This window comes from Sinohyriopsis cumingii, chromosome 16 (assembly GCF_028554795.1).
Source record: "Sinohyriopsis cumingii isolate HCF-2022 chromosome 16, ASM2855479v2, whole genome shotgun sequence".
Taxonomy (NCBI): domain Eukaryota; kingdom Metazoa; phylum Mollusca; class Bivalvia; order Unionida; family Unionidae; genus Sinohyriopsis; species Sinohyriopsis cumingii.
In genome coordinates, this window is record NC_142976.1 from 3,051,441 (window position 1) to 3,195,619 (window position 144,179).

Here is a 144,179-nt window from a genome sequence, read left to right on the forward strand (position 1 = left end):
AGGGAATATTTTGTCCCAGATCTCCTTTTATAGCAATGTTGACAGTGTCTAAATACGACTTACTGACGGGTAAATAGTGAGGATGTACAAATTCACGGTGTACGTGATAGGTGTTTGCACCTTCCTGGTCATTGTTTGTGGTACTATCCACTTTGAAAGGAATGACACGCAGTAACGGCACAGAGGTGTGTCTGACCACGTTGTACTCCACCACATCGGAATACACAAAGATCAAATTAAGTCCTTGGCTCAGTTCTACCGGGTTTCCAAAAGCTCTGTAAAAATCCATATTACTTTTGATCTGGGGGCTCATATTGTTTGCGACCATTTCTGCATGTCCACCCAAAATTTCAAACAAACTACCATTGAACCTGAGGGACAATGTGTCCGTATCTTGAAATTTGATCACGAGGCGATGAGCCACTTTATGGTACTCAATCTTCACACTTTTTTTGGCTCTGTTCAGTGCTTTGCCAAAGGCTAAGTTGAACCTGTCCGCAATAGTGTCCACCAAATGTTCACCACTAAAATAATAACCTGAAGGAATTTTCAAGGTGTAGATAATGAAGGCTGGATTGCTGGCTGCTCTTGTGTCCCCTAAAAACCCGATTTTGTTGATTTCTTCCTCCAATTGGGCATTCAGGATTTCCACCTCGAAAGTGTTTTGCTTTTCGGTGATGTTTTTGATTTGTGTTGGGTGAATGATTTCCACTAAAGCCACTTCCCAATGGGCTTCGTGATCTAACTGGATGGTCTGAGGTAATCTGACCGTGTAACAGCACAACGTGTTGTTGGGAAACACCTCCATGGAACTGTCACTGGGTAAGGTTAAGTAAAATTGGCTGTTATTGCTCATAATTCCAGAGTTTTGTGGCTCTCTGAGGCGATACTGGAAGTCAGAGGAGTGTCTCCGCCCAAAATGGAGTTGTTGTTGGAGTGGTGGCTGGCACTGACACTGGACACAAGGTTCCCGTGGTTCCCGTTCGAGGAGAATTTCAGGGAGGGATTGGGAAGCAGGTAATCGATGTAACTGCTCAATACAATGGTCCACAATTGTTTGTCTTCTTGTTGCAAACTCAAATTGGCGATGGCTGCCCCGATGACACAATACACCACGAAGATTTGGCAGAAAAAGACGATTTGCGTTTTAGGCACACGTTCTCCACACTACACCCACAAGGGTTGTTTTTGTAAATCTTGCAGAGAAGAATTGGGTGAAGGAGTGATCGCAGTAGCTGAATGTGTGTGAAAGGGAATGATGGTCACTTCTTTTTATAGTCGATGACGTGCGAAGCGTCGATCCAAGAATGATAACTGGTCGGATATCCTTTCCAACGTACTTTGACTTCTTTGACGTCGTTTGCCCACTTTACGGTTTCTGCCAGTTAGCACTCCACCCACCTCGAGAACACAAATAACATCTAGTCAACAGCCGACTATACCTAACAAACAACCCGTCCCGGAAAGAGTGGTGGCAAAACAAAGGTCCAATTATCTTAGACAAACGGTATGGCAAACTCAGATGTAATTATCGGAGGCACTACGTTCTTTTCTCACTCCGATACTACAGGCAATCTCAGCTGAAATAACAACCACAACAACAATAACAGCGACAGACACCATAGCGGCGGATTTGAAACTATCTGAAGAATTAGTATCAGAACCAGAAAAAGAAATTGAGGCGGTTGAGGAGGAGGAGGGGGACGCTGACCCTCGTTGAAAAGTACACCGAAATGGGGCTAGATCAAGCATTGTATGACGTCAACATAGCAGGGCAGTTTATTAGAGCCATACAATACGTTGCCTACAGATCTCTAGACACCTTTAAACCAAGACCTTCTCAATGGGGATTAGGGGTCAGAGTTCTTCCCCAATTCTGCAGACAAACCTACACTGGATACCCCCTCAGTCACCTGGTAGAAGCCGCTGCTTACATTACCGCCCATCATGGCTACGCATTTCCTGATATCAAGAATCATGTGACTAGGAGTGCGGGAAAGAACGTGAAAGCAAAAGAGAGACGTGTTACCTTCTAACAGAAAAAACAGACTTTTTTTTAGGGCTCCAAAAGATTGCTTTTTATTAAATAGGGAACCATATTTGGCTTGGTATCCCTCCTTGACTAAACTATTCTCGAAACAAACTTGACCCATTGGAACACTGCAACAAACTTAACTTTTTAAACCTAACAGTGACCAAACTGGTATATGTCGCTTAGACATAATAATTTAAATAAGATCAGTATGGCTATTTTTATGTACACTAAGTACTAATATTAGACAGATATGTTAGGAAATTTAACAGACTCGTTAGATTTGAACTAATTGCACAGGTGGTTAACACATTATTGGTACTTATTATTGTCGATTAGCAAAACACGGGACTTGATTTGAAATAAGTACGGGCTAGCGTTTTGGTGAGTACTTAACATCCATGGCTGTCTTGCTGAGCACCTTTTTCCTCCTTTACCACGCTCGGACAGAAAAATGAGTGTGTGGTGAGACAATTCCCACTCATGTGTAAAGCCTTTCAGTCAGGTTGTTAAGGACTAGTTAGTCCTACACCTGAGTGGCTAAATTTAAAAATAGTCTGTGAGTACATAAAAGCCTGGGGGATGAGGCTCTCTTTCCTTCCCCAGGAGTAATTAAAAATCACGCGGTGCGTTATTAAACCAGTGATACATGCTCCATTAGAGCGAAAATCACTTTAATTCAAGTAAGCAAGCAAGCAAGTTCGGGTACCGTCTCTAGCACTCTTGATGACACCAACTGTCTGGGTTATTTTCTTTCTTGCAAGCCCCTATGTTCCACTTCTGTTTGTGATAATAACTTGTGATACTTCACATTTCCTAAAGTGGAAATCTTTACAAGCCGTACAAAATACAAAACTTATATGACTTTGGCTTTTGACACTTGCACAGACTCTTCACTTTATAAGTGTCACGAGAAAATTGTATATCCAAGTTTTACCATTTTCAAAAACACGCACACACTTGCAGCTTGACCAGAAATATGTACATCTTGTTTTGTGGATAAGTCACAGACAAGTCCAAGCATATATAGGTGGTTATGAACGTTATATCCCCTCATTTTTTCAGAAATATCAAAGCTTGTATGTGCATTTTCCCTTTTCCACTCTATATTAGTGCTTAGATTTGTTCCACAAAAAAAAAGAAAAAAAGAAACGAAATAATTTTGAAGAAAAAAAACAACTGAATTTTGAATTCAGGTTTCTCTCTGTTTATAATTTTTTTCAAGTTGATGGTGCATGGCAGAGTACATTCGCCTACCTTTCCAAAGTGAGAGGCATTTCTTCACATGTCATTGCCTTTGTTAAATTCGGTTTCATTGGTTAGTTATCGTTAATCTTTAATTTTTTTCATGCATTTCTTTTTGATAGAAGATTTAAGGCTTTCTATTGTTGTAACGGTATTTATGTTGTTTAGTCTGTTGATGAAATTATCTATAGCAAAGTGCTTAAGATTTTTCAGCTTTTTTTATTATTTCAAGCCCTACAAAAGGAGACCAAGTTTGTCTTCAAAGACCATTGAAACTCTAAATTACACGGGCGTGAAGGAAAAAACATCGTTGTGTTTAATCTAATCATGCTTGCCGTATCTCTTTGTGTTTTAGAGGTCATATTTCTTCTTAAGTAAATACATGCATCAATAGACAGACAGATTGGGTCATCATCCTTGAGTTTCACTGTACTTTCGGTTCTTTACTTCATACAAACCCCAAATTTATTAGTTTGAAAAAAAAAGATAACATGCCCCTCAATACTGTAACACGTCTGTTCTGATTCTACCGATGTGAGTGTGAGTGTTTATGTCGAAATGTTTAAGTGAGATATAAAAATAATGGTCAGCTTGAAAACGCGAACCAATACTGTGACGCTCAGTATTTTGATGTGGTAAGAGGAAATGGTACAACACACACACACAAAGAGGGCTTGTAAGTTCACATTTCAGTGTCTGCACTGTAATGGTAACAACGCAAGAACATAGGGATTATTATGCCACACAGTCCTAGAACAAAACAATGCATCACCCGTTGTAAGCCATCTCATTGGCTATACTTATTTTCTTACCGCGTTCGCTTCGAATTGACTTGAGTAGCTATTCAGACAGTGACGAGAATGGCCATGCTTTACTGGGTCTATCCTATAGGCGATTTATATAAAAAATATTTTTAAAAATTAAACTAATGCACGAACAATCGTACCATGGGCGATCCCATGGAAATTGTGTCCGTCTTATTGCAAAATACATCAACATTTAATTTAACCGTGCAGATCGCTAGAACAAACCTCTGATCATACACATTTTGAAAAGTGTTGTGTGACACGGATCGCCATTGTCGTTTGGTGTCTGCTTTCTTCTTCGAAAAGAGATCGTTTCGTCTTGACTATAAAAATTTAATTTGACTAAGTTTTACGCACTACTTGAACTCATACATTTACGTTGTAGGTGTAAGCCGTCGTTCTCAGTTTTCTGGAAGTTCGTTTTTGCGTTTCTCAGATGTGATACTATTTTTTATGGACCGAACGAAATTTCTTTTGGCGTGAATCAGGACTCGTGGTTTTGTGGCATAATTGGAGAGCATTGATTAAAGCCCAGTTATGTCGTCTTCGAAATCGCTGACACGGATTTGAACTAACACTTCAGGTTTTGTGTGAGGCGATACGGTACATCATTGCCTTTTACTTCCTCAATGAAATCGTTTCATCTTATTGCAAAATTACATTTGACTAGGTTACATACGCGGCAGGTCTCTGTATATAAGGAGAGTGTCTTAGCGTCAGAGTATTCATTCCGCTCTCAAACGATCAAGAAGATGGAAGAGTCAGCACAGATCGACCTGCTGGTCAAATATTTGCTAAAAGTCATACGAAAGCATAATTCACATGCGAAAGTGGCAACAAAACTTACTCTTTTGGTCGTTGATTTGATGAGAGTCAAACGAAAGTGTGTAAGTGCTAATGAAGTTTGCTATATCTGCAAAAGGTAAATGGATATTTGTCTCCAAAATACCTACTTCGTCTAAGAAAGAGAGACAAAAATCAAGATACCTAATATCGTTGTCAGGAGAAAGGACACTGGAATTCAGAGTGCCCTACGAGAAAAGAGAAGAAACAAAAACAAGACGAAACAGAGAAGAGGGATTCAGAAGAAGAAGAAATTGAAGATGATGAAGAACTTGTGCCAGTAAAGACATGGAAATGGAAAAATTGACAATGTGAGCCGATGCGTTGGCCCTGATGTGAAATTTCATACTACCTTCTAAAAGAGAATAGACCAGAAAGAAAACGTAAGTGTCTCTTGGTCTTGACATTGTATAATAAGGATGGCGTGTTTTGTTTTTTACTCACACTTTATGAAATTGTGCTCTTTCACCTCTCTCTATCCCTCTGGATCATGTTTTAGTTAGAATTGAAATGGAAGGATGTTTTCCTTCACGCACGCTCTTTAGGCATGCAAGTCGGTAAACAATAGTCAGTCTATTCCTCCATTATTTTGTGTCTTGATGTTTCCTAAAGCACACACTGATGCCATAAAATAACGGGTTAAATGGGTTTTGTAGTGTTGGGAGTGGGGGTGGGGTGGGGTGGGGTGTAGGTGTTTGGCAGAGTTGGTCATTGCAGGTGAGGGCTTAGGTGCTTTCAAAAAACTTTTTCTTCTTCACTCTGTGTTGATAGTATATTTGGGGTTTGTATGCGTTCGCGTACGTTTGTGTGGATAGTTTATTTGGGGTTTGCATTATCTCCCTTCTGTGTTGATAGTATATTTGGGGTTTGTTTTTTCCTCTTCCCTCTGTGTGTGTGTGTGTGTGTGTGTGTGTGAGTGTGTCTGCGCGCGTATGTTGTGTGTGTGTGTGCGTGTGTGTGTGTGTGTGTGTGAGGGTGTCTGCGCGCGTATGTTGTGTGTGTGTGTGTGTGTGTATTGGTCTCTGTTTGTCCCTATAAAACTCACTTTATCCCTATCAGATACACTCTACCTACCTACCTACAGTAGCGCGTATTCAGGTCAGCCACTTGCAACACTGTTGCCATTTATCCCCTAGTGTTCAGTACAGTGACGTCACTGACGCTGGAAATTTTGAAACTATAAATATCGACTTGGGGATTTCCACATTTTGTAGCTATACATATATACTAGAATTCATAAACAGGAACGTCACTCAAGCTGAGGCTATAAAAAGATAGTGGGATTTTCCAATGGAAAAACCCACAAGTTGGAGCTATAAATAGATAGTGGGATTTCATAGGAATTTCAGCTGATTATAGATACATAGGTATTTATTCACGATCGTCACAGAAGTTGATATTGTAAGTAGTTACTAATTTTATCCATTTTAGTCTAAACCATTGTAACTTAATTTTCTGGGATATGTTTGTTTTCCTTTAAATTCTGGGACAATTTCGTCGTTTTAGCGTTACTTTTAGTCACATCCATTTTGTCGTTGATCATTTCCTTGATTATAGCTATTTATAGCATTATTACAATTATGCAAATTTTTGAACACCCCAGCAAGATTTCAGGTCTTGGTAATGCTTTATATATAAATCTCACGCTTGTACTAGTGTATGTATGTCTCTGTCTCTGTTGTGTTTGACCCTCTACCATCATTGTCCCTAGACAATCCCACCATGTTCAATTCCCCTTGACGCTATACAGACCCACCATGTTCAATTTCCATATGTTAAATTCCCCTAGTCCCTAGACAGACCCACACTCTATTCCCATGTTCAATTCCCCTTGTCTCTAGAGTGACCCAGCAATTTTCCCCATGTTCAATTTCCCTTGATGCTAGACAGTCCCACGATTTTTCTCCATATTCAATTCCCCTTGACGCTAGACAGTCCCACGATTTTTCTCCATATTCAGTTCCCTTGTCGCTCAACAGTCCCACGATTTATTCCCATGTTAATTTCCCTTGTCGCTATATGTTCCCACGATTTTTCTCCATGTTAAATTTCCATTGTCGCTATATGTTCCCAAGGGTGTTTTTAATGCTAATTCCCATTGTCGCTATACTATCCCTATTCACTACTCTTGTCTTGTAACAAAGAGAGTTTTACCCTGAATTTATCTTGCCAGTAAAATCCCAAGCAAGATTTTTCAAACAACCTAATATCCTTAAGAAGAACTGGTTAAAAATCCATTATTTAAAAAAACATTTTCAAAAGGGTTGATAACAATTTTAACAAAAGACCGTCAACATTACATACTGTTGTATAAACAAGGACTGAATTTTCTGTAAAATCAACTTGTCTTCTTGTAATTCGTTAAACCAGTCCCCAAGCCTGTATTGATAGGGGCTCGAATAGTTTTTTAATATATAATACAAGGGACGACAATTTCTCATTTCAGCTTTGAGATTCAACAATTTGGACTTCAAATTTGGATTAAAACAACCGTGCGGTAGCGACATATGGTAGTCGCTTTCCAGCGGGCCTAGAAAATTTAAACTTAATGTTATATCGACTTCTAACTGCATAACTTCGATAGAAAATGATTTAATTTCTCAGAAATGGCAAGTATTATAATCGTTGTGTCTTTATTCCGCTGACAGACTAGACGAAACTACGTCATTGATGAAACCTGACCCGGTACTCGCCATTTGCATTACTAGTCACTTCATGAATCTCGGACGACGAACATTTCCTCGACAGAGCATGCCAATTAATCGACGATATCACTACAGCACATCAATTAGTCGAGCTCATGTGGATACCGTCGCACACTGGAATCTCTGGCAACGAAACAGCTGGCAAAGTTGCACAAACCAAACTAGGAGATCAAAACTCTATCAAGCTGAACTATAGCTCTACAGAAGCAATAAGCTTCGCACAAACATATATAGACCAAACATGGCAAGATTTTTGGAACTCCTCCACAAAAGGTAAAAAGTACCATGAAACCCCAAAAACCGTAGTTAGGAACATACAGCTACCTAAGGGTACCTATTTAGAACAGAAAACCATAAACAGGATCATAACTGGAAAAACTAAACTAGCAAGCACTTTTGGAAGGTTTATAGGACCCAAACCAGCAACCATTAACTGCTTTAACTGCCACACCACCAAAGATCTACACCACGTATTCAATATATGCCCAAAATATCAACCCGCTCGGAAAATATTTATCAAAAACCAAAAAGAGATTGGGTCACCACACACATACCCAGAGTTACTTATGGACTCTAATAAAAATAAACAATCAGCATATAAAAATATAAATAAATTCATAGACTCAGCAGGACTTAGGAACAAAATATAATTACCATGCCCACAAAACCAAAAGACCCAGTAACTAGCTAAATAAATATAGAAGCCACCACATAAAAACCCATAATATATCATTCAATTTTTGGATGTCCTAGATGTCCTTAACGAACCGAGTAATCAGCTAGGACTCCGGTCCTAGATGTCCTTAACGAACCGTGTAATCGGCAAGGACTCCGGTCTCTTGCTAAATAAAGTATAAATAACATTCAATCTCTAAAAACATTAATAAATAAATAACTTAAAGAGGCAATATCTAAAAACTTATAAATAACATAAAGTAGGAAGCACACCCTAAACACCTCGACTAGTATTACCATAATAATCTTGACTATCTCTCTTCATACATGATTTCTACTAAGAACCTCTATAAACAGCATAGAACATCACCCCCCCCCCCTTTTAAGAACATTCTAAAGAAAGAAAAAAAAAATCGCAAGAAACACCAGGCAAATGCAACAAGAAACCAGCGATTTAAAGCAAGCAAGACCGTTCCCGAGCTCTTCTTCCCACTAATGACCTCCAACCATTCAACTGTAAGGGACCTTTATGGACCCACAGATTGAGGCCAAACTATCAGGGTTCCTTGAACCCATAAAAGCCTGGGGGAGGTGGCACCATTCCCTTCCCCAGGAACAACTAGCAGGCTGCGGTGCAGTCAGAAAAAAGTGGCACATGCACAACTATGCGCACGCCACTATAATTAAACTCAACAACAACAACAAATCGGACGACGACATCGAAGTCCATTGGTCGCGTCACATCAACAACAAACTTCATTTTTATGTTGCTGTAGAGAAATTCAATTGCATTAAATGAAAGTCAGATACTTTTTGTATAAACCATTAATTTTGCAGGTCTCATTTATCAAGCAGAGAGCACATGTCAACGTGGTAGTCCCGTGATGCAACAAAACTCTAGGAAAGTTGTTCTCAGAATATATAAATATGGGAAACTTTGTGTTCTTTCGATTTTGTATTTTGATTACAACCAGTATACGACTTTCATTTAATATTTTTTTGTATTTTTTCTCTACAACATTTGAAAATGTGGGTTGCTAGGTTTGAGTACTCATGCGACCAGCAATGCAAATCTCGAGTACCAGGTCACATTTCATCAACTCCGATTTTAATACTCACAATTTCTGAGAAAATAAGTAATTTTCTTATCCATTTCATGCATGTATCACTCGATCTAGTTTGCTAGGCCATCCGGTAAGCGGCTACACTTTGCCAACACGATGTTTGCCTCTTGTGATGCTAGAGTGGTTTTCATGTTTGCCTCTTGTGATGCTAGAGTGGTTTTCATAGCTTCCATGTAAGAAAAGATATGGATATCGAGCTGTCTGGGGAGAAGAAAAAAAAAGTATACTAGACGAATCTAATCCACTGAGCATTTGGATTTACTCAGCATATATGTTTATTGCAAGCACCCAAATGATCCATACAGCACCCTCTGAATATTCTGGTTAGAACTATATAAATTAAACTCACGATCAGTTAAGTTACGACTCAGTTAAGTGATTGTTTCAGGCGTCAAGTCGTGGCGGAAAATTCCCGGGTTTTCCCCGACTTTCATGAATATTTGCGAAATTCCAGGACCTCTCAAGGTTGGGAAAAAAATATCATTTCTCCCCACTTTTTCCCGATTTCCCGGTAGCGTGGGATCCCTATTACTTGGAAACATGCATATTTGTTTGGTTGGTGTGATAATCTTACAGTTCTTGCGAATGAAGAACACAGATCTGCGAAAGGCAGACGGAGCTCAAAAGAGACAAGCCAGGATATAAATCCATGTGAGGTCAGTGCAATTTGTATGGTTTACCTAGTCGGTGTATTTCTCAAAACAATGTTTATTAAAACTGATAATGAAACATCTAGTGGATCTAAAAGAGAACTTGTGCTTCTGGCCAAAGATATTTGGCTCTGGGTTTTTAACAGAACATTGTTCTTTCTTCAATTCACATTTAAAGAAATATTTTTGCACATTTACTGTCTAAACATTTTAGTGGTTCATCTGAATGGAAACTCAATCCCAAGATATTTGGAAGACTGCAAAGTTCTTTTTAAACCAAACACAAACATTGCTCAAGAGCAAGCAAGAGAGGCAATGGCAGCTCCCCTTGGAAGCAGATTTGGTTCCCAATATTATTACAACGAATGTCAGATTTCAGTCCTTCAAAAGCTGAGGAATCTGCTCTATGTTTCTCACAGTCATCCACTGCTTCACCAAATGCCTTTGATATCCATCGTTGTATCAGGGTTGGACTTGAATGTCATAGTACTCCCAACTCGGTTACAGACTTGGTCGCCATGTCTTGGAGACCATCGACTAATGATGAGTCATTTTTCATATCAGACCTCCCACACCCACGTATTTCTTTATCTGGGATGTTAAAACGGTATTAGATTTTGTGGGCAGTTTGTTCCCTTTGCAAGCCCTAACTCTGAAAATGTTAACTTTCAAACTGATCATTTTGATTGCTTTCACAAATGCACAGAGAGTTCAACCTCTCGCTTCAATTACTTTGGATAACATGGTTCTTCAGAAGGATTAGATCATCTTACTGTCCCAATTCTTTTGAAGACTTCAAAATCAGGGAAAACTGAAATCAACTAAAATTCAGTCAAATAGGCAAAAGTGTTTATACCCACTAATTTGAAGCCTACTTTAAAGCAACCAGACACTGTCGTAAATCTGAAAGTGCAATGAATGAATTACCAAATATATAAAATGTAAAAAAACATTATCGGTTCTTTTTTTTATACAATTTACCTCTGAAGTTCAGGAAGTGAAAATGACCAAGTGGAGCTAGCACTTTTTTGAAAGGTGCACATCTGGAGCAAGGCCAAGCTGTATACTCTATAACCCATACTACACCCATCAACCATACACCAAAATAAAGGGAATTAAAAGTTCTTAGAATTATACCTAAGATATTCAAATTTTAAGAAAAATAGCATAACCAATGAGGAAAGCTGGGGAAATTCTCTTTCTTTAAAATTCTAACGCCTATGCAAAATACGAAACTTTAGAGTGCCACCAAATCAAGAAAACTGCAACCATTGTCGTAAATCAAAACAGCAACAAGACATTGTAGTAAATCAAGAAAACTGCAACCAGACATTGTATTAATTCAAGAAAACTGCAACCAGGCATTGTCGTAAATCAAGAAAACTGCAACCAACCATTGTAGTAAATCAAGAAAACTGCAACCAGCCACTGTAGTAAATTAAGAAAAATGCAACCAGACATTGTAGTAAATCAAGAAAACAGCAACCAGACACTGTAGTCAATCAAGAAAACTGCAACCAGACATTGTAGTAAATCAAGAAAACAGCAAACAGACACTTATTTGTTATTGTTGTTATAGGGTTTAATGCCATTTTCAGCACAAGATAGGCTATACATGGCAGCCAGTATTAATGGTAGAGGAAGAACCCAGGAAAACCCCGGAAAGAACCACCGACCCACATATCCACATTGGCCGAGCCCGAGACTCGAACCTACGCAGATAGAGGTGAGATGACAGTGATCCATGACGGAGAGCGCTTTAGACCACTTGGGGCCCCCGCAAACAGACACTGTAGTAAATCAAGAAAACTCCAATTAGACATTGTAGTAAATCAAGGAAACTGCAACCAGACACTGTAGTAAATCAAGAAAACTGCAACTAGACATCGTCATAAATCAAGAAAACTATTTCTTTCATTTAAAACCTTTTTACCTGTAGCCACTCAACATCACATTGGGTGAACAACGTTCTTGAGATAGCACGTATAAATACTTCAGTGTTCAAAGCTCACTCAGTATGTGGGGCATTGAATCATTTCTGGATCACTCTTGACAGTAAAGTACATTTAGGAAATTCTAGAAATTCATACACAAGTTATTTTTAATTCTTTTGCTTTGTCTGCCTTTATATTTTAGGTAAACAAATTTATATTTTGGATTATAGAATGCTTGTTTAGTCTTACCTTTTCTTGTGATGTAGTTTGTCACTAAGACGTAATATGTCAGTCAAGGTAATAAAAATGTGTTTAGTTTCGGTAATAAAATGTGTTTGGTTGTTGTATGGCATCCAATGTGTCACAGTCAAGGTAATATATTTAAGTTAAATGTGACTGATCATTAAGTCCTGCTCCCCTCCCCCCCCCCCCAGTTTATAACTGAATTATCTTTAAAATAGACCCATGAAACTTGGGTATTTTGATGTCTTCCCTGTAACTCACTATGTCACAAGACTCTACCTTATATCATCATTATATACTTTTGCTGACATCACCAAAAAAAGTGGGGGAAAAATATTACTGCATTCACCTGTTGTATTAAGCATTACACAGCAATTTTTGGAAAGATTCTGCTGCTGTTGCTGTTGAAGGGCTTTTTCAGCACAAGATAAGCTATACATGGCAGCCAGTATAAATGATGGAGGAAGAACCCGGGAAAACCCAGGAAAGAAACGACCCACGAGAAGCTACTGGCAAGCTTTTTCACATGCCCTCATTGGCTGAACCCAAGACTTGAACCCACACAGAGATGAGATGCCAATGATCCTCAACGGTGAGTGCTTTAGACCACTCGGGGCCCCCGGGAAAGATTCTACTGGATCAATCGGCCAATCCATCCATTCATCTAGCAATCAATCTACACATAGAAATCTATTGACTAATTGATCAATTGACTCCAGTTTTATTCATCTGTGTATTTACCCTCCATCAAAATTATGCATGGTAGATTGTAGATTCTGGGGAACATTTCAGTTCTCATTGGTCAGCAATTGCAGATAATTGGTGTCCTGATTAAACTTTACGATTCAACAAAATTCTTTATTTTTGCACTTTAGGCCAATGGCCCATAATAAAATACATACAAAAAATGTCATTACTGGAGTAAATGCATTTATTGTAATTGTCCAACATGAAGTAGTTTCTTGTTTAGCCATTGCAACACCAGAATATGGATTTTCTGATGACATCAAGCTACAGAATGACTGTCATATCATCCCCCATTCAATTTCTACATACCAACTATAGTTCTCTACTATTTACTTTTACAAAACTTTGTAAATAACTCTGAGGTAAGGAAAAAGCCACCAATCGATTTGGGGGTCAACAGGTAAAAGTCACTCACTAAAAGAATAACAATAGTTCCTCAGAGACATGATTGATGCATTACTATCGGCTAAGAATTTCTAGGAATTTAAAAGTCTTCCTTTTTTTTTTTAATTGCTGTTGAAACCAGCTGATATTTTTAAGAGATAAAATTGTCAAATTAGCCACTGTCGCTGCCATACTGGATGTAATATCGGCAACATTTTCATTTAGGGCAAAGAAGACACCATTAGAAGTCTTTAGATAAAACCTACTATTTATATGACCATTAAGGAGGAGTGTGTGTGTGTGTTTTAGATTTTTAACATAGCTTTAACAATTTTTCAGTCATATTGCTACGATGTCTGCAGTGCAACAGATTTGTTACATACATTTGATTTAATTTATTTTTGATTTAATTTGTGTTTGATTTGATTTGATTGTTTGTGGGTTTTGGAATCTTTTTATTTTCTTTACATGTCAATATAGTATAATTTCATTAACAAGGAATGATATTTTCCAGAAAATTCAGTTTGACCCAAGTTTTCCTTAGATACCTAATAATAGAAACATGTTTCTATTTTTGACATAGTTCCTGGCCTTGAATGAGGGTCAAGTAAGTAACTTTTTTCTAGGAGTACAATAATTGGTTCTTATCAAGGACATATAGGAGCTATGTGACTTTTACATGTAAACATTATCATATCATCCTCCATTTCGCAATTAGGCATTTCCGAAATTGCAAAATGCTAAGTATTAATAGTGATGTTTAGAGAGAGATAGGAGAGTACAGGCTTTCAAACACTTGGTGTCAACTTTTCTTGTGACCATTTTAAGTTATATGTCAATTCTTCTTCTGATTACTTGGACTCTAAAAGATTAATTCGTTTCTCTGGAAATATTACTGTATTCATACAGAATAATTGAACAAGGCCTTTCTTGAAAATTTTATTTGGATTTCCAAGACCCGAGGATTAATTATTATGTTTCTACAAGGAACTGTTGACGTAAACACAGTATAGGCTACAGCATACATCATCACCTTCCATCTTGGATTCTTTGTCGGACTCGAACTTGTAATCATTAAAACATTTCAATATTAGACTTCAAAAATTTTATTCGTGGATTATTCTTGTATTATTTTTGGATCTGATTCTGGAAACCGTTAAGTTTTACATATTTGTTCATTTTTACAGTATTTTTCTAGGGAAATAAATTATTTGTTATATTTCACAAAGCTTGCTGTTTTCATTCTTTCTTGTGTTACTGCTTATTCGATTTGATTCTGGAAACTAAGTTCTCATATTTTTTCATTTTTAGAGCATTTTTCCAGGGAAATAAATGGTTATATTTTTCAAAGCTTGTTGTTTTCATTCTTTCTTGCTTATTCAAGCCTAAACACATAACAGTTCATAGTGATGCTCCAACCATTAGGTCACCAGAGCGGTCTCCATTAAGAAGGATGAGCAATAACAAGATTTAAAGATTGCCACTAGGGTGGCCATGTTGTATGGCATACCAGCAACATTTTCATTTTGGACCAACCAGACATAATAAAGAAATATTTTATCTTAAAAAAGATGTTGATATATCCATCCATTCATAAGAATAATAACACGATTTCTTAGTTGGCTGCCGATTTAAAATGATTTTTAAGATGGCTGCTGTTGCGGCCATACAATTTCGGGTGGGGTGCGAAAACCATTTCACTTATAACCAACCAATGCCAAAAATTCTCGTAGTGAAAAACATATTAAAGTAAACATATTTTCAAAATGACAATCCTAGTGGCCATATTTTAATGTCAGACTATTTTTATTAGGACCAACCATACACCACAAAAATTCTTGAAGAGAACACCCTATCTTGATATTATCATCTATTCAGGGGCCCCGAGTGGCCGAGTGGTCTAAAGCGCTCTTCGTTACGGATCACTGCCATCTCACCTCTGCCTGCGTCGGTTCGAGTCTAAGATTCAGCCAATATGGGTATGTGAGAAAGCTTGCCAGTAGCTTCTCGTGGGTCGGTGGTTCTTTCCGGGGTTTTCCCGGGTTCTTCCTCCACCATTAATACTGGCCGCCATATATAGCCTATCGTGTGCTGAAAAATGGCGTTAAACCCCACAACAACAACAACAACAACATCATCTATTCAAGAGTAGCAATAACAAGATTTTCAAGACGGTGATTGTAGCAGCAATATTTGAATCAAGGCTGCAATTATTTTTATTCGGGACCAGCTAGACATCGTAACTTGGATTTAGTGAAAACGTCAATGTAATATGACCATCCATTCAGAAGTATTAGTGGTAACAAGATTTTCAAGATGGCAACTGATGTGGCCATATCAGATAATGGAGATGTTATGATTTTCATGGAGGACCAACCAGATTTTTGGATGAATGTGTGTTAAGTTTCATGGCAATCCTCTCAGTAATTATGGAGAAGTAGCATGGGATGTGATTTTGATTTTTAACGTAGCTTTAACAATTTTTAGTCATATCGCTACGATGTCTGCAATGCGGAAGTTTATAGTGATGTCTAGCACTGGGGCATCATGCCGCAGATGTGTAGCATGATGTCCCACCCAGTTACATTATCCTGACACAAGGCCGACCAGTCCTAACACTAACCTCTTAATGCCGAACGCCAAGCAAGGCAGCTGTTAGTACCATTTTTTAAGTCTCTAGTATGACTCGGCTGGGGATCTAACCCACAACCTCCCGCATCCGAGGCAGATGCTCTAACCACTAGGCCACCGGAGCAGTTGGAGAAGTAGCACTAACAAAATTTAAATAACAGACGTACACTGCAAACCGAAGTCCTTCTGGAAGGACAAGAACATCGCACTCAGCTCAAAAGTCAGACTGATGCACACACTGGTGATCTTATTTCTCTACACCTGCGAATCATTGACCATAATAGCGGACTTGGAGAAAATGATACATGCTACAGAGATGTTTCTGAAAGATCCTCAGTGTCACATACAAAGACCATATCACCGATGAAGAAATACGGCGAAGGATAAGACAAGCCATTGAGCCTCACGATGACAACCTGAAAAATGGAAACTGCAGTGGTACATGCATGTCTCACCATCATCAGGACTTGTCAAGACAATCCTACAAGGCACTGTACAAGGAGGAAGAAAGAGAGGCAGGCAAAGAAAGAGGTGGGAAGACAACATTCGAGCGTGGACACGCTTGACACTGACCGACTCACCGAGAAAGATGGAAAATCGAGAGATATGGAGGAAGTTGGTTGTTAGGTCTTGTGCGGTGCCCCAATGGTCTTCCACACTACGGGACTGATGATGATGATGATGATGATGACATTGCATAAGCTCTAGTTTTTCATCTGCGTAATCAATAGTGCAGCTCATGTTTTATCCTTGATTGATCTTATGTTTCAGTATAATAAGGCAAATACATCAACAATTTACTGATAACATGTTTTAATACAATTAAATGTGTACTATTCACTACATATTGTGTATCAGAAGTTGCATAATCAAGCTGCATGTGAGCTGTTGATGCCCAGACCGGCTTCCCAGTGGTTAAGCAATGCATGGAATCAAATACTAAAATTTGACTCCATACTTACAGTACTTTAATGACTCTGAAATTTTGCACAGAAAATAAACTTAACCTCACTCCAAAAATGAAAACCAAACTTCAATGAAATGAAATTTGAAATCAATGGCAAGATTACAAATGAAAACGCACTGTACAGGTGGCCTAGTAGCTAGAGCATCCGCCTCGTTTTGTGGGTTTGATCCCCAGGTGAGTCATACCAAAGACTTACAAAAATGGTACTAACAGCTACCTCACTTGGCGCTCAGCATTAAGATGTTAGTGTTAGGACTGGTCGGCCTGGTGTCAGGATAATTTGACTGGGTGGGACATCATGATACATATCTGCGGCATGATGCCCCAGTGCTAGACATCACAATAAACTGTCACACTGCAGACATCGTAGCGATATAACTGAAACATCGTTAAAACGACGTTAAAAATCCAAATCACACACACAAATGAAAAGATAATCCAGAAATGTTAATTTCTCTAGTTTCAATGTGTTTAAAGTTGCAGATCACAAGGTTTCACATGTGTACATACTCATTTTGTATGAATATGGAGCAAAGGGCACAGGAATGCTTTTGGAGTGTAATTAAAATTGGGGGGGGGGGGATGGGAGGGAGAGATTATTCATCCCAAAACTAGAGTATTTACTGCATACAATAATACAGAAAACAAAGATTTATTTTTTTATTACAAATTCATGAAGTTACTACTATTTATTTGAGTACATAAATGCATCTTTAACATTCAAAATACTAACACTGGTCCTATTTACAGCGATATTTCAAAAAGTAGCTGCAAGGAAAAAAATTAAGAAAACTTGACAAGGAAAACAAATGGCATGATGGTCATCATGTGTTTGGTAAAATCTCTTTTGCTTTAGAACTAAGAGGTAGAGAATAATATTAATACATAACTGCGAACCTTTCAGATAGTGTTGGGGCTTTCTGGGGTCTCAAAAAATGTTTTGTGGTACTAAGAAGGGTCAGTGAATGACCACAAAAAAGCAACATCATACAGCTGAAAACCAGTTGTCTTCTCATACAAGAACATAGAAAATTACTTGAAATTCAAATGTGAATCGAAGAAAATAAAAGATCTTTTCAATGAAGCATTTAATAAAATTTTAATAAGAAATAGTTGGCAGACTTTGCACTGTCAATATTATCACCAAAGACAAAGAAATTATACGACAAAGAGTCCCTCAACGGGACTGCCTCTAATGTCCAGATTTTCCAAATATTCAAGAGACCATTTCTATCTCTGATCTTCAAGTGATATGACTTTCAAATTAGTTACTTTTGTCATATTGGATGAAAAGTCACCACCATTATAAATTTTTACAACCAACTAGATACCTTCACAACGTTTGATGAAAATCCAGTATTAATATAACCAGCCCTTCAGGAGAATTAATGACTCAATATGCCCACTGTGGCAACCATATTTAAAGACAGGCTGGCACCTGACACCATTTCCATTCCAGTCCAACTAGATAATGTAAGACTTCTAGCGAAAAGCCCATTCTGATATTACTAATCATTCAGGTGGAGTAGTGAAGAGATTTTCATGATGGCCCTTGAGGTGGCTATATTTGATGCACTGGCAACCAATATTGGATGTTAGATCAACATCATTTTCATTAGGAAAAAAACTGGACATCATATGAAGTCTTAGTTCAAAGCCTATGCTGACAGGATCATCTATCTATTCAAGTGGACTTGCAACAAGATTGTGGTGTCCATATTGGACAATTGAGCAGCTACATCATCATTTAGAACTACATAGACCTTGGGAAGAATGTATTGTGTGTGAAGTTTCATGAGAATTCTCAAGTAGTTTAGGAGTAACAATAACAAACCTGTGGTAAGTGCTGTCAGAGGTGGAAGACAGACAACAGGCCATCTAATAAGCTCTTCTGGTCTAGGGGCTAGAATTTTCTTAGCACCCAGGAAATAAAATCATGATTTCAAAATATTTTTTCCTCCTTCAACAAACATAATTGGATAAAATTTGCTTTTTTCAACAAATCAGAGCAATAGTAAATTTGTTAAGGTACTCAATGGACACAGTTGCCCCCCCCACCCCCAACCCAAGTAAATGCTTGAGGGACTGACCATTCATTTTCTTGTGGTGGTAGGTGGCAATGGTAATGGAACTAGACTTTTTATAAAACAAAAATCATTGAAAACAAATATCTTGCTCTGATTTGCAGGAAAACGAAGAGGGCTGTTCCATTAAAACATACATGGGACCTAGGGAAGGCACTTTTAAAGCAGGGTACTCTGATTCAATTGTCATTTTAATTTGAACTCTCTGAAATCAAAGTTCCCTGGCATATATTTTTTAAAAACTGCCTTCCCTGGGTACCATGTATGTTTAACTGGAACAGCCCAGGCTTTATTTTTATCTATTATTGTCTTTTTTATATATAAAAAGGTCAGAAAAAAAATCAGATTAGAGGCTGGCTTTGTTACTCTAAATAATTCAACACTAGGTTTGAAAGCAATGCAAATGGTATTAATCTTTGAACTGTTACTATTTTGATGGATGTCATTACACTCCAGGGTGTTCGAGTATAAGCAAAGAATAAAATGATCCCATTTACTGCTGTACTTGCAATGAACAGACTTCACTTTGCAGATGGTTCATCCTTCCCTTATCAAAGTGGAGTTTCAACATTTGGCCTTAAAAAAATTAATCTCACTTCTGCACTATTAAATATACCCAAATGAAAAAGCTTTGTATTTTAAATACGGGGTAAAATCCGACTTCAAAGGAACACTGCCACTGATCACGAACATACCAATACTCATAAAAATGCCTTAAACACTGTCCATCAAAGCAATGAAATAACTTTATTTATTAGAGCATGAATTTCTTTGACTTGTCATACTTAAAAACAACAAATGGAGTTGTCCCACTTCATGTAAATTACCTGTGTGAATTAGCTTACTAGGCTCTTCCACAGCAGTTCTGAAAGGACTCATCAACAATAAAATCATCCTACCTATTTTGCAATCAGTTAAACAAGCTGTGCAATTGTGGTTCTTTATTAATGACCACCGTTATCTTTTAACTGCCTATATGACAATCAACTGCATAAACTGCTTCTGGGCAATAGTTTTCTGTAAGCGTAAAGTTACTGTTTCTATATACTACAGGTTATATCATGGCGACAAGAAAGCTCCCTCTCTTTCTAAAATAAGATTACTGATAATTGTTTTTATGAATATGACCATGTCGGGGAGTCAAAGTCTGTTTTCACATGGCACCTTGCATTTTGGCAGGCATGTTAACATAACCTCTGATGGAGTTGGCACCAAGACAAGTAGTCCTGCGATGAAAGCCAGGATTGCTGAAATCATTTACAAGGATAAGTATCTTGAATGAAATGAAGCTATCTAAACACCTTCTTCAATTTTAGTATATTTTTATTCATTTCAATAAAGAAACTATTTCAACTTACTCCAATTTCGACATTCTTGGGTTCCATTGCATTCCAACCAAACTAAATGTAGGGCAACAGAACTTGAAAACATGTCCATTTGCTTGTGTCAGAATTTGAATCCATTAGGTATAAAACATCAAAGTAAAGTCTGACAAAATCAAAATGATTCTAATTTGTGGAAAAAGCATCTGTATCGGCTGCCATTTTTGTGAGATATGCCTGAAATTTTGGCCCCTGGTTCCCATCAGTCGAGTGGGCATCATGCTACACAAGGCCATTATTTAGGCAGGTACACACTAACCAAACATAAATAGCTTGATACATTATTTAGGCAGGTACACACTGACCTAAACATAAATAGCTTGATACATTTAGGCAGGTACACACTGACCTAAACATAAATAACTTGATAGGCGTCTTACATCGCAGGACTACAAGACAAGGAAATTCCAGTCATGGGGTTGCATTATTTGCCATTTGCTCAACTAACTCAGATTATGGTATTTCCTTGTACTGGTGCCAACCTGAAAAATATCTTTTTCTCTCACATTTATTTTTCAAAGACTGAGAAAAGAAAAATTCAGTTTTATTCCATCACATGATTTATTTTCTTTTTATTTATTTTACAATGACTAAAGTAATGGTTAACATTATCAATTCCATCATACTTTGACATCATGAAATTGTCATGTGATGACTTGAGACAAAACTTTAAAAATTTCATGGTTTTGCAAGATTTCATCACAGAAGTGAGACAACCTTAAGTCCAGGTTGTTAAAGCAGTGACAATTTCGTTTCATTCTGACCATTTTTAGCTTTGCTTCTGCAATGACCTGTTACTCAGAAGCTTTATTTAGATGTAAACTACCCTACAACTGGTTATTCATTGTAAATATTTCAATTTTCTTTTGGTTTATGTAATATATTGTTACAAATTATTATTCTCTCAACGTCGAGAACATGTTTCCATACAGGAGAATCAGTACTGAAAGACCACTAGTACCAGGTTATCCATGCACAGATTTTTGTATGATGCAGTATTGTATGCTTTGATGGTCTCTCATCAAAGCACATAATACTACATCCTACATAAATCTGCATGAAGACCCTGGTCTCTCAAGCGAGTTTTACCACATTATCCTAATGAAATATCTGGAGATCTTCTGTAAGTATATATCTCTCTCTAACATCAACTGTGTAATCCCACTGGCCAAAGCAAAATCACACTATTAAACCATGTAACCTTGGATTTTGTGTTCTTCTGTCAGGCACCTGTTTTGTCTAATTTCCACTTCAATTATTTTCTTCTTCCCTCATAATCAGGTAATAGAAGTACAATTTATTAATTTTTTAAAAAATATTTTTTTTTTGCAGAGAAAGATCAGTTGATATAAGAAAATCTGACTCTAATAGTGTGAAAATATAAGACTGGTTGTTTAATATACATTAAATGCTGATAGGCTATGGTGAATTATGAAATCCTGCTGTATGTCATTTAATACTGACAACATAAACAGTGAAGTGTTTCTTGAATCTGCAGCAAATATCTTGCAACAACATTATTACAGTTGGCTGATTAACTTTTATATACATCTAATGGGTTTGTAGTGAATTATGAAATCCAGCTGTTAAATGATGCAATACTGACACAAGTTCAACTATGTGAAGCATTACTTGTATGTATAGAAAATAATCTGCAACAACATTACAGCTGGTTTGAATAGTCAACAACATGCATACAAATACACAAATTTTGACAATTTGTTCACACCAGTTTAAAACCTAGAAGCATCAAGTTGCCACCAATACAACTAATAACATTTAAGAATGGTTTGATGTTCTGCTAATTTACAAAATAAAATGTACACATACATTACTACCTATAATATTTACATATTGCTTGTTTAGTCGTTATAGGGCTGATCTGTAGTTCAATTCTGATGTTCAATATTTATCACACGTAAAATCGACCTATCATACACCCTGCTTGGAGCTATTTTTACCACTTGAAATATTTAACAGTACTCTACTTATAAAATATTTGGAATTATTTATTGTAATAAATGGGAAACTACAATGTGTAATGTAAGAAATGTCTATACCATTTTTTAACTTTAAACAATCCACTCTTATGAGGGGTGGGTGGGGGTGGCACAATTTATCTTGAAAAAAATGCTCAATTATCAGCAGTAAGACCAAAAAAGGTTTAAGAATCTGAAGAAAAGAAACCTCTGAACTGTGTACCTGTTACCTCATTTCAGCTGCAGACATTCCAGAACATAAATCATCTAAAAAACCAACACCAACCAGAAAACTATTTTGGCCTGATTTTTAAATATGGTGTCAGGATATTAAAAAAACAAACTCTGAATGGAGCAAATATAAGTGGAGGATCATTAAATTTATCCATTAATATTATGGAGGATTCAAATTTGTTGCATAAATCTTGAGGACAAAAGGTAAAAACATCTTGAACATAAAGGTACATGTATTATCGAGAGCAGCTGAAGCTTCATTAACTGACTGAAATTTAGGAAAATTAAATATTGTTACAATGTTGCTGAGAGTTTTTCATCACTGGGGCACAGGCAAGGTACTGTATTTTTGTTTACATTTTAAATTCCCACAACTTTTCAAGTAGAAAATATAGTGAAGAAAATTAAACAATTTCGAATCGAAAAATGATGTCTAAATGATTATCAGCACATGTTGTAATCAGACTGAATCATCGTTTTGTTTCTAAAGAAGAAACTTAACTTTTCAACTTAAGAGTTCAATGCATTAATATGGAGTATTGGAAATTAATGAGTTTGTTGTATAATTCAATATATTTAATTTGTGTTGATCTCTTAAATTTGCTCTAAATTTTACTTGGATGCAGAGTAACTTGCATGTAACTGCAGTTTAAACCCAATCATATGTCCCATTGAAAAACCCACAGCTAAAGAGTAAATCATTGAACTGTATCTATTTAGGCCAGGCCCTGATTACATGTCTCATAGTTTTTTTTTCTCAGTGGGTTGTACATTATGTCATAAACCTTAAAACACCTCAATTCAGTTTTTTCTTAAAAGGATACATAAAAAACCTGAGAAGAATGTGTGAATAATGAGACATGTAAATAATACAAAACCACACAAGCACTTTGTTCTGAGTTGCGGGACAAACTCGTTAGATAGGGTATAGATATATACATAATGAACTAACGGCCTCAGAATATTCCAACACCATATCAAACTCATTCTTTCTGCTGAACTGGAACAAACACTTCTCTAGATTTGTCACAGTACTGAACCACCATATCGAACTCATTCTTTCTGCTGAACTGAAACAAACACTTGTCTAGATTTGTCAAGACATTAAACACCTATATGACTGCCTCTATTGTTCGACTTCTTTAAATTGGGATTTGACAAAAATTGCATCTGCAGAAAATCGAAAGTTAAAAACTTGCTAGTTCTTCATAGATTTTAGTAGTCCCAATAAAGTTAGTACTGCGAGTTTTTAGTGGTCCCAATAAGCTTAGTACTGTGAAATTTTTGGTATATTACAGTTAGATACTTATCTATCACATTATAGGAATCAGATGTTTTATCCATCAAAGGACCCATTTTAAAGACAAAACTTCAAATTCATATAATTCTAGTCACAATCCAGTCCTACTTGTAAACACAACTGATCATCAAATTCAAAAGTCAAATATCATGATGACCAGGAAAATGTATACTTATAACCTGGAGGGAATTTTGTTCTGCTTTTTCTTTATATTGTAAGTTTCTTGCCATGACTGGATGCAAAGGATTGCATTCATGTCTTTTAATTCACTAATCCAACATTATCTTTTCTAGCCATTGGTGACTGGACTAGCACAAATACCAAATCCTGTCTTTTTATGCATCTTTCTTCCTTTTTATCTAAAATGTTGTCTTGTCTATAAATCCTGAAGAGAAACTTGCATGAACATTTAAATTGATGAATTTCACTTTATCCAAGATGACTCACTGGTATATCAGAAGGAAAATATCCACTGTTCCTTCCAAAAAGAAAACTTTGATATATTTAATGGGGAAAAAAGACTAAAAAGATATCTTATACCTGAATTTTTTTCTTTTTCTTAAATGTGTGAATACATGCAATGTTTGCTCCAAAATCAACTAAATGAGTTGCATCGATTGTAAGGAATAATCCTGGAACAAATGTTTTCTCTTAATAATCAACAAATATGCTCACACTGTAAGGGTAATTTTTTCCCTCTCCATAAAATAACATTAAAAACATCATTTTGTGCACAACATGAAATGTATAGCCCCCATTTTAGACAACTCTAATACCAGTATCCAAATGGATACAAAGAGATTCTGTTGTATATAGAAGGAATTCCTGAAGTGGAATATTCTGAAGCTAATGACGTAAGAATTCAGAAGAAATTCCTAAAGTGTCCTTCCTTTTGCTGCATGAACAATACAACTTTTACCAGCAATCCGTGAAAAGCCTGATTTTTTGATGATTTGTTCTGATTAACAGTTCTTTTTATTCACATCTTTAATCAATGCCTCTTTTTCTTGGAATCTTTGTTCCTGTCAGGACTGCTGGAGTGTTTGCGTTTCTTGGGGCTGTGATGCTTTTTATGTTTCTTTTGCTGTTGGGCTCTATCATGATCACTCCCATATTCATCACGCATTGCGTCCGCTGAAAAGAGATAATTAATTGAAGACTGGTGACAGTGATGCCATTAAACTTTTTCTTTTCTTCTATATTTGCTCAAAGTCCGATGAAACTGCACAGACCCAGATCTGCATTTATATAATGTGCTGTCAGATCTGGGTCTGTACAGTTTGTTAAGACTAATCAGTTGTTGTTGTAGGGTTTAACGCCATTTGTCAGCACAAGATAGGCTATACATGGTGGCCAGCATTAATGGCGGAGGAAGAACCCAGAAAACCCATGGAAAGAACTACTGACACACGAGAAGCTACTGGCAAGCTTTCTCACATAACCACATTAGCCGAATCCGAGACTCAAACTGATGCAGAAAGAGGCAAGATGGCAGTGATCTGTAACGGTGAGCGCTTTAGACCACTCGGGGCCCCCAAGACTAATCACTATAACAAACATGGGCCCTAATTTTGCATTATGTGATGGAAGATAAGGGTATATGTTGTTTGCAGTTGGTCCTGGCTTGAAAAGTGAGTAAACATGGTAGATGACAAGTAAAATACAATTAGACATTACGGACAGTCCAATTTCAGTGACAATGATAAATCTGCTAAACAAACCATAACAGACCTGACACCTTAAAATACCCAATGCAGTACTCATAATGCTGTCCATGGGGGACCACAGAATATACCACACAGAATTTTTTAAAATTTTCTAAGCAGGGTCTTCTTAGAATAACAAAAAGATTACTGACCTTTACAGAATGCATATATTGATCACATGAAGGTATTATTAGTTTTAGTCACCTATGTCAACTCATTATTAGCAGTGGAGATCACTTACTAATGGGTTTCAATGGCCTGGACCTCTTTGATCAAGGTATGATGTCTAATAAGCAGAAGAAATTATTTATTTTATTGGGTATACCATCACTATGACTGTTGATCTTAACATATCGGAATCTATTGCTTGATTTATTATCCTAAATTCATGCCATCCACTATATCTGGTTAAGAAACTTGTTCTAGAACAAAGGTTACAAAAAAAAACTTTATCACCTCAAAAGGAATAGGCCTTATCCAGACCTTAAGTGTCTCACATACTTTTGTGAAGGTATCTGGTCTAGAACCAAAGCTATTTTACATGAAGAATACTTTGAGTGATTTGGATTTTTAATGTAGCTTTAACAATTTTTCAGTCATACTGCTACAATGTCTGCAATGTTGCAGTTTCTAGTGATGTCTAGCACTCAGACATCATGCCGCATACATGTAGCATGATGTCCCACCCAGTCACATTATTCTGACACCAAGCCGACCAGTTCTAACACTAACCTCTTAATGCTGAGCGCCAAGCGAGGCAGCTGTTAGTACCATTTTTGTAAGTCTTTTGTATGACTCAGTCGGGAATCGAACCCACGACCTCCCGCATCTAAGGTGGACGCTGTAACCACTAGGCCACCGGAGCAGTAAGAAGAATACTGTGAATGGCATTTTATATGCACACCCATGTTTGGTAGTCCTCATGGCAGAAAAATTAATGGGTTTATTTTTTTGCAGAAACCATTTTTCTTCTTCAGTCAGAGTGACTCTGACCTTTCCTTTTTTGACCCCAAAATTGACAGGCTTTCTCTTGACCCTATGTGTACCATATCTACAAAGTTTGGGCCAGGTCTGTGATGTAGAAACATTTTTCTTCTTCCTGACAGTGACCTTGATATTTTCATCCCCAATTCAATAGCCTTGTTCCTTATCCCAACTGCAAGCTATCCAAAAAATTTCATTGAGGTACATCATATCAAATTAACATTTTGCATAGAAACAATTATTTATTCTTTCAGTTAGTGACCTTGCCCTTTGGCTCTTTGATCAAAATCAATAGGGTTCTTCCTTATTCCAAGTGCAAGATGCAAGCCATCCACAAAGTTTGGTAACCACAGATGATGAAAAACTCAAGCTATTGTGAAGAAACCTTTCTTCATTCCGTCAGTAAGCCTGAAATCAATATGTTACTTCCTTATCCCGGAGTGCACATTCACAAAGTCTGGTAATAGTTGACGGTGGAGAATTCAAGTAGGATATTGGGAAATCGTGGGAGACAATCTAGGATTTACAATACATCATGAAATAACTTTTAACACTTCAGACATGCAAAATTATTTCATTAGTTGCCTGATATCTGCATCTATATATTAAACATACATTATTAATGTTTTTTAAGACTTATTTTCCCTTTAGTCTTCATCATGAATCGCTTGTAAGGAGCCATTTTCAAAACGTTTTAAAATTAACAGTTTGATCATGCAGATACTTTGCAGTTTAAAGTGTGTGAAGTCCTACTGTAAATTTAGTCTGATTCCCAGCCTAACTCCACTAAATCTAATGTAAAAATAGATCCAAATCAAGCAAGGACAAGCCAATTATTCGGATTTCACAGCAACAATATTTCTATATTTTTTGCTTTTATTCCATTAAGTCCATATTTTAAGGGTCATTTTCAGAAGTCTTAATGGCAAAATCGTACGAGTCGGCAGGTCTGTCTGGTACATCTGGTTGTTACTATCCCTGTAATCTGTTAATTACAGCATCTCTCTCACCTCAGCTGAATGTATATTGACGATGCTCATCTAAATCTTTTGTGACATCAAATTTCTCGATAGCTATCCAAGGACTTCCTCTTTTCATTTAGCCAAACTGCTTTCACTTTTCATTCTAAACTGAGAATTCTGATGACACTTTGCATTTTGCAACAATTTATTCCTTCATGGGCAATTTCTCATTATCATATGAAATGCTCAGTGTTTAGAAAGGAGGGTAGCTTGTCACAAGATCAACTTTTTCCCACATTTTGTAATTTATGAGAGGACAACCAGAAAGTCTGACAAACCATTTTAGTAACTGGTTACTTTATGTCATGCTGATTTAGCTGAACAATGCTATGCTTCAGTGCTTAGCTTTTGTCGTGTTGATAATTTTCAGTGGTAATAAAAGTTAGTGACAAAGTGACAAAACCTAACATCCAAGGAAACAACAGCATTAAAGTTAATCAGATTACTTACCGCTTTGTATAGATTCAAGATATTTTAATGGCATGTTGGAACAAATGTCAATGTGTCAAGAAATTAACAAATATTAGTGACATTTCAATCTATAAAAAAAATGTGGTCACTCTTGAGGGGTCAATTTGACAAGATTTTGCACTGAAATACCTGCCACTGTTCATACTGGAGGGGGTGGACATCCCTGAGAGTTACTTTTGAACACAAACACATCAGTGCCATGGGATTCTGGCTGTATAAAGTGGGTGTCCACTGGTTTGGGGGTTCTTTGAAAGGGGGGGACCACTGTAGTGGGATAGTATGAAACCATGCAGTCATTTATTATTATCTTCCTTCAACAGCTGTTACTATGTGGTCAGATTCTCAGCATTAACATTAGAGGAACTATATTAGTCCTGCTGATAGGGTTTACCGAACTGCATTAACATTATCACACTCTTTTGATATGTGGGGATTGGTCAGTTAGGCTGACAAGTTAAAATGAACTGCACTAACATTACCACCATCTTTGGAGGTAAGACTAGGTCAGTCCTGCTAACAAATAGCAACTGAATTTGTATTACATTTTGCAGGTGTTAATGATTGAAAACGTTCTGTGGGATGATTTCCAAATCCAATGGAATTAGTAAGAGCAAGAATCTGTAGCAGAATTAAAAGACAAGTCTGCATATTTTCCTCCCAATCCAGTACAAACAATACCAATAACAAAAATCTCAGTCCAATAATTGTCATTTATTTTGTGTGTTTCCTTATCATCCATATGTTTATTTTTATATTCTTTCAATTATGGTGCATACAACTGTCTACTAGCTTGCTTTTGTTCCAATCAAAACCAGATCTAATAAGAAATTATATCATGGTTGCTAAGATTGGTGACTGATCATAGCAACAGAATTTTTTTAATGCATTATATGTCTTGCCTAAATCTTGAATCGTACATTTGTTTTCTACCTTCACTGACCTTGCTTGATGGTCAGAGAGAATAAGAATGCCTGAACATGCAAATGGTAGTGTTTGCTACAGTGTCTACATTCAAAGTATGAACAGTTATCTCTTCCAGAGTTTGGGACTCAAGGCAAAAACTTCAAACAAATACTTGGCCAAAAGTTCCAATACCCTGACCTTGCCTAGGTTTCGGAGCAATGGGAAATGAATACCAAAGGTTTGAGCTTCTTAATTCTACAGTCCATGTATAATAACCTTCCAATGGTTTGGGACTTGTGACCGTACAGAGAAATTTTAGAAAAGAGCTTAATCACCATGATCATGTCTTGGTGTCAAAGCAAGAACAATAGTGCATGGAAACGAGATGGCATGATTCCTAATTCTACATTCCAAGTTTTACCGCTATCTCCCCGAAGTTTTTAAACTAATGTCCATAGAGAACAATTTTAACCAAAACTTGACCAAAAATTGACCTTGCCCCTGCCAAAGAAAGAGGAAAGTTAGGGATGCATGAATATTTTGCTCTGCATAACACATTCAAATTTAACTGCAAAAACGAAATGGAATTCCCATCATATGTGCCATCAGATGAGAATTAACGAAGTTCATAGGAAATCCCAAGTAAAATAAATACGAGGCCATGCATGATGTGATTGTAGATCCGAGTCGAAGTTCATAGGAAATCCCAAGTAAAATAAATACGAGGCCATGCATGATGTGATTGTAGGTCTGAGTCAATGCTGTACATGGCTGAATGCACAGTATACAAAAGCAAACATGGAATGCAGAAAATGTTAGCACTAATGTGAAACTGTACATTACCCTTTCTGGCTTCTTCTTCAAGTTCATCCCAATCCTTCCCACTCTCCTCACTGGATCCCAATTCCTCCTCTACTTCTGTCAAAACATTAAACACATTTGTTTTAATAACCAATGCTTGTCATCGGATGAAATTAAACTTGTTGCTAGGATTTTATCAAAAGCAAGGGGTGGGGGATATCTTAAAACTGAGAAAGCTTTCCAGGGTCGAATGTGCCATTAAAATTAAGTTTAACAACCATTTATGTCAAGTTGAGGTACCCAGATTTGTAAATAGTTTACTACCTGACCATTTTTATGTGCTCAAATTTAAAGTGAACTGTAGGAGTTCTCGCACATCACTGCTCTCAAGGTAAAAAATCTGAACAAATTTTGCATGATTCACACACTTGCTCACCTCGGTGGCATATCTATAGTTACATTCCCTCGATAACTCATGAACCCAATTATAACATGGGCAGGGTAGAAAATGCCAAAAGAATTTACACTTCTTGAATGTAAAGAAAATTGTGATCAATACTGGTCAACAAAATCCCAAAAGATTGCTCATTTGAACATCAAAAATGGTAATTAGTATCAGGAAATTTGAATCAACATCATCTCAAGTTATAATAAGTCGTCTTATACTGTTACATTTTCTTCACCCCACACCCATATTCCAAGTACATTACAACCTTTGATAAAACAGTGTGTGTGTGATTTGGACTTTTAACGTAGCTTTAAACAAAATTCAGTCATATCAATATGATGTCTGCAGTGTGGCAGTTTATAGTGATGTCTAGCACTGGGGCATCATGCTGCGGACATGTAGCATGATGTCCCACCCAGTCACATTATCCTGACATCAGGCCGACCAGTCCTAACACTAAGCTCTTAATGCTGAGCGCCAAGCGAGGCAGTTGTTAGTACCATTTTTTTTTGCAAGTCTTTGGTATGACATGGCCGGGGATCGAAATAAAACAGTGAAAATGTCACTAATGTCCACAGGTTTAAATGCTTAAAGAAATAAATAGAAATTAAACAAGTTTTGTGAAGTGAAATTTGTTTCAGTGGTATGTTTTAAATTTGGTTTCAGTGTAATCATTAAAAGGCACAAAAATAAGTTTGTTTCCTATTGCACAGGTTTTAAAATTAGGATAGGCAGTTATATATATATATATATATATATATATATATATATATATATATATATATATATATATATATAAAATGATTAGTATACTTTAAGTATTGTGCAAAACTAACTCAAAAGGAGGGTAATTAATTGCCAATCATATTTCTTTCGTATTGTTACACTCAATTAATGCAGACCAGCTTTGCTTTGTCATGTTAGTCATGTCTTTTGCATCAAATCATATAGAGAGAATGGATTACTTAAAATAGTTAATAGCCATGCAAATCATACTTGCATAAGAACTAGCCATCACGGAGTTTCAATGTCTACAATTTTGCACAAAACAAATGTCTCTACTTTGTAACAAAAGGAATATAGTTTTGTTGTGCAAAAAGCAGCGACATAATACGCAACAAGGCAAATATGTATGCAATGTATTGAAACCTCATGGAATTGTTTTTCATGGTTGGTGATTTTGAAAATAAAGGCAATTTATACCTAAAAGTGAACAAGCTGTTTATTGACAACTATTCCCAATGCAATTATAAAATAAGTATTGAGCAATTAAGCAGCAGTGACACCCCCTTCCATGGTATTTTCAAAGTCTAGCCAGGATGGCAACCCCTTGTTAATTTTTGAAGAGATCCCTCAGTAAATGACACCCTTGCATATACTGTGGTCTATGCTGGCCCCTGTTGTGTGAGAGTTATCAAAGGAGGGGTGTAGTACTTCCTCCCTATTTCCACATAACTATCACCATATGATGTTTATCCCTCTAAACGAACTCAAACGTAACTTTAAAGAAATTCCTAACCCATACCTGTGAATATATGCAATGTTAATACCTGGGGGGGGGGGGGGGGAGGGGGTATAAAAGAGGAATTTAGGCAGTCAGCATGGATTAATGCCTCTCTCCATAACTCCTGGTGTCATTACATGGAAACCACTCTCTTAAGCCAATGAGATCAGCACCCAGGACAGCCATGATTGTTATGGGGTTAAGGTATCAGACTTATGACCGAGTCCCACCATCAACCATCTGATGTCAAAGGAATTTTTGGTAAGGACATGGATTCCATTACTTTCAGTCATATTTCAAATTGTTTCTCGAGAGAAGCATGTACTTTTTAAGTATTTTTACTAAAAGTTAAAATAATTTGTGACATTTGGCACTGAATATATGAAATGCCATAAAATGATGCAGATACATGTAACAACATTAAAACAACCAATATTGCAGGCACTTTAATATGGCAATTCTATTAAGGCATTTAGTGTGTGTGTGTGTGTGTGTGTGTGTGTGTGTGTGTGTGTGATTTAGATTTTTAAAACAGCTTTAAAAAAATTTCAGTCATATCGCTATGTCTGCAGTGTGACAGTTTATAGTGATGTCTAGCACTGGAGTATCATGTCGCAGACATGTAGCATGATGTCCCACCCAGTCACATTATCCTGAAACCAGGCCGACCAGTCCTAACACTAACCTCAGATTGCTGAGTGCCAAGCGAGGCAGCTGTAAGTACCATTTTTGTAAGGCTTTGGTAAGACTCGGCCAGGGGTTAGAACCCGTGACCTCCTGTATTTGAGGCGGACGCAATAACCACTAGGCCACCTGAGCGGTCTAAAGGTATTTAGTTACTTTGGTTACTTTTTGTTTAGGAATGAGAATAAAACCAAAGGACACAATACAGCAAATTCATTCACAAGACTGTGTACAATGCATAAACATAACGACTTGGAGAGTTATTTGTCATATATTTTATATTTTGTCCAAAGAATAAAATTAGTCTTCAGTCAGATTTATGCGGTATATTATTTTCTAATGTGTTTACCCTGTTTTATTTAAATTTACACTGTGTGTATTGTAAAATAATGTTTTCTCCATACGTGTGGGACAACTCCGCATAACAAAGCAGTGATTCTCAATAGGCCACACCATAGGTTACTTACCTTGCTTTAATAGCTAAACTGGTATGTACAGAATGCATTCAAGTATGGTTAAATTCTAGTCCAGTTTTAGGGGTCACTTCAAGGATTTTTTATACTTAATAATGGCAACTATATCTGATGGCATATCAGCATCATTAGGACAAATCTGAAAGTACTTCATGCCAAAATGATTTTGTTAAATTCTGCTACATGGTTCTTGGAAAGCCCTTAAAGTGTTTCTTTCTATTTTTAGTAACAATCCTTCATGCTGAGATGCTTTTCCCCCAAATTCTGGCCCAATTCGGCAATTTTTGAACTGCCACTTATGTCTTGTTATTTTATTAACAGTAGCCTATATTTTGTAGGCAGACTGTCATCATATGAACAAATCTGGAAGAACTTCAAGCAGTTAGTTTTCTGTCAAAATCAGTCAAATTCTCCGAGTGATTCTTAAGAAGTCCTTTTGTATTTTTCTACTTCAGTAATGGTGACCATATTTGACGGCAGATATATATCATTTGAACAAATTTGAAAGAAGCTCATGCCAATATGCTTTCTGTATAATTTGATTTTGATATGATGTAAACACCAATTGTGGAAATATGATGAAAAGGGGTTATAGACCATAGCATGAACTTGGTTTTATGTCCAGGTGTGCTACAACTTTAAACACTGTAAGCACAAACACATCTGTTCACAGAAAAGTGAAACTAAAGTTCTCCACCTGATAATTCAGGAATCACAACAATCTTACTATTTCTCACCTGATTCTTCTTCATCTTCCCAATTACTATCTTCCTCACTGTAGTCATCACTGCTTTCCTCCTCCTCCTCACTTAAATCACTTGGCTCATACACTTCATCCTCATCTTCCTCATCATCTTCCTCTGCTTCAGCCTTTTTTTTTTTAAAAAAAAAAGATACAATGAAAGCAAACCTTAGTCTACCTATGATTTTATAAGTACCCTTTCTAAGGACTGTTCTGGGGAAAATGTGGTGGTGACTATTGGAAGGTGCCTTTATTTAATTTGATATGGGTGGAAATCTAGAATGTTCTTAAGAGTTTTGTGTTAAAAATCTAATGATGGTGGAATGTACAGGGTAGAAACAGTGTAGAGTCATCAAGACATGATATATCACCCTGCTTTGGTGAAGACTCTTATGTCAAAGAACCCTATGGTCCAGAATCTCAATTTTTATACTACTTCTGCTACTTGGGTCACCCTCTTGCATGGCAGGAAAACCCCATGCAGTTCCACCAACTTATGTTTATTTAAAGCATTATCAAGCAAATAAAAAAAATGTTTTCTCCAGTGGAATCTACTGTTAATTCTGGTAATGAAAGAAAAGCACTCTGACTTTGCCCTTTTCATTGTCAAAGTCTCTTACACAGACTGGGTACAACTTTTTGACATCATAATCACTACTCCTGTCTGTTGCAATACTAATACTAAACATCCCAATTTTCATGGCTTCTGCAATTTTAAGTGAAGTATCTTCTGCTAAACACCTAACAATATTAGATGATTTTGTTCTTGCACAATATTATATGATTTTGTTCTTGCATATTTTCTGCAATTTTGGAATCAGGAAACATCCGTTTGAACAAAGGACCAATGTAGTCTTCTACCACTAGGGGTAGTCCGTGTTCTATTAAGAACTCGGTAAATAATGCCTCTGAATTTATAAGTTCTGCTTCAAAAAAGAAATTACAAGTTACCTTAGTACTGGAGTTTGTAAAACAAGCTAATTCAAGGTTTCTTTGTTTTACCATCATGACCAATATTAAAATCCTTTCCACACAGCCTGCAGTGGGCGTGAAGCTGCCCTAGAATTGAACGCTGTATTGTGTAATTCATGTGTTCATCTTTGAATCGGTTTTTCGTCTTTTCCTAATCTTTCCATGAAATAATTTGAAAAACATTTTTGCTCTAACACACACATCTACTAGAATAAATCTGACTTGACTTTTAGTGCAAAATACCTATAGACTGGTTCTGTATCAGATATGAATTAGAACAAAGAATCTGCAAGCAAAAATTAAAAATTAGAAAACCAGTCTGTCATCTCCTAACTAAGCCATAAAGCTGCTATAAACAGAAAGAGGTTAAAAATTTGAAAGTAAAACCAGCACGTTTCTTGGAAATAGGGCAGCTGATATAAATAGAACATAATACTGTTAAGAAAGTGCATGCAAGGCACCAGACAAGCATACTCTTATGGGGGCCGCTCACCAGTTATTATGTACTTTTGAGAGAGTGACGTATGTAAGGTGAAGTTGTTTGCAATTAAAACATGCACAGTGGAGAGAATGTTGGCATACCTCTATGCTACATTAATGTAATGTGGATGATATTTCTTTGGATATTGGACTTTGGAAACTGTACATGATTTAAACACACTGCTAACTAAAATGACTGCTCCCTTGTGCTAAAAAATCAGCCTGAATTAGGCTAAAGTACATTCCATAGCAGCTATTAAAATAGGGAAAATGAATTTTGCCAGACTAGACAATACAAGCTTCTGGAAGTGCAATGAATGAATTACCAAATATATCAAATGTAAAAAATATTATCGGTTCTTTTTTTATACAATTTACCTCTGAAGTTCAGGAAGTGAAAATGACCAAGTGGAGCTAGCACTTTTTTGAAAGGTGCACATCTGAGTAAGGCCAAGCTGTATACTCTATAACCCATAGTACACCCATCAATCATACACCAAAATAAAGGAAATTAAAGGTTCTTTCAATTATACCTAAGATATACAAGGTCTTTTTTAAATAGCCAGTATAACCAGTGAGGAAAGCCGGGTAAAATATTTTTCTTTAAAATCCTAACCCTATGCAAAATACGAAACTGTAGAGTGCCACCTATGTTGTAGTTACGTAGAAGCCATCTTTTCTAGAATATGGTCTGAAAGATCAATGGGATGTTAATAAAAATAAGAAAACAAATTATTATATGGGGGGGGGAGGGGGACATACCGAAAAAGCATAATCCGAATTCTTTTACACGTAAGGCATAATTTAATGAAAAAAAGCCCAGTGAATACGCCAAAAGTGTAATGGTTGGCATGTATGTAAAATGCTAATGTAGAAGTTAGATTCCTTGATCATAACTTCACTGAATCTAATACGAAACCCTGATTTTGATCAAAGACAAGCCATTTTCCAGATTTGACCACAAAAATCACATTTTGTAATTGTTGATATTATTCTGCGAGTTTGTAATTAAAGAGTAACGTTAGCTAGACTTAAGGTCAAATTGTAATTGTTGGTGGGTCTGCATTAGGTGTGTAAGAGCCCAGTATGTGTTCTATGTACGATGGTGTCACAATACCAACTCATCATCTCTGCAATGTGTTCTAGATGATGGATGCCAATCCCCAATGATGGGTTTGATGTGATGAAGCTTGCTGGAGTTCTCATTCCACATATTTTGCCAAGTTTATACAATTGGGCAATTTAACTTAAAAGTTATCTGTCTGTTACACTAAAGTTATCATTTCTGCTTGTGATATGTATATTTTGCCCCTTGAGTTGGGGGGGGGGGGAATGCAAACAGGAAAGAAACAAAGGTGCAACAAGCTGTCCATCTGCAAATTCATTAAATTAAGTGAAAGTACATAAAGAAAGATCATGCAAGTTATAAATATACAATGCAAATTACCAGCTGCTATTTATGATTCTCAGTTACTTACATCACTCTCAGGACTCAAGAAAGACCAACCCCCACTGTCAAAGAACCCCTCAGGGTCATCTGTGATGGTCTTCATGATTTTTGTCCAGTTCAAGCTCTGTACACCTTCTGTATAATGGATGTCACAGGAACTGTATAAAGACAAAACAATGTATATAATTTATTCATTTTCATGACAATGGATTACACAATAATAGTGTGAAGTGAAAATGGAAACCTAATCATCAAGAATAACATATGAACTCCCGTTCCCGAGTTCAGTTACACAACCATATCAAGGAAAACTGTTTACAATAAAAACAATTTTATGGCCGCAATATGTCCATTTTTGACAGTTTCCTGATTTACACATAGATCTCAAGACAAATTTGTCAGAAATATGCACAAGGCACCAAATTTATGAAAATTCAATCACAAAAAGTATTTTAATTTACTTCATTCATCTAGGATTGTACTAAAAACAACCCATTCCAATTAAAACAGCCAAGAACAATGCAGTCCAATATACTCAGCCTGTCTTAACATGTCAACAACAAAAATTGTAATCTGACATGAATTTCTCACAATGAAATGTTTCAACTCCTTGCATGGTGTGCAATATATTACACTTACTCTGTATAAAAAAATGTGCAAATGTAACAAACAAACATTAAATTCCTCCAAATACACAGCTATCAACCCCAGAGTACAAAAGTACTAGTTGCTTCTGACAAAAATGTTGATTCTCAGATACAAATACTGATTTTCAAAATTTTAAACTATCAAAGTGCAGACTTTTAGTTAAAAATATCTAAAATTAAAGATGTTGAAATCACTGATGATGCATGATTCAAATACATAAAATTCTTACAGAATGTGGGTCAAATAAGCACATTCATAATTGAGATTGGTCATGTTTAAGGAGACATACAGTGGAGATTATCAATCTTGAAAGTAATTCAATAGCTATAAAAATACATTTAACAAGATGGATAAACTAATCCTTGAAAGAGACAGGAGAGTGGGGGATTGAGGGAGAGAATCCTTACTTCAGCCACTCTTTGACATGGTCTAGCATGTTCATAGGTATCGAGTTGATCATGGACACTTTCTGATGGTAATCCCTGAACACAAACACCATGTCAAAATTCTTTAAATGGAACGAGACACGCTCAAAATGGACCAATTCTACTTCCTCCAGGCTGATCACAAATGGGGGCTGAAACAATTATGTAGTTCATTATTGACAAAGAAGTACATGCTATATTTTCCCCCACCCCAACATAAAGTAAAATGCACCAAGAAGAGTGCTAACGCAAACCTGTCACTGAAAAAGGTACAATTGTAGTTTACTTGATTAGCTTGAAATAACAAGTGAAACAAATAGAACAGATCCTGATCTGCTATAGGTTATGCAACAGCTGATATGGATTTTTATTGCCATTTTATTAGCGTCCTCCACAATTACAAAGCTCACCTCTTCAAAGCTTTTAATATTCTCCAGCAGCCATTGCAAATAATGCCAAAAATAAGTTCTGACTAAAGAGACAACAAAATGTTTTCTTATTCAAGTTCTTTTGCTTCTTCACATTTTAATGTTTAAACATTTAAAATTCAATTTTTATAAGAACTAGCCATTATTATGCTGACATACCATTAAAATACATACCAACCTATCAAACTTAGCTACATAGTGTAACATGGCAAAAATGACATAAAACAGTAAACAAAAGTCCCTCCAAGGGACCGGCACTATTTGGCCAAAAGAATTCCAAGGAATTCACAACAAGATGATTCATCTATCACTATGTTTAATAAATCTAGGTAAAAGCATACATAATGTGCAAAAAACCTATCTGGTCATAAGATGAATGCAAAATGTTAGCATAAGCCAGTAAAATATTAATTGGTGGTCACAACAATCTTCTTTTGTAATGAGAGTGTGGTACTAAGATACTCAGTCATCTGGTTTAATGATTCTTGGATGAACAGAGCTTCTGAAAGAGAAAATGTAACCCAAGTCAGTGAAATGTGAAATACGAGTCACAGTGACCTATTGTTATCATGAGAGTGTAGTCTTCGTCAAGATGCACACCCTCAGAATGTTTCATCATTCCACGTAGAACTACATTTTATAGTGTGCAAAAAAACCCCACAAGTTCAATGCAAAAATTTAGCCAAGAATGTATAAGTGATATATATTATATACAAAATTAGAGATGCTATGAAAATCCACTACAAACTGTTATCTTGGACCTAGGAGGAAAGAATGGTTAAGATTCAGTGAGGCTGAAAATTGGCATTTGCTTTTAATTTGTGCAAATGCTAATGCCGGGATTGGTCTAATACAGGGGTCTCAAAATCAAACCACCCTGAAGGCCACATGAGGGCCTTTTTGATGGCCTAAGGGCCACACCACCCTCGTTATCTCTCATGACACCTTGTGACACCAATCATTTTGTGGGCCACAGGCCACTGGTCTAATAGCTATCCTCCACTTCGCTAAGATAAAATATCATTTGCAATTTTTGCACATGTAGTTGATTTTTCATTATGTTCTAGAACAGGCCCTGGACTAGTATCTTATTTTAGAAAAGACAAATCTCTTTTTAAGTACTGTTTTATATCTCTGCTGAAGTTACTTAATACTGTAGCATTAAATAACAAAATGCAAGTTCAATGTTCATATTATATGGATGGGTTCAGCAGAGTACACATGAATGACTTTAAAAACAAAACTCTTAACATCACTGATGCTGCTGCTGCAATCAAAAATCCATGTGCCTATGTGTTGTTATTTGAAAAACTCAGACAGGACAAAAAAATGGCAGAAAAACTTATCCTTACCCATTCATTCAGGTTGGCAAGACAACCACTGGTTGGCTGAAGCAAAACTGTGCTTCGATATGGAGCACCATGGAAACCCAACTCTCTAAATGGCATGTCAAACTCTACTTCCTGTTTTGTGGTGGCCTCCACTTTCTCACAAAATCCTTTAAATGCAGCCTTCAGCTTCTGTCTCAGCTCTCTCTCAGCCTGTGATAGCGTAGTACAAATCATTAGCACATGTTTTGTTACAAAATTCTGTCCTAAGGGCAAAACTGTTATAAAAAGTACAGGAGCACTAAAATCTGTTAACAGACATCTTTCGATGATGCTCATAATATGTGCCAAGTTTCACAGCAACTCATAAAAAAGGCAAGACAAACTGTTCACAAGATTTTATCTCAATGCTAAATTAGGCTCAAAGTAAAAATGGCAACAACAACAACATCAACTGTTCGTCAAAGTGAATGCTGCTCTACTAGCTATTAGGAATTTCCTGAATGCCAGTAAAGTCTGTTTCTTGTCATTTGTTCTTTTTAACTGCTGTACTTTTCTGATGTTATTGAGAAACTCCAATATACCAAATTTGGTAACAAAAATATTTTCTTGCATGTAAACACCTATAAGTACAGTACAAAATCATGAGGGACCAAGCAAAAAGTATTTTAGTGGAAACAACATGGAGTATGACCATTCTGTCAAAAGCAGTACGAATTTAGGACCAAATGTCTTTAAGGTAAAACCTTACGTTTGTAAGAGCCATGTGTTCAGAAGAAGTGTGTGTGTGTGATTTTGATTTTTAACGTAGCTTTAACAATTTTTCAGTCATACTGCTATGATGTCTGCAGTGTGGCAGTTTATAGTGATGTCTAGCACTCGGGCATCATGCTGCAGACATGTAGCACGATGTCCCACCCAGTCACATTATCCTGACACCAGGCCAACCAGTCCTAACACTAACCTCTTAATGCTGAGCACCAAGCGAGGCAGCTGTTAGTACCATTTTTGTAAGTCTTTGGTATGACTCGCCCGGGGATCAAACCCATGACCTCCCATATTGGAGGTGGACGGTCTAACCACTAGGTCACCGGAGCGGTCTGTTCAGAAGAAGTAACAACATGATGATTTTCAAGATGGGTCTCACAGTGGCCATATTGTAAGTCTGATTGGCACCATTTTCATTAAGGACCAACATCATGTGTATGTCATTCTAACAGCAGCAGGCCGTAAATACAGTTATAAATCCTTACTACTGTGCATACAGTTTTATAGTTTAAATCTATAGCTTTTGAAATATAAACAACTTTTTAACATAAATTTAATAAAACAAACAAAACAGTATTCTTACATGTTCTATCAGGACATTATAGAAACCATCCAGAATCAGTCTACTTGGGAACAGAAACCAGTACAATAACCAAAGCAATGATGAATGGGAATAATAGGATCAGAACTTAATACATGTGAATACAGGAAGTGATTAATTACCTTATTGTTGTAATCTCCAGAATTTAAGGCCAATATTGTACTATGTTTTCTGAAGTGTTGTAACTAATAAAGGTGGTCCATGATGTCTTGTGAGCCTTTGATGAAAATTGGCCAACCTTTGGTGGCAGGGATATAAAATGGAGACCAACCAAAAAAATGATTTTGGCTGACACAAGATTAAGTATTTTGACTTTCTGTCTTTAACTCCTTCTTATATTATTCAAGATGTTTTCAGAGGAATATTTAAGGAGATCTATTACAGTTTTTGTTAAGCTCATGCCATTGCGTCAATACCAAGAAAACCACCAATTAAGAAATATTGCAATTTCAACAATGATTGGATATCAGAGTTACTAATGTTCTGAATTTGCACTGTGTTTCAAAGGTATGCATCTTTAGCATTTCATAGACTATTTTAAGCTTCCATGAACATAAGCTAAGTTCAAGCCCAAGATAAAAATATATCAAGGTAATTTTAAAGTTGGGATAAAATGTTCAAAAGAGCTTAAATACATCATGTAGTTTTTCATTGGTTTTTTTTCTACTCTAAATCAATCTTAATTTTATTATATTTACAGAGGTGAAACTTGCCAACAGATCTTTGACTCTGAGAAGAAAAAGAAGCCCTTGAAGATGAGGCTCAGGAATACATCTAAAGTCAGGAACTTCCTCCACAGGGTGAACATAGCTTGGAGGAGTATTGGAGAGCAGTCTGCAACCTTACAAACACAGCAACAGAAAAACTGAAGCTGTAAGTTCTTTGCAGGCTGAGCATGGTTGTCCTGTCATTACCACTTTCTGCTGGTACAGAGAGGAGACATTCTCCATTCTTTGAAAATATAAAGTGATCCAAGGGGAAATCTGGACCTGAGAACTATTATTAACAGCCTATAAAGTGTAAAGCTTAATAATCACAATGAATGTCATCAGTGGTTGCCAGGCCATGATCATGTGAAGGAAACTGAAAATGCTTTTGGGTCTTATAAAATAAATCTTTGCAGTGAACTATAGAATAAATGTTATATTAATTATTACTGTAACATTTTCAATCAGAATCATATTAATGTTTAAAACTTTCCATTTTATTAAAGTATTATGTGAATATGGATTATGGCCAAAAAAATGCACCTGCTGGTTTTCAACCCCATTAAAACACATAAAATGTATGCCATTAAAAAAATCAACCAGTTTAAAAGCCAATCTAACAAAAAATGTGTAAATATACTTTGAAATACTGGTTCTACATATCAAAAGAAGTCTTTCAATGAAAACCCCATGTTGCTATGACAATTCTGGAGAAGTAGTGACAAATTTTTCAAGTTGGCGAAACTGGAAAGATGAGTACAGATTTAATGGTTATGCATGTAATAGTTTGCAAAAAAAGTCGGACAGATTCTACTTTCAAATAGTGATACTACACTTTATAAAAATAACCTTAATTTAGTATTAGTCACTGGTGGTGAGAAATGCTAACTGATAGCTGTTGGAAATACAAGCATTACAAAATGCGTGCGTCATGCATGAATATTTGATAATGCAGTTTTTCCCCCGTTTTTCAAGTGTTTATTCTCACGTTTCATTCAATACCACATATACTTGCTTGTAAGTTCAACTAAAAACTGCACAGCCAAGATCTACCGTAATACAGTAACTGCATCTTTTCCCAATTGTTTACTTTTAATATCTCTGGGATTTGGATTTGATCCCCACTAACTCCAAGTCCTTCAGAGTGATCTGTCAACATGCATATCTTCATAACATTTACTAAGTTTCATGGTGAAACACTGAAAACTACGAGGCAAGTTGTGTCTACAAGATTATGTCAGACACAATACTTAGTTTAAAGTCAAAATGGGCAAGAACTCTTACAAAAATAACAACAGCAAAGTGTTTTGTCAACAAGAGCATCTACAAATGATGATCATAACATGTACCAAGCTTCATGTCAAGCTAAAACTGTCAGACTAGTTGTTTTCATAACAGTGTCAGAAAGATGGAAGTGGATGGATGCAAAGATTTTTTTTAAATAAAAAAGTTATTTTTAAGAAGAAAAAAAAGACATCAAAACTGCTGAAAAATGTAACAAGAACTTCTTGAAGTGACCAATGTTCTAATGAGTGAAAAGAATTTAGAGGAATTCAAAACTATTTTTTAACTGTGGAGTGTTGAACTCATATCTTGTACCTACTGGGATAACAAGACTGTCAACTTAGCTCCTGTGATGCATGTATTGGATGGATGTCAGCTTAGTTCCATTTTCATTTAGAATAAGTGGACATCAGTAGAAGTCTTCAAGTAAGAACCTAATGTCATAATGATTATGGGGGGGGGGGGGAAACAACATATGTAAGAAGTCATGGCTGCCATACTGGATGTATGATTGGCAACACCAATGATGTATCACAAGACGTCTAATGTTTAAAAAAAACATGTTGATGTAGCCATCCTTTTGGACATTAGTTGAGATAACAATATTTTACAGATATAACTTTCCATTCTGAAAGAGTAGCAATATCAAGATTTTCAACAAGGCTGCTGTAGTAGCGATACTGGACATTAGTTAGCACCAATTGTTTTAATACAATCATCTGGTAAAAAAACCACATTAGTATCAGACCTGACAATCCTAACAAGACCTACTCAGTAAGGCAGTTGACTTTTATTTTAAGTAGGTTAGATCAGTTTTCAGTAAGGTATAACAAAGTATTATGTACTGCTACTGTCAAGTTGAAAAATGGGCACTTAAAACGTTCATAAGTGTGATTCAAGACTGATGGAGCAACAGTAAATATTATGTTCAACTGCAAAGTTTGTAAAGTACACTTTGACCATAACTACTTCCATTACTTTCACAAACTGCAGTTCATAACCATATGAATATCAATGGTTCCTGGCTATATCTCAATGTGATATAATTCTTGAAAATTTTTCCTCTTTAATTTCACATGTTGACAGCAGTGATCAACAAAGGCAAGCACTTTAGACCAACTGGGGAGCCCCCCAAATCCCATGCTGATATGACCTCCATTCTGGAGGAATAGCAAAAAGATTTTCAAGATGGCTGCAGTGGTGACCATATTATATGTCAGATTGGCACCATTTTCCGTTAAGACCAAAATGGCCTCATATGACCATCTAAAAGTTGTCTCTATGAGAACAAATTCTTTATATACAAGTTGTCCTTACATGCAGGTGGTTGCAAAAGGTTTGACCTATTACTTTTCCTTCAAGAAAGGATTAATCCAATATACTTTCAATTTATAAACACCTTTATTTAAAAAAAAAAATTATAGACATAAGCATAAAAATGAAAATGTCTGCATATAACCAGACTTGACCAAGTTTTAAACTCTAAAATAATCTATTATCTGAAATACCCATAAGAAAGTTTTTAATTTAAAAAAAAAAGTTTAGGACTAATAAGAGCTCAAGTATACATGCAGAAAAAAAAATGCAGAAAAACTGTTTTACCTGTTCAGCATGTAGATCATCTCTATCGTGCATGTGCTGGTGTTTACCCAAATCTGTTGTGATCTCTCCAACTTCAGTGTAGAATTGAACATCAATGTGTTTCTTCTTTCCGAATAAAATTGCATGCTAAAGATGGAAAAGAAACTTTAAACATTTTATGTTAATCATAGGCAATGGGATGACATTTTTTTGTGATATCCAGGTTCCCAATATATAATTCAAGTCAAGCATATAATACAGTAAATATGATTCTGTGCAGTAGTTGGTTACAACTTCCAAGTATTTCTTTCGTTAGATCCCCAGGCTTCTGCCTATACTGACATGGTTCAATGTATCTGTCATGATTTAAAAAAGACCGATTCAGCCAGACTTTCTTAGGGTAAAATTAGCTGGATGTAAAGGTTGTAAACATGGGTCCAGACCTCAGGCATAAGGAACTTTCAGCTCATGTGGACATTCAACAGCCAAAATGAAGCACTGAGAATATTTGTGCCTTGGTGGATTGAAATGTTTCTAATTTATATAAAACCAAGTGGAAGAAATAAACTCCAAAATTACTGCCATTCCTTTTTTGCTGTCTAAACATACTACTTTAAAATATGTTTATAATAATTTTCTTAATTTTCTTCTCTTTTTTATGTCAAGAGAACTTTTAGAAAAATCTGAAAATTATTTGAGGAATTACTGTGGTGATTTCATTTTAAATAACTGCCATAAAACTTAATCATATCCTGCGTCTGAGTTGCCTTTCTTGACATAAAAAAACTGACCTGAGAGACCAATTACTCTATATTTTGTAAGTAATTTTATTAAGACAAGAAAAATTATTACTACTGTCAGCAATACAATCAATATTTTGAAAAAGATTATATATTAGCATAAATGGACTGAAACCGATTGCCCCCCCCCCCTCGCAGATCCAGAGTCTCAACATATGCCAGTAGATCCGAGTCCAGAATAATCTTTCCACAATAGATTTCATGTGAACAGCATAACAACAAATGGGAAAGTGTGTACATTTCTGATAAATACCCCAAAAAGCTTTAAGAAATTATTAAATCTGTGAGGAACTCTTAACTTTAATTTGTGCTTCCTATTTCTTAATGGTGGATAATCCAAACAATGGCTCACACTGGTTTTTCAAGAGTGTGTTATTAAAATTTTTATTGTAGCTATAACAATTGTAGTCATATCGCTAAGATGTCTGCAGTGTGGTATCATGCCCCAACCAGTCACATTATCCTGGTACCAGGCTGACTGGTCCTAACATTAACCTCTTTATGCTGAATGCCTAGCAAGGCTTTTGGTATGACCCAGCCAGGGTTTGTGCCTGCAACCTCTCCCATTTAAGGCATATCCTTTAACCACTTAGGCCACTGAAGCAGTCAAGAGGGGTAATCATGAGAACTTCAAACTCCATATGAAAGCCACATTATCTTACCTTCAAGTGGAAGTGAAGAAGGATTATCATTTCCCCATCACATGGCTGAAAGAAGGCATGCTTGATATTGTTGTACAATATATCCACCTTGTCCCCACGCACAGAGGTGAAGCGGAACCCTGCAAGTACATTTTAAAAAGTAATGGGAATGGAAATTAAAATATTGCTAATAGTGTTAAAATTTGCCAACAAGACAATTCTTGTGTGCACAAGCGTAATGTATACCATTGTGTTTGTACTTAAGCAAGTTTCATGTATTAAATGGCTCAGTTATTTTTATTTTACTGTTAACAAGATGTTACAACTTTGGGTTTTAACGTAAAATGGATACTGTGGTCAATGATGATACTGGTTCGCAAGATGGGTTCGGTCTACTCAGTGTGAGGGACCAAAGGTTCTGGACAAATGGATTTACGAGTTAAGGCTCTTAATCCATTGGCAGGATGGGAGGAGTGGACCGTGTGAGGCTGTTCCTTACCACTGGACTGAAACTGTAGATTTAGAAATCACTCTTAACCAATGATGGATACTATGAGATAAAGAATATAAGTTCTACTTCTGAATTAAATTCAATCTAATTCAATATCACTATTTGTGTTAAAATTTAATTCAATGTCACTATCACTATAAATTATAAACCTATCATACCTGTTGTTGAGTCATGTTTCAATGATACTTGTTCATAAATTTCTTATTTATTTGTTGACAGCTATACATGTCAACCATAATTGTTTATGATTCCAAATATTAATATTTTTTAAGCATATCTCCTCATATATGTGATCATCTGTTGAAATTCCATTTTATGACTGGTTCAATTTAGAAATATCATTCTCTTATGTCCATTGTAGAACTTTATGCACATAGGCTGTCCAATTCATTTATCACTCATACGCTTCTCATTCATTTAACGTGTTTAGTGTTTTAGCTAGATCTAACTCCAACCTGCTGTTGCATCATGTCCATCATCTTTCAACTCATACTTTTGCATTACTATTAACAGTAACAAACTTCATGGTCTTACTAAAATTGGGGAGCCAGGGCAGCTCAGTTGGAAGATCAGACTTCTAATCCAAGGTCATATGGTTTAACACCAACCCAGGCCTGTCTGGTTTGGCTGCCTTGGTGTGTCCTTCAAAAGAGCACTGAGCTCCTATTTCCTTGGCATGATACATCCAATGTGTTTAAAGTGCAGCTGAAAGCCACCCCACCCCAACCTTTACTAAAATATGGTAACAAAATATAGATGCACTGGCATTTAAGATCAATTTTGTTGAGGTAGGCAACTTAAATTTATGTAAATGATTACTGTATTTCTTGACATTTTTTGTACCCTTTAATGTTTCAGTCATGTTGATCCAATCAAGGGATAATTTTGCTTGTTTTATAAATGAACATTTTTATTTTTCATACAAATGAATTAAATAATTCTAAAAATGTCATGCTTGAGAATGGTTCGATTTATGTATCATACAAAAAGAAAGAATGGCAAATATAAAGCACATCTTTACTGAAAATCTGTTCGGTCACCTTAGTACTAGTTGGAGCTTTTATTCAAAAGATATGATGATTCTGTGCACATAAGTTTTTTGTTTTAAAAATCAAAGCCCATTGCAAGTGAAAACAATGAGGGAAACAATTAGGGCTTAATGAATTTTCTATTAGAGATTTTTCTGATAAATACTTTAAGCTTGCGTGAATTCTTGAAAACAGTTTGCATCTGCCTTCTCAAGATTATAGTTTAAAACACCATCTTAGACTAATTTTCTCAACAGAGGCCACATTGTATCTCAGCTTTTTTTCCTTGTGCTAGCCCAACAAAATTAAGTTTACTAATCAAGATATTAATTTGGAATAAGTTTTTAGGACATGTGCTGCATCGTATATATTTTCAATTTTTCTTTGTAAGGTACATGAAACAAAATGGTCTTAAGGGCTGAAAATCTCTCATATCAAGACATATTTTAGGTGGATTATGAAACACCTACGTGTGCAACACTGATATGTTTTCTAAGCTATTTATTCCAATACATATGTAAACAAATTCAAGCAACATATCGTACTTGTGGACAAAGTCCAATGCATGTGAATTCAATATTGAGTCATGTAGTTATTTTAGATCCTCAGTGTCAGATCTTTTTTCCTTTCCCAAAATGATAATTAATATTTGTACACATTATTTTCCATAGTTAAAAAAAATTATATTTCTTCATGTACCAAAAATATTATAATACAATAGACCTGATTGCATTTATCTCCTCTGAACATGAGAACTGTCTTTAAAATAAACAAGCGACAATGATACTTCTAAAAACAATGTTTCAAATGGTAATATAAAATCTCAAATGACAAAAAAAAGAGAAAAATATGGAAAAAATATTACACAGAATATTTAGAGCAGTAATATGATTATCAGTATCAATGGAATTGTCTTTCCATTTGATCTTGTGTAAATTAGGATCCTTCCTCCCTCCACAAGATCAACATCCTCAATACATAAATATTTTTTTCTTACCGTTGGTATGTGCTTCTAAGGTTCCTGATATTCTCTTCGATACAATGTTAGGACGGATGTACAGATCTTTCAACTTGGGGTTACCTCTGTTTGGGTTGATAATTAGTGCATCTTGTTTAACAATACCCTACAAAAGTCAAACAAAATATTAAAATGGAACTAAAATGGTGTGTTTAATGAAGATGACCATGTCTATATTTTTTCAACTGATAGGAAAAGTGGTAGGCCAAACATGAGCAATAACTCTAAAATTCTGATTAATCAACTTGTAAAACTTAACTGAAATATGTCTTCTTAAAATGAAGCCTTGTATCAAATTTGGTTTCAATACATATCCCCTGAAAATGACTGGGCAGAAGCAAAATTTTGGATATGGCTAGCATTATATTCCCCCTCCAGATATATAAAGTGGGGGTGGAGAGAAAATAAGGTCACAGGCACAGGAATATGTAACTTTTGCATTTTTATAATAGCCAGAATAGCTATTCTAGTCTTTATTTGAAGTCTCAACATAATGTTTGGAATGTTTCACAAGGCCATGGCCTGTATATATCAAGCAAATACACGACATAAAAATTAACAAAACAACTTGATAAACCTGTTGGCCATGTCATAGATAAAAGTGTTTTGCTCTTCCACTCAAGTAGGCTAAACTATTAAGAGGCTCAAGTAAAAAGAACAAGTTCCACCAAAAAACAGGAGATCCTGGTTTTCTTAAGTTTAGTAACAGCAGTTATTTATGGTGACAGTCTGACATTACATGTGTTAATTTGGTCAAAATCTAAAGTGTTACTTAAAAGTTTTTGAAAATGTTTGTTTTTTGACATTTTTGTAATGAAAATAGAGAAATAAAAAAAATAGCTGGTGTATATTTCCCTATAATACCAAATATTTGCTTAACTGATGAAAAAGCACATGTAAATTTGGTCTTGGCCAGACCTGAAGCAGATGCACATTTCAAAGTATTTTGTACAGAATCATATTGTGATGAAAAAGACAGCATACTGAACATCAATAATTCATCCATTGTTTTTTTAAAGAGAGAAATATTTGTGTGTGTGTGTGTGTGTATGTGTGTCTGTGAATGACTCAATTTTATGTTGAAACCACAATGTTTGTTCATAATAATGTTATAATAGTGCACAAGATCTGAAAACACGTACTACCTAAATATTCTGACTGGCTACAAAGAGAAGTGCTGGGGCTCCTATTGGGAAAACAATATTCCGTGAAGAGTGATTTTTAATTTAGAAAACACTCACTAATTTTAATTTATGATATTATGATGTGTTAATACTGAAATAAATCATACCAATCATATGTCAATTGTTGCAGATAAACATTAGTTTTGTTAGATCATGGGCTTATTGAGGCTCCTGAGTTAACAATACCAGTGTTTCTCTGGGACAAATGACACATGATGGGTATGATTTATTTCTAAAATATTCAAACTCCAGCATAAAATGATGTGAGGGTCAAACAGACACAAAACAAAAATTCTTAATAAAACAATTTAAGTCTATAACCGTTCCATATAAGATATGAAAGAAACCGATTTTGACAGGTTTTTTTAATATAACTTGTTATTTTCTCAACTAGTTTGGCACGTATGGCAACACAGATCTGAAACAGAACTCAATAGTGCGCAAGTACCTCTTTCTCTTTTTCCTCTGCTTCTCTAGTTTTGAACTTTTTCTGCACTTCTTTGATCAGTCTGAAAGCTGTGTTAAGATTTGATGATGGGGCATACAGCTCACCTGGTTCCTTCACATTTGAACTACGGTATGTGCTGAAATTTAAAATAATAATTTTAAAACGCAAACATCTTAAGTGTTAAGCTGTTAGAGGGATCTGCAGCAGCTGCTTGTATGTCGACTTCAGCCATTCTTTAGTCTGTGCAATATTTTTGTTAGTAGCAGACAGAAATTAATGCATAGCTGCCAACCCTCCAGGCTCGCTAAAAGTGACAAAAGGGATAAAAATTAGTGAATTCTGACATGAATTCATGAAGTGATCTTCTAGTCCGGGATTATTTGTTGTAACAAATGTTTAGCATGGTCTCCAGCTGATAAAGGTTGACTGTTTTCAACAAGAAAACTCAAAAGCTATGCTTTGGCGTTGGTAGCTTGTAGGTCTTCAGTCGAGAGCTGAAATCTGCTGCGAGTTCTTAATTTTCACAATCTCTATGTGCTTTCTGCTACCAATGTGCTTCCTCACTTTCTCTCTGCCACCACGCCCACTACTGAAATTTGTGGCAAACTGCATGCAAAAAGCATGATGTACATCAGTGTTTGATGGCTGAATGCAAGGCCAATTTTTGGTATATTCCAATCTAAACTTACACTTTTTGTGCAATACATTTCTTTGTCCTTGTTAGTGAAGATGTTTTCAAGATGCGGTGCCAAATGGTAATTCAAATCGGTGTTTGTAGTTCATGAGTGAAGCAAAATTACGCAAAGGGCCCAAGTTTCTCTCAAATGCATTTGTAAAACAACTCTTTTACATATAGATTAAAATACACTAAAATGCTTGCTACCAGGCCATCTGTACCAATCAGCTATAGATCCACTAATATCACGACCAGCAGTACTGGACCGTTTTGGCAACTGTAGATATCACGACTAGCGCTTAACGGGAAATTGGTTATTTTATTAAAGATTTAAAATAATTGAGAATTCATGATTTTTTCTGTATGTGGCGTGAATATGTGAATAGTGAAAAAGTCTTGAAATTCACGCCAAAATCATGAGGGTTGGAAGCTATGTTAACGTTGCAATAAACTAAATGTCTTTATTTGGCAGCATAAGAACAGAATTAGGAAAAAATCACCATCATGCAACAAATGTTTCAGGGTAGTAATTGGTGCATACCTCTATTAAAAAGACCCACAAATGGACTAACACTCCACCGTTGAAAAGAATTTCCAGGAATTCAAAAGAAAACATTTCTTCCTCTTAACTGCAGAGTGCAGAAACCATCCCTGATATTCTTGAGTGACAAGATTTTTTTAAAAATAGCAACTGTGGCAGCCATGTAAGATTGGCACCATTTTCATTTGGACAAACAAGACACCATTTAAAGACCTCTGGTGAAAACTCCAGAATTAGTGCCAAGGTATTCAATATGTTCCTTGTAACAGCTATCGGACTAGCACCATTTTCATTCTGCTCCAAATGGAAATCATGATTAGTCTTTTAGTAAAACATGTTATGACTTCTGTTTAGAAAGAGTAGCAATAATGATAACTTTCCTTCAAGGACAAGCAGCATCAAAATTGGTGTCAATATTGGATATATATGAAGCAACATTTTTGTTTAGGACCAAGACAACTTTGGGATAAGTATGTGTGTGTGAAGGTTCACGGAAACCTTCCAAATAGAATAGGAGTAATCAAAACAATCATGTGTTAAGAGACAAAAGTCAGACAGCAGACAACAAGCCATCTCAGATGCTCTTCTGGTCTATGACTTGTAGAACTAAAAACCCTAACTAGGGTAATAGAGATGGAATGATGAATAGACAAGGCTAAAACTACATGATGGAGAATAACCAGGTTATCATATAGACATACGGTTCAATAACAAAAGAATGAAATAACCGTCACTACTAACATTTCTTTGAGAAATGTAGCCTCTGGCTGTGGGAAGATATTGCCTTCATTTCGACCAAGAGCTGACCCTGGATGGAAAAAGTTGATTCTCAAGTAGGTGTAGTCTCCTTCCACTGACTGACTGATATTCTGCAAAACAGAAGAAAAAAAAAAAAAGAGTTAATTTTACAAACAAATTGTTGCATTTGTTTCACTTTGCTCTTAGTCAATTATCCTCACTTGTAAATCATAAAAACACGTGCAAGTGTTTCTTTTTAATCACAAACCAAAGCCAAAGCCAATATTATAAGGAAAACTGATGCACAATGATAGTATGATACAATACCACTTTTCAAAAAGTGACACTGTCCAATTGAGAACATGTTATCTTTTCATATAAAGTCATTGGAAATGTCTAATTTGATATAAAAAAAAGAAAACGTGTTTTCCCTGAAGCATTTAATGCGCCTAAAAAAGAAAAAATAGTTGGTAGGCTTAGCATTGTCTAAAAATATCACCTCACACACGCAGACATACCCACAATAGCATAATAATAACCAACATACCTACATTCTGTCTTTAAAATCCTTTGGACAATGGAATATTTTCACAATTAAATGCAATCTTTGATGCCTTCACTTGCTCAGTACGACAATATGCTATTTATACAGACTAAATGCATATAAAGTTGTGGTAAATACAAACTATTGATTTTTTCAAATCAAATTTATTTTTGCTAACATTACTTAAAATCATTTTCTGAGCATGACAATGTCAGGAAATTTAGGAGTTTTAAAAAAATCAGGTTTCTTGTGCAATATGTCATGATTGGACCAAACAAATAAATGCCTTTGCTCTGGTGCACCAACTACCGAGACTATATGGATGAAAAGGTAGAGTAAGATGTCTAGAGGGCAGCTCCCATAACATCCAATCAGAAGCCATTCAAGTACCTAATGAAAGAAAGTTCCCACTCAATGAGGGACTGATAAGCTCCAGGACCCTTAGGTGATTTCCAAACTACAAAAGTGCTCCAGATCCTTCTATCACTGGAGGAGTTGACTTTCCTAAGACAGGAAGAAACTTAGACCACTCTTGAAAACATCAGCACCATTTTCATTTAGGACCAACTAGATATCATAAAAAGTCCTCTAGTCAAAACCAATGTTAATAAGACAAGTAACAAGATTTTCAAGATGGCTACTGTGGTGGCCATACTGCACATCATACAGACCTGCCAACCCTGACGATTCCGTCTCAGTAAGGAAGTTGTTTTTCCATAAGATTGACCAGCTTTCAGTAAGGTGTAACAAAATATCAGTAACTGCTACTCTAATGCTGGAAAGCGTAATTAAACGTTCGGTATTCAAAACATGCAGCGAAGATAAACATTATGTTCAACTGAAAAGTTTGTAAAGTACACATATGCAACTCAATGGCTTGTTGCTATCTCTCAACTTGATGTAATTCTTGGAAATTCTTTTTCCATTTCACATGACAATGGAAATCGTATCTCCTTCCACGAGAGATACTCAAATTGGCATATGATGTCCAGTAAAGTAATTGTGTCCTTTCCAGCTTTTACTCACTAGAATCTCAATACTCCTTTTTATTCTTCTGTGTTAATTAGTAACACTTTTTTAGAAGCTTATTTTCCCTTTCGTCTTAAACATGCATCGCTTTCTGGACATTTTTTTTTTTATTTTTATAATCAACAATTTGATCATGCAGATGCTTTGCATGAACAAAGTAGGTGCAGTTTAAAGCATCTGGGGTGCTGCTGTAAAGTTAGTCTGGTTCTCCAACTTATTTCACTAATCCTAATATGAAACCTGGAACCATATCAAACACGGATGAACCTATTATCCAGATTTTTTGGTAACTATCATTTTTTCATAGTTTTTGCTAGTATGCCGTAAGTTCATATTTTCAGAGTAATTTTCCTAAGACTTGCAGCAAAATCGTAAGAGCTGGCAGGTCTGCATCATATTGGCACCATTTTCATTAAGGACCAAACAGACATATTAAGCAGTCTTTTAGTGAAAATCTCATCTTTATACACAATCCATTCACGAGGAATAATAAAAGTAAGATCATCAAGATGGCTGATGTGGTTGTCATATTGGACATCAGATTGGCATCTAGGGCAAACTAGATATGAAAAAACCTCATCCCATAAGTTCTTCCTCTCTATGACATTGGTCCCAAGAAGGAGTAAACATTTACTGTGGAACTATTTGTTAAGCAAGGTACAAGGTATTAATAAAGAGGATAACACATGTAAATAGTTTGCACAAAACGCATTTTAGTGCTAGAATTGTTATAAATGTCTGTAAAATTGACATAGTCCAATCTATTTTTGTGACATTGACCTTGGAGCTACCAAACCCTAATTAACAGGGTTCTTTCTTTTAGTAAACACAAATTGCATGTTGTACTGCAATCTGACAACTAGAACTAAGTTATCTTCCTAAAACCGAAGAGGACACCCTCCCCCAACACACTCTGTGGAGTTCCATCCATATGTTCAAACAATGTGACTTGCTGCTTACACCATAAAAGACACACTCACCTTGATTGTTGAGATGTGAAAAGGAGTAGGATTTCCAAATACGGGCAGGATTACAGTTTCATACTTTTTATCTGAAACAGAGACAGAATTACATCTGAAAGATATTATATGTTCAAACATGAAAACAGAAAATGAAATATTTTGATTATGTACAGGGACTTTCATTATATTTAAGGTCAGAGGTTGAGCTGCCATAGTAGGCTTGGGGAGTGAAGGACCTCCGCCAACAAACAATACAAGGTTGTGTTTTTTTAATAGTTGCTGAGGATGAAGTAAATGTAGCCTGGTAAATCCCCACTGATAAAGAAAGTCCCAATTTGTATACATTTTTAAGTGTTGGAATTTCTGTTTTAACATTATGATCAGGAATTTTATCTACTTCACCCAAAGTCTGTGTGCATCTAGCTTGGTTCCATGCAACACATTCTAATGACTGAAACCTTGGAAACTCAAACCATTGTACTTGACTTTTCAAAGTTCCAAAGTATGTTTCAAGTGAAGATGTAAAAAGAACTAAACTAAAATTTTTAAAAACATTTTTAAAGTTGATGGTAGAGGGGAACAAATCTACATTTCCAAACTATAATTTAATGAATACTTAATGTTTGACAGAAGAGATTAACAACAACTAAAGCAAAAAGAAACATGATAAATGAATGGATTATCTTTACATAGCCAAGACCTTGCACTCACCCACAAATAGCTTCAATTCATTTACTTCTGATTCTTCTGGCATATGAGCTGATGATTTATAAGAAATAATGGACTTCCGAATTCTGAAATGAAAAAGGCTAAAATTAAACTTTAGGTTTCATGACAGATTTTAGAGTTGATATACTCTGTCCATATAGATGGTTTTTCATAAATAACATATCACTTTGTAATCTGATATAGAACATGTTAGCGATCAAGTCTGTTCTAGGCAACTAATGTTAACTAAAAGGTTTCCATCTAACCATCACAAATCGATGAAAAATTATTGTACAGATGATCAGGCACAAGTGATAACATTATTTATTAATAAAACAGGACTTCTATGTCAGAAGCAAGCAGCTATGATGATGTATCAACCATTCTGATGAAATCATCCGCAACTATTTAGTTCATACAACAAATCAGATCCAAAACAACACTCATACCAAAGGAAACAGTGAAATTCATTACTTTTCTGGATACTGATTTTCTTGGTGTTGCAAATAATTCACATGGGATTACCTAAATTAATGTATGTGGGAAATTCTATTGCTTTTAAAAATAAATTATTTTCTTCATGTGTTTCAAGTGACAACAAAATCCACGGTAGAAGTGAATTAACTTTATGAAACAAGACAAGGTAGTGTTTAACATGAATGTCTTGCATCCGTGGTAGGAATTCAATCACTGCAGCCTAGAATCAAGTATTAAAGAACAACGTTATCACCAGGCACAATAATAGCACTAAATAGCTGCAAAAGTATTTCATCAATCTGAAACAAAAAGAATAAAGTTTAATCCCTGTTACACCCTTACTTTTTGTCCTCTGTGCCTTGTTTCAAACCCTTAAGACGCTCTTTGGCTTCTTCATTTAACTTCCTTCCAAGTTCTCTCTGGTGTTCATGTCTCTTCTCTTCTGAAGTCAACTCGGTCTGGAAAAAGATCCAATGTTTACTGGTGTATTTTCTTTTACCTGTAAACGTTCACGTCTTGAAGTGACAAAGCTACCATCAATGGCATTTAACAGTTCCATATGTAAGCACTTAACGCCCTAAACTTAATGTGTAGAAACCAATATCGGATTTACAATGACTCTGACCTAAGACCTTTTAACTCCAGAATAGATTGGTGTCTTTATTACCCTAACTACACACCATTAACAAAATTGAACAAAAGAACAAAAGTTCTCTGTCTCCTTTATATAAGCCAGTGACCTTGACCTGTTAAAAATTAATACTTCTTCAATTGCTTAAGCGCAAGCCCTCAACATTTGTACAAGGTATGTAGTGCAGAACAAAAGACATTATGCAAACAAAATTTTTGACCTCGTAATACTGGAATCGATATGCTTCTTTCTTACCACAAGTGCCAGCTGTTCCTATTATTTACAAAAAGAAAAAGTAATAAATCTGCAAAATGTGCTGTCGTTTTTCTCCACCCTTTACTGCCCCTGAATGATTCCTCCCATATTCCTCCATGAAAATGGCAAAACGTTTCCAACCAATCTAGCTCTCACATCTGACCATATATTGGTAAAAGTCCTTTAAGACATTTTTAAACTGTTCTAAGAAGAATAGCAGAATACTGACCCTGGTGCGGTTTTCAAGAACTGCACTACGCTGACCTCTCCCCAGAATAACAGGCTGATCTTGCTTTTCCTCCTCCTCTTCTTCCTCCTCCTCCTCTTCATCCTTTAAGAAAATCCCAACATGTTTGATCCTCTTCTTTGAAGTTGTCAGCAAGGATGCTGACGAACCCTGAAAAAAGTGAGTGGAAAAAATGGGATTAGAACTGGAGATTATGCTGAAAATCTAGTATTGTACTGTCAAAACCCTACTGACACATAAAGCTTCTATCTCCATTATATTTAGAAATATTTTTTAAAAATGCAAAACCAATTTTAATACTGCTGATATATGCCACCTATTTTTCTGATTCTAAATCTCAAGTCCAAGATTAATAATTAATTCTCCAGCAAGTAAATGAAGGTCTACAATTTGTTTTTGTTTTTTTAAATGAGACCCAAGTGAATTGGACATTACTGGCTTAAATGACTCAAAAGCTGACCATTCCACAAACAAAGCTTATGTAGTACTCAGGCATGATTTTGGTGTTCCATAAAAAAAAAAAACTGAAAAAATGTTAAGGGGGTCCTCGCCCAACAGGGTCTCAAGGGACAGCGCTCCTGATTGGGGGGGGGGGGGGGGGGGGCATTTTACACACATAAAAAAAACTGCTCCTGGTGCAACTTATGATCATAAAATAAACCAAAATAATCATTTGAAAAACTAATAAACCTACCAAAATGGTTAAACTTGACTTCAATAATTTTGCAATATTTATTGTCACATGAATTTGTTTTCCAATACTATTGATGCTGAAATAATTTCATGTGCATGTCAGTGTTCACATCTTAAGTCACAATAATTTGTCAATTTTTGCAGAAAACATTATACTGGATGTCTGAATGGTACCATTTTCATTTAGGACCAAAAAGACCATGGGCTAAATGTGTGTGCAAGTTTTCATGGCAATTCTGCTGGTAACTAAGGAGGAGTAGCCAACAAGACCATAGGCTAAATGTGTGTGCAAACTTTCATGGCAATCCTGCTAGTAACTATGGAGGACTAGCAACAAGACCATGGGCTAAATATGTGTGTAGGCTTTCATGGCAATCCTGCTAGCAGCTAAGGAGGACTAGCCAACAAGAATATGGGTTAAATGTGTGTGCAAGCTTTCATGGCAATTCTGCTGGTAACTAAGGAGGAGTAGCCAACAAGATCATGTGTAAGCTTTCATGGCAATCCTGCTAGTAACTATGGAGGACTAGCAACAAGACCCTGGGCTAAATGTGTGTGTAAGCTTTCATGGCAATCCTGCTAATAACTATGGAGGACTATCAACAATACCATGGGCTAAATGTGCGTGCAAGCTTTCATGGCAATCCTGCTAGTAACTATGGAGGACTAGCAACAAGACCCTGGGCTAAATGTGTGTGTATCCTTTCATGGCAATCCTGCAAGTAGCTAAGGAGGACAAGCCAACAAGACCCTGGGCTAAATGTGTGTGTAAGCTTTCATGGCAATCCTGCTAATAACTATGGAGGACTATCAACAATACCATGGGCTAAATGTGCGTGCAAGCTTTCATGGCAATCCTGCTAGTAACTATGGAGGACTAGCAACAAGACCCTGGGCTAAATGTGTGTGTATCCTTTCATGGCAATCCTGCAAGTAGCTAAGGAGGACAAGCCAACAAGACCATGGGCTAAATGTGTGTGTAAGCTTTCATGGCAATCCTGCTAGCAACTATTGAGGACTAGCAACAAGACCATAGGCTAATTGTGTGTGCAAGCTTTCATGGCAATCCTGCTAGCAGTTAAGGAGGACTAGCCAACAAGACCATGGGCTAAATGTGTGTGTAAGCTTTCATGGCAATCCTGCTAGTAGCCAAGGAGGACTAGCCAACAAGACCATGGGCTAAATGTGTGTGTAAGCTTTCATGGCAATCCTGCTAGTAACTATGGAGGACTAGCAACAAGACCATGGGCTAATTGTGTGTGCAAGCTTTCATGGCAATCCTGCTAGCAGATAAGGAGGACTAGCCAACAAGACCATGGGCTAAATGTGTGTGCAAGCTTTCATGGCAATCCTGCTAATAACTATGGAGGACTAGCAACAAGACCATGGGCTAAATGTGTGTGTAAGCTTTCATGGCAATCCTGCTAGTAACTATGGAGGACTAGCAGCAAGACCATGGGCTAAATGTGTGTGTAAGCTTTCGTGGCAATCCTGCTAGTAACTATGGAGGACTAGCAACAAGACCATGGGTTAACTGTGTGTGTAGGCTTTCATGGCAATCCTGATAGTAACTATTTAGGACAAACAATAAATTTTGCTAATGGATAGATGGAAGACGGACAAAAGACCATCCCATACATTCTTTTGGTCTATGGCCAGCAGAACTCATGAAAAAAATATTAGACACATGTACATCTGTAAGACAACGTTCACACCAAATTGTATCAATATTTGGAATGGCTCTTGCTGTGGTGGCTCCCATGTAAAGATAGGATTTTAACTGTCTAGATTACACTATCCACAAAAGGTCTTGACAAGACAAAGCTCACAAAAGGCACATCTACAGATGCTACCAGGATTTTATCTAAAGGGTAGAACCCCCCCCCCCCCGACACCAAAATAAGGGGAGCTGAAAATAAACAAGGGTGGCACTATTTACCTAACACTTATATATTCATATCTTTTTCTTGAATCAGTGCTTTCTAATAATGCTAGATTTCTTATCTGTTCCTAAATGCTGTATTAGCATTTTAAGTTCATTAATGCCATAGTTTGCTTGTTCGGACATAAGTCTTTTGATCAAATAAACATCCTTACTTTAATTCCTTAGTTTATTCAATTTATCTTAACCCTAAGAGTGTTATGTACAAGATCCCTCAGGGCTGAATTGTTTGAGGAAAGAAATTAATATCGCACTCAACTTTTAAATAACCTGGATTTTAATAAAGTTTGGTACTCTGCTTCTTCTATAATTCAAACTACCACTGAATAGGGCGTTGATTGGCATGTGTGGTTTTTATCCAATATTGGACTCATATTCAACACCATTTTCAGTTATGATCATTTTTGTCAAGCCAAGTACCCAGATGTGTAATTAGTTTTCTACCTGAAAAAAAGATGCTGACAAGCATTTTAAGGGTTAACAATTAAATAAAATATGATATTTACACAGAATATAAATCTGTGGCTTTGAACAAATTTGCAGTAATTCTTGTCATCATTGCACTCTACACGTGTGAAATCGTAAAGAAATTGTCATTTTCGCACACTTGCATTCCACGGTGGCATCTTCGCATCAAGATCTACGAGACAATGCACATGCCAAATTGAATCAGAATATGTTGAATAATTCCAGCAATATACTTGTTACAAGCATCGACAGCTGGGAATATGTAAACCTAGTGAAAAAAGGGCAACAACTTTTTGAAGGTTACAAGAATTGGGAACAGACATACTGAAAAACCAGTGGAAAATTTAATTACCATACAGATCCCACATCATTAAGGGTCCTAATTCAGCAGCTCTTAACCTATTTCGCAGGCAACCCTGATTAAGGTTGTGGTGTTTGCCTAACCACCCATAAAAATCCTAAAAAACACTTGGGTAGGAGACTTCAAATTATTTCTGTAACAATCATCTGACTACTCTGTTTCTTATTTTTAAAACAACTCCTCATGGGATGCCACCAACAGTCAATATCTTATCAAATTCAAACCATATTTAAGCTTTATCCATGGACTTTGGAAACTGATGGTCAACGTATACCTCATTAACCATCACTGTATCGCCAAGAAAGAGTGCATATTTCTTGCCTAGATCATCCTTGGATGCATTATTGGTCAGGTCAGAGAAGCCAACATTGATGTTGAAAACCATTCCTAGAACAAACAAAAAAAAATAATTACGAGGAACAATTTAGATTCCTTCCTTAAAAGGAAAACATACTATCCAGTTGAATATAATTTCAATTACTGTAATGAGGATTTTAAGAACAGAATGCTGTAATGAATGTTTCAAGTACAGTCCAACTTAAAGATGAAAATAAAACACATTTTGCTGAAACTAACATACCTACCATCCCTAACAAGACCTCAGTAGGGCAGTAAATATTTTCTGAAAGGTAGATCAATTTTCAACAAGGTGTAAAAAATATCAAGGACTGCTATTGTCAACTTGGAAAAAATTCATTTGAAAAGTTCCAAATAATAATTGGATGCAGCGAGTTTTTAAAAATCATGTGGCGATGGACAGCATTACTCCTGCAACAAGAGATATTCAAATCAGCAAATGACTAATAAACACCAAAGTCGTCTTTCCTGTTTTTCTCAAAGAATCTGAATATTCCTTTTTATATGTACAGGTTGAATGAACATTTAAAACACTGATTGTACTTTTAACCTTCAATGTGTTTTCATTCCTTGGATAACATTTTGAGAAAAAGGTGCAAGCAACTTCTTAATCATGCAGGCATCTTCCAATTAATGTAATTTATTATTTTCATATTTGGTGCTATTATTCTGCAGGTCCACAATTTAAAATTCATTTCAGTAGAACTTGTGATCAAATCATAAGGGTTGACAGGTCTGGAAGTATCCTGGGCGAGTCTTGATGCTGAAAAACCAAACCCTTCCCCTTTTCTCACCATGCTTAGGTAAATGAAATAAAACCAGCCACCTGTTGGGGTCTCAATATATGCTATAAAATGTTTCCAAACAAATATTCTTTAATTAAAAATTGAAGAAAGACAGAAAACTGTAAAAGCACCAAATATACATATATATTTCTATTTCTTTTCCAAACTGTACTCATTAAAGGAATAATAAAAAAAAGTTTTTGGGGAGGGTAAAACAAATTTTAATTATATCATATCTTTCTATTGCTTAGCTAGTACTTTCTGGTTGGATAAGAAATCATCCTCCCATTAGAATGAACCAGAAGATTCCAGAACAATTACCCCTGAGACACCCCATAGATATGCTGCCCATGTGCACTGTCCTTCACTCTTTTATAGGATGCAGATTACTTTGTGTTTAGTATTTGTTAACAATGGGATATATATATCGAGAGGACTAACATGTAAATGATATATATACATTTTCTAACATGTGATAGATATTCTAATTCATGAATTTTTCATATACATCTACAATACTTTATGCATTACGGATTCTTCAGCACAACTGTAAATTGTCAATACAGTCTGTGTAAATCCTACTCAATGAAGACAGGTTACTTCTTACAAATTTCCGTTGGATGAGAAATTTGAGTTGTCTTAGTCCCCCAAATCTCAATATCCGTACAAGTCAACAATATTACCTTGGGCACAGGAATATCAAGATAAATGGGTAGTACTGTACTGTGAAAATGGCTACAATTTCTGAAAATTGATGAAAAAATATGGAGGTTGCAATTTTTTGACAAAAACTTCGTTAATGCCAGCACGATACCTGCCTCCAAAGATGAATGAGTTAGGCAGGTCCATGAGGCAGGAATGGCATGACCTTGTGACCTTAAATGAAATGCAACTATTTACATGAACTGGTACAATCACTGAGGGCAAAGCAAGGCCAAATGGCAGAGCTAGAAATTAGAAGACCACCCGATCAAACCAAAACTGGAGGTATTTCTTGCGTGGAGGAAAAATAGAGATGTGAAGGTACGCGTTCTGATTATCAATGGAGATCGCTCAATCACCAGATTTTACGAAAATCCTGACTGAGGATGTGGTTTATATATTTAATGGTTCCCTTGACCTGGATAAAATCACTTAGGGCAAAGCAAGGCCAAAAGAATGAACATGGGTAACATATTTATCGGGTTCAACAGGGATAATCAAGTTTTCTGGAATCTTCTGGTTAACCCAAATGGGAGGATGAATTCTCCTGATACCTTCGGGGTATTTTCACCTGGAAAACTGCCAGCTATGCAGTAGAAACCGGCATGTATTACTGATTTTAAAACACAATCCATTCCAAAAAAATGTTACCTTTCTTTGCTCTGACGTTCGTTTTTGGTCCTATTAACAGAGAACCCTCTCTGAACTCAACCCCCATTCCAAAGCCAATACTCTTGGTCATTTTGTCCTGCAGATCTGGTCTCTTGTCTTTCACAAACCTTACTGTATGGTCATATACATCACTTAACTTTACATCTGAAAATGGGAAAACAACATTAACTGTGAGAATTTTCTGGAATAACATTGTTTTGCATGTAATACAGGACCTACTAGATACCATACAGCAACTTTCACCAAATTTATAGAACACCAGAAATGTTAAACATCATTGCAAATTAATGATGGCAGGAAAGTATTTACAATTGTATGTCTGGGTTTTTTGGGGGGGTGAGGGTGGCTTGAATTTAAGTCTGATGCCAACAAATGAGGTATACATAAATGAAACAGACTGCCTGCTATGATTCAAAAACAAATTTGTAATAATCTATGTTCTACCTGCAATATACTAATTAAAGACTGAATATATGTATTCGAAAGAAGATTACATGAATAAACAAATTCAAATACAGAAAAACCAAGAATATCGACTTAGTAAAATCATATTTAAAAGGATATGATTTTCAAAATTCCAGCAGATGTGCTCCGGGGCCCTAAAGCATCTCACCGTTACAGATCACCACCATCTCACCTCTGTCTGCGTGGGTTCAAGTTCGGGCTCAGCTAATGTGAGTTATGTGACAAAGCTTGCCAGCAGCATCTCATGGGTCAGTGGTTCTTTCCGGTGTTTTCCCGGTCCTTCCTCCACCATTTACACTGGCTATAAACCCTATAACAACAACAATTCCTGCTTGCTAGTAATCCCAATGAACCATTGACCACAAATATTTGGAGATATCCATGATTCACTGAACTGGCAAGGTGTCTGTTGCTTGTCACAGTCCCAGGAAAGATACCCATCACCTGGGTTATTTTTCAAAACAAGTTAGGCACAAGTTTGAATGGATATAAACGTAACCATCTGTTGCCATATTTTTCAACAAATAATCAACACTGCTGTTGAAATATGAATTTTGCAAATCTGATTAGAGTGAGACAAAAATTCTAAGAAAGTCATCAAAAACAAGGCTCCTAACCTAAGTACCTGCAAATTGTTTCCAAAAATAATTCATCTTATTTATAGTCATTACTATACAATACTTACTATCTTGTAACTTTTTTAGTATTTCTTCCTCAACTTCTACTAGAAATTCATAGTCTTTCTGCATCTGTTCAGTGGGGTCTACCATCAGTGTCCGCACAATGTTGGAACAGTATGATTTGTACCTTGTACCCACACAACAGATAATAGTGCCAAAGTGCAGGGAATTGTCATCACTGGAAGAAACAAGAGTACCACAACAGCACATTATATGCCTATTTCATGACCTTTTTCCTACTAATGGCAACCTTGTGAACTAACAACTTGACAATTATATAAGGTGTGGATCTGGGTAAAGTTTCATGAAATTATCTTTACATATTTTGAAAATCACAGCCATGACACCCCAAAAAAACAGGTCACTGACTTATATTACTAGTAGCTGTGACCTTAAATTTGAGGCAAGGGGTATAAGCAAGTGAGATATTGCCAAGTAAAAATATATGAAAAGCAAAAATATCTTCAGTGAATTTGAAGTGATGCTTTAAAGAACAAGAAAGAAGTTGAAGTTAAATTTTCCTTGCCGTGACTTTGGGGCAGGCATGGCTATTCAAGTTATACATCATCTACACACAATATATAACTTGTTAAAGTTTCATGAAAATACATTCAGGAGTCCACAAATTACAATCTGGATAATGTCACTGTTCCCTTGCTGTAAACAAGAGAGGTTATGACATGCAACACACTGTCTAGTCACTAATGGCTGGAGAAAGTTTCATGCTAATTTCTTTAAACTTTTATAAAATTATTGGTCTGACAAACAAATATTAATGGCCAGCTGGATGCATGGACGATTTAGCTGGAATGATTTAAATCATTTGATTTGAATGAAACAACCATGACCAGCCCCATTTTCATTTAGGACCAATTAGATATCATAAATTATAAGTCTTTTAATAGAAACTCCATGTTTATATGATCATCCATTCAGGAGCAGCAGTAAAACAAATTTCAAGATGGCTACCATACTGGATTTCTGAGCATCGCCATTTTCATTTAGGACCAACTAGATCATGGGATGAAATTGTGCGTAAAGTTTCGTGGCAATCCTCCATGTACTCTAGAAGGAACAGTAACACACTTGTGTTAATGGGCATATGGATGGACAAAATAAAATATCCCACCCTGGCATCATCTCTTGTTTTTGGTTCTGGTTTTCAAAGGGTATACAAAATTACCCAAGGATATGTAAAACTTTATCCCTTGCAAGTTTAACAAGAATTTTGACTAAGCAGATTAGGTTTTCCAAACCCTACCTGACTGTGCTGAACTTCAAGCTGTACTTTCCACCACTTTGTATAATGGCTGGGTAACACATGTCAATTTGAGAAGCATCCACGCCAGTGACATATTTTTTGTTCTGCAGTGCTTGTTCCACACCATCAGCCAACTTAGAATGTTTAACTTTCTGCAAGTAAATTTATATTGTGAATTAAAAAGCTTATATATAACGATGCATCTATTCAATGCCCAGGATAGAATATGGAAAGGCAAATACTATACTTGCCTTTAAGATGAATAATTTAGGAAAGAACAAAAGCCTGGAAGAAGGGGATTGGCTTATCTGCAAGCCAAGGTCTTTACTTGAAACTTTTTGTCGACAACCAATATATATTGTTACTGCAGATCACGGACACAGGAACACATGCCTAATGATGCCACAAAGGTCATGTGATATGTGATGTCGTGAAGTCAAACAAGTATTTTTTTCTAAGTTTACAGGTAGGATAATGAACAAATAAGAGATTACCATACTTAACTTCTACTTGATACATGTCCATCCACCAGAAAGTGCAGCCATATATGTCTTAGAGTTATGACTGTATGCGTATTTTAAAAGAACTGCTACATTACTAATCTCTCAATCAATTGTTTAACCCTTCACTAATCAGCATCATTAAAATCTATGGTAAATTACAAATACATGCTATCTTTATTTTAGTGTTAATAAGATAGGAAAACTAAACAAATAGATTTAGGAATTATTATTCAAAAAGAATTTATGTCAGATATATTATGGTATCGAGACTAGAAATACATTTATGATGGTTAGTCTAAGTAAGGGACTCCACAATGGTTTGTATTGTACACACACCCAGCAGAAATATATGACACCTGATTTCGTTAAAAGCGTAGTTTATGTACCTGTAATCAGTTTTTCATCTACTATCTTGGCATCCGTCCGTCTACGAGAGACGATGGCATAGCTCCAAAGTACGCTTTTGCTTATCCTTCTTTTTAGCTCTCTTTTCAGCTTGCTTTATTCTTCTCTTTTCCTCTGCGTTTTGAACTCCCTGCCTGACAGCTAGACGCCAGCTGGAACGGTTGTTTGCACAGCTCTCCCAGTCGTTGACATTGATGTTTGCTGTCTTCATATCCTTCTTGCAAACATCTTTGTAGCGCAGATGTGGTCGTCCAGTTGGTCGTGCACCTTCTGCTAACTCCCCATATAACAGGTCCTTGGGAATGTGACCTGGGTCCATTCTCTTGACATGGCCGAGCCAGCGAAGGCGCCTCTCGCTGAGTATGGAGAACATGCTGTTCATGTTGGCGCGTTCTAGAACCTCTGTGTTGGGTACTTTGTCCTGCCACTGGATGTGCAGAATGCGCCGCAGACATCTCAGGTGGAAGCTGTTGAGTTTCCTCTCGTGTCTTGCATAGGTGGTCCATGTTTCGCTGCTGTAGAGAAGTGAGCTGAGCACGCACGCTTGGTAGACACGCAGTTTGGTCTTCTCTGTGAGGTTGGGGTTGTTCCAGACCCTCTGGTTAAGTCTGGCCATCACTGCTGCTGCCTTGGCAATCCTGCCGCCCACCTCAGAATCAATGGAGAGTGAGCTGGAGATGTTAGACCCGAGGTATGTGAAGTTATCGACAACTTCCAAATTGTACCCATCGATGGAGACAGAGGGAGGGGAGGAGTCTGTGTCCTGTGCCATGACATTTGTTTTCTTCAAACTGATGGTCAGTCCAAATTCCTTACATGCATGGGAGAGGCAGCATACCAGCTGCTTAAGTCCATCTTCCGTGTGTGATGTCAAGGCTGCATCGTCGGCAAAGAGCAATTCACGGATGAGTACCTCTGTGACTTTAGTCTTAGCACGGAGACGGGCGATGTTGAACAGCTTGCCGTCAGCCCTGGTATGGATGTACACTCCCTCGCTGCAGTCCTTGAATGCGTACTGGAGAAGCATGGAGAAGAAGATGGCAAAGAGCGTCGGTGCAAGGACACAGCCTTGTTTGACTCCGCTAACGAGTGGGAATGCTTCAGATGTTGCGCCACTGAAGCACACTGTGCTGTGCATGTTCACGTGGAACGACATAATGACAGCAAGCAGACGTGGGGGGCAGCCGATCTTCTGCAGGAGTCTGAAGAGTCCACTCCAACTAACCATGTCAAACGCCTTCGTCAGGTCTATGAAGGCAATGTAGAGGGGCATCCGCTGCTCGCGACACTTCTCCTGCAGCTGACGTAGTGAGAAGATCATGTCTACAGTTGACCTGCCGGCTCGAAATCCACACTGGGATTCTGGGTAGACGCGGGAGGCTAGGATCTGCAAGCGTGCCAAGGCAACACGGGCGAAGGCCTTTCCGACGATGCTGAGGAGGGAGATGCCCCGATAGTTGTTGCAGTCGCTACGGTCTCCTTTGTTTTTGTACAAAGTGACGATGTTGGCATCACGCATGTCCTGTGGGATGTATCCCTGTTCCCAGCAAAGGCAGAGGAGTGTGTGTAGGGGCTGGAGCAGTGCTGGTTTTCCGCTCTTGAGGACTTCAGGCGGAATGCCGTCGCTTCCAGGAGCCTTCCCACAGGCAAGGCAATCAATGGCTTTTCCGAGCTCTTCCAGGGTTGGCTGTGTGTCTAGCTCCTCCATGACAGGCAGGTCTGGAATGGCGTCCAGGGCAGTTCCAGTGACATTGTTTTGGGTTGCATATAGCTCAAGATAGTGCTCAACCCATCGCTGCAGTTGTTTCCCCTGGTCTGTGATGACTTCGCCCGTCTTGGACATGAGGGGGGCGGTCTTGTAGCTGGGGGGGCCTGTCGCTTTTTTGATACCCTCATACATTCCTCTTGTATCCCCGGTGTCAGCAGCTGTCTGTATACTGTTGCAAAGGTTCAGCCAGTAGGTGTTGGCACAGCGGCGGGTGGTCTTCTGGGCGTTATTCCTTGCAATCCTGAGGGCTTGTAGTGTTCTGGGGCTAGGTGCAGCCTTGTATGCCAAAAGGGCTTTCCTCTTTGCCTCAGTCACGGGCTCCATCTCCTCCCAGTTTGCCTCATACCAGTCGACATTCTTTCGCTCCCTCTTCCCGTAAGCTGTGATGGCTGATTTGTACACAGAGTCACGGATATGGGACCACTTGGAATCAATGGTGTCATCAGGTGTCACTTTGGTGAGGGCTTCCTTCAGTTTGCTGATGAACTGCTGTGTTTTCTCTGGGTTGCTTGCACAGTAGGTGTTGATACGTGGGTGACCCTTCTTCTTGGCGTGGTGCAGCTTCTTGGGTAATATTCGCACCTTGCTGGCCACGAGGGAATGGTCCGTGTCACAATCGGCACTGTGGTAGCTGCGGATAAGGAGGACACTGGCCAGTTCTGCACGCCTGGTGATGACAAGGTCTAGCTGGTGCCAGTGGCGTGAACGTGGGTGTCTCCACGACACCTGGTGGATCTCCTTGCATTTGAAGAAAGTGTTTGTCACACATAGGCTGTGGGAGCAGCACATCTCCAGCAGTCGCTGACCATTCTCGTTGATCTTGCCCCTTCCGTAAAAGCCGAGACAGGTGGACCAGGCCTCATGGTCAGCTCCCACTCTAGCATTGAAGTCTCCTAGTAAGTAAAGGCTTTCATTGTTGGGGATACTGGATATTGCCTGATCCAGAGCCTCATAAAACTTGTCTTTCTCCTCGTAGGTGGAGTAGAGGGTTGGGGCGTACACACTGAAGATGTTGACCGGGCCTAAGGATGTTGACAGCCGGAGGGCAAGGATTCTCTCAGTACCTGATGATGGAGGTTCAATGAAGGCGATTAGCGTGTTCTTGACGGCAAAGCCTACACCATGCTGCCTAGGTTCATCCAAGGGCTTCCCCTGCCGAAAGAATGTGTAATTGGCTTCCCTGATGGTGCCGCTGTCAGCCAGTCGGGTCTCCTGGAGGCAGGCAATGTCGATGTTCTGTCGGGAGAGTTCTCTGTCAATGACGGCAGTCTTCTGTGCATCGTCGATCTGCTGTAGGTCAGTGGTCAATCCAGGACACATGGTCCTGATGTTCCAGGTTGCAAAACGAAGAGTTGGGAGTCTTTTTATTTCTTCTTTTAGTCTTTCCTGGTGCAGAGTTTTGTGGCCCACTTGTCGAGATGGTTCTCTAAGCTCCACGCACCCAGTGAAGCAGGCAGGCCATGGCGGGCAGCACCTTACTGACTGGGGGCTGCCCAGCTTGGGTGGGCGGTACCTGTCCAGTGAGACCTGATGATCTCTCCCACCGTCAGAAGTAACCCCTGGCGCCAAGCTCTACGCCAATCGAGCTTTGACTTAGAATCGGTAAACTGCTACTTCTCGTGTTGTGCCGACGCCGTACGACGACGCTGGAGTGTCCTCTCCAGTGGAGCTATGAAGCCTGGGCAGGGTGGTATGGAGAATCAGCTGTTGCCCATGCAGCAGATCCCCCCTCTCCACGCAGCTGGTGTGCCCAAGGGAACGACGAATGCCGATACAGCTTGGCACCAACGGCGTCGCAGGAGTTACCGGAATGACGTTGAAGTCAATGTCATACCGCCTTAGGGACTCCATCTCCGGATTTTCTGTCGGGGTTTACTCCCTTAGCCTTTCCCATGAGTGGGTATAGCCACAAGGCAGCAGAGGTTTGGAATCGGAGTTTTCCTTCTCCTAGATGAGCTACCATCCAAGGTTTACGAGTCCCATCTACCCGAAGCAACTGGTTTTAAGGCGCCAGTGGGCCGCCTTCACCCCTTCTCCTGTTAGTAGAAAACATGGTCTGCCGGGCTTCAAATCTAAGCCACTCGCGAAGGCCAGGAGCTGGATTTTAGTTGACAGAGGCAGTAAGAGACGCAGGCCGTATGGGGCATTTTGGAGGATTGGGGCGCTTGTCTCACACTCCCACCCCGGGCAATGTCAACCTTAGACCATCTACTATAGTTTAGTTGTTTTTAAAGCAAGGCAATGAGGTTTAATAGCTGTAGAACAATAAGTACTACTTTGCTTAATCTGTGATACACAATGCCTCTGAGATAATGGATTTGCTTTCTTGCACAATGCCAATGAATTTACTGATCCTTTCCATATCTCTGATGTATTGTTTAATGTGATAAAGCTGGGGTCATGGTATCTAATCAAAGCCATAACTGTCACACCTGCCTGAAGTGGTCTCGTGTGTGATGATGCTCACAATGACAACCATATTTTTGTGAACTGAATCAAGCTACCAGTTGTAAAAAGAAATAAATAATGATAAATAATATCCTACAGAAATTAATAACCAACCACCTATGGAAAAATTACATAATAAAATATAAATAGGATACTACTACTATCAAAAGTTATTTATTCTTTCTAGAAAGTTTAAGCAATAGTTTAAATGAACAGTGGTGGAATTAAAAGAAAGTACTTACAATGCAGTGTTCAATTTTGAAGCTACTGAATATGCCGAAGCAAATAACAACTGTGCTGCAATTTTAAGTCCACAGGAGAAGCAAGTACAGAAATGGTGGAAAAACAAAGCAGCATTAGAAGAGATGTCAGCAACAAAGAATGCATGTCCAACTGGGATCAATTCATTCCCTCAATTAGAGAAAGACATTTTTATTAATGAATGTCAACAATATGGATACATTGTCATAATAACTCCAATTTGAATGCCAAGCAAATGGCAAAAGATGAAAAATACAAGTTGTCCGATTAAACAAAATTTGTTACATCAGCCAGTTGGCATTCACGTTTTATGAATTGGCATGGTTTCTGTCTCAGGCAGCAAACGAAGAGAGAACATAGAAAGGAGTGCTCATTCAAACTATCACAAATATTGCTGTGATGCCTATGACCTCTGACCTTCCAAGCAACAAAACATTCAATGCAGTTGGTGAGAAAACTATTCCGATAAAAGCGGCTGGTCATGAAAAAAAACAAAAACATGTTGTCTCCGAGTTATGGGTCGGATTATGTGCGGGTCACGTACTTTTTCATGTTTTAACCTGTTCAGTTTTAGGGGTTGGCTTATGCTCAAATGGGCTTATACCCAAGTATATATGGTAGTGTTAAGTGGATAGGACTGTATAGCACCCTTAATTACAGGGAAACCCTGCTGTAACATGCTCGTTACAACACAGTTGTGGCATGACTATCAAGTTTTATTGATTAATTTCTCCCACCTGACTTTTCAATTAATACAAAATTTTATTGCAGAAGTATTGTTTAATCGTGTAATCTAGCAAGATGTGATACTATTGTGAAGAAAAATATTGGCCTTTCTTTGCTCTGTAATAAATCAAGGCAAATTCTGGCAAGTTTTTATGCAAGTTGACTCCTCCTACCTCTAGTGTATAGGAAAAAATAAAACAAGTATCAAATAAATGAAAGATTATGATCTTTAACTTGAAAAGGTTAAATTCTTGGCCTAAATCCTCTGCATTTATTAGTTTTGGAAGCGGGAAAAACATACAGGCATTTATTTGATCCCCATGATGGAAAAAACTTGTAAGAACTGACACAAAGAATTTAATAAAGAAATTCAGGTAGCAGTTGAAAAGACAATAAGCTATTTCCACACATTTGGTTGAATTTTCAACACTATATTTTAAAAAAGAAATCAGCATGAACTTGCAGACACATTTCCTACACAACTCCCCATACAAATGGGAATTCACATGAAATATCTAATGATTTTTCATAACATTTAAATAAAGGATTTAAAATTATTTTAGTTCATGAACACATGAAACATTTATTTCTGATGAAATTAAGCAAACTGTCTCTGTTAAACTGCTGGAAAATACACAGAGACTTTTACTTTAAAACTTCACAGCAGGACTCCTTAGTGTTGGAAAAGAAGTTCTCGAGTGGAAAAAAATAATAGTCAAGCGACATAAAAAAATGACGAGGCATTTCAACAGTGTTTTTTTTTAATTACAAATAAATTATGATCAGAAAACTACATTATATCCAAGGAAAAGGATGATATTCTAAATGATGGAATTAACTAAGGTAATTACTAATTGGAGAGGATTCAGTTTGGAGTGTGGACTCAAATCAAGAAAAGTGACATCAATGTAATAATTGCAGGTAACGCATTACTGCTTTTAAAACCACAAATGTATGGCTCATATAAAGTAAATTAACATCCCCGATGAAGTGTAAAATATACAATATAATAATGATCTAACAAATTATGGATACAATAAATTAAATTTGGAAAGCTCTTGAGATAATTGCTATAAATCTTTTATTTTAAAACGTATTGACAAACAACAAATACCTTATGTATATATGGATAGTGCCATACCTTATCTGCATCGATAACCTCCATGATTTGGTCTTTAAGATACTTGGAGAAGACATCGCAGGTAACAGAGCATGCTTTCTGAATTATCTTTAACTCTGCCTCATCCTTTGGTGCCATGATAATTGCCAAAGAAGCACTTACATCAACCTGTAAAATGTACAGAAAATTAAATTTATCTTAAGTAGCCAGCGTTCAATCTTTCACAAGGCCAGTACTGCACATCAGCTGCATTGTCAGAGACGTTTTATGTACCCCTGTACCCCTCTAATAATCAAAATTGGTAGATTTGCAAAATGAGGGGAAAATTTACATTTGGGATGGGAGAATATCACCTCTGCTCGCTCAAGGTACAACAGTGAATGGAATTAGTGGAAGCCTTAAAAATGATGTGTCTTCAAGTGAGGGGGTCATATACTAAGGAACATTCAAACAAGGTCACATCTTAAAAATGCATGAAACAAATAAGAGGCCCAAACAAATCTTTGATCATTCACCCAGCCCATGTCAAATACAAGACAGGGTTCAAGTTTATGAGCGAAAAAAATTCATGGACAATTCAAGGAAATAACCCAGATTCTCAAGGAGTACACAGAATCATGATTGAAGCTAAAATGTCTAAAATGGGTAAAGTAAAAAGAAAAAGACAAAATAACTGTAAATGATTTTGGTTTACCATAAAAAAGCTGAAAAATTTTAAGGAGAGTTTGGCGGTCCTCCCCCAAAAGGGTCTCAAGGTGCAATGCCCCTGATCTGGGGGTCCAGGAGGCTGATGACCCCCTGCCAAAAACGCACTTTACACTCATAAAAACTGCTCCTGGTGCAACTTATGATCATAATATAAAACAAAATAATCATAAGAAAAAAAACTAATAAACTTACCAAAAATGTTCAAGTTTACTTCAATAATTTCACAATATTTATTGTCACACGAATTTGTTCTCCAATACTATTGATGGTCAAGTTATTCCATGTGCATGTCAGTGTTCACATCATAATTAAGTCGCAATAATTTGTCAATTTTTGCAGCAAACATATTATACTTCTCTCTTTTCATAACAAATCTGTAAAATAAACACCAAGTACATCAACAATATATAAATAATCCCATACATTCACTTGTCTTTTTCTCCAATGGACACAACCTATTGATATGCCAGTTGAGCTCTTTTTGTGGCTTTGGCAAAGATTTCTTTAGTCTTCCTTTTTGTCACCAATGACTTTTGGCTCAATATGCAATCGTTTCTTTTCCTTCTCAACGAGAGCCTTTTTTCTTTCAAGCTAGTGCTTGTATTGGCGATATGCAGTACACATATTCTGATAGAGGGCTATATCTGTTCTCCCATACAAGAAATCTTTCTTCTTATAGTAATCCACTGCACTTTTTCAAGACGACTTCCAAGCTTCAATTTTTCCATATGCAGCTTCTTTTGTAGGCACTGTTCCAAACTCTTTCAATTGCAATTCCCATAATTCAGATCTTTCTTGCAGAGGTCACAAAATGCTAGTCCTCTAGCGTTAAATTTTCTTAAAAATAGACAACTGAATTTCCATCAACTTTTCACTCCAGCCATTCCAAACAATTCTATGTTTTTTTTAAAAACTTTTATCCAAACTTTTTGTGTCGTGGTATCTCTCAACAACTTGGGATGATATGTTTCGCAAGCATGCTTCTTCTTTCCAATGCCATCAGTTTCCATTCCATGAAGATTCATTGGATGAATTTAAACTTTTGTCCAATCAGAATAGTCTTTATGAGACTCTTGCGCTATCTAATATATGGAACAAATACTTTACAAGGGTCATTGGGACGGACAGACCGTTTAAAAAAAACCCAACAGACTGGAGATGATATAAAAAATGGACTATATCAAGTTAAATCTGATTCAGGTCAGGAGAAAAGCAGAATTCTGCTTTAAAAAGAAAAAACACGTCTGCTGTACTTGAAAGCAAGCTATATTTGCTATTACTTCAGTGGAACAAAAGTCAAATAAAATTTACAAGTATTGCAATCCAAACTAAAACAATGTGTACCTAACACTTATACCATAGAAAAGATTTTAAAAAAACACAAACAATTCAGAAAACAAATTTAAAAAAACACACCAGGTCCTCCAAATATTTTAGAAAAAAGGGATGGGGGAAAGAAACTTCTTACAAGAAAAGCAGTATGCTTTGTTAGTGCTTTAATTACTTTTTCAAAACCAATTTCTATCCTATATTCCTTCCTTTTAATGAAGCACAAGAACTCAAAGCAATAATAGTAATAATAATAATGAGGACTTTGTATAGCGCCTAATCTTTAGAAGCTCTAAGCGCTTTACAACATTAGACAACACCTATAAGATAAAAAACATAATATTATTACAAAAACAAACACCATGAAACTAGAAAAAACATTAAAAAATAAAAAACATGCTGAGAATATTTCAGGTAGGAAACATTATTAGATCTTTAAGTTTGTTCTTGCAGTCAAAATAAGTGAGTTTTGAGAGCCCTATTGAATGTGATCACTGTGTCTTTGTGTCTAAGTTCAGTGGGCAATTCATTCCACGTTGCTGGGCCTTGGTATGCAAAAGAACACTGTCCATATGACTTTGTTTTCATAGTGGGAATAATGAGTATACGATTGTCAGTAGGGGAGCGTAAGTATCTTGCTGGTGTGTACACATGGGAGAGGTCAGATAGGTATGTTGGGCTGGAGTCCGTCAGAGAAACATATCACAGAGAAAAAATTTTGTGTTTGATTCTGGATCGAATGGATAGCCAGTGTAGGGTACAGAGCAGTGGGGAGGTGTGCTCTGATCGTGGTACTCTTAAGTATGATCTGAGATGCTGTGTTTTGAACTTTTTGAAGTTTCTGGAATAGATATTGAGAGAAACCTGACAGAACTGAGATACAATAGTCCAGTCTTGAAAGTACTAATGAACACACACGTTTTAGTGGCATCAACTGAAAGATATTTGCAAACTGAGCTGATGCATCTCAGCTCAAGATATGCAGCCTTGCATATGTTCATGACATGTTGGTGCAATGTGAGAGTACTGTCCAGAGTAACACCTAGGTTTCATACTGATTGTGTGAATTTAATGTTGGCGTTGCTGATATTTATTGTTTGAGGTAAAGGATGTGAATGAGAAAGTCTTTATGTTGTGATCAAAATGGCCTCAGTTTTATCATCATTCATCTGCAGCTTGTTACATGTCATCCATGATTTCACATCAGAAATGCACCTCTCTAAACCTTGGATGGTAGCATCAACTTCAGTTGTGTGGCTAGATTTGTACATTTGGGTGTCATCAGCGTACAATTGGTGAGACACTGGATGATGATCTATGATACTTGAGAGTGGCTGAGTGTACAGAATGAAGAGAACAGGTCCAAGAACAGACCCGTCGAACACCACAACATAGATCAACTGGGCTGGAGTGTATTCCATTTGCAGATACAATTTGTGTTCTGTTGACCAAGTAGGACTTAAACCACAGTAAGGCTGTATCATGAATGCCAAATACATGCTGGAGTTGGTGAAGTAATATATCATGGTCTATTGTCCTAAATGCTGCAGACAAATCAAGGAGGGTGAAGACTGTAATCTTTCCGCTATCCAATGCAGAGAGAATGTCATTAACTACTTTTAGAAGAGTAGTTTCAGTACTGTGGTAAGGGCGATATGAAGATTGTACATTGCTAAAAAGACTGTTTGAATTTAGATGAGACACAAGCTGGGACAGAACAACATTTTCTAAGATTTTTTATATGAATGGGAGATTAGAAACTGGGCGGTAGTTCTTTAAATCATTATGGTCTAGCATTGGTTTCTTCAGCAGAGGCTTTACAATGGCAGTTTTGAAAAATGATGGGAATTCCCCGGATGAGAGAGAGGTATTAATAACATCAGTTAGTGAAGGCAATACTGGATATAAGCACTCAAGCAGCAGTGATGTTGGAATTGGATCAAGTTCACATGACTTTGGTGCACTCTTCATCAGGATTGTACGTACAAAATCCATAGAGACAGGTTCAAATGCTGCTAATGGTTGCTGCTCAAATTCTGTATCCCAACTGTATGGTGACAACGAGTCAATTGAAATTGTGGTGTCAAGCTTATCTCTAATGGTTTGTACTTTGTCACGGAAGAAATTTGCAAACATGTCCGGAAGGTCGACTGGAGAGAAGGTAGTTGGAAGTGGTGTAGATTTGTTCCTTGACATTAGCTTGTTAGTAATCTCGAAGAGCTACTTGCAGCTGGAACTTTCCATGATCTTAGTTGTGTAGTGGGCTGATTTCGCTGCATGGACTATATTTGTTACATTCTTCTTAGCGACTTCATAGATTTGCTTATGAATAGTGAGTCTGGTGGAAAGCCAGAGCCTCTCACCTTTACGGCGGTCTCTTTTAGCAGTGCAAAGTTGGTCCCCAACACTGCTATACCATGGAGAGCACTTTTGAATTGATACTCTGCACTTGGTAGCTGGGGCATGTCAAGATGGCATATAATCATAGCTGCCAACCTTCCAGGCTCACAATTAGTGAAAATAGGGATAAAAAGTCGTGAATTTGGACATGAATTCGTGAAAAATACCATGACAATAACTCCATCCACTCTGACCACTCCGACCGTCAATACACTATATCAAGTTCGCAAAATAAAAATAAAACACTACACATATGCAGAAATATTTATTTATCAAGGCATTATACTGTGGCAGACTTGAACTTCCTCAACTGCTTGATCGTAAATTTGTTTTCTAAACAGTTCTGACTTATTGCCTGCAGGTTGATGTTGGGGACTAAAATTGCTGACAAATTTTCTGCAGCTAAGGAGGCCCTAAAATCTGTCTTATTTTTCCTCACTAAAGAAAATACTCTTACGCTGTCACTGTTGCTGTGAGTAATGCACAGGAACTGCAGCATTTTCGGTTCTTCCACAAGAAAAAAAGCGATTTTTGAGTCCGGGAACATTTGTCAGAACAAATGTTTAGCATGGTCTCCAGCTGATAAAGGTAGATTGCGTTCGACAAGAAAACTCACAAATAATGCTTCAGCGTTGGTAGCCTGCAGGTCTTCCGCAAATGGTTTAAAATATTCCAGAGATGAAATCTGCGAATTCTTACTTTTCCCAACTTCGACGTGTTTTTTTGGCAACTGACATTCTTCCTCACATCGTCTCTGCGATGACACACTGAGCGAAAAAAGCATGAATGAATATCAATGTTTAATGGCAGAATGCACGGCCAATTTTTGATATATTCCAAATTAAACTTCACTTTTTGAGTAATACATTTCTTTTTCCTTGTGGTGAAGACATTTTCAAAATCTTACATGCGAGGCTGAACGGTAACTCAAATCAGTGTTTTGACGCATGCGCGGAGCAAATTTCCGGTTAAGCCCCAGTTTCTCTCAAAAGCATTTGTAAAACTACTCTTATACATATAGATTAAAAGAGGCTAAAATGCTTGCTACCGGGCCAACTGTACTAATCGGCTGTAGATCTAATATCGTGATCAGCAGTACCGGACTGTTTTGGCAACTGCGAATATCACGACTAGAGCTTAACGGAAAATCGGTTATTTTATTAAAGATTTAAAATAATTGAGGATTGGAAAATTCGTGAATTTTTGGCTTACGGCGTGAATCCGTGAATCGCTAAAAAAGTCGTGAAATTCACACCAAATTCATGAGGGTTGGCAGCTATGTATAATGCAGAGGTGATCTGATGCAAGGTCATGGGATACCAGGGAGGACCGTAGAATGTTATCATCAGGTCTATGAAGAATCCAGTCTAAAATGTGACCATGTTTATGGGTGGGTTGGTTAACTGTTTGAGGTTGAAAACATTAATGGAATCTATGAGTTCTGATGTATTTGAGTTTCCGGGACAGACAAAGTGAAAGTTGAAGTTGGCTCATCAATTATCATCTGATTTGTTTTATTTACTTCAAAGAACTGATTAACATCTGGTACACCCTTTATGAAATAAAAGAAATCAAAATAATCCCGGATGTTGTATAAGAGAGACCATTCACATGCAATTAGAAGATGAGACATTCACTTGCTGTCCACTAAAAGGTTTGAACAATAAAGCAAATAAATGCATAAACAAATGGTTAAATTATCTTATTTTGTTCTAATTTTCACAAAATTTGCACTTATTCAAAGATGCAGTCAACATTGTTATAGTCAAGGATATTCAGAGAGATGAAAAAGGATTTAAAACCCAAGGATAACCAAGGTGCATACGAACCCTGCAAGAACAGTCAATCAAGAAATGAGGGTCAGTAGGGTGCTATTTTCTTCCTACTGAATTTATGTTATGAAATTTTCCTTTTGAAGTCTTTGCATCTTCATCCATATCTGATGGCACATCAACATCATTTGACAAATATTTAAAAGTCTTGTCACATTTTTCTGAGTCATTTTTTAAGATAATGATGTGCATGTTTTCCTATTTTTTGAAACAGTGACCCTATCTGATGGCATCATTTGGATAAATCTGATTCAGTCAAATTTAGTAAGCGATTTATTAAAGGTTCTTTTAATATTAGCAAGTAACCATATTTTATATATAACAAATTAAAATCCGTCTATGGCAGGCTGCCTTTGGACAACTTTGATCAAATTCTGATCAGTGTTTGAGATAAAGTTCCTAAAAAGTTTTTATATTTTTAAAAATAAAAATAATGTTGGTTTATCATCATCTATATAAATTTGTCAACTTTGGACTGCTTTAAAACCTGAATGCTTCTGATCAAATTTGGTTACATTCTGTTCAGTGGTTTTGTAAGAATGTGTTTGAAGACTCTTCTATTTCTTAGTTAACAGTGGTATATTTCATGGCGAATTGTCATCATTTTTAATAAATCTGAAAGCTCTTTATGCCAGGATGCTTTCTGTGTTCCTATTCTTATGACCAGTGTTTGAGAAAAGTCATTTTAAGGTTTTAACTATTTTTACTACCCAACAATAACTGATGGCAGATTGATATAATTTGTAAAAAGCCTTCAATTAAAAAAACCTTTCTGTTAAATCTGGTAAAGTTCTAAAGGTTTTTGAGATGCAGTAGTTGAAAGTTTTTATTCATTAAGTAATGCTGGCCATATCTGAGGCAAATATGAAAGTTCTCAATGCCAGGACACTGTCGAATCTGCTCAAATTCTGATGAGCAGTTTACAACAACTTGTTCTATTTTTTGTCATTGTGGCCATGTTTGATGGCAGATCAGTATCAATGGAATAACATTTTAAAAACCTTCATTCTGTCAACAAATCTGGCCAAATTCTGCTGAAAGTCATGATGCTCTGTTTATCATCATGGGCAAACTGATCAAGGTTTCGAAAATAAGTTGTGAATAACAATTCTAAATGCCAGATGATGGTTATAACATAGCAATGATAAAACAAAATCCAAACAATTTAAAAGAATCCACAGTTGTAACCTCATTATGAGAAAGGAAGCAGCATAAGAAGGGGCTTTATACTGGGGGGGGGGGAGAGTCACCACAGACAGAAAAAAATTATTAAATTAATATCAATTATAAAGTGCAAAGACATAACCTTTCATGTGCAAACTGACAACTCACCTTTTAAGATTATATAAAACAAACCTATAAAATCATCTCTCATGGTTATTTTTTGAAATGCCATTTACATCTGCTGGTAGCAGACTGAGCTATCACAGAACACAACAAAACGTCACATCCTTTGTATTTTTCTGGCAAAGTATTCTATGATGATGCAGCAGGTATGTAGCACTGACGTACCATGTAACAACAACATGTGGTTATTGTGTGGATTTGTAAGGTATTAAGTTGTTGTCCCTTTCAGTTTTCACAAGAAAGCCCCAATGGCACTATCACATGCAAAAGGTATATGCCGAATCATCTGAATAATACTGAATCTTGAAAGATATTGGTCCTAAACATAGAAGAGTTCCATTAAAACTAGAGAATATCAATGTTTCATCACAAGCCATATAATTTTTCCCTTGAAATGTGTATGAAGTAATTCAATGTTGATCGGCGATCAAACAATTTCAGTCAAAAGCTGTTGTAAATGCAAGTCAACACCACACTCTGTCACACCGTCTTCAGCCCAAGTTCATGCTTCACAGTATTCCAGCTGATCACTAATATACACCCGAGTCCTTTTTTTAATCTAATGTATGCCTTTGTTCTCAAATCCGCTTAAAAAAAGTGAGTTTGCCTCTATTCATTCCCTCTTGGATCAATTTGTGCACCACGTGTGGATGTTGTTATTCACTTAGTCACTAACAGAATTTGTAGAATGCATCACATCACTATCATTCCCAAAAAATTACTAGCGACTTTGTCGACTGATTTAGGGGTGGCAGCTCTTAGTTCTAAACTGAATATGTGACCATCATTAAACCTAACATCTTGATTATGTCAGATAGCTTATGTAACAAACTTTTAGTAGGACTGGAAGAATGGTGAAATCAATGGCAAACATTGGCATTGGGGCTTTAAGCCTACAATCATTTCAACTATATATTAGCACTGCTGTTTTTCAGGATTTAATAATGTATTGAAGAGATCATCTATCAAAACCAGATGTTGTGTAACAGGAACAAAGCAGCAGCACGTTTTCACATAGCTGAATTTCAATGAAATTCAGGCATAAGCCAACAATAATATCCTTTTAACTCTTCTGCTCTTAAAGAAAGGCCCCTATATTTTAAATGGGCTTCTAGGGCATTGAAATACATTAATTATCCATGGCTAAGCACAACTTTGTATACAGGTTTCAAGATGCAGTGGGTTAATCTGGATTTTCTTTAGAGGCTATTTTCTTTTTCATGGTTGCCACACTTTTTTAAAGATAAATTTCCAGGTCATTTCCAGGATGAAATTCATTTTTTTCAAGGTTCACATATGACCATTACTGAATGGAATTAAAGAACATTTTTGCTTATAAAACATGCATTTTTTAAAATTTAAATGAAAGATGTTTCTTTTTCGGGACTGCCAGAACATCTAAGTCAGAAAAGAATGTGATGCACTAAACCACAAAATGTATCATATGAAACAAGTTTGATTACTGTGTAAAGTGGCATATAAATAATTTCAATGTACAGAATACTTGGCTGACCTGCATTACGTTGGTATGGGGGAACAACATAATGAACATAAATTACTTGTTTCCTTTCAAACATTTAATTTTAAATAGATCAGAATACCTGTTGTAAATCAAGGTAAGTCTATATATATGCGTGTTATACAAAATAAACATTTCCTATCACAGTATGAAGAAAAAAAAAGATTAAATGGAAAGTATTAGAAACTTATCTTGAAAAAAAAAGGTGTAAACCCTGAATTAATCTGTCTCAATAAAACAACCTCAACTCCTTAAGACAATTTGGTAAAATCCGTGATTTAAAAAAACCATTTACAAAAAGGGTTACTTGTAGAGTGATAAACCAGTCTTGTATAGATACTCACAGGAACTTGTATTGTTTTGTAATATTCAACCCAAGGAATATCAATCCCCCATTTCGGGGTGTGTGTGTGTGTGGTGTGGTGTTGGGCTGAGTGGTCTAAAGCGCTCACTGTTACAGATCACAGCCATATCATCTCTGTCTGCTTCGGTTCGAGTCTCGGATTCAGCTAATGTGGTTATGTGAGAAAGTGCGTTGGTGGTTCTTTCCAGGTTCTTCCTCCACCATTAATACTGGCCGCCATGTATAGCCTATCTTGTGCTGAAAAATGGGGTTAAACCCTACAACAACAAATCCCCCATTTCTCCCGCGACCTAAACAATATTTGAAACCAATGCTTCAAGCTACATGTCACAGTGTAAAGGTTTAGCACCAAAGTTCAGCTCAGAGATTCAACATTCTGGACTACAAATATAATTTAAAACGAATGTCAGTCCTTTTTTCTTATTCGGGTTTACTCTGAATATTCCCAACACATTTTTCCCATTCGGATATCTAGGTTGGAATGTGAGGTCAGATAAATTGCTATACTATACTATAAAAAAAAATTGGAATCTGCCGCCACAGTGCGATAACGGCATATGGGAATAGCTTAACAATGGGCCTAGCAAACTTAATCGATGTTACATTGAATCATACCTGCATGAAATCAATAGAAAACATTATTTATTTCTCAGAAATGAAAAGTATTCGTTATGTCTTTAATTCGATGACAGACTAGACAAAACTACAGCATAGATGAAACTTTACCCAGTATTCGCCATTAACATTATTAGTCAACTGACTTCGACATCGGAGATCCAATAGTCATGTGATATTAACAGCAAACACCTTTTTAATGTTGTTGTACGAAAATTCAAATATATTAAATGAAAGTTGGATACCTTTTGTAAAAACCAGAAAGAACAAATAATTCTCAACATATTTATTTTGAGAACAATGTCCAGAGACTTGTTTCCATAGCCGCAATCTGGAGAGTCATATTCATCAAGCATATGTCAAACCTGTTAGTCACATGATACAACAAACCCAGTGTAGTTGTTTTCAGAATAAATATATAAAGAATTTTTTTGTTTGTTTTGTGTTCTTTATTATTAGAAATAGTATATGACTTTCATTTAATTTTTTTCTACAGCATCTGAAACGGGTTATTATTGATATCATGCGACTACAGGATCTATGATGTCACGAACATGCGGGTTGCAAAATTTGTGTACTTGTGCGATTAGGCCTAGCAGTGCAAATCGTGATTACCAGGTCAAATTTCATCAACGCCATAGTTTCATCTCATCTTTCAGAATATTAAAGACAACGAAGTAAAATTTCTCAGAAAATATAAAATTTTCATTTCGATTTCAAGCAGATATGACAAGATGTAACAACATTTAAGTTTGCTAGGACATCTGGTAAGCGACACTGCTTTGCTGACACCATGTTGGCTTCTCGTGATGATAGACTGGCTTTCAATTTTACATTTAAGAAAGGATGCTGATATCGAGCTGTCTGCAACATCCAGTATACTAGCCGAATCTAATACACTGAAATGTTTGGATTGGCTCGACAAATGTGTTTATGGCAAGCACCTAAATGATCCATTCTGCAATCTCCGAATATTTTGGTCAAAACTTGGTAAATTTAACTCACAAACAGTTCAGTTATGACTCAATTACATAATTGTTTCTGGCGTCAAGTGTTGGCGGAAAATTCCTGGTTTTTCCCCGACTTTCATTAACATTTGCAAAATTCAATAACTTTTCACAGTTGGGAATTTTTTAAAAATCATTTCTCATGACTTTTTACCGTGTATCGGTAGCTTGGCCTGTTTTTAGTTTTTATGGACTGGGCTTAACAAGTATGGTCTTGTCATCTGATGAATTTTTATTTAATGGAATGAACTTAATAAATATGCACTTGTTATTGGATGAATTTAAGGGTTACCTTCTCAAAGTTTCCTGATTTAATAGCAGCTCGGAATATATCCATAAATTCCCCTGGAAATTTGTCCTTTGAAAATTCACCAACTGTTTTTCCCTGAAAGAACAATGTCAAGAATTTAATGCAGGTAAGTTAAAAGTGCAAGAAATGTATTATTCATCAGGTCTTCTTTACACATGAATGTAGCAACTTATTTTTAAACATCCTAATATAATTTGTAGCTACTTCTTATTAGGACAATTTGTAGCTAGTATCATTCTTCTCTTAAGTACAGTGGGACCCCGCTATAACACGGTAGTTGGGAGCCATAGAATCCGACCGTGTTATGAACCAAACCGTGTTATATGCAACCAACTCATTTAGCTGAAGAAAATGTACCCCCCGCCAAAAAAAAAAAATGGGGGGGGGGGTAATACATGCGGGCGGTAAAATAAGTGCTTCGTCGACACAGTTGCTATCTTAAATTAATGCATATTAAACGAGAAATACACCTGTAGTGAAATGAGAGAAGACATCATACTTTATTTAGAGAACCATGAACTGGTACATATACGTGAAGACTGTTTATATATAACTGTCTAATGTATAGCATGATCAGAATATCAATGCAGTGTACTCACCTGCGAACCTCATCATATACATTGAATCCACAATACAAGTGATTCCATCGAAAATAAGCATAAACAGCTTTAAAATATTCATTAATTTTGTAACAGGTCATATTGGTCTGAATTCAGTGGAAAAACATAGCACAATCACGTAACGAATGACGAAGCACATTTACTTTGAAGTACGTTTGAAGTCGGTAAAAGTTAGTTTGCTTTTTAAGCTGCTGTTGGCATAAACTTTTTCCCTACAAAAAGGAAACTTTCACAGCACAGATAAAGTGTTCCAGTCACGTTGGAAAATGCAAAAATCCATCAGATTCCATCACTTTTATTTAAGTTTGGTACTGACTTCCTTTGAAGAAAACTTCTTTGCTGTTATTGAAAGATTGTAGTCGGCTTTCTTTGATGAAGGCTGCATGCACTTTTGAAGTCACCACTAAAGAACATCTTTGGAGAACCAAACGAATGCCCATTTCTTATTGTGGTGGCAACATCAAATAATTGTATTGTATGATTGAGACGGGGATTTTTTCCATTTGCCGAGTACGTTTTCATAACAGTCGGTGCTTCAAAGGTAATCTGTTTCCCTTGAAATTTTAGCAAACTGTTTTATCTGGATACATTTTTAAAAGGAATTGGCCGTCGTTTAGACTATTCTAGTTACTGTCCCTCCATGCCTACTGAATAAACCAATAAGAATTTTTTAATTTTTCTTTTACATTTGTGGTAGCAGCGTGATGCTGCCTTCTATGCATGCATCTGAAAATTAAGAAAGGGTCAATGGAAGATAGAGACGCAGGTGTTCTGACGACATGGATTATTACAGAAAACGTGAGTGTTCTGAAGGATTTTATTCTGAGTGAAAAGAAGAGGAATTTTACTTACCATCCACACACAAATGCGCCTTTGTAAATATATTAATTACTAGCGAGCGGCTGAAAATCCGACGAAAGACAGTTTACGAGAGAATGCCTCGTCCAGTTTATCTCTGTTACCAGAAATGTCAACAACAAAAAAGCGGATATTTCACAACATACAGAACTCGTGCTAGATGTCAGGATAAGCAGATTATGATATAACAATGCACTGTTTAGATGGTTTGTCAGTATAGACAAAGAATTTGTTTATGTAACAATAGATAAATTTCAGTGCATTTTATATCCAGTTTGCGGCTTCCTTTCATGGGGCCTCTGAATTTCTGCACTCCAAACCAATGGTTGTATATAAAAGTTTAAACAGCCAACAATGTTGCCAACAAATACAAAAAGCCACATGGTATGTTTTGCAGCCAATAAGAAAAACAATCCAAGTTTGCGACATTGGCGAAGACCTACGCGACCCCAGAACAAACTTTCTATGCATTTATTTCTTCTTCCTACTTTTAAGAAGAAAGAAAAAGTACTTTTTCGTGTACGAGAAAAATACATATAAAATTTCAGGAGCCAAGCCACGATCGTCTTGCATTTTTTATTCATACGCGGTCTCTATCCCAAAATAATAAGCAACTTTTTCCGTTTTTTCCCGTACTTTTTAAGATTTTTTTTTTGCACAAGAAAAATACATGGATATAAAATTTCGGGAGCCATGCTACGACCACGTTATATCCGAATTCACATTATAACGGAGCGCTTTTTAGCGGGGTCCCACTGTAAATTAGAATGTTTAATAGAGTATGTATCAAAATGCACACAAAATCTTCAACACATTCACAGAATAACCCACTGAAAAACTGAAATAAAATATTCTGAATGTAACGATGGACAAGAGTAAAACAATAACATAATATGCCAAATATACAGATGACCAAAACCAATTTTTGAAGTTATACCCCTGAACCCTCCGCAACAGGGCACTATTTAGAATAATTTATTAATGCATCTGTGGTACTACAGCTGTGGACTAAAGAGAGATCTTTATCTGTGTGCTTCCCAGACTGGTTACTCTGGAACTATTTGTAACAATTCTAAAGCCTACAACTTCTTTCGAAAGACATACTTTTTTGCTTTTTTTGATGGCCTCTATTAACTTCTGGAAATTTGCCTTGTCTTTGTCTCCCTGAAAACAGATAAAAAAATGAATCTAAGTATAAACATAACATACCTATCAATTATGCTCCAATGACATATCAGCATATTAACATCTTTTATATAAGAAAGTTTACTGCAAAATTTGTAAGCAAACTAAAAACTGCCCAGTCACTACTGAAAAAATCCGGAAATTTAAAAAAAAAATTTTTTTTTGCACAAGATGAACTCGTAATAGAAGCTGAAGTGTCCAAGTTTGGTTAGCAAGGACTCACTAAACAATCAATGTAGAGATGACGGAATAACAAATGTCATTGGGTTCAGTCACATTTGCCAGCATATAGCTAGGATCACCAAATGAACACTATTTGGTCAATAGCTTAAAGTCTATGTAAAATTCTTTTTTTCTTCATCTCAATTTTCATACTTGTACTTTACCACAGGAACCTTCTGTTGACTTTTGCTCCCCTCCTATTTTGTTGAAGGAAATGATTTTTCTAAATCCACAACCAAATGTATTATTCACATCTGAAGGTCAATAGCATGTGTGAGTGTGTGTGTGATTTGGATTTTTAACGTGGCTTTAACAATTTTTCAGACATATCGCTACGATGTCTGCAGTGTTGCAGTTTATAGTGATATCTAGCACTGGGGCATCATGCCACAGACATGAGTTGTCCAGGCAAGTGTCTATAGTGCCCTTTGACCCACTGCTAATATGCAATTATCCAGGCAAGCATCTTTACTATGGAATGACCCAATAATAAGATGCAGTTGTCCAGGAAAGTGTCTTTAGTGTACTTTGTATTGAATGACATAATGGACATATGCAATTGTCCAGGCAATTGGCTTTAGCATGGAATGACCCACTGATGATATGCAGTCATCCAGGCAAGTGTATTTAGTGTACTTCATTTAAAACAACACATTGATAATTTGCAACTGTCCAGGCAAGTGTCTTTATTGCACTTTATTTAGAATGACACACTTGTAATATGCAATTGTCCAGGCAAGCATCTTTACTATAGAATGACCCAATATTGAGATGAAGTTGTCCAGGAGTGTCTTTACTATAAAATGACCTGATGAGATATGCAGTTGTCCAGGCAAATGTCTTTACAATGGAATGACCAACTGATCTAGGAAAGAGTCTTGAGTACACTTTATAGCGAATGACACACTGCTAATATAAACAGGGATATATGTTTGTTTTACATTATTGGTTATATCATGCTGTGGAAATGGAGCCAAGTGCCTTTCCCAAGGCCAAAATGAGACAGTGTGACCACTGGATTATCAATCAAATGTTATTCCAACTAAACAACCATGGCTCCCTGAGAATAGCATAAAGTAGTGATATGGTGATATGTTAGGTTCACACTAATCTTAATTCCAAATTAAGTAACAGTTGTGACAAGTGATCAACTTTGAGAATGCAGAATTGCTATAAGGAATATATATTTGTAATATCAATTAGATTGGTAAATTTGGCATGTGATGTTAGGTGATTTGGATTTTTAACGTAGCTTTAACAATTTTTCAGTCATATCGCTAAGATGTCTGCAATGTGTCAGTTTATAGTGAAGGTCAGCACTGGGGCATCATGCCAAAGGCATGAACAATGATGTCCCACCCAGTCACATTATCCTAACACCAAGCCAACCAGTCCTAACACTAACCTCTTAATGCTGAGCGCCAAGCAAGGCAGCTGTTAGTACCATTTTTGTAAGTCTCTGGTATGACTCGACCGGGGATCGAACCCACGACCTCCCGCATCCGAGTCGCATGTTCTAACCACTAGGCCACCAGAGCATTCGCAAATTTGGCATAAGATTTTAGGAGTAAATACAAGCAGACTGACTTGTGACTTCACAAATTCTTTACACCACTGACATATAGCTCTTGTTTATCCATCAGACTGAGACTGAATTTTGTGAGTCCAAACACTAAGCCAGGCATCTTGTACTTTCTTACACCTGACTAGTGTTCCATCCAAACTATGAGTTCTATCAATTTTAATGCTCTTATAAATCTCATTTCAATTTTCGTCAATTTGCTGTTTAACCCAAAATACTTATCCAAATTTGTAAACGGCATGTGTCTTGATTTTGAATCACATGCACTACTTAATCACCTATACTCAAACGAACACAATAATGAAAGCTAAAATAGTTCATCCGATATACTCTTATAATGACCACACGTACATCTCTGGGTCTTTTGGTCATGGTAAATGTCAGCACATTTTCCCACCACTCAATGTTTGAACTTGCTGCCCAGCTATTGCATCATGTTCTTTTAATGAAAGCATGCACATGTGTATATGTGTGTGTGTGTGTGTGGGGGGGGGGTCTTTCAGCCACTGAATTCTATCACTGTAAATATCAGTACAGCTAAAATGATCAATCGATCAACATTTTTCCATTCAGCAGGTGGTTGAAGCAGGACTGGCAAGCCTTTGAATATGCCACCCAGCTATTGCTTGCATATGAATGAATCCTGCATAAGTGATTTTCTTCAACCTGGAGGGAAAAAATGCATCCAAATAGACATGATTAAGCATTTCCGAGACGTCTGCTTATGCAGCATAAAACAAAACATCCCCTCTGAAAACAGAACATTTTAAAATTATTTAATTTTGCAAAATATCTGTGTGCGACTCTTTTAACACTGAAACATCAATGACAAGTTACATCATAATTTTTTAAAATGACGATTGGTATTTACGATAGACTTGTCTAATAATGTGTTAACATGCATCCTTTAATATTCCGAAAATCATACTGGACTACAAACCTTGTCACGTGTCAGGAGTCTGATTGGTGGAAATCCATGATCATTTTCTTTAGAAGACTCGACTTGTTTTAAAAAATCTATCTTCTTCTTGCTGGCAAGAATATTGACAGACTTGTCACAGAAAACCATAACAGTGTCAGTCAGTTCATATCCAAACAACCAGGTCTGAAAATACGACAATAAATCATTTAATACTACGAAGTCTAGCATGTGCAAAAATGAGACACCCGCCCTAAAGCTTCAATAACAAGGGCAATTCTATTGCAAAATAAAGTTGAATGCACACTGAAACTATATTCTAAGTGTGAAGTGGGTGGAATCAAATGGAACTGAAATAAAAAGGGCAGCAGAATCAACTGCTACAGTTAGTCTAGGGTCTTAACAGTTGGACGTGCATGTCAAAGTAATCATTATATTAACAGGTTCCTAGTTCCATGTAATGGGAAATCACAATGATTTCTAATATATGCTCACCCCACCCCCCTTCCTGGCTGTGATCAAGGGTTCTGTTCTATATATTAGTATGTACAAAGTTTAGTAAGGGGGGGGCGGGGGAAAAAAAAAAACTAATTTTAATTATGTAATATTTACCTGCTACTATTGCATCGGTTTTCTTTGTGAAGACTCTTAGTACCCAATCCAAGCTAATTACTCCCTCCTCCAATTAATACTGCTGGGCCAGAATCGAAACGAATATGATCCCAGTCAGATCCACTAATCAGTGAACATATGAAATACCATCCACTTTCAATGTGGATTTGGGGTACAGAACATCAGACTTGGCTTGGAAGAGGAAATTTTTTGCAATAGTAGTAGTTAAGTTTTACATCATTAAAATTATGTTTACATACCCCCCCCCCCAACATTTTAATAACAGTAACACAATACCTGATACCTTTAAAACACTGCTGAATTTTCCACTTGGGAGGGATGTTGATGGCATCAACAAAGCTGTTAAAGAAAAGTAATGTACTTTACCTTTTTAACAGAAGTGTTCAATAATGTAAGGTGGTAGACTGATACCGTAGACCAGATGTTCTTTCTCACTATAGGGCTCAGTGGAAGAAGAAAAAAATCCCTTTGCTCTGATGTGCCAAAGATAAAAGGTAAAAGGAGAAGGAAGTAAGAAATCATCAGACAGAACCTCTCACATCATCCAAAAGGATGAAATTCAAATAGGCCTTAGACGTAGCAATAGCTTTGACTTCATGAGCTTTAATACAAAAATGTGTCACTCCCTGTGAGGGAGCAAAAGTCTTGAACCTGGAAATGGTAGCTGCCAAAATATTGGAGAAACCCTCATGAGGTAGGAAGACACTTGTCCTCCCCTCCCCTCTCCCTTTTAAAGAAGCAAAATAAAATCTTAAGGGAGCCAATTGTATGGCAGAAAATCGGGAAGACAAAGAAGAGAAACCAAATCATAATTCCTATTGAACCATAGAGAACCCTTTTGCCCTGAGAAAACATGAAGATCAGTCCTTCTCCGCACCGACACTAAGGAAAGCAGGAAAACAGTCTTGACACATTAACAAATGGCGACGAGTTAAAGTGGCAGGAGGTAGTAGTCTACTGCTGAGCTCTGTAGCATCAAGGTCATGCATGATACACTAAAGTGGGTGGTATTATAGAAAGGTAGACAGATGTAGCTCTACAATGATACTAAATAATCTGTAAGTTCTAGTTGCACTACAAAATACAGAGGGAAAAACCTCATTTTTTGGACCAGATTCTTTTCCACCCAAAATTTGTGTATGGTCCAAATCCGTTTTTGTGTCCGGATTTTAGACGTTTTGGTCTCAGATCTAAGGCAGACCAGTATGAACTGCAAACAGACAGATGAACTTTTGCAAACAATAGGATAAGATGGGCATTTGGAATAAACAGTGGTCTCGATACGAAAATAATGGGTCCGTTAAGCACACAAAAAAGAACTCCAACTTTTACCCCTCTGCTCATGCACGAGCCAAATAGCCTTTTAAAAACAATGTTTCTAACACATCTAGGCATTAGGTTATAGGAATATCACCTGGAAGTCGATGTCTTAGGATGTATTCAGAAATAGCTTTCAAAATGTGTTTCCTACTGGAATTTCAGGCAAAAATGACAAAAGCCTTCAGGGGTCAATGTGTTACGGCAGGGTTTTACAAATCCACTTGCCTGACTTCTGGGACAATCCCAAGTTGGCATGGGTAAGTTCAAGTTTCCTAAGTACTTATCCATGAGCAAATCTACTCCACTGCAAAAGACAACTGAGAAAAAGATAGAAATCTGTCGTATTCAATTTGTAACAGCTTATGTTCTGCATGTTTTAGAACCACATTCTTCAACTACATAACAGTGCTCAAAGAAAACTGTCATTGCAAAACTCATTAAAAAGAAGTCCTTCTTTAATAACCAGTTGCTATCAGAAATGTACGTTTAAGAGACTTTGTGTAGTTTTCATTAAAATTTTGGGCCCCATTTGTAAAGTAGTCTCCCTCATATATGGCCACCTTTTCTGCACCAGGAAAGTTCCCATATAAGACAGGTGGCCTTTCCAGGACTATATTTGTGACTAGTATGTGTATATAGTAAGAAAGCTACAAATAATTACTGAAAGTTCTGCAGACCTTAATTCAAGTTAACATTATTATTCTAAAGCATCAAATATGAACTGGGTATTCTTGATGTGTGCATGGCAAATCCATTCAAAAACATCATTTAAATCTTGCTTGGCATTTTAAATAATTATCTTTCCATTTATGCCACTTTCCCACTGCCACAGAATATTCTCCTTATCTGTTACAATATTGTATATTTGTGTCTTCCCAACATATAAGTTTTTGGCAAGAATGCTTGAACTCTCCCCATTGTCATCAACTGAAAAACTTTTACTTTTTCTTCATAAAGTATTAATTATTCATTTATGTGATGACATGTTAAAGTTTTGAAACGATTTATTCTTATGTTGCTAACTGTTGTTGTTGTGGGGTTTAACGCCATTTTTCAGCACACAACAGGCTATACATGGCATCCAGTATTAATGGTAGAGAAAGAACCTGGGAAAACCCTGGAGAGAACCACCGACCCAAAAGAAGCTACTGGCAAGCTTTCTCACATACCCACACTGGCTGAATCCAAGACTCGAACTAGCGCAGAGGTGAGATGGCAGTGATCCTAACAGAGAGCGCTTTAGACCACTCGGGGACCCGTCGTTAACTGTTCAGTACTGCAACTTAATTATGCAGACAAAATTCCATGTTTATAAAGGAACTGATACTTGATACATGTAGTCACATGATTTTTTGGTCCTTGTCTGGTAAAATGTTTTGTGCAAGGTTAATTTCTGTGTGTTAATCCACAAAAACTATCATCTTGATAATTAAGTCTGGTATTAATCATCAAAAAAAAATCAACCGCAGTGTTAAGCCTATAACTCTATCACAACACTGTTGACCCCATTACCTGTAAATGTTGGTTGTTGTGGGGTATAATGCCACTTTTCATCACACCAAAGGCTATACATGGCGGACAGTATTAATGGTGGAGAAAGAACCACCAACCCACGAGAAGCTAGTGGCAATCTTTCTCACATACCCACACTGGTAGAATCCGAGACTCAAACAAAACAGAGGTGAGATGGCAGTGATCTATAGTGGACAGCGCTTTAGACCACTCCGTGCCCCATAAATGTCTGGATTAATTATACAATATTAACCTTAGCAGTAGATGTACCTTAGCCAACACTTCTTTCAGTAACAAAAACCTGACCTCAGGGAAACAGACATTGGTCAAGATAATCGGATTACTTACCCTACCGTATGAGTTAAATATTCATTCTGGAAACATTAAAATTAAACGAGGCTGCCCGTGTGGTAATTTTTAAAAATTTTACACTAATATGCTGGCTGCTGTTCGTGTTCAATGGGTACTATTTAACACAAACTCATCGGTGCCAAGGGATTCTAACTGTAAAAAGTGGGTGGCTGCTGGACAGGAGGGCTGTTTATGACAGGACCACTGTATTGTCAACATCATTTCAGCTTTCAGTACATTTTTTCTTCAATAATGCATACATGCCAACCCCTGGCAAGTTAAAAGTGTGATCCAAGTGGACAAAAAGAGTAATCCACATATAACAAAATAAAATTCAATGAGCATATGTACAAAATGATTTATTTACCCCTTCTAGTCTTTTAACATCATTTACTGCTTCAAATTTTCATATATAGCAGCTTGAGCTTTAAAAAGCAACAGTCTCTCATACTGCATTTATAAACACTTTGTACCAGCTGAGATTATGAATGTTTTGCACACCAGCAGAGAACCAAGTGATGGGTTACACAGTCTGGATCTGAATTCAGTTTTATTTTTGTTAACAATACTAAAAAATCTCTCACAGTCAGCATTAGAATATTAAAGAACCAATATTCTTTTTATAACCTGACAAAGAAGAGGAAATATATATGTTCAGTTATTGGATCTTTAATCTGGAAAATAAGCTGCCATTGCACATCAACTCTGTCCACATGAAGTACATTGTCAGGTAGAATGCCATCTTGATACTTCAGGAGTTCTCCTTCTAATTTATCAGCAGCCTTTCCTGCAGCAAGGTGCATCATATGACAGGGACAACCTAATATGTACAATGATGGAGACATTTATCAAAATACAGAATGCAAATCCTTTATGAATTTTAGTCATCAGTGGTGCATTATCAGCTGAAAACCCCATTAAGTTCTGCCAAATGATGTTTATTCAAAGCATTATCAAGCAAATAAAAAATGTTTTCTCCAGTGGAATCCACTGTTAATTCTGGTAATGAAAGAAGAGCACTCTGACTTTGCCCTTTTCGTTGTCAAAGTCTCTTACACAGACAGGGTACAACTTTTTGTAATCATAATCACTGCTCCTGTCTACTGCAATATTAGATGGCCCATTTTTCATGGCTTCTGCAATTTTATGCAAATTATCTTCTGCTAAACACCTAACAATATTAGATGATTTTGTTCTTGCAGATGCATATTTTCTGCAATTTCGGAATCAGGAAACGTCCATTTGAACAAAGGACCAATGTAGTCTTCTACCACTAGGGGTAGTCTGTGTTCTATTAAGAACTCAGTAAATAATGACAGCATTTATTAGTTCTGGTTTAAAAAAGAAGCTAACTTAATATTGGGGTTAGTAAAACGAGCTAATGCAAGGTTTCTTTGTTTTACCATCATGACCTATATTAAAATCCTTTCCACACAGTCTGCAGTGGACGTGAAGCTGCCCTAGAATGGAATGCAGTATTGTGTAATTCATGTATTCATCTTTGAATCAGTTTTTCATCAGACGCATCTACTAGAATAAATCTGACTTGACTTTTAGCGCCAAAATACCTACTGACTGGTTCTGTATCAGATATGAATTAGAACAAAGAATCTGCAAGCAAAGTATACAAATTTGAAAACCGGTCTGTTCTCTCCTAACTAAGCCATAAAACTGCTATAAATAGAAACAGAAGTCAAAAGTTTGAAAGTAAAACGAACATGTTTCTTGGAAATAGGGCAGCTGCTATAAATAGAACATAATACTGTTAGGAAAGTGCATGCAAGGATACACACAAGCGTACTCTTATGTCGCAGTTGCATGTATGATAATGCCAGGAATAATACATATTCCACTAGAAGAAGTACAAAAGCTTGCTCATGGAGGGGATCAGGATAAATGTACACCAAGTGAGCCATTGAAATTTAATGTTGTATTGTTTCAATTTTACAATCTGGCCATATAATAATAATAATAATAATAATGATAATGAGGACTTTGTATATCGTATAATCTTTAGAAGCTCCAAGCGCTTCAACATTAGACAACACCTATAAGATAAAAAACATAACGATATGATTACAAACACAAACACCATGAAATTAGAAAACAGAAAAAAAAACATGCTGAGGATATTTAAAGTAGGAAACATTATTAGGTCTTTAAGTTTGTTCTTGCAGTCAAAATGAATTTTGAGAGCACGCTTGAATGTGATATTCAAGCGTATCATTTCTGCAGCCACTGAAAAGGATTCTTTCCACAATAAATTTTTGAAAGTTTGTGATACCAAAGATTTCTTAAGTATTTTGTACTTTTCACTTCTTGAATGCAATTTCTGCACTTCACATATTTTCCCCATGATCTACATTCTTACAACATGTACAGTATACCTTGTACTTATTGCCCATTACTTTTTCAGACCCAACTGTAATAGGTGAACACACTTTCCAGGCATGAATAAATCAGAATAATTCTCACTTATACATGCTGGCTATTTGTGTTATTAATTGGGGATTCGGTTTTCCTTTCCCGTCAAGTCAGAATTATTCCTGCCCCCCTACAACCAATTTGAATGCTTATATTGTTAATTGGGACAATGCAGTCTTTTGCATCACGGCAAAAATATTCTCTCAACCAAACAGAATATCACTGCTGCTTTAAAACAAATAACAGCAACTGGATATCAGATGCATTTAAATCTGCAGATGTAACCATGTACTGTTATTATTTTATAGTATTTCAGACAAAAAATGCAGATTTGTAAAAAAAAAAAAAAATTGACTACAAATATAATTCTTTTTGTTGAAGGAAGGTATGATGCGAAATTCAAGGGCTTTTAAAAAAGCATTGGTCAAAATGCATGGAATTTTTTAGTCAGGTTGAATTAAAGGATTTTAAAGGCTTCCAGACTATGGTGTAAATGAACAATGTCAGAAAAGATTTCTTTATGCTCTCTGGAATTACCTGCATTGCAGTTGACTTGGAATAGACAACTTCTTCATCCACACCAACTGCAGCAACTATGGCATCAACCTTTGTCAGAGGATCATTTTCTGCAGCTTTCTGAAAATACAAGACCAGATGGAATTTTGTTTTTATCTCTCCAAATCTCAAACTTATCCTACTTTTTGCAAAGGTTCGTCTGTCCAAATGCAGTACACATCAGCCTGTCCTAGATTTTTTGACAAAAGTATATGACAACCAGCAAAGTTTTGGTGTAAAAACATTCAGGTCTCAAAATTTACATTTTCCCCTTGGTATTTTGTAATGCAAGTAGAAAGTCCAGATTATCTGGTATCACTGTAGTCTAATTTTCTGTAATACTACTCACTTTGGTATATCTTAAAAGACCATGATGCTACAGAGCTTGGAGCTAGGGTACAACCTCCCCATAACTAAATGTGGCACAAGGACTTAACAAGTTACAAAGTTTTTGGACACTTCTAACAAATTGTCAAAGAATGGCTATTATTTTAATTGCGTGCATCAAAATTCATCGATTAACTCATTAAGCCCTGAAGATTTTCTGTCATTTTTGTAGGCAAGTTCATTCACGAATGTACAAGAGAGTAAAAGTTGCAGTTCTTTTGTTCCCTTGCAAACAGGACACCTTCACAGCACAATAAATGTGCTCCAATCAATATGGAAAATGGAACAATTGATCAGATTCCATTGCTTTTAAGTTTAGCGGTGACATCATTTTTGATAAAAGGTCCTTTCTATTTATTTACAATTGCAGTTGCCTCACTTTGGTGAAGGTGCAATGTGTTATTGAAGGCACCACTAAAGGCCATCTTTGGAGGACCAAACAAATGCCTGTATGTTACTGTGGCGGTAACATCAAATCGCAGAACATTGATAGAGAGTATGAATACAGGGTTCAAAAGATTTCAAAACTGAGGAGCCATTTGATCTTCAACAACAAGATCTTGAAAGTCAGATGAAAATATCAATAATCAAAACTGAAACCTCAAGTCATTTATTTTGTTCTAGAAGCTGGGATTGTTTGTATTTGCAAAGCAAACTGATGCTCAAGACTCCTTAAAATTTAGATTTATTCTCCTTCTCACAACTGTATGTGAAACATTTCCAAGAAAGCTGATGGGATTCTTGAACATAAAATGACATGTCAGTCATTATATTTTTATACACATTTCTGTACTGTTAAAAAAATGGCACCAAATATTAAGCGAAACAGGCTCTATCGATGTGCCTTATGGATGTTATATGATTGAGAGAAAAAAATGTTAGGGATTTTGTTAAATTTAGAAACATGTTGCATCATGAAAAGGATAAATCAAATCAAAAGCACTTTGCAAATTTTGAAAGAAGGATTTGACCCTGATGCAATACAGCAATCATCATTTGTAGTCTTCACGACCATTCAGTGAAAGATATGTAGACAAGTTAAAATTAGTGTTATGTATTAATAATTGACAAGTTTGCCACGTGTCTACAATCTCTTACAAATCCACATGGATTTAGTTGATTTGTGAAAAGAATTTTAACTGCAGATCCAGGTAAGTAGCAAAAATAAATGTAGTGTGACCCCGCTATAACATGGTAGTTGGGAGCCATAGAACCTGACCTTGTTATAAGCAATCAGGTCAGTTTATGGGGGGGGGGGGGGGGGGGGAGGAGAGAGAAAAAACATAATAGTTTATTCGATTTAGAGAACGACGAATTAGTACATATACGTGAATACTGTTAATATATAGCATGGGTAGAGTATCAATACCGTGTACCCACCTGCAAATCTCATCATATAAATTGTATCCACAACACAAATGATTTCACCGAAAAATTGCACATACAGATTTAAAATATTCAATAATTTTGTCACAGGTCATACTGGTCTGAATTCTGTGGAAAAACACAGCACAATCATGCAACAAATCACAAAGCACATTTACTTTTAAGTATGTCCCAAGCTGGTAAAAGTTAGTTTGTTTTAAGCTGCTGTTGGTAATGTTCATAAGCATAAACTTTTTCCAGTCATGTTGGAAAATGCAAAAATCCACCAGATTCCATTACTTTTATTTAAGTTTGGTAGTGACTTCCTTTGAAGAAAAGTTCTTCGTATTTATTTAAGATTTTAGTTGGCTTTCTTTAATGAAGGGTACATGCGTTATTGAAGTCACCGTTAAAGGACAGCTTTGAGAACCAAACAAATGCCCATTTCTTATTGTGGTAGCAACATCAAAATAATTGTATTACAATTTTTTTTCTCCATTTGCTGAGTTAGTTTTCATAACTATCGGTGTTTCCTTTGAAATTTCAGCAAACTATTTTATCTGGGTAAATTTTAAAAAAGGAATTGGCTGTTGTTTGGTTTGTTCTAGTCACTGTTCCTCTCTGCCTACTGAATAAACCTATGTTTTTTTCTCTTCACATTTGTGGTATCAGCGTGTTGCTGCCTTCCACGCATGCGTCAGAAATGTAACAAAGGATCAATGGACGATAGAGACGCAGATGTTCTGATGACAAGGATTAGTACAGAAAGTGTAGGTGTACTAAATTTAATTCTCAGTGAAGAGAAGAGGAATTTTACTTACCATCCACATACAAATGTCAGTCTATGTAAATATATTAATTACTAGAGAGCAGCTTAAAATGAAAACCAACTTTTACCAACTTGAGACGTATTGAAAAGTAAATGTGCTTCATTCATTGAGTGCTTGTGCTATGTTTATCCACTAATTTCAGACTTAAATGACCTGTGATAAAATTATTGAATATTTTAAATATGTGTGTATGTGTGTGCAATTTTTCAATGGAATCTTGCTCACAGAAACTTAATCCACAAATCAACCCATTTAAGTCCATTTTGTGTAATATCTGGTGCCATTTTCTTTAAAAATACAGACTGGTCCGCCAACTATATCCATTGCCAATATAATGAATCTGCTAAAGACACCTGCCTGTTTTCTTTGAAATCAGTCATGTAGTTGCAATAAATAAGAAACTGCGAAAGTACACATAGGTCTGTGAATTAGATCTTATGCCAACAATTCTCAATATTTTATGACGAGTGGAACAAAAGAGATGATATAAGTTACAAACACAACTTTTATTGCATAATAAAAACACATGAAAGCTTAAGATTTCATTTGGTAAAGAAGAAAAAAAGCATGATGATTATGCCAAAAGCATAATGGTTGGCATGTATGCACCAAGCTGATTAATTTTTTTACCAATCAGACACAGGTTTGAAATTCAGCCAGTGTATTTGTCAATGGAAACGACAAATTGAAGATATAATCAAGCAAATCTCATGACAGTTTTGAATCTCATTATCTCAAGCCTGTGCAGCACTGTACAACACTCCGTCATTAACTCGTGCCCTGATAACTAATAACACTTATAACGCATAGTCAGACACGGTTCCCATTTTTTTAAACTATACAGTACCCCAAAAATTACCCCATATTTGTTGAAAATGAAGAAAAAAATGTGATAAAAACTGCTAACTGAAACCTTGACAAATTGTTTATTTTATTGTTGAAAACGGTTGATATGACATGAAGATATGAATCAAAAGTATAAGCAGTGTATCCCCCAGGGGTGTAAAATTGAGGGTTAAAAAAAAAACAGTACCAAAACTAATAAATAATTAATAAATAATAATAAAAAAAGGAAGGGGGGAATAGACTGACAAATTTTCATCTCACCCGTACTTTTTCAGCTTGAAATAGGATATTACAACTTGCACAACATACTCTCTCTCTCTCTAAAAATGCAAATAAACCAACATGCACATATAACAAACAAATTCATTGTCCATTCAAAGAATAGTTTTATTAGTTCATTTTTCTTTTAGTTTTAAAGTTGTACTTTTAAGTTTCCTTATATTTTTGTAGCAATATTACAGACCAACACATTACATATAAACCAATACAAAAAGCCATTTTTTGTAACCAAATGGCAGTAAATTACTGCCTGTCATAAAATGTGTACTATCATCGGTTTCATTGTACTTTGTCCTAGAACACCTTTGTCCAAAAATCAAAAAGGCTAATGATTAATCTTCTTTCTAATAAGTTACACTTGAACTTTAAGATCTTTCTTTTAGTAAACCATGTTACAAACCAACAAAATTTGCAATGACCCCTGACTTGGTAATTCAAATATTGCATGTCTTTTGTGAAAGAATGTCTTTGGTGATAATGTGTCCTCCACATATCTTGTGGTGAACAAGGGCAGAAGTTTTTAAAAAATTCTTAAACCCTGTCACGAAATGATTATTTACTTTTGCAGACTTCGCAATCGCAAGTCAATTGTGTGCCATATTCCAGTCAAGGGAATTATTTTCTCCGTTTTCATTAACTCATTCAGCCCCAGCACTGTGTTTAGTATCTCTGCTGATACGCCTCAGAAGCACAAAGCTGTGTCTAGCTGCTTATGCCCCATAGTTTTTACCTGTTTGAAAACATCGTGCACATGCATTCACTCTTACCTTAATTTCTCTACTTACAGTGTTTCCCTTTACACACATTTGTGTGTCAGGGACGCACGCTGGAGAAAATTGATGCATACATTTTGTTGCTGTGCGTTTTTTTGACGCAAGGGATTCGCATAATGCGATCAGGATTTATTTAATATCCAATGCGTTGGACGAAGGGTGGCATCCTGTATGCTTCGAGCATAGGCATTAACTGGTTCCCCTCTTTGTTACTCCCTGTGTTGGGCTCCTCTATTCGTATAGCGCAGTGGAACGCAGAGAACATATGAAATAAGGAACCAGACTAGCATAGGCAATGTTATGATGGAGTAGCTTCCCCATATCTCGCGAGCTCTCACACGATTTCCATTGAGCTCAGCAAGATGTCATCTTGATGTTTAGCCTCAACGCTTGTTGCACTAGAAAGTGATCTCCAGATTAAAACGTCATGCGCTAAAAATCATTAGCGAAGAAAGTGAAAGAAGCAGAACACAAAAGAGTAACTGTGGATCTAACTTTAATGAAAAATGGAGAAAATAATTCCCTTGACTGGAATACAGCACATCCATTAGGATTACCTGTGTGATTTCTGATAGCATGAGTGCGAAGACTGCTATTTGGAGAACACATTTTAATCAAAGACATTCTTTCACAACAAAAAAATCAGTAAACTTGCCAAGACAAATGCATTTATTTGGATTACACAGTCAGGGGGTCATTGCAGATTTTGTTGGTTTATAACTTTGCTGCAAAGACCTTAAAGTTAAAGTGTAACTTATTAGAAACAAGATGAATCATTAGCCTCCTTGATTTTTGGATAAATTTGTTCTAGGACAAAGTACAATGAAACCGATGATAATACACATTTTATGACAGGCAGTAAATTGACTGCCATTCAGTTAAAAAGATTTATTAGGCTTCTTGTATTGGTTTGTATGTAATATGTTGGTATATAATACTGCTTCATAAAGATTATAAGTAGACTGTTAAAAGTACAATTTTAAAAGAAAAATTAACTAATAGAATTATTCTTTGAATGGACAATGCATTTGTTTGTTAATTGTGCATGTTGGTTATTTGTATGTTTAGTGAGAGAGAGAGAGAATGTTGTGCAAGTTGCAATATCCTATTTCAAGCTGAAAAAGTACAAGTCGGATGAAAATTTGTCAGTATATTTTTGACCCCCACATTTTTAATTTGACCCCCAGTTCTGACACCAAGGTTTTTTTTTACCCTCAGTTTTACGCTCCTGGGGGAAACACTGCTTCTTATATCCAAACAAAATCCACGAACTTTTTTTTACCATTTATTTCAAATCAACACATTGATGTAATTTTTTCCCTATTTGTCGAAGTCTTTCACAACTTATTTATTCAGTATTTACAAACTTATGTGCAACGTTTATCCGCAAGAACTCCGTCATCATCATCATCTTCGGATGATTCAATCTCAGAAACTTCTATGTCCAAATCTAAATCTCACAAAATATCCAACTGCTGAACATATCTTTCCTCAGTTTGCTCAATATTTTCAAGATCAAACCCGAGAAACTCCACATTTTTGCTCTCATCAAAAATCACTCTTCCGTCCGCCATCATTTACGATTTTTCATGAACAGAACACGTGTAGTTAAACCGCTCTCAAACTTTAGCCCTTGGCTTCTGAACAATTCAGATATCCATAAATGAAAGTAAAATCATTTGTGATTGGTTTAATAGTTGTTTAGTTCTTGGAATGAACCATTTCTAATCAATCAGAGATGTATCTAACACACATTCATCACGCCTGGAGATGGGATCAGCCATTGAATGCAGTAAACAATTCACGACTACAGGCAGGATCGGCCAATAAATGCAGAAACCGGATCACGCCTACAGATAGGATCGGGGCCGAATGAGTTAAAGTCAGATCCAGTTATTCTGCTTCTTTCACTTTCTTCGCTAATGAATCTTAGTCCGTTTTAATCTGGTGATCACTAGTGCAACAAGCACTGAGATTAAACATCTGGATGACATTTTGATGAACTCAATGGAAATCGCACGAGATATGGAAAGCTACACCATCATAACACTGCCTATGCTAGTCTGGTTCCCTGTTTCTTATGCTTCCTGTGTTGCACTCCACTATACAAATAGCGGAGTGCAATGCAGAGAGTATACGAAGCAGGGAACCAGACTATGCCTATTCTCGAACTATACATGATGCCATCCCTCATCCAAAGCATTGGATATCAAATAAATCCTGATCAATGTGTGCAAATCGTTTGTGTCAAAAAATGTACGGCAACAAAACGTGTGCATCAATTTTCTTCAGCATGCGCCACTGATGCACAAATGTGCGTAAAGGGAAACGCTGAGTATGAGAATATCAATTTTTAATAAGACGTCGTGTATTCTGTTAAAATATCTTTCCAAACAACATTCTTGGTACACCTTAACTAACAATATACAACAAAATTTTGATCAATGAAAATGTCACTAACGCCTACCTGAGGCAGCAATTTCATAAATAAATAGCAATTAAATAATAACGTGAAATCTGTCAATCTACTGCAACAGCTATGTCCACAAATGTTTCTGGGAGAATGTAAGCACTGATGGTGTTTTGATACCTGATCTGCTCAATTACTGTATTGTCACAATGAATTAAAACCTAACCTTGCATTATCATGTTAGTTACATCTTTTGTATCTAATGGGGGGGGGGGGGGGGGGGGGGGCGCGGCGGGGTAGAATAAATAAAAGTTGAAAGTCATGCAAATCGAACCTGCGTAAGAGCTAGTAGCCCTTGTCGAGAGTCAGTCAACTATTTCAAGTGCTCAATTGAATGCTGTTACATTTTAGGTGAACATAATATAATTAAGCTACATTAAATTGTTGTTGTTGTTGTAGGGTTTAACGCCATTTTTCAGCACACGATTGGGTATAGATGGCGGCCAGTATTAATGGTGGAGGAAGAACCCGGAAAAACCCCGGAAAGAACCACCGACCCAAGGGAAGCTACTGGCAAGCTTTCTCACATACCCACATTGGCTGAATCTGAGACTCGAACCCACGCAGACAGGTGAGATGGCAGTGATCCATAACGGACAGCGCTTTAGACCACTCGGGGCCCCTTCTACTACGTTAAATTAAATCTTTCACAAATGTAATCAACTGCAGAAAGACAACCAAGTGAAATCAATACTTAATGAAATAAAATTCTGGTTCACATGTATGTTTTATTAATGAGCAGTCAGTTTCAGGTTTTGAAGTTAACTTGCAATTCCCACACTGGCACTCAGAGAGTTCCTCAAGGTTGAGATACTTGCAATGAAATCATGGCATCATTATTTTACTAATACAACAATAACAATACATTTACTTTCAACGTTGACATCTGTTTCACAAACTTAATGTTCCATTTTTTCTTTATAAATAAAAGGAATCTTGTTTGATTGTGAATTTGAATCAATAACTAGTCTGGTTCCCCAATTATTATGCTCCTTGCATTGCATTCCACTATAGTAGAGGGCAAAGCAAGGAACAAACGGATCAAGGGAACCAGACTATTCAACAACACAAAGCAGTGATGTAATACACAATGTTGAATCCATTATCCTGGAAAAGCTATCTTAAAAGTTGGTGCTAATTACAAGAAACAACTTAAGACATGCAACTTTCGTTTATCAATTTATCAAGTCTTGAGAGAAGTTGGGGAAGATCTGGATTCTAGTAAAAATTCTTTTCATTCTTGCTGACTGAAATACCAATGCTGCCATATCTGAACAAGAAAGTGTTTAGAAGATACCTTCTAAGTACAAAATCTAACCATTTGAGAAAATAAATGTTGCATGTGGTTTCTTTTTTTCCACATGGATTAAAATGCATAAATCTTATCAAACCAAGGCAAGAGATTGAAACTTAGGGGCAAGTAAAAAATGTGGGTAAAACAAGTGAATTTTCTGAAACCAAGTGGTTGAAAAATATTATCAGCCATGGTTATTTAAATGTTATTTTCAATTTCTTATCACTCTTACCATTATCAAATTTTTTAAGAAACTGAATTGGTCAAAATAAGATACTTTCAAAGAATGACGGAAAATATTACAGTTAAAGAAAAATTGCTTATTTATTAGATAGATTGCAAGATTTCGATTTAAATAAGCAAAAATGAAAAGGATACTGATTTCATTATGAAATTTGTTTCCTGTAGATGTGCACAAATTATAATAAAGAACCACATCTAAACTCTTATAGCAGACATTTCCAGATGCCATTTTCTGGGCATAATTAATGTATAAAAAACTTCTACTTTCCTTTGCATCAAAACTTGTGATTGGATAGAAAAAAGGAACTACTATTAGCAAAACTTGAAACATGACTCTAAATATATCTTTCATCCAGCCTTGATTTTGCTGCATTTTCTCATCTCATTTAAATATTCGAAAAATAACACAAAAAGGAAAACAATTTTTTTTAAAACGAGGGAAAAAAATGGTTTTGAAAAATGTCATCGATTAAAACATTGAAAAATTGCCAAAATCAAACGGAAAGTCATACTACCCAAAATAATCCCAGACATGAATCTATTTATACATACTTTGGCATACCTAGACTACTGTCGCATTGCAACAAATTCAAATATGTCAACAGGAAAATGTGTCCATTTGCTAGTGTCATATTTTCATTCCACCAGGATAGACAGCACAGTAAGTATATTAATTATACATACCTTAGTGGAAAAGTTTCAATATAGGCTGCCAAATGTGTGAAATATTATTGAAATTTTGACCATTCGTTCCGATGTCAACCGACATTGGAACACACTATACAAGCCTGTTATTTGGATAGTAAGACATAGCACTAAAACGAAAACGTGCTATGTCTTACAATGTAAGACTAATTTCCACATAAACCTACTTAAACATGCTTCAGCATACCTCGACTACCTTCGCATTGCAACTAATTCAAATATATGTCAGTGGAACATGAAAATGAGTCCATCTGCTAGTGTCATATTTTCATTCCACCAGGAGAAAGACAGCACAGTAAGTATAACAACTGCACATAAATTAGTGGAAAAGTGTCAATGTAGGAGGCATAGTCATATATTATTGAAACTTTGACTGCTCATTCCGATGTCAACCGACAGTGGAACAGGCTTATACAAGGCCATTATTTGGGTAGTAAGACAGCACTAAAACAAAAACACGTGCTATGCCTATGGCTTACACTGTAGGACCAAGTTGTTGGTTATTTAGTTAATTTTTTTTAACACATTACGGCAGAAGACGGACATATGAGATTTTTCTGATATTCTTGTATTATCTTTCTAATGTGGACTTGTAATACTCGACCTATAGTTGGCTCAATGTGCGCGCTACGACACATTGACAAAATATTAAGAAGTGTCTGAATTTCGAGTCACCTATTTTCGATTCTATCGTTTATTGGAGAATACTATAAAGACAAACTGTGCACAAGCGTTAGATGCAATCAGAAATCTGAAATTACTAGCTTTATCTTATTTCAAAATCACAATACACATCAAGATATAGTAACAAGTGTAAAAAGTAAATAAAGTATATGAAAAGAAAACAGCCCTTGGCATGATCAAGAAAAGGCGCAAAAACCTTTGTTCTGTCAATTAATCAGTCTGGAAAGTCAATTTCGTTTATAATCAATACTTACAGTCCATGCTAAATACAATCGTTTGAGTCTCCGGAAGAAAGCATCTTTATCAACATGTAAATTCGCCATTGTAAGCGATTTACATGCGCCTTCTCCAAAGCACCTATGGCGGATTTATCGCGGGAGTATGTCACGTGTATTTGTTACGCGACAACTTGAAAAAATGCCACAATTTGGAGTCTGTTAGTGATCGCGCTCTTTCTAAAGAAATTGCGAGATATCGCGTGGCCGCAAAATTAGACCCAGTCCCGAGAGTTACGAACATTTGCACTGACAAATATATTGTCAGGAAATAAAAACATGTTACACAGACTTACGATAAGTCTGTATTTAATATTCTTGAAAAATGAAGTTTAATTCTCAGCTCCAATTTAAAGGCAAAGCTTTGCAAATAAAAGTACAAGTTTAGTAACCTTTCTTTCCATATTCATTTACGATAGGTTGTGGTGTTTAATTTTAAGTAATTTCTTCTACTACTAATATTTTTATGAAAATTATATACAGTTATGTCGGGCATTTCTGCGCACCTAATGTTTCCGTCACCAATACTGAATCAAAAGGCATGCCTAATACGACCGATTGACGAAAATAAAATGCTGCATTGCTTACCATTTTAAAAGAGGCAATCGTCACCAGAATATTCTGTTAAAAATAATATTAATTTTGGACACACGGGATACCACGCTACGTGTTTTCATGGCTCGCGATATGTCGGCCTATTCTGCGCACAGCTTTGAAAAGATGTAATATGTATCAATCGTACTATAGAAATGAAATACATTACTTTGGACTGTTTATGTCAGCAGGTCAGTCGAGTAATTAGGTCAGATGTATAGCTAGTTTTACAAAATTTATACGTAATAATGCCGATAGATGGCAAGCGATATTAAGCCAACTAATCCAATCTTGTAATTTTTATAAGTTCAACATTTTATATTAAAAAAATAAGCTATTATGTGGAAGAGTGTTCGTGTATGATTTTGGATTTTTAACGTAGCTTTAACAATTGTCAGTCATATCGCTACGATGTCTGCAGTGTAGCAGTTGTTAGTGATGTCTAGCACTGGGGCATCATGTCGCAGACATGTAGCGTGATGTCCCACCTGGTCGCATTATCCTGACACCAGGACGACCAGTCCTAACACTAACCTCGTAATGCTGAACGCCAAGCGAGGAAGCTGTTAGTACCATTTTTGTCATGGGTTTTAGACCTTTTTATATAGTGTAAGGTTTGGGGTAAGAGTTAAAGAAAGATATTTAGGTGCCGCATTGTGCAGCCGGGCCTGATGGTCCTGGATTTTAGACCACCTTATATAGATTAAGTTTGATGTCATATCGAATATCTTAGTTATTTATGTGCCGCATTGTGTGGCTGGGTCTGATGGTCCTGGGCTTTTAGACTACCTTATATAAATTAAGTTTGATGTCATATCGGATATCTTAGTTATTTAGGTGCCGCATTGTGTGGCCGGGTCTGATGGTCCTGGGCTTTTAGACTACCTTATATAAATTAAGTTTGATGTCATATCGGATATCTTAGTTATTTAGGTGCCGCATTGTGTGGCCGGGTCTGATGGTCATGGGTTTTAGACCACCTCATAATAGCTAAGTTTTGGGCCATATTTAATGTCGTGACTTGATTATGTGTCGCTTAGTGTGACTGTGTGTTGAATGAAGTGTCGATGTTTAACTATCGATAACCTGCAGTCTCTGTTGTGACAAGAGGATACATGGTAGTATCCTAAATATCTTTAAATATTATGTGCTGTTCTTAGGTTGATGTCTTTTGTTTACTACACGTTTTAATATACAAGTTAGAAGGAATTTTTTTTTAATATTTATTTTAGACTAGAAATAAAAGAGTATTGGAGGGAGGGGGCGCAGTTTAGATCTAGTAGTGTGATGTTTAATTTAGCCCCATGAGATTTGATATTATTGTTAGGGTTGAGAGGACGGGTTTCTCTGCTGATTTCTCAAGCCTCTTACGACCTGTCTGAGGCACCCGTCTTCTAAGTTTAAGTTTTGGGTGAGATTAGTTTTAATTAGTTAATTTAGCTTTATTTTGTGAGCTTTTGGGGCCTTTTTGTTAGTAGGCATTAGCTAGGAAGACAGTTTCTTTGCTGAATACTCAGGTCTCTTGCGATTTGTCAAAGGCGCCCGTCTCCTAAGTGAGGTTAATTTTATATAGGTGATTTAGTTTTAGATTTTAAGATTTTTTTTTTTTTGGGGGGGTATTTAGATGCTTCCCTTTTTCCCTATATCAATTAAGAATTCTATTATGTTTAGATATGTACTACCTATATTTAGGGTTATGTCTTTTAGGAAATCAGGGTTAGGCGGTGGTGATCTTATGTTATTTTGGATTTTCATAAATTTTGTTCTTTGTTTTCTACACTTTGTGCAGGTATTGAAGACATGTTGTATGTCTTCTGGGTAAAGGCAATGTGGGCATTTGCCGTTGGAGTGTTCATTACTTATCAGATGCTAGTTAGGTTTGCCTAATATTATCCTGTTGATAATCTTTTGATCTTGACTTTTGACTGATTTGGGAGGTTTGACGGTTCTTGAGATTTTGCCCTGTATGGTAAACAAGGTGCGTCCTGTTTTGCAATTCTCATAAAGTTCTGCCATTTACTAGCGATCTTTGCTCTGAAAATGGCATAGAGTTCTTGGACGCTGTACATTAGTGGTATTGGGTCAAGGTCGTTTATATATTGTTTGTCAGTTTGATCAGCTTTGTCATTACCTGACAATCCAATGTGGGAGGGTACCCACGTGAATTCTATGGTCTAATGATTAAGTGTAAGTCGCTTAATTATATATTTGGTTTCTTTAAGGAAATTTTCTCTCGTGATAGAATGGTTGGATTGGATCGAATTTATCACGCTTACGGAGCTGCTGAGGATTACTGCTTTAGTGGTGTTTGTTTGTTTGATCCATTTGAGCACTTCTAGAATGGCCCAGAAGTCACATGTCTAGATATAGCAGTTGTCAATTAAACCGGCTCCAATAACAATATTAATTACAGGTATGACTACTGCCGCTGCAGATTTGCTAGTGTTTTGGTTTGTTTTGGAGCCATCTGTGTATATTTTGGTATATCCTGAGTAAAGGTCTTCTAACACTGCTAGTATCTTAGTTTTAATGTTGTGCTCTTGTTCTCTTTTAGGGCCATAAGTTATGTCTGTTACACTGATTCTGGGACTTTCGCTCATCCAGGGCGTCGGATCAGGATAGTTGTATTGCTCTGCTTGAGCAGCAGAGAGACTGAGCCCACCAAGTTTTCGGACAAAAAATACCCCCTATTGAAAACATTTTTGATAGAAGATCTTATTTCACAAAATAAACCCTCTATTCAGAAAACTATGATAAATAACTCTTCTCTGCTGACTAGAAGAGTTATTTCATGAAAAATAACTCACTATAAAAATATTTCTTGACTGGGGTTTGGTCGACGAACTTCTCGTGGGGCTCAGTCTCTCTGCTGCTAGCTATGTAAAATATTTTTAATCTTAAAAGAATTTCTGTTGTGAATTAAAAATTTAAGTTAACAATAATGGCCAACATTGGAGAAGCACGTTCCGCTAGATTAGCTCGAGAGCGACTAGAAGCAATAAAAAAATTTCTTCCTGTTCGTGATAGTGTCAGAGAAAAATTACAAGCACGGCAGCAAGCACAAGTTGAATTTGCAACAGGTGCAGAAGAATTATTTAAACCTGTTACAACAGCTACTGAAAAAGCTGCGGCGGTCACTGAAAAAGCTGTACTGGGGGATGAAGGTATTCTTCCAACACTAAAACAAAGCGCCACGCAGTCTGAAAAGATTGCTAGAAGAACTAAGCAAACAAAAAAGATTTTACGAGATCTTCCAACTGATATAGCTGCAGCTCAACCTCCGCTCGTCGGCGAAGAAATACTTGAAGGTATTGGGCAAATTCGTACTGAACTCGCGTCCAAACTAATAAAGGAAAATATTGGACTGATTGCAAAATTTAGAGAAGGGTTTGTCGAAGATATTAGAAATACTACAAGAGAAGAATTGCCCAGAAAAATATTAATTGGTATGTTTAATAAATCTAGTATCTTAAAACCCAGTTTTGAAAACGTGAATGATGATAATTTTATTAAATGGATATATCGCATACATAAAAACAAAAAACAAGCCAGAGACGATGATTTAGAATACAGAGGTCTCCTTGAAGAAGTAAAAAGAGTTTATAACGAACATGTAAAACAACTAGAATCCTCCCAGCAGAAACCTTCTACACCTTTACAACAACAACGGCGGAGGATAATAGATACTGACCTAGTCCCGTTAGGTGAATATGAGGTTGCATCTGAACAAAGTCCACGTCGTCAAAAATCCGAGCCAACTAGGTCGCCGATAATTGGTTTAACAACATCTCCTGAAAGTTTACCGGAAGATGTTTTAGCCCCAAGAATTGTAGGACAAAAACCAAGAACCGGATCTGGTCTAGCTGTTTGCCCTGATAATATCATCAATGATGTATCACGGCTAGAAGTTCTCTTAGGAGGAAAACGAGCTGGAAATAACTCACCAGAAATAATTAATGAAGCAGCTGATATCTGTCAGCGATTATTTCGCGGCGGTATCATGGATACTCACATCTATCGGGAACTTATTGATGAACTCGTCGATAGCGACTGAGGTCGCCGCGATTAGAGAAATAACAATAAAATAAAATGATAGTACACAATTCTCATCGTAGACCAGTCATGGTCAGGGTTGTAAATTCACGAGTGCCAGTATACAGAATGACTTATGAAAACGGATTAGGCGATGTTGTCAAGGGTTTATTTGCGAGAATTGCACCTAAAGCAATACCGATCGCAAAACAATTATCGATGAAAGCCATTGATGTTATTAAAGATAAAGCTATTGACGCTGCTGGTAGCGCTGCCGGTAAAGCATTCACGGCAGTCAAGGATAGACTAGCACGACTGATACGTAGAAAACCTCCGCCGGTAAAATTACCAGCCACCGCAGACATGCCAGCGGATGTCAGCAAAGTAATAAATGAAGCCGCAAATCAAAAGCTAGCCGCGCTAGTCAACGAAATTCCTGAACAAATAAACACAAGTTTGGTCGCGGGAAGTGGTCTTCGTTTTAGACGATAACTTTTACAATAAAATGTTCAAACAGGAATCCGACCCAGCATTCGACATAGACGAACCGGTTCTCAAAAATGAATCAGTGCGTGATTATCAGTATTACTCTTATGACGCACGAGAACCAAACAGACGAGGACGAACTGAACTTCAGGTTCAGGATACCAGTAGATATTTCCTGCCTGCTGAAGCATTTATTGAAATAGAAGGTGAAATTAAGAAAACCGATAACACAGACTACGCGGTTGCATTTAAAGTCGGTTTTGTCAATAACGGAATTATGGCGCTGTTTGATAGTGCTACCTACATGATTGATGGAAAAAATATTGAATCAATTCAGAAGGATGTCGATGTTGCTACAACAATAATTGGTCTGGCAAGATATTCTGATGATTATACAAGATCAGCTGGTCCATCAACGATGTTTGCCAAGGACACTTCTAATCATCCTAACGATGATCAGTACAATATTAGACGACCAAGAAACTTTGCCGCCAACGCTGACGCTGATGTGAATCCGGTGGTTCATGGTGCTAATGCAAATTTTAATTTGGGTTTCGCAGCGCGTAAATTAATGTTGAGCGGAGATAGTAGAAAATTTTCTTGTGCGATTCCGCTGTCTCATATCTTTGGATTTTGCCGGGATGTCAGAAAGGTAATTTTCGGAGCAAAACATACAGTCGTGCTTGTTAGAAAAGGCGACGACAATGATGCGCTACGGCGAGAAGCTGGTGCTGGTGCTGGTGATGCTGGTAAGGTATTAATAACAAAACTATCACTGTGGATGCCGGTAATGACCCCTGCAATTGCCGAAGAACAGCGACTGCTTTCTTTTATGGATCAAGGTGGTAAAACGCTGCTATCGTGGCTTACAACAACCACAGATAGTATTCAAAGTACCATCAATGGTTTATTTACCTGGCATATAGCATCACAGCAGGGAGTTGCAGCGCCGCGACATATTTTCATTGCTCTTCAGAGTGTTGCACGATTAAACGATCCAACACATTCGCATATGATATTTGATCAACTTGGTATCACTGACGTTTCTCTGAGAATAAACGGACATCAGGAACCATCCGAGAACATAATGCTAAATTTTGGTAATAATCATGTTGCACGTGCGTATCAACGATTGACAAAATATCTAACGCGTGATCTAAATATCGACACTGGTTTGCAAATATCACAATTGGATTTTACATCTCGCTATCCAATCTATTACTTCTCGCTGGAGCATCTTGATCTAACCAGACAGTCTGTCGTTGATATTCACTTTCGGGCTACCGTAGATAGAAACGTAGCAGCTATAGCTAACTACAGAGCCGTCGCGGTCATACTTTCCGATAAAGCAATGTTGCTTGAAGGTGTTGGCGGCCGAATGAGAGTCATCGATGCACCAGTGGAAAACTTGTAACATTGTTTTAACAATGCAATTAGATCAATATCGTATTAAATAAAATGTCATACAATCATGTTAATGTCACTCTGACTCCGGGTCAGGTGAAGAAATTACAATCGAAGAACGCGAGCACATGTGGGACATCAATAACACTAAAACACGATCAGCTAGCGGGTGGTTCAAACAAACTGTCATTAACTAAAACCCAACTAAAACATTTCAATAAAGCGAAGCAAGCAACGACTGGAGCTCGACTTGATCTCTCTCCAGCCGCGGTCAAAGATATGGTTAAAACCGGTGGAATATTTCCTCTTCTCGCCGCGATACCAGCACTGATAGCTGCTGCTGATCCCGCAGTCGCAAAAGCAGCCGCGTTAGGGGCTGTTGGAACCGCTGCTGGAATGGCACTAAAGAAAGCCACAGGGCGAGGATACAAAAAAAAAGAAGGGATCCGGTCTAAGACTATCGGGAACTCCGGCGTCATGGTACCCAAAAAAATTCTAAGTGTTTTGAAAAATGCTAGCGTTTTCACTCCGATGTCAAATTTTGATTTGCTTGATGCTGTTAAACAATTACGTATAAAGAATTTCAGAGGTGTATTTATGCGAGATGAATTACCAGCACGACCGAATAGCACAGAAACCGGTATTATTAATCTCGACAACAAGGAAGGTCCTGGAACTCACTGGGTTGCTTACGCGATCGATCCACGTGGAATTATCTATTTTGATTCGTACGGGCTAGCACCGCCAGTTGAGTTTCTCAGGTACGTCCAAAGATTTTCCAACATTCCAGTTTGGCAGTCAACGTTACCAACACAAACACTAACCGATCCTCCCATTTGTGGTCAGGAGGTTTTAAACGTTCTTGACGCGATAACAAAACACCCAAAAACTCCTCCGCACAAAGTCGTGCATGAATACACCACAGATGTGATTTCCAGTTTTAAACAACCCCATAACTAATAATGGTTGATATTTAAGGAAGATATAGCAGAACAAAGGAAGAAAAAAAAGATATCGATTTATCAAAGTATGCGACCAAAGATGAAATTGATGATCTTTCGAATCTATCCGGAGTAGACTCAGATGAGGTTGTAATTTTTCAGGACAGGCACGGCAAGCTAAGAACCAGTAACATTAAGTGGAATGACATACTTCGCAGGGTTATTGGAGCTGTCATGGACAACATCGTTGTATTCACTGACAGCGGCAGAATCAGAGATTCGTCGATATCAATTGCAGCTCTCCGAGATGATATGCAAAATCTTACACTAGCCCGTGTAGCGAAGACCGGTGATACAATGACAGGTGAACTCAGTATGAACGGTAACAAAATAACCGTTTTAAGAGATCCGGAAGGTCCCGAAGATGCCACCAACAAAAAATATGTGGACGCCGTTGACGGTAAACTAACTACGTTGCGGGCTGAGTATGATGATCACATAAAAGCGTTTACAAATCTCCGTAGAAACTTTAGAAAAGCTGATGAGTCCATTGATAACTTCTTTGGGGCTCCTCCAGTCATCGACATGACACTTTCTGAAATCAAGACCGACATTGACACGATCAAACAAACACAGCAGGATATCGTATCGGGAATTCCTGAGATCGTTAACAAAACCAGTCTGATTAAAGTCCCCACTGGAGTTACCCCCGGGCATATCACCAACATCGTATATACGGTATCATCGGGATTCGCAACATGGTCCCGACAAAATAATTCACTCAAATATACAGCAACAGCCACTGGTGTATACAGGTTGTCTGTGTTTTCCGCCGATAAATTTGAAATATTCACAACATATCCCTGGAGACATTCCACTGACAAATATTCCGGGGTTGTAACTGTAATACTAAACAGCGGAACCGAAGAAATATTTATACTGGAAGCCGCAGACAGGAAATTAACCGCAACATCTTACTGGTGGTGTTTGGAATTCGTCGCAGAAACACCTCAGTTGGTCACCGCGTAAAATAATAAAATGCCATCGATAACCCTCGAAGAATCTTCAACAATAGATGCTCAACAGCACAGATACAATCAAATACGTGAATACCAATCAGAGTTAAAAAATATCATCGACGAGTGTACGATAAAAGTAAAAAAATATAAACGTCGCGTAACCGTGTTAGATGTGTTAGTGTACTCGGTATCCGCCGTGGTAGCATCAACGGGAGTAGTATTATCAGCGTTGACTCCGGTTACCGCGAAGATTGCCGCCACCATTGCGGTGTCAGCGACAACCACAGTTGCCGGAGTCTCTAGTATCATCGCGAAAAAAATATCATCTTGCGCCAGCGACAAACTCCACGAGTACACAACTAAATTAACGCTTACTCAGAAATGTTATTCAAAACTTTCTAACGCGTTATCGGAATCCGTCGCTGACAGCAATATTTCCACGGCGGAGTTCACCGAGCTCGACAAAATATATGAAGATTTAAAAACATCACTGATAAATAATGACAGAACAACTTCAGCATCGAGCGCTACTTGACATAGCCGCAAACACAGCTCCGGTAAAAACCACAATGATAACAATATCTTCGACGCAACCAGAATTCGATATTAATTTTTCAACTGCAATTCCAGTAAAAGAAATCGCGTTGGCACAATTACGAGTATATCACAGCTGGCCCAACATCAGGTCGACATCATTTCACGGACAATTGCCAGATAATTCATTTGTATTTTCGTATCAGAATAACCCCGACGGCACACCAGATTGGAATACTATCACACTTCCTACTGGGAGTTATCAGATCGAAGAAATCAACAAAGAAATACAGCGTCAAATGAAGCGTGTCACCGGAAAAGAATCAAAGATCAATATATTAGCACACGAGCCAACGCTGTCCACGATCATCGAAATCTCAACACCGGGTTACGCCGTAGACATTTATAACAGTTCAATCAGAACAGTATTAGGATGGCCTGAAAATCCACCGCAGACAGCACCGATACTACCAGAACCTAAAAGGTCTGATTATATCACTGATAATAAGTCATATCACGGAGTTTTACCAATATACGAGGAAAATTTAATTCAGCTAAAAAACGCAACGTTGGGCAGTATATTTGAATTTCACAGTAAGGATAATATCAGATGGTTTTTTACTTATGAAAGGGATCTCCAAAGAAGAACAGTTAAATACTTTGATACAAACCTAGATGAGATCAATCATTACTTCAAATTTATTGATGAAGAGCATAAGAAACAATTACAGCAACTACGGCAACTTTTCCAAGAACATATTTTTGATACATCACTACGGAGCGAAATCATTAAACAAATTGAGATATTAAATCAGCTCGCATACGATATGGAATACTTTAATCAGCGATTAATTCAGGCGATAATCGATCATGTTGACGGCGTAACCAAATATAAGCAACAATTTTTAAACTTCTTTAGAATACCAGAGGCGAATCTACCAAATTTTAAACTTCCCTGGTACAACGTTCCCGAGTTAAGAAAATCCGTCACCGACCTCATCAATGAGTCCTTTGATGACATACTTGCACAATGGAAAAAAACACTACCGGAGCCAACTATCCTCAGATATGACAATTCCACAGCCGGCGATGGCAGACATATTTCTCCAGGCGTAGTAAATATCACTGATGTCGTCGCGGTCAATCTTGTGTGTGACGCAATTGATGGCAGTTACAACATAGACACGACAACATCGAATCAAGCCCAGCAAGGGTTTATACTATACTCATTTACTCCTAGAGAACCACCTGGGTTTTTTATTGTACAAGAGCCAATCAATCCAGTATTTCTGCGGTGTTTGAGTCCAACGCTGACAAGGATGAATTTTAAAGTCACTGACCAACAGGGTAGACTTTTGGACCTACGTGGCGAGACGGTTAGTATTAATCTGCTGTCGTAAAAAATCGAAGATTTTTTCAGGAACTTCCAATTAATAATATCATATCATAATAATGTCCAAAAAATCTTCGAATTAGCAGAAGTATGATGATGATGATGAAAATCTCTCTGACAGTTCTGACGACAGTGATTTTGTTGTCAGTGATGAAGATCTCTCTGACAGTGATTTTATTGACAGTGACAACGACGACGACGATAGCACTGTGGGAAACGCTAGAGACATCACCATCAGCGACAGCACTGTCGTAATAAATTATATTAAATAATAAAAAAAATATAGTATGTATCAGCACGTGAAATGTTCCATTGTTGACAAGCGCGCGCTTGAAGAATTCATCCGAAAAATATTTACCGGAAATCATTTACCGGGTTATGTTAAAATAATCATCGATAAGTACGGCAATGATGATTTTTTACTGACAGATTTTCAGCTGAAGCAATTCCGCGAAAACAATATCACGATGATTAATTGTGATGCAGACCAAATCCTTAATTATGTTTACTCGTGCATTTCACGGGATCATCTCGATAAAATACTGCAGTGAAAATCCTTTAGGATTTTTAAAAATATCTTCGATGTTTCCATTCTTTAGGATTTTTAAAAATGTCTTTGAAAATATACACATTTTTTTTACCACTGACAATTTCGGTGATTTTCATAGGGTATTTGCTAGTAAAAATCAGAGAAACAGTCCAAAGTCACAGATTCATAGGGGTATTTGCTAGTAAAAATCAAAGAAATTGTCCATTTTCCTCGATTTGATAGAGGTTTTGCTATGAAAACCAACGAAATCAGACAGTTGCATAATTTACACAGTAAAAAAAAAATATTACTTTTTTTTTACTTTCGATTTCACTTCCAAGTAATGCAATCAAGGTGAGGTATTTGCTTTCTCGTCAGTGACGAAGCTATCATTGACTTCAAAATTCTCTGGATTTTCATTCTTGACGCTGTCAAGGGACATACAATGTTTCAATTTTCTGACCCGATTATTAATTATCTTCTTTGTTTCATACTCAGCTGCCAGTGCCAGCCTGATCTTTTCGATTGCACGAGACAGTGGAACAAATTCATTTATTTGTGCCTCCGCTACGCTGGCCAGCGATTTATACAAATTATTTTGGATCATCTTTATGAATCGATATTGAGCAGGAAGAATATAACGCCCTGCGCATTTAGCTTCGTATAATGATTCAAAATCTGACAGAATAGTTTCAACATTTAGTAATATTTTAAATCCTTGTTTTTCTAATTTTTTAATAGCATCAATCACATTATTGATATTTTCTCGATTCATATTTATGTATATTTTTATATCTTTAAAATAAAAAAACATCACATCTCCTTGAGCTTCTAGCTTATCATATGATAGGCTACCAAACTCAGGAGGGAGCGGAAACACTACCCCCATATGAGCTCCTAAACTATCAAATAACAGTCTAGAAGCCCAGAGGGTGTGTTTGCGAAACGACGAGACATTCCCCATTTGTGAACCTCCTAGCAAGGCTCATATGGGGACAACACATAACACATAACCTATCCTAGTACTTAATTCTAACTTATCCTAGGGACGGCACAAACATATAGTATTTACAGTAGAAGCATATTTACAGCAGTTGTATTTTACAATTGTATATATAACTTATCCTAGGACGGTACAAACATAACTTAATTCTAACTTATCTTAAGACGGCACAAACATATAACTTATCCTAGGACGGTACAAACATATAGACAACACAGACAGATGCGGGGTTATATTCTACATCCCCCGAAAATCAACCCTGTTTTGGGGTAAAAGGTCACCCCGGAACGGGGCGATAACTGAGAAAGTTTTGCAACTTCGTTGGGTTTCGAAACCCCAATATGGTATCGGGACAATATCGTATATTAACTGACTGATACCTGGAAATTCAGAAACAGCTCAGCGTGTTAAAACGCTTTTTTTTCTTAAATAATAATCGTGCGAAAAATACAGATGAACCATAAACCGAACAAGTGTAATAAAAAAGTGATATTGTCTGTGAAAAAAAAGATAAATACGAGTTTATTCTTGACGCTGTCAAGGATAAAATCATTCTTGCGCTATCACCTTGATAAAATAAAGGAAAGTTATTTACTTCCTTGTGCAGAATATCGTCTGCTTGTACCTGTAATACTGCGCTCGATAAATTTACCTATTGCACAAAGGGAGGGAACTAATTGCATGAGAAATGCCTAACGGAGTTATCTCCGTTAGGAAAATCCTCGTGATAACGAAATATAATTTTCTGATTATTATACTTTTTTGCCAACGCGGATTTATATATTTTTTCTGCGACTCTTCGTACTGAAGGTTCACAAATACCAAAATTCTTGCCAGCTGAGGTCATTGAGCGAAATATTATTTGTTCATTTGTATTTAAGTTTATGGAAACAATCTCCTTGGCTCTTTTATTGTTACAGCCGGTATTACCAGTCTTGCAGTTTTCACTCTGCGTTACAGCTCTCAAATTGGATAAATTATTATTAAGTTTATTATTATCAATATGATCAATTACAAGACCGTCTTTGATTATCCCAAAGAAACACTCGAACACGAACTTGTGGCTATAATATTTTTTACCTCCAGCATTAAATCGGAGATAACCAGTATCATTAACATTACCAGCTGGTTTTTTCAACCTGCTATTTCTCACTATTCCCTCACGTGATGCTTCATAATTTTTAATGATAGGATGCCGAACAAATTCTTGATTCATTTATACTATATTATATTTGTCTAATTTATAATTTGTTTGAAAACCTAGTTATATAATCACTTTCGGATTTTAGCGCGTCTCCGTTATTTTTTTTATTGTAATATCGCTTGAGTTCACGGTATCGTTTCCCCCCGCATCCCGCACATAATTGTGTTTTACCTCTGACACCAATGCCACATCGCAGGCAGGGAATAGGTCCTGTGCTTCCTCGTTTGATGCTCTGTATGTGTTCACCGCAGAATTCCTTCCTGCAGGACTTACCACAGACTTTTACAGATCCAACCTTTAACCACTTGCAGTTGTTCATTGTATATACAATATTTTTTATTTAAATATTTGTCTTAAATATAATATGACAGTGTTTTCGAAATTATCCGGCACCGGTAGATTCGATCTTGACAGGCTAAACCCCGATCCACGACGACGGCATCTAACTGATCTGTTTAATATTATCAACGAGGGTAAAAGGGAATTCCGCGACGACTGCGCCTTTCATGTATGGTCGACATTTAAAATTATCCGCGACGTTGACGATGTCAATATCATTGACGAACTCTTCTTCGGTGATGAGGTCATCATCGATGCTACAATGACTGATGCCCGAGCAAAAACAATTATTGATTATATTGATTTTCATCAACGTAAAAAGAAATATTTTTTCAGAATAAAATTTATCGTGAAAGTAGATTCCGATGAGTGGATTTTCCGCGACAAACTTGACCCTGTTCTTGCTAACGGAAAGACCGCTCTGTTAAGTAAAGATTCCAAACCAGGAATGCTGACCGGGATTGATATACCATATTACGCTCGATCGTATCCTGTAACCGCAGTCATTTATGGAATATACCCGGTAAAAAAACCAAAAATTGATAAACTCACCCCGATGAAAACTTCGACGGTGTTGAATTGTGTAGCCGAGCGAGTAATGGAACATTTTAAAAACGCAAAACTAGGAAACGGTTTAACCGATTTGCGACGTGAAAAAATAACATCATGGGGTGAATTGGTTAAGAATACCGGGGCAACAATAAATGATGTTGCTGCGCTATCAAGTAAATTAAAATGTTCAATAACAGTAAAAACACTAACCGGAGAAATATTATACAGTTCGAAGCATTATAAAAAGTCAGGAACACCGATTGAGATTATTGATCATAATTCGCACGCGTGGACTGATGCGGTTACAATATTCCCACGAGATCGTGTTGTCAAGTTTTATCGCGGAAACATATACGAGGTTATTTACGCGCTGAGTAAAACCGATCCTGTGTCGGTGTGGTTATTTAGGAGCTCTGAAGATGGCGACTATGATCAATTTGTAAGACCGAACGGAGAATTATACAGAACGGAATCGTTGCACCAGGAAATGAAAAAACTCGCAAAAACGTATATGAGAAATGCTAGCGAAGAGCAATTATTGGTTAATTGTTTCACAGTTCCAAGTGTTGCCGCTCACGCCGCAAGAGAAAGAAATTCGTGGAGACCAACCCGAAGTCAGTTTCTTTTAGATATACAATTAAGTTGTGTCGAGTATGGTCATGGCGGGTTGTGGAATACCCGATATGACTACCGGGATATGATTTCCGTGGATATGATTGCCTGCTACCCAGGAAGCTTTCTCGGGAACGGCGAGTGTCGCGAATACTTTAAGCGATTCGGACATCCCACGAACTCGATGACACGAGTCGCCGTAAACGGCAGTTTACCCGATTTTGATTTGACAGGATTTGCTCGTGTGACTTCGTTTGAATTCTCCGCGGGACTTCATCCGATTTGTTATGTTTGGTTTGGCAGACACTTCGTTGAAAAGCGCTGGGCACCAATAGTGTTATTGCGATACATGCTTGACAGCGGCATGCTGTTGTCGTTGACCGTCAGTGAAGCAATCATATGTTATCGACCGCAGACCTCAGTTTGGTTGCCAACACCAGAACGTGTAACTCTCGATGAAGTTATCGAAGAATGGACACAAGCACGTCCAGAAACTCCTATTGATGCTATCCGCGAGGGAGCTCCTGAAATTCTCAAGATTAAACTCAAAAACAGTGAAAGCACAGCGAAAGATCTTGGACGAAGAATAATCGGTAAATTTACTCAGGGTGCAGCATTTGATCATAAAATGCATCACTCGCGGTTGATTATCGATGAGGCTGAATTGGATTTTATAATCGCCGACGCGGTTGCCAGAGACATATTTTGTAACAGGGAGGATGTGTTCTTGTCCGACGGGAAAAAGTTGGGCACAATTGTAAGTTATATCGACGGAGAATCGCCTCAATACACACATTTGAGATCTTCAATGCTGGCTTATGTTTCTATAAATTTGTTATCGATGGTAAATCGATTTCCTGACCCATACCATACTGGTATGGCAGTCAGAGTTGCCACGGATTCATTTTATATCGATAAAAAATATTCAGAATCACTGACCGATATAATGAAATTCTGCGGCGGAGATGAATGGAGTTCGTGGAGAATAAAAGCCGAGATGTTGCACGAGTATTGTGAATCCGCTGATGTTGCAATAGAGGATAATTATTATAAATCCGAGATGCCAGAAATATCTTTCGCACCATCTGTGTATGATCCAATCACCAGACATAAAACTGTTTATTTAAACGGGCCGGGCGGGTCTGGTAAAACAACTCGAACGATTGAATTATTTCGAAATTCAGATATGATTGTGCTAACACCTACACACAGACTTGCCAGGGAGATGAAACAGCGAGGAGTCAATTCTTGTACTTATCACAGCTTTTTCAAATACAGCGGCGGTGTATGGACGTCAGATCGAAGGGGCACAAAATATATCAATGATATAATAATTTGGGATGAGATATGTACGGTGCCACTGGAAACGTTTAAAACATTTCTTGATTGGCTGCTAACGAAAAATACCGCAGTGATTATGTGCGGCGATCACGGTCAACCACCTCCGTTTGTCGGCGCATCACCGCATGATTGGCTGTGGAATTTTGTTGACTATTACCAGGAAGTAACTGATGATTACCGAGCACTTGATGCAACGTTGAAAGAATTTAAAACACTAATCAGGCTACAACCGAATAAAATTCAATGTGAAATTATGAGCGAGATGATTCCTGAAACTTCGATGAGCGACTTTTTACTCGTGTGGAAACCAGACGATTTGATAGTGGCAAGTAGAAAGATAGTCAGAGACACACTTCAACAGCAGCTATTTTGGTTGCAAAAAAAAAAGTTTCCAATGCTGCCAACGCCGTTATGTTATAGACCAGCTGATACGCGGTTACAAAATATAGATGTTGATATTCCAGGAAAGACAGAGAAACAGAATTTAGTACTGAATGATATTGTGCTAGTTGACATCGATGCTGCCGAGGATGCACTAACGATGAATAAATCTCCGTGGACGCTAGGATACCCTATGACCATTCATTGTTCTCAAGGACTGACTATTTCAGATACAACTGTCTGGATCATTGATGATCGAATCGAATGGTCAAACTTAGTTTACTTGGCTGTGTCCAGAGTCAGAAGAATATCTCAACTGCGAAGAATTGTCTTGGATGAATCAAACGCTGATAAAAACAATGAAAACAACAGCGATGGTGATGTAATAAGAAAAAAACTCGCCGGTTACAGAGTGACAAAAAAAATAATCGCGATTTTGATCTTGACGCTGACTTCGTCATTGCGCTGAAACAACAGCAGAATAATCACTGTGCGAGCTGTAATTGTATAATGCTATGGCAGTATTCGAATAAAAATTCAAGACAATTTACCGAAATAGAAAAGATAACAGTCGCGGTCATACACGTGATAATGTCATGTTGACCTGTCTTGAGAGTAATCGACGTCGGGGTGCCAGCGCTAGTTAAGTCACTTCAGTGATTTTGGCGGCAATTGTGTGTTCTCGGGAATTACCTGAAGTTGCTCACGTGTGAATCCGCGTTGAGGAGCAGTTGAATCTAATGTATAGATTGCTGGTCTGCCAGTGGATCTTGTCACGGTGGATATCTTGTGTGTGGTAACACTCCAGATGGGATCAGTTGCTCTTCGTTTACCGCGTTCAAGTTCGCCTGGTTCGTATAAATATCTAACTGTGACATTACCCAGTATCGGCTGTGCTGAAGAATCACGTCGTACGGGTATATTTTTTTTCGTGATCGCGATGGCAGGTTTCATGTTGGTGGTTCGAGTTATTTCATTATTTAGCGCAGTTATCACGCTTGGTAATCTTGCAACCCATTCGCGCGATCTCGCATCTTGAATGAATTCTTTCGCGTATTGATATCCAAATAATCTTTCGGCGAGTGTTCGATTGAATCGCTCAACAATTGCCTGATCACGATGAATTTCAGTGTGTCCTCGTCGTATGGTGACGTTATGTTGTTTCATCAACGATGATACTGCACCTTGAAATTCTTTGCCAGGATCAACTTGTAATAAATTTGGCCATCGCAGAGGTCCTCGCCGATAAATTCTTTCAAACGCAGAAGCAACCTCAGATGCTGTTTTAGTTGTTAACGGTTCCGCATCTTTGTATCTACTGGCAACATCAACTATGGTTAACGCGTACTTGTATGTGCGTCTTCGGATAGTATCATGTGGCAGAAATAATATATCAGCTTGATGAACCTCATTTGGCACACTAACATCGAAATGCGCGAAGTGAATTTGTTTAGGGCGCGGTAGATAAATTTGCCATATTGCCTGTCGGGATAACCAATTTTTGGCAACCGCGCGTGTTACTGATGCCGCGCTGGCAAGTTTATCAATTGCTGCGTTACCTCTCCAGTATCAGCTTGGGGAATAATAAATCGACTCCATTGGAAATGCTTGCATTTCTATTAATTACCCAGCGCCTAATACAAGTTTAGATTTCATTGCGGATTTTACTAACCAGGATGCTAACCTCTCCTTGAAAGATTTATCAGGGATGGCATTTAACGCGTGAATTAATTTCACGTCCGCGAGATTGCGCTGTTGCAAATCCTTGCTTCGGTAAGCTACATCATGAGCATGACACGCCTTATCAATAGCGTTTATCGGATACTCACCTGGTTTGGGTTGATCCTGAGCATCAAGTCTGATATCAAGTCGGGTTCCAGGACCACAGTAATTATATCCTGGAAGATGTTTTTCTCCTGGGTATTTAGCCCACGGTGTTCCTGGTAATTTTCCTAACTTGGCTGCGATGTCACCTCCGTTTTTTTTAATAAATCTAAATTTTTTTATACCGCATCGTTCACACTTGCCCGTGAGCGCTTGTCGATTATTTTTTGTTGTAATTGTTGTTGTATCCGTAGTTGGGGTATGTGCTCGGCATTTCACACAATATAAATTCATATTTATTTTATGATATATCTAATGGAAATCACTGACTTTTCCGCGACAAAGCGACGAGAGCCAATCAAACATAACTCAGTGCTACCAAATTCTGTTCAAATGATTATTATAGGTCCATCTGGGTCGGGTAAGACGCAGTTGTTACTTAATTTGATAATGAAGTGGATGAAATGGGATAAATTATATTTGATAGCCCCGTCTGTGGACGATCAGCGATGTTATCAGGTGTTAAAAGATTTTAACGAAAGTGCAAAATCTATAAACGACGAAGATGTTATTAATTTTATAACTGATATCAATGAAGCAACGAGTATCGATGATATCGATGGGAGTATTGATAATTTAGTCGTGTATGACGACATCATGTTGGACAAACAAACAAATCCTGCCAGGATATTTTCCCGCGGTAGGCACAAAAACGTTGATGTGATTTATGTAACTCAACGGTATACACAAATTCCGAAAGTGATCAGAGATAACTGTAACGTTCTTGCGGTGTTCAACGGAGTTGACGTACACACGTTACAAAATATTCATCGAACTTGGTGCGGCGGTGATATGGACTTTAATAAATTCAGAAATTTCTTTAGTCATGCTCAACGAAAACCACACGGGTTTGTGACGATCAATTTACATGATCCTCGGACACGATACCGAGTTGGGTTGGATACAATTTTTAACTAGAAATCCTAAAATATTTACATAGCTAGCAGCAGAGAGACTGAGCCACCAAGTGTTTCGTCGACCAAACCCCGGTCAAGAAATATTTTTATAGTGAGTTATTTTTCATGAAATAACTCTTCTAGTCATCAGAGAAGAGTTATTTATCATAGTTTTCTGAATAGAGGGTTTATTTTGTGAAATAAGATCTTCTATCAAAAATGTTTTCGATAGGGGGTATTTTTTGTCCGAAAACTTGGTGGGCTCAGTCTCTCTGCTGCTGCTTGAATCGTTTCTAGTAGTAAATCTTTAGTTAGGTCATGTATTTTTTTTTGTACCTGGTGGATATGGTAAACGCCTCCGACTTAATGGGGTTTTGCATTTAAGAATTAGTTTTCTGGTGGGGTGGTTTACTGAGTGTAGACACCCGTGCAGCATGTCTGAGTATAAATTCGTTTCTTCTAAGTTGCAATGGTAGTTCTCCTGTTATTACTTGTAAACCCGCTAATGATGTTGAGTTTAGTGCTCCAGTGCATATTATTAGGGCTTTATAATGAATACTGTCCAGGTTTTTTAATACAGCTTTACTTACGGAAGCAAAGACTTGGCATGCGTAGTCCGTTTTAGATCTGATGAATGATTAGTATAGCGTTAATAGGGTTTCTTGATTAGCTCCCCTGGTCGTATCTTTAAGATACCTTAATAAATTTAAGTCAGCTGTGCATCTTAATTCTTTGATGTGGTATGTCCATGATAGGTTTTTATCAAAATACATTCCCAAGAATTTAGTTACTTTGACGAAATTTATTAATTTATCTTGGATGTATAGTTTAGGGTATTCAGGGGCCATCCTAAGGTGCGGTGAAAACAATGGCTTCAGTTTTATTGGAAGATTTTGTAAAACCTCATTTATCCTCCCACCGACCTATCTGAATAAGACCATGCTGTAATTTTTCTAGGACATTTTTGCAAGCAGGATTTATTGATTTCCATATCCCGTTACCGTCATCGAACTGGGATAGGTCTACTGTATCTTTGTTGATCGCATTTTCTAGATCATTGATTATAATGTTGAATAACATGAGGAGAGTACGCTACCTTGAGTTGTTCCATTTTCAAGGTGATTCGTGTCTGAGTATTGATCCCCTATTTTAGTTATTATTTTGCGGTCAGTTAAAAATCTGATATCCAGCTATGAATGCGACCAGTAATCCCATATATATTTAATTTCGTAATTAGGCCCTTTGACCAGACTAGGTCAAATGCTTTCTCAAGATCAAGGAATACTGCTATGAGATATCTATTGCGTTTCAGTTTTTCGTTAAATGCTAGCTTTATGCTTGCTTCTAATCCAAATGGTTGGTCGATGGTGGACATTTTGTTACGAATGCCGCTTTGGTTTTCTGATATGTGGTGGTTTCTTTCAAGATGGTATTTGAGCCTAGTGTTAATCATGGACTCCATTATTATGCATATATTGTCGGCTAGTGAGATAGGCCTATATGAACTGATGTCAGGTGGATCTTTATTTCGCTTAGAATAGGTATGATAATTGTTTTATTTCCCAAAGTTTTGGTAAGTGACCTTTTTGCCAGATATTGTTGAGGAAGTCAAGTACTATAGCAACAAAGTTATAGATTTCATATCCAAGTTGGTCTTCCCCGGGTGAGGTTGTCTTTTTGGTGGCAAGTGGCTCCGTCCATTCTGGTTATTGTAAATTCCTCATTAAGTGGTGATTGTTTGGAGCCAATGTCGGTAAATAGTTTTTGATGTTTTTCCTCCACTTTTTGGCGGTGATCCTTACATTTTTGGGTATGGTTGGAGTTGCTGCTCATATAGAAAAATGTGTTGCCATTAGGTTAGCTTTCTCTTTGTTGGTAAAGTTGCCTGTTAGTTTGGGGGTTGGTTGTTTTGTTGTACCCCTTATGGCTTTAATCCTGTCCCATACTTGCTTTGCATTAGTTTTAATACTTGTATTTGAACAAACATTTTGCCAGGATTTTTCTTTTGCTGACAGTGCTCCATTAATTGGGTTCATTCTTGTGCCAGCTTCATTGTTAAGTATAATTAGGTTAGAATCGGCTGCCCATTTTTCTATTAATGTACCTGTTGATTGTTTACTAGACCTCCCCATTGTGTGCTATGGGCATTAAAGTCACCGCATATAATAAGGTTGTCAGTTTGCTTTGGGATCAGTTTCCTATATGTTTCGATGTTGATGTGGTTGTCATTCCCTGGGTCGTAAATGTTGAGTATTTGTATAGTTTGGTGTCCAATGTTGACCTGTATGCTTTGTACCTCGATGTGTTCAGTTGAGTCATGGCTTTGTTCAGTACTGATTTCAGAGGTATTGGGTAATGAATCAGTAATGAAGGTTGCCAGCCCCCCCCCCCCCCCCCCCCTGCTTGCCATTGATTCTATTTTTAATGTACACAGTAGAGTACCCTGGTATTTTAGGGATGGATTTAGGTGGTTTTGGTCAAGTGAGTTTCTTGTAGGCATATGATATCAGGTTTTTAGATGTGATGAGCTAATTGTTTGGATTAATTCAGTCAAGTTCTTATTGATTCCACGGCAATTCCAGTGCCGCATAATCAGATATTACGTTGTGTTGGATCCATTTTATTAAATGGTATTTACCATTGATTTCTTTGAATATAGTAGGTTAGGCTTTATTATTAGTGTTAAAAGGCAGTTTATTCATATATTTAGTGAGTAGCTGCTGGATAAGTTCAGTTGGGACATTGTCATTTTTTTGTATTTTGTGTGATACCGATGCTAAATTCACCTAAGAATTGGAGTACTTCCCTTGCTGAGATTGTCGTTAATTGGTGGTCCCTATTTCCCCTATCTGCTACTGGGTTTTGGGATTTTAGACCCTGATCCACTTGGTGTTCAGGTAAATGTTTATTTACTTCCTTATTGGGTTTCATTTTGGGATTAGGGCTTGAGGTAGGATCGGCCGTTAAGTTTTGGGTGTTTTGGTGGGTGCCCTACCTTCATTGGGATCATTTCTTACTAGGAGAGGGGGGCCATCTTTTGCTTGGTTATTTGTTGGGATACTTGCAGGGGTTGAGTTGTTGGCGGTTGGGGTGCCCTTTTTATAGTCGATGTTTTGTTTTACGTTTTGGTATGAAATATGGTCCCGATCCAAGAGTAGAACTATATCTAGTTCATGAAAGGTGAAAGGGCAGTCATATGATATTGGGTAATGTGGCCCCATACAATTAGCTCATTTAAGGGTTTTCCTCCTTCAGTGCCCCTTATGGTGCCCCCCCCCCCCCCATTGATTGCATGTTGTTTTCCCCTGCATGCACTGGTGAAATGTCCCCATCTTTTGCAGTTTCCACAAGAGCGTGGTTTATTTTTTGTAGTCCTCTAATTTGTAGTGTGTTCATTGGGGTCCAAGTCTTACTAGAGGTTTAGGTGGGGTATTAAATTCCAGGACGGCAACTGGGATTTCTAGTTTTCAAGAATTCTTGAGTTTGTACACCCTGTTGATGTCAGATCCATAAGATTTAATTTCCTTTTCTAGTTGGTTGTTAGTTTTGTGTTGTTGATTTTTGGGTAGTTTAAGAAATTTTTTGTACACCGTTACTGCAATGATGGTGTTTGTTATGTTCGATTTGTTAGTGGTCATAGGTTTGATTTCTTCCCTTTTGGTAGTCATGGTGATAGTGAGGGGCTTTGGTTTCCTACTCCCTATGTTGCTTTTAAATGCAGTGTGCCTTGAGACCGTGACTTTGACTGTGGCTATTTGTTCCAATTCCATGTATCTTCCAACTTGTTGGATGGTGTTTCACCGGATGATATTGTAATTTCTGTTGGGCCGAATAATTGTGAACACACACACACACACACACACACACACACCATGGGCTTGGGTGAGTGCACTAGCAATGCTCCTTTGGCTGAGGTTGAGAAATTTAGAACTGTTACTTTTAATGAAGATTGTGAGGTCAATAGGGTGGAAGTTTCGCCTGTGGTTTGAGTTATGTAGTGGGTTTTCGGGATTTTTGGTTTCAGACTTTCTGGTAGGTGTGACACCCTGTGGAGCAGAGTGTACTTTTTGTGTTTGCTTTTTTGGTTTGCGTGTTCGGTCTGTTTATTTGAGTTATGGGCAGTGTTATAATTATGAGCTGTGGTGGTAGGTTTTGGATTATTTGCTGATTGTTGTTTTACATGGGTTGCTTCCCTTTGTCATGGTTGGAGGTTTCTTCCCCTTGGTCAGTGTGTTTGTTTTCAGTTTGGTTCCATAATGGGTAGCCCCTACTGTCTATGAGCTCTGTTATATAATTAAGTTCATCTAGTTCTGAAGTTGTAGTGTCTTTAGAGGGGCATGGAGTTTGGCTATTATGTATGATTTCTTTTCTAGCCTTCCTTGATTTGTACTTTGAGCTTTTAGGTTAAATTTGGTTTGTATTGGTTTGCTCGGATTTGTCTTTTTCCTTTGCAAGTTGAATATGTCCAAATTGTATGTTTGCTTGTTGGTTTTGAATGACTTTTGTGTTTTGATCGTTCATCGGTCCCGAGTTGGTCTTCGAGGTGGGGGTCTGAGAGTACTTGGTTCCTCCGTTCGATCCTTGACTAGTTATTTTAACTGACATTTTGTTTTGCTGATGTTGATTTTTTGTTTTCCTTAGTAGGTGTTAATCCTAGCGAATTTTGAATTTCCTCTTTGATTGTCAAGGTTGTGCTCTTAGTTGTACCTGACATTGTCTGTTCATTAGGCACCATGGGGATTTTGTCGCTAAGATCAATTGATTCAGGTTCAGTGCTCGGGTAAAGAAGGGGGAAGGTGATAGGTGAGAGAGTTGTTTTTTGTGCATTGATTGATGGCTCTATCCTCTTTTCAGTTATGCTTGTTATGGGTGTTGAAGTGAGTGGGGAGAAAATTGGGGATGGCAGTCTTACAGGCAATAGGGAGCGTGGAGAGCTCGCAATAGGAGGGTTGTGGGTATTATTGCTTGAAAATTTAGCTGTTTTTCAATGATTACTGTAGCTCTTGGGCTTGGATTTGTGTCAAACTGACCAACTGCTGTTTTTATTTGGGTGTTGGGTAAGTTTGCTTGGTTGTTTCCTATGTTGCTGTTGAGGGTCTTATTTGGAGTTTTGATAAGGCTATTGGTTCTCCTTCTTTTGTATCGCATAGCCTGCATTGGATTTTTGTATAATCTGTCTAGTGACATTTCTTGGGATTTGGTAGTGTTGTTTTGGTTAGTTTGAATTGAAATTTATTTGAATTAATAATGTATGTATAGTTGTTTTGATGACGATTTGATGTTGCAGCTGGCTTAGTGACACAATAACACTGGAGCGGTCAACAAAAAGATTAACTGACGTGAAGGGATTCTTTCCAGGCTAGTGATAGTGTGAGTCCTAGCGCCTGAAGTGCCCCTTTAGTGTCAACTATTTCCACTGTTCAATTCAATCGACTAATCTTACAACTGGATGTTAGTTTGATAGCCTGGATTTTATGAATAAATATAAAGTGTCAAATCTGAGTATAAATATCTACTAAAACAATTGAAAACCTTATTGTGAAGCTACTGATTGAGCCAAGACTTCCAACTACCAATCAGATTGGTTTTAACAAAGTCGCTTTAGGTTTGATAACTATGCTATTTATTGAGCCAAGATTTTCAACTACCAATCAGACTGGTTTAACACGGTCGCTTTAGGTTTGATAACTATCCTATTTACTGAGCCAAAATTTTCAACTACCAATCAGATTGGTTTTAACACAGTCGCTTTAGGGTCAGGGCCGGCGCCAGACTATCTGGCGCCCTAGGCTAGGTTAGATTCTGGCGCCCCCCCCCCCGAAAATATCAATTTCAAAATTTATAAACTATAAGTTTTTAAAAAATTTTCTTCAACATTTGAAATTTTCGTATACGCGCGATTTTCACTCATTTTGCTTGTTCCGGTCAGCCTGGTGTTTCGGTCAGGCTGAATCTACCTCAATAAAACTGAAAATTATTTATTTATTTTTCAAAACTGTTGTTGATTTGGAGAAATGCGCCCCCTGAAATCAGCGCCCTAGGCGGCTGCCTAGTTTGCGTATATGGTAGCGCCGGCCCTGTTTAGGTTTGATAACTATAATATTTATTGAGTCAAGATTTCCAACTACCAATCAGATTAGATTTAACAAACTCACTTATGATCGTTAACTATGCTACTTATATAACAACATAGACTGGACTGGAGTGTATTAATTTAATTAGTTTTCCTCAGGTAGTAATAATCAGTAAAAAAAAAATGAATTATGAATTATAATTAAATGAAGAGCAACCGAATATAACCCGCTCAGAATCAATGACGCAAAATCTTACAGAGGTCAACAAATGGAGCTTTCGTTGGCTTGCAAGGATTACGTACAGGTGAGAGCTAGTCTGGTTCCTAGCGCCTGTTGCGAATTGCAATAGCTGATTACTCCAGTTGCTCAAATCGATCATTTAATAGGGTTGGTTTTATGAATAAACTGATAGTTGTACTGAGAAAGTTTAGCAATAATTGTTAATACAGTTACATAGAGAAAAGTTTTACCATTAATTAATGTACTTAAATCATGTAAATTATAATTCAAGACTAGATTGGACTGATTGTTGTTTAAATATGGAAAAAGAAACAGCACAGAATATCATTACCCGAAGGTTTAACCAAACTTACTATTGTCCCCCTTAGAATTCCAATATGGCGAGAAGCCTGATTTCTTTATTCATTTGTTCCGATCCTGGTTTTTCTAGGCGGGATGCAATATTCATCATTGATATTACTTTCTTTGATGGCTCATTTGACCCTTTATAAAGCTGATGATCTTTCTTCTATTTTCAATTCTTCTTTAGTTTTTCTTTATCCTCTTCTTTTCTGTTTATGTAGTTCTTCTTTAAATATTCCTTTGTCCTGGTGGCAGCGTCCACATCAGGTCAAGGCGAGTGTGGGACTGTTGGCGCGAATCATCATCCTCATCATTATAATCATCATATTTAAATTATAGACGTAATCGCCCATACGGGCATGCACGTCTGTTTAATATCCGAAACGGACTATTTTATTGTCATGGGGAGCGGAATGGTGCCACATTCCCCAGTCATTACTGTGCTCAGAAGGCACTTTTTAATTGACCCGTCAGGTCTTGGGTCAATATGACTGGCATTATAGACCCTAGCGACCTGGACGTAAGACTGCACTCGAGTGGGGATAGTCCCAGCACACAATCGAGTTAAAGATGGTAATTCAGTTTGCATTTACTGCGCCAGGTGTCGACCAAGCAGTATGTGATCGCAGTAGCGATTGGTTGCCACTATGACGTCACATCCGGACACTATGTTTTTTTTTTTTTTAAGTTGTTTGCTCATGAAGAGAGGAAAAAGTGCCTCTCCCTCCATGTAATCAATATATGCTAGGCACATCAATTAATTTTATGTCTGGAAGTTGCAATGAAGAATGTTCGGTCAGGGAGGAGTCCGCGCAATAGGAAGGTGTATCCAGGATATTTTTGACCCTACATGTCAAAAGGTTACTGAATTGTCGTCTTGACGGACTTTTTGAGATATATTGAAGAAATATTCTGTGCTGTTTTAATCAAGGACAGTACCACACCAGTTACAGCTTAGTGACAGTCTGTAGGGTTATTATAACTGTATCTAGTTTGTCTGATAAATGGGTTGATTTTGGTTGAGTTCACCCTTTTACTTGTGGATATCTTAAGCTTTTGTAGGCTGTTTGGTGTGCTGCTTAGTGCAGCTGGGCCTGATGGTCCTTGGGGTTTGGATCACCTCATATATTCCTAAGTTTTGGAGTCCTAACTAGTTTCGCTAGGTATTTGGTAGCCGCATTGTGCAGCCGGGCCTGATGGTCCTTGGGGTTGGATTACTTTATATGTATTAATTTTAAGGTTATAGTACGTTCTCTTATCTTGTTAGACTTTGCCGCCTTGTGCAGCGGGGCCTGGTGGTATTGTGCTTTTAAAACCACCTTATATATTCTAGTTGTTTTGGGGTCTTATCTAGGTGTTCTAATTGGGGGGTGGGGGTGGGGTGGGGTGGGGTGGTGGGGTGGGGGTGTTGCCTTAAAGAGAGGCTTTGTCTTAGTGCCATAGCGTTGATTGTACTACAAATAATCTGCGGTCACCTAGCGGTATGAAAATATGTTAGTTTCCTTAATTTCATGCTATAGGATTTTGGTACCCTAGAAAAATAATTAATAATAAAGACATTTTTTTCAAAAATAATTTTTTTAATTATTTTTTTTAAAATTTAATTTTATTTATTATTTTTCCCCCTATATGTGTGGGTTTTAGGGTTGTTTGCTTTATTTTCCTAGTTTATTGATAAAGCTATTTAAGTTGTTATTTTTATTTTCAGGCTAAGTCTATTTTATTAAGACATATCTTTGCCGAATACTCGAGTCGCTAAGACATTCCAAAAACATCTGATCTTATTTATTTCTTTGTTTTAAGTTTATTAGCCTGTCTACTGGTTTTGATAGTTGTTTCTATTTTGTTTTATGTATGTGATGTTATTTTATTTCAGGCTAAATCTGTTTTAATAAGACATATCTTTGCCGAATACTCGAGTCGCTAAGACATTTCAAAGACATCAGATCTTATTTATTCCATAGTTTTAATTTGTCTACTAGTTTTGATAATTGTTTCAATTTTGTTTTATTTATGTGATGTTATTTTATTTCAGGCTAAATTTATTTTGATAAGACATATTTTTGCCGAATACTCGAGTCTCTTAAGACATGTCAAAGACATCTGAACTTATTTATTCCCTAATTTTAGGTTTGTTAACCTAACTACTAGTTGATTGATTGATTGATTGATTGATTGATTGGTATTTATTTGTTCTTTTGTTTAAATCCCAGCATTTTTCCCAATGTCGGTAAGGAAACGTATGATATTTTGGTAAGTATTGTCCTTATTTAGGTTTTGTTCTTTAAGGAATTCAGGGTAGGTCTCTGGGGCCCAATTCTGTGTTGCTTAGTCCTAAAACCTAGTTCTTTGAGTTTTGTACTTATGGCAGGTGTTGAATACATGTTCTAAGTCTTCTTGGAGTGGGCAGTGTAGGCATTTGTCATCTGAGTTTGTGGTGGTTGTCATATATTTCCCATAGCTGGGGACTAATTTAGTTTTGCCTATTTTTATCCTATTGATAAGTTTTTGTTCCTGACTTCTAACGAGTTGTGGTGGTTTGTTATGTCTTATGAGCTTGTTTAGTATGGAGTATAGCTTGCGTCCTTTTTTGCTGCTATCCCACAGTTGTTGCCATTTACTGTCAACTTTAATTCTGATAATACTGTACAATTCATGGACGCTGTAGTATAATGCTACTGAGTTAGGTCCATGTAGATGTTGTTTAGCTAATTGATCTGCTTTGTCGTTACCTGTTAGTCCGATGTGGGAGGGAACCCACATGAACTCTATTTTTTGTTTGCTATGTAGTAGTTTTTTTTTATTAAGTGATTGGTTTCCATCAGAAAGTTGCTTCTTGTGATAGAGTGGTTTGATTTGATCGAGTTGATTTTACGCTAAGGGAGTCGCTAATGATAACAGCTGCTTTTTTAATGTTTGTTAGTTGAAGCCATTTTAATGGTCCAGAATTCGGCTGTGTAAATGGAGCAGGTGTCGGTCAATCTTTGCTTCGAATTATGTGTTTGTTTCAGGGATTACTATTGCTGCTGCAGTTTTGTTTGAATTTGTAATTTTTAATCCATCGATGTATATCTTGGTGTACCCTATGTACTTTTTCTTCAAGTTCGGCTAATATTTCGGTCCTTGTCTGGTCTAGTTTGTTGCCATGAGTAAGGGCTTTTGTATTGCAATTTGGGTTATCTCCGGTCCAAGGTGTTGGGTCGAGGATAATTACATTACTCAGCTTGTAGTGTGGGTACGATAAGATATTTGGTTAAGCTCGTGTATTTTGTTTGCACCGGGTGGTTGTGGTACTAGTTTTCTAATGAAAGGGATATGACTTTGTTGGATAATTTTCCTGGTGGCGTGAAAAGTTTTGTGAATTGAACCTCGTGCGGCATATCTTAATATGCTTTCATTTCTTCGTAGTTTCAGTGGTAGTTCTCCTGTGAGAATTTTTAGCTCCTCTAGGGAGGCTGAGTTTAGTGCTCCAATGCAAAGATTAGTACCTTATATTGTATGGAATCTAGTTTGTTAAGTGTTGTTTGTTTGGCTGATGCATAGACTTGGCATCCGTAATCTAGTTTGGATCTTATAAGTGACTTGTATAATGTTAAATGGGTTTCTTGATTGGCCCACGACGTAGTTCCCTTGAGGTTTCATAGTAGGTTTAGATCAGTTTTAATGTGGTGTTTCCATGTAAGGTTTTCATCAAGGTACATTCCTAGGAATTTGGTTATCTTGGTGAATATTAATAATTTTCCTTGTAGGTATAGCTTTGAGCAATCTATGTTGGTTCGATTATGTTGGGAGAACATAATCGCTTCTGTTTTAGTGTTTGAGATTTTAAAACCATTTATCAGCCCACCGACCTATCAAGTTTAGACTATCTTGAATGTGCTCTATGACTTTTAGACTGGAGGTATTTCCTGCTTTCCATATCCCGTTATCATCAGCGAATTGGGATAGGTCTATTGCAGCACTTTGGTTGATTACTTTACCAAGATCGTTAATCATGATATTAAAACGTGTGGGGCAAAGCACGCTACCTTGTGGTGTTCCATTCTCTAAGTTGTACCTGTCTGAATGTTGGTCACCTACTTTATTTTTTTATTTCACGATCAGTCAGTAAATCTGATATCCAGTTGTGCATACGGCCAGTAATTCCGTATAGGTTTAGTTTCGCAGTTAGACCCTTTGTCCATACTGGATCAAATGCTTTCTCCAAGTCTGGAAGTAATGCGATTAAATATCAGTCGCACTTGCGCTTGGCATTGAATGCGAGTTTGATACTAGCTTCAAGTCTAAATAGCTGATCTAAGGTAGCAGCAGGGAGGGCGAATCTCACAAGGTTTTTTCGCCAGAAATCATCTCTATCAATAGTATTATAAATACTAAGACTTATTTTGGAAAACAAACCCTTTATTTTGGCAACAATGACAATAAAGGTGTCTATTTACCAAAAGAAAGGGTTTAATCATATAATCTAATCTTGGAACCGTTATTGCTGCACCGATTACATATGAAAACCAACTTGGGTTGGCGCCCTCCCTGCTGCTCTTAACAAAATAACGTATCAAGTCCGACTCGATATCGTGTTCTGGGGTCGTGTAAATTTATTGTCACAAACCCGTGTGGTTTTCGCTGAGCATGACTAAAGAAATTTCTAAATTTATTGATGTCCATGTCTCCGCTGCACCAAGTTTGGTGAATATTTCGTAGCGTGTGTACGTCAACTCCGTTGAACACCGCGAGCAGGTTACAATTATCTCTGATCACTTTCGGAATTTGTGTGTAATGTTGAGTTACATAAATGACATCAGTGTTTTTATGACGACCACGAGAAAATATTCTCGCAGGGTTTGCTTGCTTATCCAGCATAACATCGTCGTACACAACTAGATTGTTAATTGATCCATCAATGCTATCTACGCCAGGCGCGTCATTGATGTCAGTTATAAACTCAACTATGTCGTTATCGCTTCCTATGGCCGCTTTTGCACTCTCGTTGAAATCTTTTATCACATCATAGCATCGCTGATCGTCCACAGATGGTGCTACCAAATATAATTTATCCCATTTCATCCACTTCATTATCAGATTCAACAACAGCTGTGTTTTACCCGACCCAGATGGTCCTATGATGATCATGCGGATAGAATTTGGTAGCACACTATTATGTTTTACTGGTTCTTTTTTCTTCGTCGCGGAAAAATCAGTGACTTCCATTTGTATACAAATGAATAGTATTATGGATTTATATTGTGTGAAGTGTAAGGCACGAACCCCAACAAACAATCCGGTACCAATTACGACAAAAAATAATCGACAGGCGATCACAGGAATATGTGCTGGATGTGGCATAAAAAAATTTAGATTTCAAAAAAAATGTTTAGCGGAGGCGACATCACAGCCCAACTTGGAAAACTCCCTGGAGCTCCCTGGGCAAAATATCCCGGAGAAAAACATCTTCCCGGATACAACTACTGTGGCCCCGGAACCAGACTTGACATCAGACTTGACAGCGAAAATCAACCAAAAACTGGCGAGTATCCGATAAACGCTATCGATGCGGCTTGTCATGTTCATGATGTAGCTTATAAAAATCCTGATTTGCAGCAACGACATATCGCAGATGTGAAATTAATTCATTCACTAAACGCGATAAAAAATAAATCCCTCAGAGAGTCGCTCGCTAACTGGTTAATAAGATCCGCAATGAAATCTAAACTAGTATTAGGCGCTAGTAATTAATAACAATGCAAGCATCTCCAATGGAGGCGATTTATTATTCCCCGATCGGATACTGGAGGGGTAACGCGGCAATCAGTAAACTCGCTAGCGCAGCAGGAGCTACGGCGGTTACTGCCAAAAATTGGCTATCGAAACAGGCAATATGGCAAATTTATCTATCACCGCCTAGCCAAATCAACTTTGCACATTTTGATGTTAGTGTGCCCAACGAAGTTCATCAGGCCAACATACTATTCCTGCCTCACGATGTTGTTCGTCGGAAAACGTACAAATACGCGTTAACAGTAGTTGATGTTGCAAGCAGATACAAGGAAGCAACGCCGTTGACAACAAAGACAGCATCTGAAGTTGCTTCTGCGTTTAAACGAATTTATCAGCGAGGACCTCTACGATGGCCACATCTGCTACAAGTTGATCCTGGCAAAGAATTTCAAGGTGCAGTATCATCGCTGATGAAGCAACATAACGTAACCATACGACGAGGGCATACTGAAATTCATCGTGATCAGGCAATCGTTGAGAGATTTAATCGAACACTCGCCGAAAGATTATTTGGATATCAATACGCGAAAGAATTTATTCAAGATGCGAGATCGCGCGAATGGGTTGCAAGATTACCAAGTGTGATAACTGCGCTAAATAATGAAATAACTCGAACAACCAACATGAAACCTTCCATCGCGATCACGAAAAAAAATATACCCGTACGACGTGATTCTTCAGCATTGGCAGCGCCGGTGCCAGTGTTGGGTAATGTTACTGTAAGATATTTATACGAACCAGGCGAACTTGAAGGTGGCAAACGAAGAGCGACTGTTCCCATTTGGAGTGTTACCACACATAAGATATCCATCGTGACAAGATCCACTGGAAGACCAGCAATCTATAGATTAGATTCAACTGCTCCTCAACGCGGATTCACCCGTGAGCAACTTCAGGTGATTCCTGATGATACACAATTACCGCCCAAATCACTGAAGTGATTTCGATCACTAAAGTGATTCACTAGCTGCAGCGGCGCCCCTGCGTCTATTACACTCAAGACAGGTCAACATGATATTTTTACGTGTGTAGCCAAGTTTGCTATTTTTTCTGTCTAACGTAAACAGTCTTGGGTCATTTTTCGGATATCTCCATAACATTACACAATTGCAATTTACGCAGTGATTACGTTGTTGTCGTCGCAACTCGACGATGAATTCAACGTCCAAACTAAACTCCCGGTTATTTTTTTTGTCGCTGTGTTTGCAATCAGTTAGTTTTTTTCTTATCGTGTCGATCAGCACTGACTTATCGGTAGCCGATGCCGTTGTCGTATCTAACACAATTCTCCCTAGCTGTGATATTCTTCGCACTCTTGACACGGCCAGGTAAACTAAATTTGACCACTCGATGCGATCATCAATATTCCAGACTTTTGTGTCTTCGATGGTTAATCCCTGTGCGGAGTGAATTGTCATAGCGTATCCTAACATCCACGGGGATTTATTCGCGGCAAGTGCAGCGTCGACAACACCGATATCAACTAACACAATATCATTTAACACTAACTGTTGCTTCGTTGTCCCCGACTCAGTCGGGCGCCCGGGGATATCAACATCGATATTTTGTAGTCGTGTATCTGTTGGTCTATAACATAACGGTACCGGCAGCGTTGGGAATTTTTCTTTGTGCAGCTAAGTAATCGCTGTTGAAGTGTGTCTCTGACCATTTTTCTACTTGCCACTATGAGATCACTTGGGGTCCACGTTTCCAGGAAATCTTTCATTGATGTCCTCGGAATCACCTTGCGCATAACCACGCACTGAGTTTTATTATTCTGCAACCTAATCAGCTTTTTAAACTTCTTTAGTCGATCATCAAGTGCTCTGATGTCGTCATCGATTTCTTCGTAATAATCAACAAAGTTCTTCAGCCAATCATGCGGAGACTCGCCTGTGAACGGCGGTGGTTGGCCGTGGTCACCACATAGAATAACCGCAGTATTTTTTGTCAACAACCACTCAAGGAACCTTTTTATTGTATCTAGTGGCACGGTATCTGCTTCATCCCACATAATTATTCCAGGAATATATTTTGTGCCCATACGCTCAGGAGTCCACGTGCCGCCACTGTATTTGAAAAAGGTGTGATAAGTACAGGCGTTAACTCCGCGCTGTTTCATTTCCCTGGCAAGTCTGTGTGTGGGTGTTAACACTATCATGTCAGAATTTCGAAACAGATTAATCACTCGAGTCGTCTTACCACAACCGCCTAGCCCATTCAGATAAACAGTTCTATGTCTTGCAAAAGGATCGTGCACAGACGGTAACGTTGACGTCGTCGAAGGTATTTCAGTCATATCACGATAAGTGTCTTTAATTTCGACATCAGCTGATTCACAGTATTCGTGTAATCGCTCATTCTTCACTCTCCAGCACCCCCAAGATGTCGACTCCCCAACGACGCTTTTCACCGAGGTCAGGTATTTTTTTGATACATAAAATGAGTCCGTCGCAACTCTCACTGCGGTGCTGGGAAATCTGTTTACCATCGACAGCAAATTTATAGAAACATAAGACAGCATCGAAGATCTCAGGTGTGTGAACTGGCGTGATTCCCCGTCGAGGTAACTAACAATCGTTGCCAATTTTTTCCCGTTCGACAACATCGCATCTTCGCGGTGACAAAATATATTTCTTGCGGCGGCGTCAGCTATCACAAAGTCCAGTTCGGCCTCATCAAGTATTAATCTGCTGTGATGTATTTTATGATCAAATGCTGCGCCCTGAGTAAACTTTCCTATTAACCTTCGTCCGAGATCTTTCGCGGCGCTCTCTCTGCAGCTAATGTAATCTTTAATCATTTTGGGAGTCCATTCCGCCATGAGCGTCTCATCGATAATTGGCGTTGGTAACCAAACTGAGGTTTGCCGGTGATAGCATATGATTGCTTCGCCGACAGTTAGCGATGTTAGTATGCCGCTGTCGAGCATATATCGTAACAACACAATAGGCGCCCACTTTTTCTCGGCGAGGTGTCTGCCAAACCACGCGTAGTTGATCGGGTCTAACCCTGTAGCGAATCCAAATGATGTTACCCGGGCGAACCCGGTGAGATCAAAATCGGGTAGCGGACCATCGATGGATACTCTAGTCATCAAACTGGTTGGGTGACCAAATCTAGCAAAATATTTACTACACTCTCCGTACCCGAGAAAACTTCCCGGGTAACACGCGGTCATATTTACGGATATCATGTCGTGGTAATCATACGGAATATTCCAAAGACCGCCATGGCCGTATTCGACACAACTCAGTTTGATATCCTCGAGGAATCTGTCGCTGGTTGGTTTCCATGAGTTTCGTTCTCTGGCGATGTGCGCAGCAACACTAGGAACAGTGAAACAGCGCGTGAGCAGCTGATCTAGCGAGTCATCAGGAACTGAGTAGTTTTCCGCGAGTTTTCTCATATCACACTGCAACGACTCAGTTCTGTATACCTCTCCGTTTGGTCTTACAAACTGGTCATACTCGGATTCTTCATCGCTTTTAAATAGCCACACCGACACAGGATCTGTTTTGCTTGCTTCATAAATACAATCAAATATGTTTCCGTCGTAAAACCTTACAACACGATCTCGCGGAAATATCCTAACCGACTCTGTCCAGGCGTGACTGTTATGATCAATAATTGTTATCGGTGATCCTCGACGGTTGTATTTTGGTTTGTATAATTCCTCTCCGGTCATCGACTTCACAGCTATAGGAAATCCTAGTGAGCGTTCTAGCGCGGCAACATCTGCTATTGTTGCTCCGTTGTCGTTGACTCTGCTGGCCCACGCTGTTATCTTGGATTTTCTTGACGGTGTTAAACCGTTGCCTCGCACGGCGTTACTGAAATGTTCCATTACTCGCTCGGCCACGCAGTTCAACGTAGAAATGCTCGCATTTCCAGTCATTCGCATCGGAGCGAGTTTATCGATTTCTGGTTTCTTCAGCGGATATATTCCGTAAACCGCAGTTACAGGATATGCTCTGACATAATATGGGCTATCAATTCCAACTAGCATTCCTGGTCTGCTATGACGATTTAACAAAACTGTTTTACCGTTAGCAAGAACAGGATCGCGTTTATCGCGGTTAATCCACTTCTCGTCGCCGTTCTCATCGATGACTCCGGTTATAAATTTTATTAACACGCTGTGATTGGTATCATCGAGATACTCAATGATGTTACTGTCGCATGTATCGGTCATTGTACCGTCAATGACGTCGTCGCCGAATAATTCCTCAAAGATATCATCAGAGCTCTCGCTGATAACTTTATAGGTCGAAAATACGTGATGACGTCCGATGATGCTATTTAACGTTGTCAATTTTTTTCGTTTCGTGTCGCCGGTTAGCCTGTCAAGATCAAACCGGCCGCTGGTTGGTCTTATCGATGACAATCTGTCAAATTCTTCCATGCTATAACAATAGGACAAATATTGTCTAATTAAAAAAAACTTATATGTATATGCTTGAAAACTATTGCAACTGGAAAATTGCCGGAACTAAAAAACGCTGTCAACGAAAGTGTGTCGGCGAGTACTGTGCTTCTCACAATCAAAATTTCAAGCGAGGGTCTAACGGCGGGGTTAACTGCGCCGTGTGCGGTATTGCAGTTCGTGGGAAAACAAAATTGTGTTCAGGTTGCGGCGGTAAAAGATTTCGTGAGCTCGCCCGATATTATCGACGCAAGTACAATCGCGAATTCACGGAACAGGAATACATTAACAGCCATCCGGTCTACTATTTAAACAAACAAATGCCATCTAGTATAGACAAATGGAATACAGAAGACGCCCAGTCTACGATTGCTACGAAGCCTCAGCAGATGGAACAGTTAGACACTGCAAACTAAAAAAACCACTCGGAAATATCAAAAAACATGGTTATAAAAACATTAGGGTTACTAAACCCGGTGAAGGAAAACATTATCTTCTTCATAGGTTTGTTTTTGAATGTTTCCACGGCCCGATTCCTGCGGGATTAGTTATTGACCACATAAACAGAAATAAACTAGATAATCGCATAGAGAACTTAAGAGCTGTTACTCAAAGCGAAAACTCCCGTAACACAACAAGAGCTGCTCAAAGGATTCCTCGGAGGCCAGTCGTTGCCGTTATGGACTCTGACGAAATTGAGTTCCCGTCGATGAATTCTGCCGCTAAATATTTCGAGATACAATCGGCATCAATCTACAGGAATATTAATCTCGAGACAAAATTTGTTTACACTAAAAAGTACGACGCGCTCTTATCCTTCTATGAGCCTGTTTAAGCTTGACAGCATATTAAAGAGACAAACCCGATATAGATATAATGGATGAGACATCAGTTGCAACGCTGACCGGTGACCTTAACGCGGTAAAGAAATTCGCAACATCAAGTGAAATTTTTAACTCTACGTGGCTGCAGGATCAGTATGATTCTATCTCAGAATCTCGCAAGCAAGGCTACAAAACTCACAGGCAAGAGTACAGAACCATAAAGATGCTTAATAACGAACTCAGATACAAAATCATTCCTCAGCATAAAGATCAAATTAAAGTCTTCGTACCGGTGGCTCGGACTATAAAGAAGATCCTTGACGACATCGGACAGATCTTTGAGCAAGAAAAACTCTCGAGGGTTCTTTCTGATAAACTCGATAAATTACTCATTGACGAATAATTATTTCGATAATTTTCACAGTAAAATTTTTTTTTTACCGTCCGTCGAAACCCACGGTAAAAAAAAGATTGCCCGGAAACACCAGGGATTAACTTGATACCACGATTATCAGAATTCGTTCAAAAAATTTGAGTGCTTCAATGTCGCGACGGGGCGGAATTTAGTTTCTTGATAATCCATTTGAAAACCCTTATCGCGTTGGAAAGTGTCTTAAGTAATTCTTACAAACAAAGATTTACTGGCGTTATTGTACTCGCAGAATAAACTGTTATAGTCGATAAATAGTTCGTCATGAACAACCTCATAGATTTCGTCGTCGCTGGACGATGAAAACTCGTGAGTTTTCCCGCTGATGATGGCACCAAGCCGACGCAGATCGTCATCGGAGAGATCATCGGAAGCGCGCGCGGACTGAGATAGTTTGTCAAAGATTGAGTTGTATTTGGTTCAAACGGAAACAATTCTCATATCTTCGGGATAGTGTATATTTTTGGCGCGTATATGTGAAAATCTCATTACTATATTTAGGCAAAATATATTTGTTTAAATATTTCCCCCCGAGAGAACGTCAACTAACTGCTCCCGGGACAAACACGAGTGCGCATAATTCAGAAGTTCGTCATCGCTGAAGAACACGTAAACGTAATCGTGGTCGCGCAGACGTTCGATATCGTCGCTGCTCAGCAACATCTTGTCGGTGCCATTATTTCCCACGCGTATCCGGGTATCTTTCAGCGGGTATGGCAAAGCGTTTTCAT

General features: G+C 37.4%; 1 protein-coding gene across 1 annotated transcript; it reads right to left on the reverse strand.

The window, feature by feature from the left end:
* Positions 1-17,632: 17,632 nt before the first annotated feature.
* Positions 17,633-106,292, reverse strand: LOC149779832 (FACT complex subunit SPT16-like). Its single transcript, XM_089936502.1, has 25 exons — positions 106,173-106,292; positions 96,025-96,123; positions 89,269-89,433; positions 86,444-86,503; positions 83,844-83,936; positions 72,452-72,598; positions 65,200-65,351; positions 63,944-64,116; positions 62,773-62,937; positions 60,552-60,664; positions 56,796-56,963; positions 56,023-56,138; positions 55,207-55,289; positions 54,514-54,584; positions 51,964-52,091; positions 50,006-50,141; positions 48,353-48,479; positions 45,838-45,956; positions 44,397-44,522; positions 39,459-39,647; positions 37,661-37,830; positions 36,634-36,763; positions 33,699-33,831; positions 29,895-29,969; positions 17,633-25,099 (listed from the first exon to the last, which is right to left on the reverse strand). The coding sequence occupies exons 1-25, from the start codon at positions 106,239-106,241 to the stop codon at positions 24,957-24,959; spliced, it is 3,150 nt and encodes a 1,049-aa protein (XP_089792628.1). The 5' UTR covers positions 106,242-106,292; the 3' UTR covers positions 17,633-24,956.
* Positions 106,293-144,179: the final 37,887 nt, after the last annotated feature.

What these genes read in the sequence shown, in the direction of transcription:
- LOC149779832 (XM_089936502.1), bottom strand. Translation starts at nt 106,241, where the DNA reads ATGGCGAATTTACATGTTGATAAAGATGCTTTCTTCCGGAGACTCAAA. An exon ending in GAACGTCAGAGCAAAGAAAG is followed by an intron (nt 60,665 to 62,772) that starts GTAACATTTTTT and finishes TGTTTGTTCTAG; the next exon opens with GAATGGTTTTCAACATCAAT. An exon ending in ATACAGTGATGGTTAATGAG is followed by an intron (nt 56,964 to 60,551) that starts GTATACGTTGAC and finishes CACTTTTTTCAG; the next exon opens with GGTTCGTCAGCATCCTTGCT.